Raw genomic sequence first — 140,686 nt, 5'->3', positions numbered from 1 at the left:
AGGACACAGTGGGAATGTAAAACTGCGTTTGTGGAGCAAAGTTGCTGGCAAAAGATACTGGACCAGCAACATCCTGGATTAAGGCAGACTGATGGAGTAGTCACTCATTTGACAAAATAATCCCTTAAAGGGATTTGTGATCAAAGAAACTGTGATTCCACTTAGATCTCATGGATCACATGTTACACTGGCATTTTTTCTAATGCCCTCCTTGTTTTCTTCCCTGTCTTATATGACAGCTGCAGCTGAATGTGGTCAGCACATGAATGACAGTGCTTTCAGCGTTTTTGCCTGACTCATTGTTGAATCTCATCCAAAACCACCGTGTTGGTGCAGTGATTAGGTCTCTTTCCATCTCTAATCTCTAGCAGGTGGGAGGAACACTGAAGTCAGTGGGAAAATGTTGCACCCATGCTGAAATGGTGACCAATCAATGCATTTTAAAGCTGCTACCACATGGGAGAGAGTGTGGAAAGGATCTTCAGTTTGGAAATGTTTCACAGATGGCCTCCTATGTTGGTGAATGAGTTAATAATTTGAGAGCCTGGTTGCTTGCCAGTACATCGTTTGGGGTTTTGCAGGTTTTGCAGCAGGAAAGTTCCTGTTATTACTAGAAATGGAGTCGAGTTTAACAGTGTCTATTTCTTGATTTAAAGGTAAGTTTTTCTGGTTCTTTTTGCTGACAGATGTAGCAGGATGTGCATGTCAAACAAATATGCTTTCTTGCATCAGTGATGCTTAAAAGCTCAAAACCTAGATGATGTATTTATTACTTCTTTTGTTATTCTTATCAGGTTGTCCTAAAAGCTCCCTGTAAAGTCATCATTTGATGAAAAGAGTGAAAGTGAGAGCATTTTTCTCCCATATTAATTTCTCCTCATTGGCTCCCTGTAAATCTAATTTAAAATCCTGCTCCCCACATACATGGTCTTGAATACTTAGGCCCCATCTTATCTTATTGGCCGTATAGTGTCATATAACCCCAACAGAGCATTGTACTTACAGCGAGCAGGCTTACTTGTGGTTCCTATAATGTAAAAGTAAAATAGGAGGCAGCCTTCAGCTTTCAGTGGAACAAACTCACAGGCTGCATTTGGGAGACAGACACACTGTCTGCTTTTAAATTAAGCTCAAAGCTTTCCTTTTTGACAAAGCCCCTCCCAGAGCCTGGTTGAGCTGGAGGTTTCTTTCTGCTAAAAGGGAGTTTTTCCTTCCCACTGTCGCCAATTGCTGCTGTATTATTACAGTATCTCTACTTTACAATATAAAGCTCCTTGAGGTGACTGCTGTTGTGATGTGCTATATAAATAACATTGAATTGAAGCGAAATGAACTGCTGTATAGAACATTTTGGATCTGTTTAAGATAAAAAATGTAGCGTCTTCTTCTCTTTGACATATTCCTGCAGCAACTCTGAACACATGTCCACACACATAAGAGGAAATAGAAAGAAACAGCTAAAAACAGCTTTTTCATATAAGCAAACTATTCTAGTCCCCATGTGTTTCAAATATTACAACATATTGTATTTTAAAGATTTGCGTTGTCCTGACTTGAACGTTGATGTGGTTGATTATGAAAGCTTATTGAAAGAGAACTGTAGTCCTCTACTTTGATAGAAATATTACTGGCCAAAATACAAGTGCTACAGTTTTCAATAAAACAGAGCTTTAGGATTACATCAATAGACATGTTTTTCCTTTTTTTTTCCATGAGCTGATGTTTCATCAACAGCGGTTTCCCTTGAGAACTGGGAGGAAAAGCATGACATCATGTTTTCCCCTCCTTTTTAGTAACTCTGAAGGCAATTAAATCTTATCGCTGCACTCATACAACATAACATGCTGTGGAATCAATTCAGACTTTAAGAGTTTAACATCAGTGGGTCAGTGAGACACTATTAAATACAAAAGTATAAAAGTACACGTTGACCAAACATGTGACCAAACAACTCCACTTTGCTCTGGTCGGTTCAGAAAACATCGCTACAGAAGCCTTTGTGCAGATGCAGCTTTGTTAACTGAGCCTGTGCTGCTATGTTCATTTTAGAGAGAAGAGGCTTTCTCACAATAGCTCTTCTAAATAAGTTGTTTGGTCCTTTTCTAACTGTACTGTGATGAAATGTAACATTTAACTGAGGCCTGTAAAGTCTAGTAGAGGGTCATTGACACATAATGACACACTTATGACATTTTTTCTTAATTTTTCCACCGACTAATGACCAGATCATTTGTTATTACATTTTAATATATCTAAAACATTAGAACTAACAGAGTGTGTACTGTATTATTACTACTGTGTACCATTTATGTACTCTGGGTGACCTAGAATATTTCTCATGATATAGGAAAAAAATCTATGACTAACTCATTTATTTAGATTTGGGTCACACGTCACCTTTATAGCCTGTTTGTACTCAATGTCGGGTTTTTGCCTCAAGTTGTGAAAGCATCCTGCACTTTACTTGGAAGTACTTTATTGGAGGTTGTTAAAGTAGTTCCGTTTTTAGGAAGCAGACGTGCTCTTGCTCTCAGACATGCCTGGGCTTGTCCCCTTGTTGCATGCACTAGGGAACGTAAACGCATGGTGCGTAAAAATCCGTCTCGGCACTAATACGACAGATTGTTTTGAATTAGATATAAAAAAAAGGTGGTAAGGTGGCAAAGACTACATTATTAAAATCAATAAATGACCTTTTTTTTCAAGGAGTATTTCATTCTGTGAAAGTAATAGTTTAAAGAAACTGTTGTGTACTTGAAGGCTTTCTTGGGGGGTATAATGCAAAGAAAGTTCAAGATTGTCAGGCTTTCTTAGTTTTAGCTTGCCTGAAAACACTTAAAACCCTCGTTAGTACAATTGTGTATAATTAGTTTTCTCTGTTAAACCCTAGCTTCTGCTTCAGGCTCTGTATACGCCCACATAAAACGGGGTGTCTGATGTCTAACTGCTGGCTCAGAGACATTATCAGAGGAAGGAGAAATTAATACAAATAAGGGAAGCACATAATGTTACAGAGGATTCATAATATTGTGAAGACAGTGTTAGGGTCATTACTCAAAAAAGGGTAATGCATTACCCATTACTCGTAAGATTTGTTAAAAGTAATGCAGTATGTTACTTAATTACTTGCCGGAAACAGTAATTTGTTACACTACTCTTTACATTTCTTTCTCTTCACTCCATAAAATGACCTCAAATGTACTGTCAAGTAATTCATTAGTAATTATTAACAAAGTGATATAAATCTGAGGCTTTATTCCTTTAGGGACTTTATCCTAAAGAGTACACACATGCAATCTTTCCTTTGCTTTGAACATATAAACATGAAGCCACGCAATCAGCCCAAAGAGGCTTCAAAGCAATCGCATCAGTGATTATTTTAGAAACACGAACAGGCAGAAATGGCGGCTGCAGCCTGACTGCTCATCACTTCCTTTATTATCTGTTGACGATCAGCTCTGGCTGCTGGGTTGTGGTCGGCATGCAGTCAGCATTAAAATAGCTCTGGCTTCTTGGCTAGCTTTGTGTTAGCATGCTGTCTGTGCAAAAAGTTGGATAGAGTCCAAGTTCTGTTAGCACTATAATGTGGTTGTTTATGTCCTGGATGCAGGTTTCATTTTAACATCACGCTCTTGTCTTTTTGTGGGATAAAAATAAAAGTAATGTCCATATATCACCTCCTCAGAAGACGTAGCTCACTCTGCCATTTTCCTCCTCCGCAAACTGAAATCAGCTGATCGTAGTACAAATACACAGGAAGACAAAAGCATGTTTGTTTGTTTAGTTAAAATAGTTACAAATTACTATTAAGGCCATGTATTCTTTAATATGTAGTGAAAGTGCAGATATATAACCAGAATGAATTTGATTAAACAAATTACCACAATTTGGTATTTATTTAGGAAAATACCACAAGTATGACTCTGAGCCCCCATGAGGATTTGAACAAAAGACTATATTTCTACAGGAACCAGATATTTCAACTTTAATGGAGAAAATTCTTTGAGGAATTTGAAAAACGAAATGGTCCGTACCAGCTCTGCCAGGCTGCTCTGCATGAGAGGTTAGGAATTATAAATAAAGCAGAAAAGACTTACGAAGCTGTTAGGGGCATTGTATTCATGGGGAAATGCTCCTGTATCTTTTAATGGATATCAACCAGGTTGTTAAACTTATAGTTAAATTGTCTTCTTGATTGTTCAGTTTCAGGGTTGCTGTTTGGTTCAAATTTTAAACCTTAGATATTAATGACCCTAAACTAAATCTTCACAGGAAGACGTTTCTAGTGCACTTTCATTAATGGATTCTGAAGTCAGCAGTTTATTAGTCAAACATAAAATGTACTTCAGGTAGTTGTCCCATTTACTTTCATCCTTGACAAAATGTTATAATGTTTTCATGTATCTGTATTTTTTTGCAAATCAGATGATTTAAGTCACTGATTTGTATCTTGGCAGTTAGTGTACGTCCGTAGCAGATGTGTCTCCATAGCGACCTTTGTTTAAACGCAGTCTTGTACAGGCCAGCTTTTCTCCCTGTCTGCCTGGCATGACGGATGGGTCTGTGGTGACCTTCGTCGACCTTGTCACCCGCGGCTTGTTGCTTCTTTGTTATCAGTGTTTGATTGACAAGCCTATTAGAGCTGTGATTTCGCCTTTGGAAGCTGCTGCTGTAACAGCCTTTTTTGACACATCTCTCCGCTCTAATGAGATGGCACTCCAACAAAGCTATTAAAACATAAATATTCATATTTTCATAAATATGATGTGGTATGGAAAGAGTTTGCGTAATTATTTCATGGCCTTGCTGTGTAGGGCTTACTGTTCCCTGTGGTTGGACCTACAAGGACCATTCTGTTGGGAGGAAAACTTTGAGTTTTATGATCTGAGTGGAAAGAATGGGACTGGCTCAGGATTTTGTCGAGCTCACCCCAACTGTTGCACAAAACCGCCAAATGAGACTAGTAAATATTCAACGTGTGAGAATTCAGAGGAACAGGATTTCATTCAGACTTCATTATTCTGACGTTGAAGGAATGAGCAACCTGTGTGGCCCCGTCTGAAATTCACTCAACGTTATTCATGCAGCGATTTAACGGTGTAACGGTCTAACAATGCGTTTACTGCTAATAACATTAAGAGATCTGTCCACATGTGCAGCTTGTGACCAAACTTCAGGAATTCAGAAGTTACTAACTTTGCCTGATGTTCACCTTTTTCCCTGTTTCTAAACCCTAAATAATCTCAATAAGCTATAAATACATCTTGTCTCATGACATTGAATTTAAAGATTGATGTTACCGTATGTATTTTTCAAGAGCATTAAAGATTTGTTGTGTGCTTTCCAGACAAGTCTGGTCTTCCTTACATCACTTGGAAAGAATCCAAAGGAGCACTCAGGTAAAGGCTTTTGCAGGTGCTGTGCCTTGGGATCCATGGATGCAGAGCAGGACAACAACTAAAGATCTAGTTGAAAATATAATTAAGTGTGACCTAATGTACAGGTGAAAAGCAATCCCACTTGTTTTCTACGGGTGTTGTACATGGATAAGTTTTAATAGGCCATCCCGGTGGCCTGTCAAAATCTAGACATGGGAATGTGTTTCACGCATAACACATATAGCTCTGTCATTAGTGCCGGCTGGCTGTGGTGCAGTTCAGATTTCACAGCTCACAATGAAATTGGTAAGTCTCTGTGTGAGTTATGTCAGCAGCATATTTGACCTAGTTTTTCAGCTTGATGACCATTATTTCCACAATTAAACAGAATGTCCCCTAAAACTCACCTGGTAGAGCAAATAGTATACTACATAATCACTACATACAGTATATATATGTGTGTGTCTGTGGGTGTATTAGCAATTAAATCAGCCATTAGAGGCCTACAACCCAGTGCACTCCTATAGTGCCGGTCCCATGCCTGGGTAAATAGGGAGGGCTGTGTCAGAAAAGGCATCTGGTGAAAAATCGTGGCCAAATCAAACATGTGGATCATAAAAAATGAAATTTCCATGACCAATTGGACAGAGCCCGGGTTAACAACTACTGTCTCTACTGTTGGACAACAGGGTGCAAGTGGAAACTGTGCTACTATTGGCAAAGGAAAATGGGGAGGCATGTTGAGGTCAGGCAGAACTCTCTGTGGACTATGATGTTTGCAGACGACATTATGATGTGCAGTGAGCGTAGGGAGCAGGTGGAAGAGAGCCTGGAGAGCAGGAGGTATTCTCTAAAGGGAAGAGGAATAAAAACAGTAGAAGCAAGACAAAATATGTTTGCGTGAATGAGAGCTAGACAGGTGTAACCGTGAAGCTGCCAGGAGTAAAGGTAGTGAACATGGACGAGTTTAAACACCCACGTCAGGGGTGATTGGTAAAGAATGGCAACAGTATTTAAAGGGAAAGTTTGCAATGGTTTGGAGACAGTAGTCCCAAAGTATATGTACTCCGGTTTATGTGACTAAATTCAGTCAAGCGTGGCCTTTTCCATTCCTTCAGTAGAGTACATGTGTGTTTGTGTGATTCTCGTAAAAACGTGAACAGTGCTGTGAGTATTAAGTTCTTGCTAACCTACTAAATTTAAATCTACGAGGCTAATTAGCTGTGCTACTAATGAGCTCTAAAGCACTGCTAATTAAAACTTAGTAGATGCTTTTTATGAATTATTTTATCATCAAGCCTTTTAAAGTTTGAACTTGCATAACAAATGAAAAAAGTCTCAGTAAAGCGTTTGACCACCAGCCGTCTTCAGAACAGTTGTTGCATTCAACATATGTGAAACCTTCTGAGTGCTGAAGGATAATGACCTGAATCTAAACCTGATACCCAAATAAGAAGGTCTTTAACAAAGTCTACCAGCCAGGATTAATGTCGCCATTAGTTAGCCTTGACAGCTTGTGAAATCAGGAAAGAATGTTAAATACCAGCACTAAATGTTGTAAAATGTAAATTCCAAAATGCCAACTCTTACTATAAAAATAGAGTAATTATGCATTAAACATTCAAGATAAAAAATTTACACATAATGATAGCAAAAGTGTAATTTAGATTTCAAGTTTGAATTTGTTTTGAATAATATGTGAATAAATAGTGGATTTAATGCCTGACCTCCTCCATTTACACATTATTTAGCTTTTTTTGTAACATTAGATGCAATTTAACATCACATCTATTGCTGGACTGCCTGAATGCTAATACCTGGCAATCATAAGATGGTGATATAATAATGTCAGATGTAGCAGTTTGATGGGTTTGACATAAACACAGCATTAAAAAATTGGCTGGCTGTGGATCTTCCATTAGAAAGAGTTGCACAGATTACAGTGACATCTGAGGGGGAAGCAACAAAAGGAAACTGTTCATTTTTAACCACATGTTGCAATCTCATTCGTTCTTCTGTTGATTAAACAATGGTCAGCACTTCCTGGCAACCTCCAGTTGCTAGGGAGAAATGTGTATTTCCTCACCAGGAGGCGGGAGGTTGATGGAAGCGGCCGATTGTCACGATCACCTGTAGTTTGTGTGAAAGATTCCTGTTTGTCTGCTAACAGTTACTTTTGTAAACAGAGTGCAGGACACTGAAGTATCAGGTTGATGACGAAATGGACATAAGACATATTTATGGACATAAAATGGACATAAGATACATCGTCACTGTAATTATGACGATGTGCAAAGTTTTGTTCAAATTGAGCCACTCATCAAAGGGAGATAGGGTACATACACATATATACACTACAATCATTACAGTAAAATAAAGCAATGCTCAAATTTCTTTTTAATTAATTAGTTAATAAGGTTAAAACTGCACTTAATTACATTAGAAAAAAGACCATCTTTTCTTGCACATGAAATTTCGTTTATTTGTTCAATTTACTCACGCACGATAAGCATTTGTTTATAAAATTTTCAAAAACTACAGAAAGACATTTCTATCTAATAGAGTAACAGAAAATTATTGCCTTGTCTGTGTGGAGACTGGTTATGGTTTAAAGCATAGTCACCTCCCCCAAAAGTCGACTCTGAACCAGGAAAAGGTACCACAGAGAGAAACCCAACAGTTTGCCCATGAGCCAGCACCTCAATCATGAGGAAAAACATCCTTTTAAATGAAAGAAACCTTTGTAAGAACCAGATTCGGGGTGCGCCATCCACCTTGATCAGTTGGGGTCATGTCCCCCCACCACGAGGTAAGTAAGCATTTTCCCCCCAAATACTGACTTTTGTAGTAACAGACACCTTTCCTATAGAAATGTGGCTCAAGAGGTGCAACCGAATAGTCAACTAATCAAAAGGTTGGCGGTTTGATCCCCGGAGCTCCTCCTTGTTGTTGAAGTATCCTTGGGTGAATATGGATCGTAGTGCGAAATGCTTTGAGCGGTAAAAACATGAATGGGGCAAACTATTTTACTCAAATTTCTTTAAACACTGTCAAATCATAGAACTTACACAATCGGCCTCTGTGACCTGACAGTTTTCTATACTCAGGACTTAAGAGCTTAATATGTGACTGAATTTCCCTCTGAGCAGAACTCACATGCAAAAACCGTACAGTTATCATCCCCTGTTGTGACAGTGACTCAGATAATCAGCTGTGTGTGCAGACTTTTCTTGCACTTTTTTTGAGTACTTTCATTGAAGCAGGTCTGCTTGCACTCTTGCAAGTTTTACTGCATCCCTTTGCTTTCAGGTTTTCATCACAAATCACCACTCTTTAATTCGATTAGGACCTTGACTGTGGCATTCAAGCATTCAAACTATTCAGTAATTATGTAAAGGCATCAAGCATAAGAGTATTTGGCTTGGCGCTGATTTGTACATATTTTCATTTCTCAGTAGCCTTACCTTTCCACGAGGTATTTTCCGCAATACAACCCAGCAGGAAGTAAAAGTGGATTCGATTTTCTGTTTACTGTCCCCGTGGTGATTTTTTGTTAGACAGCGTACAAATCATTTGTTATGGTTTCCTCCGTGAAAACAGTAGTTAATCAGTAGCCGGAAAGCTTTGGCTCTCTCAATGTCAAAAACAGAAGGGAGTCATTTCGCTTTGAAGGAAGCACTACTTGCTCCACTTGTTTTGATGACTTCTCCATGTGTGAAGTGCAAGTATTCGATTGAACATGGGAAGCTTTCCACACAGGGCAATGAAACCTCATGACAAGTCAGTGTCATCTATTAGGACTCTGCTGGTAGGAGGTAAAAGAGTCACCTGAAAGCACAAAGTTCAATGAACGTGTTAAATGGTCTGGGTGAGCACAGTTTAGTTTAGTACTGACTAATATAACCATTACCTGAGGGTTTTTCTTTGCTGTTACTGCTTTTCTGCATAATGTGCGGGCCAATACAAAAGCCCACTTTAGAGGAAGATGGAAAAAGAGTAGCGGAGGATGGGGGCCAAGCGGTTTGCTGTGGTGAGGTAAAATTGCAGACGAAAGCATATCTCCTAATCACGCAGCCCAGAGGATGGAAGAGGAGGAATCCTCTTACTGTTATTGTTTCCCATGTTCTTCCACCCCCGGTAATATTTTCCACATTAAAGCATGCTCTTTGCCCTCGCTCCAAAGACGGACCCAAATTTCACAGGAGAAAACCAAAGGAACCGCAAAAAACGACCGGGAGAACCCATGTCTGCTCAAGACTTAAATAATACTTTTATACGACAAAGTCCTACAGATGAGCTACTGGCTTAGAAACGGCCGTATTCTTCTTTAATTTATTGGATTCAACAGCTCACACTGATGTAATGTGATTTCATGCTTTATAGTTACAGTAATGAGTAGATGCCTTCGGAAAGATTTTATAAGACTCTTACACCACGGGTCTTACAGCTCGGAGAAATCTGGATACAAAATGTTTACTAGTATAACCTAAACGTGGCTCGAGTGGAACAGTGAGGCATTTCCTGGACCACATCAGAAAACGAGACAAGCTTAATTACCACACGCTTCTGAACAAACACATGTATACACTTAGTTCCCCATTCAGCACAGACTGCTTTCAGAGGCCAGTGTTGAGCTCATAATTTGGCTGAGTGTCTGCAAGCTTTTTTGTCTCGTTCCTTCAGACTACCTCATAAGAACAGTCTTCCAATCCCGCTTTGGACATGCATGTTTAGTTTGGAAGTTTAGCTTGGGAATCATTTCTGAACATGCAAAGTCAGGTCCTTTTAGCTCTGCCTCTTCGTCATTGCAGCTAGGATCAGGAAAGAGGTTTGAATTTGGTTAGTTGAACAGGCAGATGTCAGGGACAGAGTTTCATCTCTGCACTTTTCCTTTGAAAAGTTTCTGAAGTGCGAAGTGTTTACAAGTGAAATGCCACCGGCTTCCTGCACATGAATGCTGCGTCAAGTGTTTAATTTCCGGCGAGCGGCGGAGCTCGTTGCCATAATTACTGTCCATTTGACAGGTTGTTGTAAATGTCGCATGTCATTCCCGAGGACCTGATGCCGTGACATAAAACGCCTGCTGAAACTACTCAAAAGTTACATTCATCCAGCAACAGCAATCAAATGAAACTTTTTATTACTCGTGCTTTTCCTTCACAGCACTGGCAGTCGGTTTCACTGTGGAACAATAGGGTGCCTGTCGATCGAATTGTCTCAAAAGGAAAACTTTATAACGTTTGCTGTTCCTCCAGAGCCATGCAGCAAATTTCTTTTCCAAGAGCTCTGTTCGTATAACCTTACTTGGATGACCTTAAGGTACCGGACTGCAATGTACTCAGTCGAAAAAACTCCATGGCTTTTGTTTCAACCGTTGCTCTAGTCAGACACTTAATCAGCCCTAAACTCTCATTTGCACGGCTATTTGTAGCAGATGCTGTACTTGATTACTCCCCTATTTGTGGACTAGAAGAATAAAGTAGAGTAATTCATGGTCTGTTCATTTGCAAAAACATAGCTGGTAGCCTGCTGCATAAAGATTATTTTAAATGCGGATCATTATGCTTGTGTTATGTTACCTCTGTCTTAATACCTTAAATTGAAGGTGCTTAACTACTGTTACCTAATGTTTGTCTGTCATGGCTTCCCTGAGCCAGCCATAACAACTTAGCCAATATTTAGTCAGCTATTTCCACTGGTCAGGCCATTAAAAAGACTGGAGCCCCAGACAGACAGTATTACACCAGTGTGTCCGTTCAGGCAACATCCTCAGATTATGTAAACACTGTGCGTTATAGTGCTGAGTCTCCTGTCAGCATAGAAGTCTGCATCTGTGACAAAGACTGTTATCCACTATGTGTGCTTCGCTAAACCAGTGTCAGAGTATTTAAATTTACTTAGTGTACTTTTTACTGCCAGCTTTTCAGCAGCCTGATTTAACATTCTCAAACCCAATTTCCTTTTTAAATCTTTTAATTGTGTGCACGTGTGCATTAAACATTTAATTAAGCTGTGAATCAGCCCTCGTTATGCAATCCATCATTTGTAGTTTTAGGGAATCGCAGCTATCAGTGGTTTTTTGCCTCCTATACAACATGCGGAAGTGGTTAGAGGGAGTCAACAGGAGACAGCTGTCTGCTCATTCAGCTAAATAATTCTTTGATATTTCCTGATATTGTAGATTTTCTTATTGTTTGCTTTCCTTATTCTTCTCTGAAAGAGAGAGAGACTAAGAGTACTGTGCACAAGTCTTGAGCCACCCTTTCTTTCTGTTTAGCTTCTTGTAATTCTTAAAGTGGAAAACAATAGTTGAGCAATAGTTCTCCAGGATTTCTGATGGTCTTCTTCTTTTTTGTACATTGGCTGCTTTCGTATTCGTTTTCAGTCTAGACTTTGTACTTGACCATTTTCAAAACAAATTGTCAAGATTTTTGTGTTAAGCCACTTTACAGTCATTTAAGCATAAAAAAGTCACCTAAGTTAAGGGATGAACCACTGTGGTGTCTACACACAACAGGCAAATTACCAATGAAACAATCTAAAATTGCATCTTTAAGCAATTTGTTACAAGCAGCCTGTCATCAAAAGAAATAATTTTTTATCATCTCTTTGGTTAAATCTTTGAGAATTGTATGGAAGACCATTTCTACCACAAAAAATATATCCATAACTAAGCAAAAGTAAGTCAAAATTTTGACTTATTAACTCAAATTTTTGAGAAAAGTAACTCGAAATTTCAAGTTAGCGCTGCCAATGACTTCGTGAATGACGTAATTTCTTGTTACTCGGAAGCTGAAGCCCTCAGCTACAAATGCTACAGCTAAGCTACCAGTATTGCAGTCAGTCATGAATGCACAAATTGCTGAGTATTTTCAGCGTGGCTTCACAAATGATGAAATCCTTGTGTTATTAGCTGAATCACATGGCGTTACTATCAGCAAACATACTCTCGAAAGCGCCAATTTGTTGCTATACATTGGTAGCTCACGATCTGGTTTTGAGTGCACATTCCTCTGCTCCATATCCTTCCGGGTAATAATAATAATAATAATAATCCGGTAATAACTCCAAATTTCAAGTTATGGATACTTTTGTTTTGATTCCCAAGAATCTATTAAAACTAGACATAACTCAGCAACTGGATAAGTGAAGGCCAAAAGACTGAGCATCAGGCTTCCAAAAATAAATAATGAGCGATGTATTTGGCCCTTCAGCTGATACATGAAGTGACCTCAGTGGAAGAGTGGCTGTCAGGAAACCTAAAGGATGGGAAACAGGGAGAAAAGACTGAGGTATACCAAATTACACAAGAACTAGAGTGAATGACTAGACTGTTTTGAACACAAGTATCAAGGAGGTTAGGAGCCGGTGGTTAAAAAATGGTTGAAATTATGAAAGCAGAAAAGCATGGTCAGATTTTCATCCACCGAGCAAGACAATCTAGAAAGCATCTGATTGGCAACAGCTTCTTCTTTCAGCATGACAATGATCCCAAACATATGGCCAATGCAGTAAAAGCACACGTGGACAGCAAAAACGCAATTGAACACTATCAGTCATGGATCATGGATCAGTCATGGATCAAGATTATTGGAGCAGTGTGGGATCATCTTGACAGAGAACAGAACGAAAGGCAGGAACATCCAAAGAAGTGCCTTGAATATATTTCAAGATGTCTGGAGAACTATGACCGAAGACTGCTTAAAGAAATAAGAAGAAAGCATGGCAGAGTTCAGGCTGTGTTGAAAAATAAAGGTGGTCATGCCAAATACTGACTTTCAGGCTTGTTAGAATTGTTCAAAACTTTTTTTTCCCTTATATACCGTATTTCTATGTGTGTTTGCACATGTTTGCGCAAGTCACTGTACCTGTTTCCCAATTTCTGAGCAATTTGGGATAAAGCTAGCTGGATTGTCTTTTTTTTTCTTCCACAAGCTATTTGCCATTGCATAACAGCAAAGTAAAGATGTCCTTGTTATGGAACCTCCAGAGACACTACTGAGAGTAAAGACAGCAGCTTCTCCCTCAGCAGCAGCTCAGCCATGCTGAAATGCCAGAGTCTGGCATGCTGGTCATGCTGTAGAAAGAATTTTGGACCAATAATCATCTACTTCCTGACTGTATTGTAAGGATAATAATCTAAACGTCTAAAGTGCCTAAAACCTTTGCCCTGTACTGTATATTCTCCATGTCCTATGTTCTAGTTTAATTAAATAATTACAGGAAGCAGTGTTTGCATGTTTTTAAATTCTTTCCTGTAGTTGAAGAACCTTGGCTTAAACGTGGCCTTTGGACATCTGAAACCCGACCTGTCCCCATGCATGTACAGCAAAACGCTGCAAACCAAAATGAAACTTTTAGCTAACTCAGGTGTAAATTTAGACTTTAGCTACTATAAAGTTGCAACAGTTTGAGACGTGGGAGTTTATCCCTCAGCAGTTTAAGTCATTACAACCTCTTTGCTACAGGTTGGAACTTTAGCCCCGAACAATGAACCTGGAGAGCTGATGGAAAAGCCATCTATACTGAGACTGGTTTTATTGCTTTCCAGGCCTGCTTTCCCCCCTATGAGGTAATTTTGGAGGAATGTCCCAGAGAGTAAAGTAAAAGTCAGGTCAGAGTACTTGACCTGTTTGTTTTGAGCCTAACTCTTGCAACTTTCCTTTTTTGGAAACAAAGCTAAGAAGCTTAAATTTCTTGACTCCCGACTTTACTAGTGCGCTAACATCGAGCTTGTAAAAGAACAGTGCTTGTGTCAGCACCCACAGTGTGTATCAAATGAATGTAAGACCTGTCTTGGGGGAAGCCTTCATTGAGGTTGTAAAATTGAGTCACTGACTTGTAGGTGAGGGTACTGTAAGCACTGGCTAAAATCGCTCTGTTTCATATTTTACACACTGACTAGGTTCATAGTAGTGTGTGAAATATAACAGCTTAGCCTTGTGATAATATACCTAGAAATAAATCCTCCCCAGTTAACAATTTGGTTTAATTCCCGGTAATAAATAAAATAGAGAACATGCATCTCTAGAGTCTTAAAATAAGTCCACAGAAGAAGTGCAGACTGCTTCTGCTGATATCACAGAGAGTGGGTTTTACAGTAGTTTGGCCTGGGATGTTTTCACCAACCGTGGGCAGTTCGCAGAGTAGCTGTTTTTCATTAAATTTAAGTCGGATCGTTTGTCATAAACTCAACGGCGCAACAAATTTGCAAAAAGGATGGCAAGGCATAAGGAAAAGCTGTGTTAATACTTCGTGTTGTTAACCAGATGAGATCAAAGAGGCAAACGGTACATGCTGTAACAGCTCAGTTCTGATAAGTCAGTCTGGTATAGGTACTGCTGTTTATTCAAAGGGGGCAATGCATATTAATTCACATAAGTACTTAAATGCATCATGTAAATGTGCCAGATTTAGCCACACAGGCTAAATTTCACATTTTCATATCTAAAATAAAAGACATACCCACATAACACTGAAAACACCTATGTTACGCACTATGACAAAAACATCAGATTTATTGAATTTTACCGTACTGTGAAGAATTATATGCCCATTTTATCTAATGTTTTAATATCCAGTTGGTGCTGCTCAAAAACCCCACTCCTCTCCAAGTGGGATCTCACCGAGGCTCGGCATTTTTTTTGGCCTCTTCAGCTTTGATTTTTCTCTCTCTGTTTACTATAAAAGCTCGTGTGATCACCGGCCGTTGGTTTATATTTACTGTGGCAACGGATAAGCTCCATCCTGACTGTCAACGTCTGAAAGTCTGAACACGATGTTGTCTCCGGTCGTTGTATGTTTTCATGTTTATGGAGAGGAGGACTGTTGTAATCACTCAGGCCAGAAGTTTTTAAAAGAAGTCAGCTGTTTATACCAAGTATTTGGATAAAGTCTGATCACTAATGACATTGACCGGTTTTGACTTTATTTACTAAATACTCCTAGAAAAATGTTGTGCCTCTACCTCAGTGCATTTCTGAAGCGAGGAGTAATGAGTTATGGAAACAAAGATCACTTCCACTTAAACTCGTGACGTCACGTGTCAAAGGATTTCAGCTTCTTATGGCCTCTGTCTTCATTTGTAGGTAGAGCAGAGCTCTAAACTTACACTGCGATTCTATGAATAGTTAAGTGATTTCCTAAACTTGGGATGTGAGATGTGGCAAAAACAAATATTAAAATTAAGCTGATTAGTCAAATATGCCACAAAGAGTTTCTCCATTTTCAGGGGATATTGTGTGTGGCGCTTACAAGTGCTAACCGTGCTATATGAGAAGGTTGATGAAATATTTTAGGCTTTAGGTTGCTAACTTTTTTTTTTAAGAAATTGCAACATAATTACCCGAATGTGCTGATTTATTGCCCACAGCTAACTTCCATTTGTCATTCTTTTTTGGTTGTTTATCGCTCTGGTCACTCGCTGCTACGTGTCATTTGCAACAACAAAGAAACAGCAGAGCGGTTGCAGTTCGTTGCCATGGACAGGATTTCATACAACACCCATGAACGGTTATGTCTCATACTAGAGCCATGAGTCTTTGTTGGCTCTGTCCGTGTTGTAAAATGTGGAGAGGACAAGCTAAATATAAATGTGTATTGGATTTCAAGAAGCACGAAATAGACGGTGCTGAGAGGAAAGCCGGAGAGCACACCGTGGCTGGTCCCATGGCACCGTCTGTGATGGATGGCTGTCAGCCCCTCCAGTGCCACCCCATTTCCTGGGGTCACACCACTGGAGGTCATGTCTCTCTGGAAGTCAGCCACCAGAACTCTCAGCCCCATGACGGGAAAAGCTCCGATACATCTTTGAAACTCATAAACTGTCGAATAGAGCCAAAGCAACAAAATGTAAATGTTGCACTAAATGGCTGCCAAGACAAACAGTGTCTTCGTGGTTTTTTCCAAGACTTCTTCTTGAAAATATACAACATTGACTGACTCTCAGATGTGGTATAGCGTGTCTTTATTGGAACCATATAAGGCCCATTCTTTTCTTATGAGGTAATTCTGTTTGCAGTTATATGGGGGGGTGTATCCAGTGATGTCACCCCGTAATTTACCCTATGCTCTCTTCACAGATTTGCTGATGGTCTATGTAGTGTCTGACTTCTCATCAGAGGCAGGAAATGACCAGTTATGGCTGCAACTGTTGCTGCATAAGAAGAGTCCTTAAAGACTTCATTAGTTCTTTTTAAAGCACAGCGACACATGTTCAGCTCTTACTTAACTAAATGATTTAAAAGAAGTTGGTACCGTCTAAAATATGAGAGTAGCTTTTTCAAATCATTATGCAACCGGTTGTTCAGAGTCATAACCACTTTTTCCCCATAGACGCTGAACGGAAGACTCTCGGCTTATCTTGAACCTCTTTGTTGCAAAGCTATTTATAATGCTGATATTTCCATTTCATCCCGTTCCAGGCTGTAGATGAAATGAATGGAGCGTCGCACTCTGCCAGCTGCAGCTTGCTGGTGTTGATTGCACTGAATATGTGTAATAAAGTCAACTCTGAAATTGGAAAGCACCAAGTGTCTACAGACTGGGGACCAGATGTCAAAAACACCTAACATGAACAGCGTGACCTTTTAAAAAGTCATTTCACAAGTGTGTGATTACGGGCGTGGAGCAGAGAGGCATCTGGTTGATAACGAGGGAGTTTTCCTCCTCACTGTCTCCAAGCGCCTGCTCACAGAGGGTCGTCTGATTGATGGGGCTTCTTTCTCATATTGTAGCATCTTTGCCTTTATGATATAAAGGTCACCAAGGCAACTGTTGTTGTGATTTGGAGCAATGTAAGTAAAACCGAATTGAACTGACCTATGCTCATATTGGTAAAGTATCTTATATATTATAGCAATATGGAATGTAGTTTGTAAAATTAACAAAACGTATGTGTTATGTCTTACTCAGGGAGTAAATCTTGATTTGCAGTCACACGTCTAAGCAACTATATTTCTGTAACCAAAACACTAAAACTTGCAATGTAGCATGTGAGTTGTTGCAGGGCTTTGGCTGAGGGTGGGTTCATCTCAGCGTTACTGCCTCTGGTTTGGGGCTGTAAAGCACTTCTTTAGTATCAGTCCTACACAGCATGGGGTGTGTCTAAAAGTCATTGCTGGAGCAAAATTGACAATTACCTATCCTGTCAGGGCTGTAGATCTAAGCAGAGTGATTAGGTAACAACTGTGGGTCTGACCTCACTAATGGTGCAGACACAAAATATCCTGAGGGAGCAAAGAGTGCTTGTGCCGCCAACTATTTAAACTGGCGGGGGTTGCAAGTAAAATAAAAGTCTTTTTATCTGGAGCTTTAAACTAGATATCTACACACAGCAGAGACCTTTCTCTCTGCTCACTATCGAGGGGCATACCTGGCTATCTAAGTACTCGATTTATCATGACAAGAGTTCTGTTGTTAAAAAGTCTTATTGTTGCCTGCTGTTGCTGAATGTGGCATTAATGAGAGTAGTGCGGTTGAGCTGGAAGAGCTGAGCTGAAAGGCTGTAGAGAATAGCACAGAGGGCTCATAATTATCACTGGATTTCTCACAGTGAGTTACAGCAGTTACATCATTTATTACTATATTGATTATAGCAGCTTTATAAGTCTCAATGTCTTTGTGTAATTCTCTATAATTATGTAGTTATAGCGGTTACTGAATTATGCGCAATTAAAACAACAAAATTCAGTTCGTGCACGTTACTACTCTTAGTGGTGTGCTGCGTTGCTTTATTTTGCTTGGACCTCTTCATGCAAGTGGTTATATAAGAGTTTTATTCAATTGAGCCTGGAAAGTCTTTTTTCTAAGAAGAAATGTGAATGTGAGGAAGAAGAAAATCTGGCGTCTGATGTCCTGCTATAATGCCAGGACTGATGTGAATGACATTAAATGTCGAATCGAACCCAAAACAGTAGCTTTGAGACTTTTGTGTAAGAGTGTGTATGTGGTGGTCTTTATTCCTATTTCCTTCTGTAGCAAAAAAATGTTTGATTTGGTACAACGCCCCCCACTCCCGCTCCCATCTGCAGTCCCGTGGAGTAATGGAAGGAAGCGGGGCTTGGCTGGCAGATTGGGTAGCAGGATGGATGGAACTACTGTGGTGAACTCTGTGGGGATGAAGTCAGTGTCTGGCTCGTATTAAATCTTTACCAGACACATTCAGTCAACCAACAGCTAGATTCCAGCCAACATGCTTAGAACACATGAAGGTGTTAGCCTAGATCAAGACAAGCTGATGTCTCTGTTGCATGTGTTGGAGGAGCGCTGCGGGTGGCTGGAAGAGTGTCCCAGTAATGATTTCACTGGCTATTCTACAGAGAGCCATGTGATGTCTTATACAGCGCTGTAAAAAGTAAAGACCAGTTCAAAACTTACTAATGTTCTTGGCAAGCTGTTCACTGACGTGTGCAGGAAATATTGTCAAGCTAGTTGAAAAGAATGATGTCAACGAATATGCCACACAGCATTTGTGTTTTATTGCCCCGGCGAGAGGAGAGATGGCTTTGAGGGCTTCGCTGGTGCAGATTTGTAATGCAGGTCGGTGTGAGCTTGTAGACATGTCTGACACGTCTGCCTGAGATATCAGCCTCTGATCATAGTTAGCCTTTTTTCCATGCAAAAAATAAACATATAAATAAATAAATAAACATTTTATCCTTTTTCACAACCGCCTTAGTGAGAGAAAGTTCACTTAGCACCACAAAAATTAAGCTAAAATGTGTGAGTGCACGTGCATTATAAATAACCTTTTAAATACAAAATTACCCAAATTATTATTTATGGACCATGTCTGCATTATTCCACACTTACCTATTTTCCTCTGGCTTACTTTCATAAAGATTTTCTTTTTTTATGTATGTATGTTCAACTGCTGCTATGGCAACAAGTAAATATTGCCATGTCATGCTTTTCATCTGTGCACAAGTGGTTTCCAGGAGGGCACAGGGTAATGTTATGGTTAATACTATACTGCGTATGTATGTTGATTATCACATTTATTGGCAGCACAGCTGTATGGAGCAAGAAACTTAAAATGTCATCTGGAAAATAGATTTCAATTTTATAAATTGGTCTCCACACTTGAGTGCTATGCTGACAAAGTATGTGCTAACAAAATGCATTAATGGCTCTCAAGCATGTTGCCAGCATCTTTATATTCACGCAGTTACTGCAGTGTGCAGCATGATTACATTTGCATTAGTTGGGCCTTTGGTGACCCTCATCCTCTGTTTCAACTTCATGCACTGATTCGGTGCCAGACAATCTGCTCTAAACTTCACATTTTAAGATGTCTAACAATAATGATGAATATGCAAGAAATACTCAGTGTTTGGCGAATTGGCTCAGACTACACTTTTGCTCATGGACATCCTCCATTACGCTTTTACCAGTAGTTCAGTCGCCATTTCATAGTATTACTCAGTCTCTCCACAGATGCTGGTGACCATATGAATGTTGGACATTAGTCATATTCCTTACTGGTTTGGATTCCAGTTGTGTCTGATGTTAAATAAAAGGGTGTAATTGAAAAAAAGCAAAAAAAAAAAAAAAAACGTCTGGAAAACTTCTTGTACCAACTTTAATGGGTACAGGCTCTTTCAACACACACATGCTTTTCTTGCAAATTCTTGAGTTTTTCCTTCAATTACCAATGTTAAACAATCCAAAGTTACTTTAAAGGTATATTAAGCTGTTTTTGAGGTTATTGAAAAGAAAAAATAATATTGTGCAAGGATAAAATGTATAAATGTAGAATTTTGTGGACCCCCATCCCCCTTACTTTAGAGTTTCCGGTCACAATGGACCAGTCAGTTTTAACAGCTCTTAAATTAACACAACAAACATTTTTCACCAACAAATTCAGTTCAATAGGTCGTTCAGTGGGTCTTTTATTTATTTGGTCATTCACTGGGCCATTCAGGGGGTCAGAGGCCGAAAGGGGTGGGGGGTGGATTCCCATTCATTTCCTATGGCGGACACTTTTGACCGGGAACACCACATATATAACAAAGTTGATTAAAGCACTCAAAATTCAATGAAAGAGGTGCTCGTTACTTTTATATGTTCAAGTTCATAGTGTGGAGGATGTCATAAGGCCTTGAAGCAATCAGATGTAAAACACAATATTTATGAGTGTTTTAATTTGTAAATCAGTCAGATTTAATCCGAACACGACAGGAAGGTTTCAAGAATACACAGGAACAGATTTGTGGAAACCGAGATGTTGTCCCATCATCTTAAACACAGTGGCCGAGATGGACATGGCCGTTCCACCTAAGTGCGTATTGAGTTTGTGGCGAGGGAACGGCCACATACGCGTAACCTGAAAAAAAAAAAAAAAAAAAAAACAAGAAAAGGAGATAACTCACAGGTAAGAAAACAGAATTCAGTTGACTGCAAGCTGTTATCTACTGCCATCTGGTGGTGAGATTTTACACGCTCTACCTTTAATTATGAATGTTAGACTATTCAAGGCTACATGAATTGCATTAAATTTAGGTTTGAATCGGGAACACAGTAAAGCTGAAAATCATCTGAATACAAAATTTTGCAAGTCGTTAACTTTGCTGACAAAGCCAAACATTAAGCAAGTTCAACAATATGAGACATATACTGGTCAGCCTCTTCTGTTATTCCCTGATATCATTTGTAAAACTTTTCCGAGTCTCAGTCTGCTCACAAAAGAAGGACCAAGTTGAAAAGCTGAATCTGGCAAGTTTTTATTGAGCCAAGTTTTGGTCAGAAGAAAGCAACAATTCCTTATCTGCTTTCAGTCTTAGCCAGAGAAGCTCTAATTTATTGTCCATGAAGCTAAAGCTGGCTCAGTCAGTGTACCATAAAAAGTACTTTGAGTGTAATATTTGGAGGTAAAATGGTAACATATTATTGCCTTAACTCTTCTGTTGCCATTTCTGGACAGTTGAACTAGATATAAAAACACAGCATTGACACATTATCAGCTTATAAAAAAATGTATTATGAAACCAGTGCTTGCTCGCACACCCTACACATGGCGAGAAATGTGAAATATTAAAACCACTTGTCTAATATTGTGTAGCGCTCCCTCATCCCTACAAAACAGCTCTTTTACCACCGTTGCACTGATGAGGAACCTCCTGTGTCCTGTGGTGTCTGGAGCCATTCCTCCTTTGTTTTATAGCAAAGTTTGAAAAGGAGTTTATTTTTGTGGTACACATATAAGTAACATCCACAAGAAATCCAGAGAGACTGCCCAAGACGATCAATGCTCCTTATTTCTCACGTCAGTGGTTTTAATATCTGACATTCATCCTCCTATTAACTGCGTTTTTATTCCACTGACTTCTGAGAAAATCTCTTTATCAACTAAATATCCCAGTGTGTTCACCAGATGCTAACTTTCTCAGTATACTGATGCTCAACAGGTAGTTTGAAATACATCTATCATTGGATTTTTTTGAATAAAACCAGCTGCCTGCATCTGGAAAAGAGAGCTTAAAGACTCAAAAGAAAAGCTCTGCAAGAGCTTGAGAGTTGAATAATAATTCTTTGTGAGTTCATCATGAGCTAAACCCTTCATATCACACACTGTCATTTTTGTTTAAAATATGGACTACTTCAGCACTTTTTTTTTTTTTTGGTCTTTTTAAATATTTTTCAGGATGTGAAAGTTTTCTGAGTGATTAAACAGCGGCTGATTTGTGCGTGAAGCAGAATCTAGGACAAAGTGAAATGTTTGACAAGAGTTTGACTCGAAGAATTCTTTTGTTTGCAGGTTTAATTTGTTAATTATGGTTATGCTCCGAGCTTCATTGCTTATACCTACTAATAGGCAGCAGTGTTGTGCTCATTAGCGAGTGGAGCACAGCAAGTCCCCATTTCTCCTGACATCCTGACTGTGTAAAGCAGTAGGGGAGATGGTACTGGTAGCCATCGCTCAGACGTAAGCATTCATTCCCACTAATACTTTGTGTTTTATAGAAAAGGGAAAACAGCCTTCAGTCTGCCTTACAGCGCTTTTTTTTTTACACGTGTTACAGGGAATTAGTGATACTTAATGAAGGATAAGCTTCCAAGTTTGTGTGCAGTCCTGCTGTTTTTCTCTGAAAGAAATGGGAGAAGGAAATGTAATTTTTTCTCATTTTAATGTTATTTTTAATTATTTGCTACCACTGCTCGTTCTATTTACACATATCTGTTAAAAAATTCCAGTGGTAGCACTGATTTAGTTATTGCCCATGCTTCAGAAATATTAAAGACGCAGCGCAGATGGTTTTAATTAGCCTGGCATGCACCATAGTCAAAAAGAATTAAGTTTAATGCGTGTTTGTTTAGAAACTCGAGCAGCATGGAACATAATGGGACAGTATTCACAGACCTGCATTTATTTTAAAAAGGAAACATTTTTACCTAATAGTAATGTTAGTATTGCTACATGACAGGTTTTGGCTTTAACAGAGTGCTCCAACATTATTTCAGCAGATCAATTCTCTTGTAAATGTTGCAACAAATATTAAATCTTCACAAACGCCATCAGCTTTGTATTCACTAGTTATTCCTAACATGCAGTCACGGCTAATGAGCACATCATAGAAAACAACCTGAGGCAACTGCACACACACACACAGCACTGAAGCATCAACAAACACGCTTCCCCGGTACAGCGCAGGCCAGCTTTCCTTGACCTTCTCTATTACTCATTTCGGGGAAATGAACAGCAAAGAACTGGGTTCTGTATTCCAGAAGAGCACATCATAGGTTTCAGGAGAAACCGTGTACGATGTGGGGGGGCTAATATAAACATCTCTCCTGTAAAGTTCGAGCTGCCCAGTGCGATTTGGGTTTTGTCAGTTATGACCAGCAGCTCAACATCTGAGATTAATGACGCTAAGAGAGCACCGTTACCCAGCAGCGAGGACTCTAGAGATCACCCGCGAGTGGATCTTTTTAAAAACGGGCTAAATCCTGCTCCATCTACAGAGCAGCTGAGGTATTACCTCAGGCAACGGCTATTTACTGGAGATTTCCTGTTTTCCAAAGTGAAGAATCTATGATTCATATGACTTCCTGGTTTTGATTAAAGCGCTAAAAGATTCTTGATTTAAAGCATATTTTTGTTCAGAGCAAATTTTATGTTGCAGATGGGGGGCAAATTAAAAAACAAAACAAAAAAAAAGCAGGAAGTTTCTTGGTGTTGGGCTATCACGTGGTGTTAGAACAGCTTTACTGTGTTGGCATTGACTCTACTGAAGGGATGGTTGAGATCTGGCCACTGTGAAGCTGATGATCTAAATCATGACCCATCATGGCCTGTAGATGGAGATGTTGTCATTCTGGAAGAGATCACTCTTATGAGTACAGAAGTATTGTTTTGCAACAATGTAATAATTGTGATTAATTTTGTATTGGTCGGACTCTAATGTGTTATCCCTGTGTATATCCTGTTAGATTTGACCCCTTTCTGATTGAAATATAAAACTGCTTTTTTTAGATGTAAAAAATCCAGGTTAAATAAAGGTCTGGACTGAGATCACCAAAAAGGAATAATGATATAACAAGATTAAGCTCAAACACTCAAAGTTCTTCTTGCCCCATTAAAGGGAGGATTTTCTTAGTATGGTCCCCAAAGTTAAAGTTTGTTTTTTGAGTTTTTCTTCTTCAACAGAAGATAATTAAAACTACGGTGGTACGGCAGTAAGATAGACAAAAACAAAATTGTGGTCCATTTTATTTCTGTGGATATTTGACATTCATTTACAGCAACAGGGACATACTGTACTTAAACTGCACTTTATGGTTTTCAGGTTATGTTCCTTTTCAGATTTGTACAACAGCGGCACATATTTGACTACTGAACACCATCGATAACTTTCAATACAGTGCTCTGTACAGTGGTGTGAAAGCATGCTAGTTTGTAGCGCCACGCTGGAGAAAATGTAAGTGCAGTCCAACTGTGCTTCATTATTTGTTAATAACTATATTACCTTTGTAAAATCAGCACCAATCACATCGCTTGTAATGGTATCGCCAAAATACATTCAGAATAGCACCTTTACAATTTACGTGACAACAAAACGTAAGAAAAGAGTACAAAAATATTAAGATAGATGAAAGACTGTTGTTAGCTAGTTACAATGTGCCATTACAATGCCAGTAGATCCTTAATAAGTCAAACTCTCTGTGACAGGAAGTTTTATTAACCAGTGATGTGTTCAAATTCCTTAAATAAATTAAAATAATAGGGGTAACATTGTACAGTTTCGTAGCTGTGATAGTAGCTTAGCAGCAGGCTTGTATTTCCATGCTGCAAACATGTTTTTATATGAAAAGGAATTTTTCCCAGTAATAGAAATGCAACACTTTAAACTAACATACAAAATGTTTGATAGAAGAACATAAAAAAAAAAGTTCCTGATACATTCTGAATTTTCAGATGTGAATTAGATGCTCTCTGCATTTTTTAACCCCAAAGAGGGTGCAGGGTAATGAAATGAACTTCAGATGTCTTCCGAACAGGATGTTCTGCTCTGTGATCAAAAGATCCCACAGAAGCCAAGATTTGGAACAGGACTTTTCCTGCTATGATTCAGTCGCAAGTCAAGATACACAATAATTATCCACTTGCTAACATCCTGGGGGGGCAGAGTCATGTGGAAAGCAGCATGGACGATCAGTAGGGGTAGGGTGAGATGGAAATGTAGATGATAAAGATGCTCTGGTAGGTAATGCGGCCTTGCAGCGATATAGTGGTGGCCTGCACTTTGAGCCTCACTAGTCCAGGTCTGTCCAGAACCTGCAGGGTGTAGATGATCCCTCTGCCGGCCTCATCTCTGATACCGAACACCTGCCCCAGCCCGCCTGCCTCCGGTTCTTGCTCAAGTATTGTAAAGGATGTGCGCTCCTGCAGGATGCCAGACTCTGAGAAAGCTGACAGTCGTACCACGTTGTGATTGGCTGGAATGCCGGAGGGAAGAGTGAGCAGCTTGTACTGCAGGAGCAGAGGAGAGCCTCCGGTGGCGCAATCCAGCAAGCAAGGCCTGTAACAGGTCCTTTAAAAGTCGTCCGGAAAAAAAAAAAATTATTAATTCATATAATGAACATAATTTTGCATTTGTGTGGTATCTACAACTTAATTAATAACCCTGTATAACACTTATTAATGTTGCAAATTACCCGGGTCTTCTTCCACTCTGGTAGGATGCAGGGCAGGGTGTATCCAGACACTGGTATCCTCCTCGGGTGTTAAAACACATCTGGTTGCGTCCACACTGGATGCCTTGTTCTACACACTCATCAATGTCTAAGAGAAAGAGAGGGGATAAGTATATAGCTGTAATAATTTGAGGGGAAGGTGGAAGTTTTAAAACAGTTTAAGGAGACATTTACCTTTACAGCTTCGGCCGTTGGGTAGCAGCTGGTATCCAGGGGGACACAGGCACTGGAAACTACCAATCGTATTTCGGCATTCATGTTGGCACGGTTTCTTGAGGAGGCACTCGTCCACATCTGTAAGTGGAAAACAACAGAACATTGTTTGGGCTTATATTGTAAGAATCCTTTGTTATTTTACATCTTTTGGAGTCTTTTTGATTTCAACTTACCAACACACTTGCCGTCTCTGTTGGTGTACCCGACAGGACAGCTCTGCCTGGTGATGCGAGATACTCCATGGGAACGGGAGAGGATTGGCCTGCCGAGGGATGACACCAGCTGTGGGACGAGTCTCGCCCTGACTCTGGTTCCGTTTGTGAAGGTGTGCCCTCTCTCAAGCCCTGCGCAGGAGCGCCCATCGCCGAGTAGCACTGTCCCAGGGGGGCACAGACACCTGAAGCTGCCCGGCACATTGCGGCACTGATAGGCGCAGGGATTTGGCGTTTGCAGACACTCATCGATGTCTGGAAATGAAAAACAAAAGTTAAGTAGTGATTTGTGCTTCCGTTGGGTGTGATGTTTAGGGTTTTTTTGTTAAACAAACGTAATAATTACCCAAACATGGAAGCCCAACTCCCTGAGATCGATAGCCTCTGGGACACACGCATCCATAACCTCCGACTGTGTTTCGACAGATCTGAGTGTAGCGACACATGTGACTTCCATCCTGGCATTCGTCAATATCTGAAAAATGTCCAGATCAAAAAAGGATGATTTTCACACAGTCATATCCAGTGTTGGGTAAGTTACTTTAAAATAGTAACTTAGTTACATTACTAGTTACTTCTCTCAAAAGTAACTCAGTTACTTCAAGTTACTCGTTACTTTCAAAGTAACTAGTTACCAGGGAAAGTAACTTTGGTTTTACTCAGACTTCTCTTGTTAATGTGTTGCTTCCATAACTTTGCCAGTCTTCTAGCTTGCTTACTTGCCACAGTGCACTGTGCCACCTACCAATAGAAAGGAAAAGATAATGTGCACATTTCCACGAGAGAAATCCCACGCCTGGACCGTCATTGACTGCTGCCATGATTCTAGCCTACGTCACAGCGTCATGTGCGCCTTTTACATCCAACACAAAAACTGCAGTCGTGGTGCTTTGATTGTACTCAGAACTCGGAAATTCTGCCTTCTGAATAGGAAGATGTAGGTAACACCAGACTGCAGATGAGCTGCATACAGAGCTGGACTGGGACAGAAAATTGGCCCGGGCGTTTTGACTAGAGACTGGCCACCATTATAGGAAAAATCATAAAGCCTTTGAATGAAAACAAACACTGTTGTGACAGTGATGTACACTGTTCTGATGGTATATATGCATCAATCTATCAATCGTTTGTTGTAAGATTCAGATAATTATTTAATAAAAGCTAGACATTTTAAATGAGAATAAGAAAGAAAAGTATTTCTTTGTGCCCCCCTCTCCCTGTTAATGCCCTACATGCCCCCCTGGCAACACTTTGCTAGACCCGCCCCTGCACAGTTACCAGCTGTCAGCTACATAAAAAAGGATCCTGGTGTTATTTGTCTCTCAGAAACAGTTCATAACTTCAACTCATTCATGTCACCTAAAAGGTAAACCTGTTTCTCCATCACAGCTCTGATGGTTCAGTAAGGACATCTCCTGGTTTCATCTTCATGTTTCCCTCTCACCACATCTCCAAACCGACATCATGACCAGCAGCTGTTACAGCTGTGGCTCCAGCAAACATCAGCTGATACTAGAAATTAATATTAAATAAATTCTAACAACAGCTGATCAAGCTTAAACGTGCTGCTGTTGTTTAGCGCGACATCCGTTGGTTTCCTCTTTCTGGCGCAAAGTGAGCGATAAACAAACAAGGGAGAAAAGCCGATCAGCTGATCATTGATCAGTTTTCATGATTGAAGTAGAAACGGGAGAGGGAGGGGCAGAGAATGAAAGAAGAAGAGGCAGCTGTGCAGCAAAGACACAGAATAACTCCAGCTTTGTGCCTTTTTCATTGTAGCTGAATTACGGGACAAACTGTTCCTTTTCACCTCAATAAGAAACGCGTAATATTTTCTCTGAATACCAGACGGGACGGTTGGCAACTCTAATAACTTATGAACAAAATAAAGTTCAACATCATTAACTTCACAGCACCACCCAGCTGTATAGAAACTCCGTCATGCTAGCTAGCACGCAGTACGAAAAAGTCAGAATAACGAAAATAAACTCCACCTACACTTGGTTCATATCTGACCCAGAGAGACTGCAGGTCAGAACTTCTTACCTGAAGTTCAGTTCACACTTGGACCTGCGGCCGCCTCGGGCCTCTCCTCCTCCTGCCTCCCCTTTCCTTCATCCACCTGCTGGCCTCCACCACTTGCTAATGTTACTGAATCTGTGGAAGCTCCGCGATGCCACCACACGAAGTAACGAGTAACGAGCCCATCTAAATCCCAGTAACGACTAACGCGTTCCTGATTTTGGCACAATAACTAGTTACCGTGCTCGTTACCACAATAATAACGTAGTTACTGTAACGCGTTACTTAATAACGCGTTAGTCCCAACACTGGTCATATCCAGCTATACCTTAACGATAGATTAAGGTTAATGGTTATATTGACAAAACCGATAACTTTAGTTTGCTTTTCCTCACTTTGGCTAAATAAAGGTTGATTTAAGCCTGGATTATGCATCTTGTTCTTGTTGTATTTTTCCTGAAATTATCATTTTCTCTTTATTAAGAAAAAAAAAGACCCCTTTACACACGCCTGTGTTTAGTGATTGCTCCTACACTGCAAACACTGCCTCTTTTACGTGAGTGCACTTGGCTAGATTGGGACGACCTGAGCTAATATGTGTGTTAATGCTGACTGCGATTGCTGACATGAAGCCAGTTAAAGAGAAGATATCCTGAGTACCTTAAAGCTGCCGTGCAGCAGTGTCTACCATAAACTCTGCTGCATCTTGTTACAGAAGTTTTCTTTTCGCAGCAGTGGATTTACAGTTCATAAAATCTTTTGCTCTCTATTTGGCCTCTTTTGACCTCAGTGGTTCTTTTGGCTTTCAAAAGGATTACAGGGGGTTTCATTTCCACTTATTAGGAAAACCATTTTAGCAAATTCACGATACAGTGTTGAAGGGTTGGAGGTAGAAGCCAAATCTGAGTCTTTCAAGGCATGAATGAGTTCATGCTGTCAGTCAATAAATTAAGCAGTGATTAATGAACAGGAACTGTTAAATGAAGCAATGTCTAAATAAATAAAGTGGATAAAAGCAGCTTACCCACGCAGGCCCCATTCTCTGCTTTGGTCATTCCAGCTGGGCAGCTGTCGAAACACTGGTATCCTCCTTCTGTGTTACGGCACTGCTGGTGAGCCGGGCATACGTTCCTCGTGCATTCATTGATGTCTGCAAAAGTTAAACCGTCACATCGGAGCTGTTAGTAAATATTCTGCAGGGCCCGCATTACTGTGGATGCTGTATCAATGGAAAATACATCCAAGGGGAATAAACAGGCTTTTCAACATTATAAGTATAAGAAGCAGCGTTACAACAAAGAACACAAACTGAACACAAACTTCCTTATATTTTGTGCTAAGTTTGTATATAAAAAAATGCAGTTGGGTGTAGTCTTATCTTTTGAAATCTTCTGTAGCATAACTTAATAAGAATTCAAACAAGTTAAGGCAGGCAGGTAGTTTTTGTTCTTTTTATCTCAACTGACCAATGCAGTGACGTCCTGACAGCTGGTATCCAGGGTGGCAAACACAGCGGTAGGAACCCAGAGTATTGAGGCACTGGTGCTGGCACGGGGAGACAGCGGACTCTTGGCACTCATCTACATCTAAAAGACCAATTCGACACATACAGCAGGGCTTTATCGCTGATTAACACTTAAGTGATTGGCAAAAAATGAGATTTTTATTATTGTTGCAGGTGCAAATATAATAAAATATTACACGAACAGGAAAATAATGAGACGTTTATGCCTCCATATGAAATGCTGGACATTTTAACAGTGATTAACAGCTGCTTGCCTTCACAGCTGGTTCCTGTGATGCTGGCCTTAAATCCTGGTCCACACTTGGCCTGGCAGCGATACGTTCCCACTGTGTTGACACACTGCTGGTTGTAGTGGCACATGTGTGAGCCTTGGGAACATTCATCGATATCTGCATGAGGGAAACAGTTAGTGAGATCATTTTAGATTTACTTAAGTAGGACATTATCTCTGTGCACTGTGTATTGTAATATTGGATATTGCAAAAAAATCACCCAGCAGGTTTTCTTTGTCTTACCTTGGCATACATTGGTGTCTGCAGAAATGGTGAAGCCAGACGGACAGGTACAGGAAAAGCCTCCCATAATGTTGTTACACGAATGAGAGCAGGGAGACTGGAGCGCACACTCATCTTCATCTAATAAGAATGCATTTGATGATAATAATAAAATAGAACAGTCACAAATGTTCAAATAAATGGTGTTAAAAATGATTGAGGTATTAAAAAATAAGCACAGCATACCAGCACAGTAGGAGGTGGTGTCAAGAGTGAAACCTTTAGGGCATGCGTCTTCATAACCATCTGCAAACACAGAGTACATGCAATGTTAGGCTTTCCAACAGATCCTGGATTTCATGTAAAATCGAGTTTAAATTGATGGAATTTTTAAATATTTTTGCAGACCTGGTACGTGTAGGCTGGCAGTAACATGGAAGTCCAAAGTGAGCGTAAACATGTTGTAGGCACTATTCATCCCAGAAACCTTGAGCAGTTGAAGCACAGGACCCTGGCGCTCTTCCTGGCCCTCGTAAATAATTGTGTGATTACAACGCAGCACCATGGGGCTTCCTCCTCTCTGGTGGGTTTGCGTTGACCACGAGTACAGCTGCCCTTGGCCCGTCTGCACATATGACTCATCGAACTCCTACGGGGCAGGAGTGAAATCGGGTCACACAAACTAAAGAGGATCGGAGGTGTGAAACTAAAGTGTCATGTCTTTAAGTCAGGATTTGATCTGAATGATCTTTAAATACACATTGCGATGAAAGCTGTGAACACACCTGAAGGCTCATGTGAGATGATGATAATGAAGGAGGAACAAATCCGTTAATTACTATGTCAATTAGCAAAACACCCTCCGAATCCAGACCTCTGGCAACATGAGTCAAACGTAGGATTTCCCCTGTTAGAAGAGATTAAAAAACCAAAAAACATAACACTGTAAATCCACTTAAAACCACAAGGGAGCGTGCTGTAACTGCTTAGAAGCACAAGCCTCCATGTTCAATGTATGTGACTGCTAGTAAGTGCTGCCATCTACTGACTGTTTTACAAAAGAGCGCATAATGGACATGAAAAACTCAACATTTGTTGTTGTTCCTGTAAAATCACACCACAGTTTAGAAGAAACTAAACAGAAATAAAAAGAGTTGAACAAAACTTATCTTAAGCCGAGTACTTTCATCGATTAAATATGCAGTGCATGACCTTAAATAAATGAATCAAAAGCTTTAAATATTAACTGGCATATGCACGGAAAACAAAGCAAAAATGTGTAGTAGGCAAAGCTCACCAGTCTCGAACTCCAGCTGAGACTCCTGTCTGAACTGGCCCTGAGTGAAAGCGTAGCCATTTCTGGCTGCTCCATTCGGCAGCACGGTGGTCCAGTAGATGGGTGCAAACACAGACACCAGCACCCGCAGCAAGGGACCTACAACAAGACAGCATTAGCTCTGTGCCTCTGCTGCTCTGCTACACATCAACATGTGATTTGAACAAGATTGGGAATGCATCCCCAAGAATTCAACTCTTTCTAGTAAAATTCAGCGTGACCACTGTTTAATGAAGTGGTAACTGTTAGGTATGAGGCTGAGGTCAACAGCAACCAATGGTACACAATGGTACATGCCATCACTCACCCACAGTGGGAGGAATATTGTCAAGGCGTGCCTGCACAGTGCTGCTCCCCTCGTCATCATTGTCTGTAATGTTGGCCTCCAGGTAGGACACACCAAACTCTCTGTCATTGACCATTCCTATCAGGCTGCCTCTAGTCCTGCGTGGAACCTCACCTGGCAGCACCAAAATACGTTTAAATAAGCTACATTAACTGAAATTCATTAATATCAGGTTGTCCTAAACGCTCCCTGAAAGTGTTTAAAGTTACTGACATGGACTGGAAAGAAAGAGCATACTTCTGTGTTAGACACCACTCCTCATTTAATTATTACTTATTATTAATCTCTGGCTTTCTTCCATATTGCGTCTCTTGTCCTGTCTTCCTCCCTTCACCCCCAACTGGTCACAACAGATGACTGCCCCTCCTTGAGCCTGGTTGTGCCGGAGGTTTCTTCCTGTTAAAAGGGAGTTTTTCCTTCCCACTGTCACCAAGCGCTTGGTTTTCTCTGTATTATTTTTAGTTCTTATGGTACTGAGCTAACTTGAGGGGACTGCTGTTGTGATTTGGCAGTGTATATATAAAATTGAATTGAAGGGTTGAATAATGAAATATTTTGTAGTTATTGGCAACGGCCAAGATTGCAAATACTGAGATAATATATTTTAATTTTCAAATTTCCTCATGCATTACACAGACATATTTTTTTGGAGGCATCAAAATGAATCGAAATGAATAACAAAGCCACTGGTACCTGGACACAAGCCAACCTGACATTTTCTAGAGTCGATACTGGGGCCGCTGCATGATCGGCCTCCATTAGCTGGTTCTGGGTTGTTGCATAGTCTGATTCGCTCTTGGAAGCCTTGGCCACAGGTGCTACTGCATGGTCCCCACTCCTGCCAGCTAGAGTAGCCTCCATTGACTAAGAGAGGAAGAGAAGAAAAGAATTTTCAACAGTGGGTCCTCAGGAAGTTCATTTGCACAGGTTATGTTGTGCAAACTTGCTGTTGTGCAAAGGAAAGGAGCACTTGCAACACATGAAAGCAACAGACATGAATAAGTGAACACGGGGGGAAACTAACATTTTAAAGTCGTTCTTAAAAGTGGATTGGAGGCAGTTTGGGAAGTACATTATGGTACAAACTTGTTTGAATTTTTTATTTCATAACCCGTTAAATAAATCATATAGACAGAACTCACTCTGAACCTTGAGCGTAATGGTCCTCTCAGCTGTTCCAGCCTCACTTTCAGCCACACACTGATACTCCCCTTCATCTGCAGCCTGTAGATCAACCAGGTTTAGCTGATTATCGAATTATCTAAGGAACAGTTATCCTTTAATAGGACTACAAACCTTCCAGACAAACATATCTCTGAATTGGGTACAGTTTTACAGTTTAGGGAAATTACCATACAAGCAAACAAAATCTGACATTTTCAATGGGGCAGTTGACTTTATTCCATTGAATTGTTTGTCATAATTAATATTACAGGGACAGAGAGAGGAAATTTCATAATAAGAGCACTCTGCTGGAAGGACAGTCATCTGTCTGTGAGAAAGTCTCAGCTGCAGGCTGTGCAATTACAGCAGCAGTTAGAGACCATAATAAGGTTAGAGGCTACGGAAAGAGGGGCAGAGTCTGGGAACATACAGCATTCTGTTTGTTTCTTCCCTCTGAGCCTAATGCTGTTAGCCTCTCCGGCTGAACTGAATCTGATTTAGATGGGAGCAGGACACTACAGGACAGTCACACGCTGTTCCTCTACCCAAGGGTATTGTAGATGAAGCTCAGATGGGATGAATAAAGCGCCGCTGTTCTACTCAGATTGCGTGATGGAGCCTTCTTGCGCAAACTACATCGGAAAATGTTTCATGCCAGAGTGAGCTAGGCTTGACAGAACTTGTTTAGAAGCAGGATTACTGCTCAAAAGAACAGAAATAGGAGGAGAAAAGAAAATGTTATATTTACAGTGGTGCTGTAAATGACCAGAGATCCGTTGTGGAGGGTTTGCATTCGGAGGAAGCGAGGTAGCGGTTTTCCATTTCTGAGCCAGCGGAGGACAGGGCTGGGGTCTCCGTGGACGGGACAGTCAAGCACAGCAGAGCCACCCTGAATGACTGTCTGAGACGTGTGGGCTTCACCCTTCAACACCGGAGGCTCTGGAAACACATAGCATGTGTATTTTCAGATAGAATGTGTCATAATGTAAATATCTATAGAAAGTTCAGTGAGCGGGAATCCTCGAGGATAAATCTCACCTCTGATACGGACGAACGAGAGCGCTCTAATGGAACCCACGCTGTTTGCTGCTATGCACACGTAGGTCCCAGCATCACTCCGAGTCACATTCTCAATGATGATGGAGCTTCTGCCTGCCTCATCTACAGTGGCACCTGCAACAGTTTTGCAGTTTTACACCACAGTTTTATTTTAAATTAGGCTTCTTTTTTTTTAAACTGAATGCATTACACATAATAACAAATACAGTAATCTGTGTGGCAATTATGAGCTGTTTAACTGAAGAAAAAAAGGAAAACACTACCTGCATAGGGACTGTTGTTGACAGTCCAGGAGATAGTAGGAGAAGGCGTTCCCTGAGCATGGCACGATAAGGCAAGAGTCTGCCCTTTGTTTAGCATTGCATCGCCTGGCAGCTCCTTGAATGCAGGCCTCATATTGATGGTCAGTCGGATGTCTTGCCTCGCAGAGCCTGCTGCATTGGTGGCTACGCATGTAAACACACCAGCGTCTCCTGACTGTTGAAGGAAAGAAGCAGCAGCTGAGTGTTGCACATGGAACTACAGAGAGATGCAGTTCATAATAAAGTGCAGAGAAAGCATGACATAGAGGCTAACCTCAGCCCTCTCTATGATCAGCTCTCCTGACCGTAAGACGGTGAATTTGCCAGGGAGGTTGGGCACCACGCTGCCGTCCTTCTCCCATGACACTTTAGGCTCTGGTGAACCCTGAGCAGCGCAGGGCAGCAGAGCCTGAAATCCTTGGATAACTGACAGTTGCGTCTGTGTAGGAGCAATCACGGGTGGGACTGAAAAGAGACACCACTATTAACACAAACATGTTACGACACAGCGCAGCTTGTAAAGTGCTTCACTCACCTTGAATGAGCAGCCTCATATCATGGCTGGCTCTGCCGGCGGGGTTTTTAGCAGTACACGTGTAAAGACCCGCGTCGCTGCGCTGGGTAGAAATAATTGCCAGAGTTCCATTGGAGAAGACGCGCACATGAGCGCCATCAAGCACAGGCCTCCTCTCTTTGTGCCAGGTGACTTCAGGCAGAGGCTGCCCATCAGCTATGCACTCCAGGCTGACTGGCTGGCCTAGCACAGCCATGTACTCGACATGAGGCACGCTCAACACTGGTGGAACTGCGGAAACATAAGATGAGCAGATATTTATTTGCAAATTTCCTAAAATGTATGTAATGTTATTCCCATGGTGAGATAAAAAAATCGGCATTACCTTGAAGGACTAATTTTGTCCGGCCCACAGCTACACCAGCTTCATTCTTTGCCAGGCACTGATAGGTCCCTGCATCACCAAGCGTCACACGGGAAAACTTCAGAGCTCCGTTCGGGAGCACAGCCAGCCTGTGACCTAGACACACAGTCACATGAAAATTACTGGTCCACATGAGACAGGTCAAATTAAAGCCCACAGCATGATGACATTGCTGTCTTATCTGTAAAACGTTAAAACAAAACAAAGAAAAGATTCTTGTTGGAGTATGACTTAGTTGCTGTTAGATGTGTTGGATTCTAATATATGAAAACTGTGCATAATTACAGCAATGTTCATCTGTCTGTCTCTTCATAAATAAGGATTTGGCTCATATTTTTTGTACCGTTACCTGTTGCTATGGGAACTCCCTCTCTTTGCCAGGTGATGGATGGTCTGGGGAAGCCCTGAACCTCACAGAGGAGAAGAGTCCCGTGATTCAGCACTACTTGTACCTCTTCTGCCATTGGTCTGATCTCTGGCAGCTCTGTGTGTGGAAGACAGAACACAGTGTCATATGGTTTCATACATTTTAACATAAACATAATAAGATAACATATGTCCTTGGAGGCCTACCATGCACTGAGAGAGAGATGTGTTTGTGAGCCACTCCAGCTGGGTTTCTGGCTGAGCATGTATATTTGCCAGTATGACTGGGCAAAGCAGCAGTTATCTCCAACTCTCCTGCATTAAAGTGAGTACAAAGAACATGTGTTTACAGAGGACCGTGATGTATGAAAATGTAAGGAAACAGCAACTGGTGTGCTGCTTTACCAGTGGGAAGGATGCGGTAGCTTCCTCCTCTGGAGCTCAGTTTGGCTCCACCCTTCGTCCAGGTGACAGTGGGCATTGGGCGTCCTTGTATGTGACAAGGCAACACGACAGGAGACATTTTCACAGCTTTAACTGCCGTAACATCATCTTCAATAGATGGAGGGACTACGGGAGAGAACAGCAAATTTGTGGGCTGAATTATCTGAAACAGCATTCTACAGCCGGCTGATTTTCACAACACTTTAAATCAATACCTTGCAGGATGACCTCGATGACTCTGCGCTCCTCTCCAACATCATTGACTGCAGTGCACTCAAAATAACCTTCATCCTCATTGGCTGGGGACAAAAGAACCAGAGACCCTGAGGACAGTAACCTGAACAGATAAGCAGAACTGCATCAGCTTTGAAGTTTTTATAGCTGTACGAGTTGTACTGCATACCAATTGTGTATTTGAAGCGTACAGGCATAGCTTTGTCTATACCTGTATGCACCAGGCTGCTGGCTGATATCCAGGGGAGTGCCATTCCTCTTCCAGGATACTTTAGGAGAAGGTATACCTGCAGCCTCACAGCTAAGCAGGGCTCTGATACCAGTGGTTACTGTCACGTTGAATGGACCCGGACTGATTGAGGGACCCACTAAAAGGACACAGAAGACCTTCAGCTAAGCTGTTATAACAATAAAAAATTGTGCTAAAAACTGAATCTGCTGGCATCCCCAAAATCTTCATAAGCTAAGTACTGCTTATACTGTCTTTACCAAACACACGAAGATCCACTCCTCGGTGATCTGAGCCAGCCTGGTTGGACGCGGTGCAGTAGTAGCGACCAGCGTTATTCAGCTGAGCTGCATGTACGCGCAACGAGCCCTCGGATAATATGGTGTATCTGAAATGCACGAAAGATGAATGAGTTGGGGATACACCGCGTCTGTGTTCGACAGATACAGTCGAGTGTGACGTATACAATTACAGACACCTGTGAGAAATCTCAGGACGTACTTATTGTTATCTTGACGCACGGGGAAGCCGTCTTTCCTCCACATGACCACAGGTGAGGAGTCGCCTTTGACTTCACAGGGTAAAACTGCATCCTGGCCAATATGTACAGTCACCACTGAGCTGCTCTCCTTTATTACAGGTGGTACTGGAAGTAAAGAGACAGAATCTTGTTGTGTTTAGCATATAAAACTCTTTTTTTCTCCCCAGACATGAATGTTGAACGACACACCAAACACTTATTTCCCTTAAAACCACCCTAAACGCACAAACAGTGGTTTCCCTTGAAACTTGCTTGAGTAGGTGGCTCTTTTTAAGCCTCTCTTCAAATGATGATGTTACATGTTACCACATGTTACTTCTAATTCTTTACTTAGCCTCCTAAATAAACTTCTTGAACTTTGCTCCAGCTACCCACCTACAGTCAACCTTTAATGGCAGCATTAAAAGTTGAAATACGACAGGGGAATTTCTCTTTCATCTCTATTAGTCCTCACACATATAAATATTTAGGAATCTGGATCACATGCAAGTACAAAGTTACTTACCACCTTTCTAAATTAATACAACACAGAGATTTGATTGGTTTCTCACAAAGTGATTGCACATGTCGCCCAAACTTTGTGCAAACAGTTGCAGTCTGTTGCAGACAGGTTGCCAACAGTCTGACTGAGTCTTTGTTAATGAGCAAAACTCAAGGGGACTCAACTCAACGGACTGCCAGTTGGTTGTATTTTAGTTTTATTCCTATACAGCAGGAATGCTGCTGAGGTCAAATATGTCATCTTTATCCCAGAGTTATCCCAGTTGATGTATTATCAGCTATAATAGTAAATATAACAGTATAGTAGAATAAAATAGAATAATAGTAGACTAACTCCATCTTATAGAAACATTTATGGCAGGTTTCAGTAGCAGTGTTGGTATATTTGACAACCTCATTATCCAGCAGGAAAAATGACTTGAGATAACTTTATCTTATTGGATAAAAAGTGTAACTTTGATAACATGATTAGCAGATGAAAAAGGGGATAAATCACAATATATGTGCAATATTCAGCACTCAGCACATCACACTAGTATTGCATTGTGAAGAACTGTGATAATATCATACTGTGGGGTGTCTGATCATTTCCACCTCGAACAATTAATTAGGCTTCTGTTCTATTGTACTGCAGAGCCTCAGCTACAACTAGCTACTCTTTGCATGTATCTATGACCTTCTTATGTAAGTTCAAAATAAGTCATGACAATGTATTAAAGTGACAGCTCTTTTAGCTCTTTTAAACATTTGTTTGTTTTTTCTAACAGGCATTTCAGAAACTAGTGGCTCCGTGGTGTAGTGGTTAACACATTTGCCTTACATGTAGGTCCCCGGTTTGACACCAGGAGGCGACAGAAACCCAGCCTCAGGGGCTCACGAGGTATCGTACTTGCATTTGTCTTATTCCAAGACTGGATCAATTAGAGCAGGGGTCCCCAATCCCAGTCCACAAGGGCCGTTGTCCCTGCAGGTTTTAGATCTCACCCTGGGTCAACACACCTGAATCACATGATTAGTTCAATACCAGGCCTCTGAAGAACTTCAAGACATGTTGAGAAGGTAATGTATCCATTTAAATCAGCTGTGATGGATCAAGGACACATCTAAAACCTGCAGGGACACCAGCCCTCGTGGACTGGGATTGGGGACCCCTGAATTAGAGGGTTACACCACAAAGGTCATCCACTGTTTGGGGTTTTTTTCCATCTGTGGCAAGTCAAAGCATCCAGATGTATTCACTGTGGCAACCCCTTGATAAATAGCAGCTCAGTGTGCCATTCATTCATAGCTCACTAACACTTTTACTGCAAAACATTTTTAGAAGGAGCTCCATTGTCTGCAGTGTTTGGCATGACTCCAAAGAATGGAGTATACTTTGGTCTTTCACTCTCTCCTTGATAACTTGGACTGGTTACTAACTGCAATAACTGGCAACTTGCTGAGTTAAATATTTGGTTGTCATGTGTTTATGTCTACAGTTCAAAAGTTCAACAGTTTAAAAACAAGATATGACAAGTATGCTTACAGAGAATTTCCACAGTGAAGAAGAGACTGCTGCTTCCAGCTATGTTGGTAACCACACAGCTATACTGGCCGCTATCCTCAGACCTGACTTCCTGTATCTCCAGGTACTGACCCCCTGCCAGCTGCTGGATACGACCACCCAGCTGATACAACAGAAGGAAAGGAAAGATAGAATACGCAAGTCAAAGAGGAGATCAATACTTTTAATAGTGGATGACTTATTTGAGTTCACATTCTGCACCTGCAGTTTGGTTTCACCCTTGTACCACTCTATGTGTGGAGGAGGGTCGCTGTCAGCCAGGCACTCCAGAGTGAGGTGACCGTTAACCGGCACTGTCAATGTCCTCACATCACCGGAGCCAAGGAGCGTTGGTGGTACTGCAACACAACCACTGACCATTAAGATTTATGTGATCCACAATAACAGCAACAAAAGGAAAGTAAAAGAAAAAAAAGTGCTGTGAGCCTGAAGTGCTCCTTCAGGAAGAGCTTGGTAAAGTTATGAGGCCGTGTGGAACAGATGAAGTCAGAATGTAGATCGGGGACAGGTATAAAAAGCATGTGTTTTCACTTAAAAAAAGACATTACTAAAAAAAGTGCTATAAAAATGTGTGCCACACAGTTTTGAATCTTCTAGAAGAGTCTTAATTATAGGAATGGGGAAAAGAAACACCATGAATTTGGGAAAACACTGATCTAAGCAGTCTCGCAGGTCTTAACTGCATTGTGTATGATTATATTTATAGAAGCATCATTTTACTCAAATATTAACAAGTGGAATAAATGGTGAGTAGTGCACACTCATAAATTAAAGTCAGGCCATCAATAAAAACCCAAGAAAATGCACCCTGCGCTGCATGCATGTCATATTGCGTGCAAAACAGCGAGACCGATATACAAGCAGCGCAAGTCTGTTTTTCACTTGTGTAAAAATCCAGACTTTTATTCCTGATCGCACACAGAGCTTTATTCATGCAGTACCAGGTGCAAAGAGAGGAGGAAGTTAAGGGAAAAGGGGGGCATGACATATTTCTTCCATGCTGAATAATATCCAAGAACAGCTTGTGTCACCTTGGACCCGGACCCAGTGGTTTTTTCCATCCTCTCCGGCTAGGCTGCTGGCCAAGCAGGTGTACAGACCTGCATCCTCGACCTTTAAAGAGACAATATCAATCAGCTTGAGTGGTTCTTGCATGACAATGCTTTATTTGAAAATTTACACTCAACTAAAGTGACGACTAAGGTTTAAAAAGAGTGGGTATGTTTTTCTGTTTGTTTTTTAACAGGAGTGATTGCTTAGAAAAAGTCTTAGCGACATACATTGTCTTAAATAAAGTTTTACACCTTAAATTGCCAATCTCAGGAGAACATGTGCTCGCACAGTCAGTAATTTATACCTGAACTTTGCTAATCCTGATAAAGTTTCCGTCCTGCTGAACGATATCAGATCTCTCCACGGGCCGACCATCCTTGAGCCAGCTGAGGGTAGGAGGTGGGACTCCCACAGCAGAGCACTCCAGCTCAAGTGGACTGTTAACTGCTATGGTCAGCTCTTCTGGTGAGTCGGAGCTGACTATCTTTGGAGGCTCTGCATTAGAAAGCAAAATGTGTTAGCTTATGTTCTTTTTCTTTATTGCAGATATAAATAAATAAAAAGAGGGTGATCGTACCAAGCACGGTGAGGTTGAAGCTCTTGGTACTGCTTCCAGCCTGGTTACTAGCCACGCAGCTGTAAAAGCCCGCATCTGAGGGGGCCACGTCAGGAAGCTGCAGTCTTGTCTCCTGTCCATCCAGCAGCAGGTTGCGGTGAAGGGACAGCGGCTGTCCATCTTTCATCCACGTTAGCGTCGGAGGGGGGACGCCACGTGCTTCACAGGATAAAGTCACCAAGGATCCCTGGATTACTGAAACTGGCTCCACCGGTTCGACGTGATTCACACCGGGGGGCACTGCAGACCATAAACACAGAGTGTGAAACCCCACCGACCCAGCATCTTCTGTTTTCATGTTATCTACTGTTGGGATTGTACCTTGGACTTGGACATTATAGCTGAGCTCTGCAAGACCAGCTTGACTGCGTGCCACACACGTGTAAACTCCAGAATCAGACAGCTGCACAGGAGAAATCCTTTTTTTTTTAATGAAGAAAGAGAACATTTAGAATGACCTCATCCACCAACCTGTAATCTTTTTACAACACAGTCTGTAATCATCTTAACTGACCTCAGCAAAGAGTCACCGGAGAGGAGGCGAGCGCGGTGACTGAGGAGCAGCGGATGCCCATTCTTCAGCCAGCTGATCTGAGGCGGGGGGTTTCCTGCTGCCTGACACTCTAGCGTCACAGCGCTGTCCTGCGTGACCTGCACCTCTTTGGGGATGGTGGTCTCACCAGAAATAGATGGCGGTACTGCCACAGATGAAATAGACTGTGAAGAAATCGCTCAGAAACTTAACGCAGATAAACAAAGCTAAGGGGTGAAAAACCAACCTAGAGTAAAGACGGTGTAGATTTTGCTCTCCTGGCCGGCCGAATTCACAGCCAGGCAGGTGTACGTCCCAGAATCCTCAGGACTCAGGCGCAGCAAAGTCAGTGTGCTGCCATCAGATGTCACGCTGCCAGAGAACAAGCACGCTTTGTTTTCACATCCATTTTTCTCTATTATTTGTCCACATCTGAACCTCGGTGTAATTCTTTCATTATCACCCACATCCCACAGTTTTCTCACAGTCACATGCAGATACATAAACACAGTCGCTTACTGTCTGATGACCACATAAGCTGGCGAACAGCTGTGAAGCAGCTGCTTTTACAGTTTTTCATGATCTAACTGGGCAAGACACTATAAACCATTTGTTCGTCGTGCACATCATTCTCTGTGTTTCTGATTAACGGTGACACTTTCCCAAACCCTTAATGAAGGCTGTTCATCGATTCAAATATTTACCATTGTTATGATTACTTCACACTTGACAGAGCGGGGCCTGAGAATGACTTACGCAATGTGACGGGCATCCGATCCCTCCAGAGTCACTCCATCTTTCAGCCAGCTGAGGCGAGGTGTGGGGATTCCATTTGCTCTGCACTCCAGGGTCAGCTCCTCTCCTCTGGGTGCACTCACTTCAGATGGGAGGTCAGAGTCCAGGATGGTTGGGGAGACTGAGTAGGGCAGAGATTACTGTTAAACACCTTTTGAAATCATTTCTCTCATAACACATGGTTTAAGAAACCTCGTTACCCTGCACGGTGACTGTGTACTCTTTTCGTGTTTCTCCCTCGCTGTTCTTGGCCACACACATGTATGTTCCGGCATGAGACAGGCTGAGAGGCCCCAGCTCCAGCCTGGTGCCTCGAACAGACCACTGCCACTGCAGGCTGCTTTCTGGAAACCACACAGATCCACTTAATCTAGCTGTGACACCCTTTGGCAAGTCTGCATTTCTCCACATTTCCATGTCACTCCCTCCCACTTACCAATAGGAGTTCCATCTTTAAGCCAAGAGATGCTGGGAACGGGTACGCCTGTGGCCTCACACAGCAGAGCCACGTGGGAGCCCAGGCTATAATTTAGAGACTCTCGAAGAGGTCCATCCAGGACAGGTGGAACTGTCAATATATATTTATGAGAATTTAGTCCATTAAAGACATTTGTCTATAGCGATTTTGTTCCAAAATGCTACAGAGTGATTTTTACCATGAACCGTCAGCCTAAAGGTTCTGTCCGCCTGTCCAGCCACATTGGACACTTTGCAAGTGTACGTGCCACTATCTCCCATCTAGTAACCACAAAGGAAAAAATTGTGAGTTGTGTTTTCTTTACAAGTTATAATCCAAAGGGATTCATGATTTTTTTTTTTTTTTTGGAACACCGGCTTCAAATGCTTTCAGATGGGTGATCTCAGCTCCAGCCTGTTAGAATTAGTCAGAATTATCTCAGGGGTTTTAAATGCACCAGATAAAGGAACAGTGAGTGCAGTGAAAATATGTATACATTACACATCAGCACGCTGTTGAAAACCCCTTAAAATCCTTTTTTATGTTTTGTTTGCAGTCATAAAAAATGTCTGATGAGTCTGACCTGGACTCCTATTATCTCCAGCTGGTACTGATCCATCTTTAGTCCGTTCCCTGCAGCCAACTGGAGCCCATTCTTGTACCACGTGACTTCAGGCTCGGGGAAGCCGTGGGCTTCGCATCGCAAGGTGACTGAGGAGCCAACCTGAGGGGTCACCGAGTCTGACTCAGCATCGTGCCGGGGCTTCAGGGTGGGCACGACTGTTGGTTTGCACATTTAGAGAGGACATGATCTCAGTTTGATTCATTCAGAATTCGAATGAGTCACTCCTGAACTCTTCTCAGTCACAGCTGGCTTGAGATAAACAGATTTTTTTTGCCAGGCAGTGTTTTGGGATTTGATCATCTGTATATGTGGCTGAATTGTGCAGATGGGTCACAGTGTGTTTGCTCACCATAAACACTGAGGAGAATACTCTTCTGGTCCTGCCCTGCTGAGTTGGTGGCTGTGCAAACATATTGCCCTGCATCTTCTAGTCTGGCCCGGGGCAACTGTAGCATCTGGCCACCTATTACATATATACAGGCAATATATCAAATAATGATATGAAATATCAGTGCAAGAATTAGATTCTACCCAATATAATGCTTCTGATTGAAGGATTTGGGTATTGAAGATGGCCCAGAGGCTAACCTGGCAGAATGTGAATGCTGGTGCTGAAATGGAGGACTTGTCCATCTTTGGTCCAGGTAATCTCTGGAGGAGGGTATGCTTGGACGTCACACAGCAAAGACACCATGTGGCCCTCAGTCACACTAACCTCCTCCTCTTTAGGGCCTGTTATTCTAGGAGGGACTGCAAAAAGAGAAGAGAGTTGCATATCACAGTAAAGACTTTTTTGGGGGTTTTTTGGGGGGGGGGTTTACCTTGCACTGTCAGACTGAAGAGCTTCTCAATTGTTCCGACCTTGTTCTCCGCTACACACGAATACCCAGCCATGTCTGAAACCTGGACACTGAGAAGCTGTAAGTTAGGACACAAGCGTTATTCTTCACTATAGAACGTTACGGTTGGATCTGTCTATTTGCTGGCAACGGTGCACAAAGGTCAGAGATAACTAACTTGAAGCTGAGTCCCATCCTCACTGATGTGGTGCTGTGAGTCCATGTGCACCGGCTGCCCTTCTCTCAGCCAGGAGACGACTGGAGCTGGATGTCCAATCACGTCACAGTGTAGAACCACGGTGCTGTTAACCACTGCTCCTATCTCCTCCATAAACTCCTTTGATGCTCCAGTAATAACAGGAGGGACTATGGAAGTTAAACACAACTGAAATTATTAAGTTACATCTCTATAATCACAGATTTTATTATGCAAACATTTTAATTACATCTAACTTAGGTATATGTACTCACTTACCTAGAATCTCCAGATCAAAGTGCATGCGATCCTCCCCTGCCTCATTAACAGCCTGACACGTATACCTTCCAGCATCCTCCTTCTGCACTCGGGCAATTTGTAGCACTTGTCCCCCTGTCATACATTAAAAATGACTCCTCAGTTACATATAACAACTGCACTAGTGGTTTTACATGAGGTTTTACAGAGTTTTCCCTGACCTGGAAGAAGCACCACTCCATCTGCAGAGGTTAACTTTTTGCCGTCTTTATACCAGCTGAGCTTGGGAGGGGGAATGGCATTGCTCTCACAGGACAGGCTGATTTGATGGCCTAGCACAACTTCCCGCTTCTCCACCACGTTCTCATCATTAAGGTCGTCTTCGTGTCCCAAACCCCAGGATGCTTCCCTGTTATTCACCCGGTGGAAAATCGGAGGGACTAAAGAGACAGCGGCACATTAGAGCCAGATTGCTTTCTATACAAAGGTTTAAAATGAAGTGTTTTTCTAGCTGCTATACACTGAATTAACCGAACACACCTTGAATAGTTACACGAAAGTGTCTCTTGTCCTCTCCTGCAGAGTTGGTGACCACACAGGTGTACTGACCCTCATGGGACAGCATGGCATTCTCTATGTGAAGGAAGTGGCCGCTCTCTTTAATGCCAGCATGGATGTTTCCAGTCAGCAGCTAAAACACAAAGAAAATACACAGTTAATGTGAAGTATTGCTCGCAGGAATCTGTGGGTTGATGAATAAATAAAACAGACTGTCTCTGATACTTTGTTCAAAAGTGCTCTTTAAGCTCGATGGAGCCTCCTTAAGATTTGTTGCCTCTTTGAACTACTGTGTCAAGAAAATATTTAGCAGATCTTTAAATGTGGCTTTAAAACACCCAAGACATACAGAGCTTCCACCCACACTCAGAAAGAAAATCATATTTTACATCATCTTTAATCCAATTCCTGCTTCTCATATTGTAGGCCCTGCAGAATATTCATACACGTGCACTTGCATTCTGAACAGAATAAAGGACACAGTACATCAAAACACAGTAGGTCACGAAAAAAACAAAAAAAGAAATCGCACAGTGTTTTATGTCTTGAGGTTTAATCACTGGATTCTTCCTCTATGTCTATAATTAACTGGCTTACTCATCACACTAAATAAGGCGAGTGGAGGTGGGTTGTGCAAGAGGGTTGCTGTAATTCATACCAGTTGCCAATAGAGGCTGGCAGAGGTTAGAACTTGTTCCATTGAAAACACATTTTGATTTTAGGAAGCATAGCTTTTAACGGTGACACACACGGACCTGTCCGTCTTTGAACCACTGGACTTTGGGCTCGGGGAAACCTTTGGCGAGGCAGGACAGAGTTAAGCTCCCGTTGATCCGCACTTTCTGTTCCTGACCACCAAACGTTAGGGAGGTAGAGTCTCCTTCTATCTGCGGTGGGACTAAAGAGATGAAAACATTAAAAATCAAATCCCTCTTTTATTTTTCACCTTGTTAGAGATGCACATGTCTCTTACCCAGAACACTGAGTGAATAGTGCTTGATGGCAGTGCCAGCTGGATTTGTAGCCCTGCAAGTGTAGAGGCCGCTGCTGTCTCCCTGTGCCGAACCCAGCCGCAGGGCCAGCCCACCGCGGGTGTATGTCAGCTGGGGAGTGGATACGATGGGGTGATTGTCCTTGAGCCAGGTGATGCTGGGTGTGGGGAAGCCCTCGACGTTGCAGGGGAGGATTGCAGGGAAACCCAGCACCACTGACACCTCTGATGTCTCAGTAGTCCCCTTAATAGTGGGAGGGGCTGGAGTAAAAAACAGAGAACACGTTTATTTTTAACAGCCAAATCATTTTTTACTGGCACACAGTACAGAATAACCAGAGCAACAGGCGAATGCTTTGCTTTTGTGTAGGAAACCTTCTAAAAAAGAAATGCAGCGTGTGGTACTCTATTACTGCACCTGACAGAGAAATGTCCCCTTAAAGAGAATTCAATATGTGCACATCGACCACATGGCTAAATACAATGTTAACTTATGTTACTATAGAGGCTGGGCATTCACATGAATTATATATGATGCCTCGCAATTCTCTTTCTCAGAGTGTTGCCATAACAGCAGCAATTTAGGGAAAAATGTCAGAGTAATATCCTGAATCTATACAACTGTTTTGTTTTTTGCTTTGTTTTTTTCATAGGTGTTAAATCAATAACTGCTGTTAAATTCAGGTGAGTGTAGTTGGAGGTTTACATTTTGTTAAAAAAAATGTTCAAAACAACCTTGGACGTTGAGTCTAAATTGGCGCATCTGAGTTCCTGCGTCGTTACTGGCCAGACACCGGTAAAGACCCTGGTCTCTCGGCCTTACTGACTTCACCTTCAGCACCTGGCCATCTTCCAGAAACTCCACATGAGGGTCTCCATCGCGGGACAGAACCCTGGAGAAAGAACGGAAAGGATGATCGAATCAATTCAGTGAATCCTGCATCCTGTGTACGCTGCTGAATGTCACGTCGATAAAAGAGATTCTTACTCTCCGTCGCGGCTCCATTCCACTCTTGGCGCTGGTTTTCCACTAACCCGACACTGAAACTCCACCTCCTGGCCCAGTACCACAGTTAACTCCTGCATTCGAGACGTTCCTGAGATCACAGGTGGAGCTGGCGAAAAACACCACATGCTCAATGACTAGTTTGCATTAAGAATGAATGCTGAATGTGTATCTTATCACAGATCCCCAAACTGGTCTTTCTTGCTGCCTTATACCTTCCTCTTAAATATCCATGTGAAAGCAGGTTTATAATGAGCTCACCTTGCACCACTATGTTATATTGTCTTTGGGTCTCTCCAGCTGAGTTTTGAGCTGTGCAGACAAACTGTCCTGCATGTTCAGGCTGAACTCTGTAGATTCTGAGCAGCCTATTTCCATTCTCAAGATACACCCCAGGGTTGTCCACCTGCACACACAGAAATCAGCTTGAGTGCATCCACACTGTTTAAATGTTATTGAAATAATTGCCACTTGGTGGCATTGTACCGCTAGAGATCGACAAGATAGCATTTACAGTAAAAACATGTAACCTGGCTTTTAGATTTTTCTGTAAATGGGAATCCAGGATGACACACTCACAGCTTTGCCATCTTTAGTCCAGGTGATTGTTGGAGAGGGGATCCCAAAGGCGTCACATCCCAGCGTGAGAGGCTGCTTCAAGGTGACAGTGAGGTTCAGCGGTTGGCCATTATCTTGAATTTCAGGGGGAACTAAGACAGCACAGAAAGAAAGGTTTATGGACCATCGTTATGTGTAAAATATACTTTTAACAGCAGGAAAACAGCCATGAGATAAGTTCTCACCATTCACTTTTAGCCTGGTCTTTCTCTCCACAGAGCCTGCCTCATTAACTGCCACACACTTGAAGTCCCCACTGTGGCTGGCAGACGCTGCGCTAATTACAAGAGCTCCATCCCTCGCCACGGAAAAGTCGGGTTGTTCGGGGTGTATCTCCAGGCCATTCTTGAACCAGCGTACTTTGGGATTAGGCGAACCTGCAGGTGCAGCGACAAGAAAAGCGAGTGAGGATAAAATGAGCTTTATTGATCATATCGGACAGAAAGAAGAGTTACTTCCATCTCTCTTCTTCTGTGCAGGATAACTTAACGGGCAAGCAGCCCAGACTACAAAAAAGCCAGCTCTCTACATTTATCAGACAGCAGGACAGCAGGGAGTGGATGCCAAAATGGTTAGAGTCCTTGTCGCCTGCAGGCTTAAGATTTCAAGGTCAAAGTCACATAAAAAAAGTAAAACACTGCATAGAGGAGTGACGGAGGATGTAATACTTAAAATGCAGACAAAGATTTATTGCTAAACACTGGGATGAGAGTGAGTAGAGAGAGTAAGAGCTGTAAGAAAGATAGTGGTTGAACAAGTGGTTCAAAGGCACTGGCGTGTTTCCTCAGGAGCCTTAAAAACACATGTGTTTGGTGGATTATTGGGTGGAAATAGAGCTAGAAATGCCCGACAGAAGAAAACTGGATCAGGGACAAGGTGGAGAATTTAAAAAGCTTTGTAACCCTCCAAAAATCTCCACAACAGATTCCCTAACAGACTAACAGAGCAGCACAGAGCCACACTCCCTCGATTTACAGAGGTGACACATATACAAACACCACTTGAAAAATCAACCGCATCACCCTTCCTTCTCCATCCCCCAAAAAGCAGGAGAAGACGCAGCACAACCAAAGGTGACGTTACTGTCTGTTTCCTCTCAGAACACGTGTTTACAGTTAAGGAGCTCTGAAGCAAATTCATTATCTCATTGCTGCGGGAAATGCATACAGATGTTGTGTTTTAGATGTTAACAGATCTCATTAGCAGGCTCTGAATTTATTTACCGGGGCTGACGAAGTCTGAGATTATCTCTTCCATGTGTTTCTCCAATAATTACCTCTATCAAATGCAATGTGCTTGTTGGTGAATTAATAATTTCCTTCTGGCAGAGACTGTGCTTGTTTCCCCTCGTGCAGATAGATCTCAAAGAAAACAAAAGGACCAAAGAAAGTGGGGATCCTCGTTTGGTGCTGCAGGCTGACTGCCTCTCCGGCCCGTCAAGAGCATCAAGCATTTCTGTATTTCTGTGCTTGGTACTGTCAACCCTTCCGTATGACTCAGAAGAAAGGTGAGGCCAGCGAGGCTTCGTCTTTCTCTTCCTGTGCTTCACGGCGCACCTCAGACATCTCTGTCCTTTATCTGCCAGAAGCAGCCTGTAATTAGGATTCCGCTCCCAGCAGGCCCGACACACAGGAAAGCAGATGTGGCTCACAGAGGCAGGAGGCAGACTGATGTTCCAGCTGTTGCTCCACATTATACACAGTGCTCACCTCCTCTCATTGAGCTGGTTACCATGACACAGCTCCACACAAACAATACCTGTTTGTGCGGGCTGCCACTGAGTAGCCATCAGTCCAGACGGAGACGCGACACCGACGCTTGCTGCGTTTTGATAAAACAGCAGGTCCTCCACATCCCTAGAGAATGTCTCTCGTTCGCAAATGGATGTTAGGAAATAGAGACAATGGCATGCCTCCGGGTGCTGCAGTGAAAAGAAGTTTCTCCTTTTAAGATGGCAACTAGGAGTCTGTGGTGACAGTGAAACATTCTTTTGATTGCGCACAAAAACACATCACTGTCCTACATATAACATTGATTTCTCTCTTTTTTTTCTCCTTTCTGTGTTGCAGAAACAAACTGAAAGATGACAGAGTTCAGTTTTAGGCTCCCTAAAACTTGAATTACACCTTTTCAGTGTGTCCACGCTGACTCATCTGTGAATCATTCCATACCTTTAGCGGGGCAAGGGATGATGACCTTGCTGTTTGCCACTTTCTCCATGATAACATCTCCAGGTTCGGCAAAGGTCGGGGCCTCTGTGAGTACAGAAAAATATGTTAAGTGCTAGTTCAAAGTGCAAGGGCAGCTAATAAATAAGAGGTGCAATGACAATTAGTTTTAGGTTTCGGAGTAAGAAGAAGCCTCAATAGGATCTAAACATGATTTGAAAAACCGAACAGATTCTCCCCAATGACCAGAGCGTGCATCATGCTTTGACAGCCTGAGCCAGGCTGACTTCTTTTTCTTATCTCTTAAATCAGACAGTCATATTGAGATCGAGATCATTTTTTTAAGAGAGAGACCCCAAAAAATGCCACACAAAGTGACAGGACCACACAAACGGCACATGTAAGTCAAACTGAAACCAACAAGTCAAGCGTGAAATAGAGAGAATCAAAGCAATTACAGGGGTTGCTGCAAAAAGAAACAACAGCTGTTAAAGCCTGAACATCTGTAAGAAGAATGGGAAAATCCAGTTTTTTGCTTTTAAAAGATGAGTTTTGGTTTAGGAGAAGTTAGAATGTCCCTGTGCGCTTGATCCCCTTGATGTTGAAAATGAGTAAATGATTAAGTAGGGAAGCTGGGAAAGCATCAAAGGCAGACTGCAGATGAGTAAGAGCATGTGTCAGAGAGGAACAAGGGCATGGAAATATAAAAGGGGACTGATCGGGAAGAATAATATTATTTATATATCACGTAAATAACAACAAGAAAGCTTGATTCAGTACAAATGGACACGACTGAGTTCTTAACCCGAAGTCATCTCCCTTTGTGAATGTTTATCAGAAGGTCAAATAGCTCACTGTTTGCCAGTTTGTACGGTCAATGTGCGCCTAAAGTGAATGTGCCTCTAAACGCTGAGAGGGCCGAAAACAGATGCATCATTAGTGAACCTTCATATGACCAGTGATAGTGAATAGTTGTTCAGATATATCATAGAAAACAACCATGAGTCACAATTTAATAGTTCTGCAAGTGAACAAGCAGGTCTGAGGAATTGAACTCGTGACATTCACCAAGAATTTCCAGCTTGATCTCCAAGGTCTCCTGTCCTGCACTGTTCGAGGCCACACACCGGTAGGCGGCCTGGTCGGCGTGGCTGACCTGCTGGATCCTCAGGGGTGTAACATTCTTGTCCCCAACAGGTGATCCATTGCGAAACCAGCTGATCTCAGGGCTCGGCTCTCCCTGCGCTATACATGGCAGAGTCACTGTTTGGCCGAGCAGGGCTTTCAGGAGGGAGGGTGCTGGCAGAATCCTGGGTTTAGCTGAGGACAAAACAAATATCCTAAATATTAGATGCACATAGTTTTGAACATTGACACAAACTTTATCACATTAAAGTTACAGGCTGTCCATGCTGTAGCTTTGAATAATCTCCAGTTCCCTTTTCCTGCTAAATTTATGAAGAAATAACAAAGGGATGGCCCACAACTACCGATAACCAACTGATTTCGCATCAACTCTCAAACCTGAAATGAAAAAAAACATAGAGAACTGTGCATAAAAATGAATGAAATTCCCCAGCTGTTAATGCAATATTGAAGCTCGACAGCAGCTTTAAGCCCATCATAAAACTGTAACTTGAGTATGTCATGGTAAATGGCTTTAAAGTAGCAAAAATCTATGTGCAAAAATATTTGGAACTGTATTCATACACACGTCTCACATATAAGTGATATATTCACACAGAGACTTAAAGATATTGGCTGAACAAACAAGTTTCCATAAACTTCAACTTTTACTGAAACCCTGTGGAGTTACCTTGAATGTGTAAATTGTAGCTTAGGGACGCGTTGCCTGCTGGGTTTTCTGCAGTGCAGGTGTACAGTTTACTATCAATCAGGCGCACATCAGTGATCTTCAGAGAGCCTGAAGGCAAAACAGTGAACCTGGGGAGTGGTTAGGGGTCAAGGGCAAAGACATGGAGAAAACACAGAACTTTATGAGTCACTGAAGATCTACAGCTACTGTGTTCTGATAAAATAGGTGTGTCTGTTTTCTTTTTCTCTCCTATATCTCCTATATTTTGAAGCATGCATATAAACCACCTCCTGCAGGCCAGAACTCCTTTAAAGCTGACTGAGGAAAAGTGGAAAACTGTTCAGTGTTCAGATGAATCAAGACTTTAACTTCTTTTTTGGAGAAAATGGACACAAAAATCTCTGCAGCAAAGAAGAGAGGGAGCGTCTGTGTTGTTATCAGCACTCATTTCAAAATCCTGCAGGGGGTGCAATAGCAAAAGTGGCAGCTTGCACATCTGCAAAGCTAGAAAGATTCCAGAGAAACTTTGTACCAGATGATGTCTTTTTCAGGGATGGTCTTGCACATTTCAGCAAAACAATGCTAAACTGCACACTGCATCTATTACAATGACTTCATAGCAGAAGAGTCTGGGTGTTGAACTGCAGTTCAAAACATTTACCAACTGGAAACATCTGGCATCATGAAGTGAAAAACATGACAAAGAAGATCTAGGACTGCTGAGCAGCTAGAATCCTATATCACATAAGAACGGGACAACATTCCAAGAAGTCCCACAGCTGGTCTCTTCAGCTCCCAGATGTTTATGGACTGCTGTTAAAAGAAGAGGGAATGCTACACAGTAGTAAACATGGCCCTGCCCCAATTTTTCTAGATTTGTTGCTGCCATCAAATTCAGAATTAGCTCATATTTTTTCAGAGTTTAAACATTTAATATCTTTTCTGTGCTGTATTGTAAATAAAATGTGGGCTTATGAGAGACGCAAATCATTACGTTCTGGTTGACATTTTATACAGCGTCCAAACTTTTTTTTTTTTTTTTGGTATTTGGGTTGTACAACAAGTATCAGAGCATTTGACAGGTATACATAAATTGAATTATGCTGTCAAACACTTAGTGGTCCTTATTCAATTATGTTGTTTTGTTGAAATGGAAAAAGAAAATGTGTGAGGGTTAGAGTTCATAAAGAGCAAGCAATAGCCGGAGTCTGGACCTCATCCAGAGCTAAGTACGATTGTCTGGGATAATTACAATGTGAAAGGGTCAGCAGTGTTTGACCTGATAATATCACCATGGGAAAGGTTGTAGGTTCAAAAAGATCAATGCGGATTTTTCTGTTTGCGTGTGCAGCTATTGTGCGTTTACGACCGCGGGGTCAGGAAATAAAGATAAAGTGAAAATCAAAAGGTTGACTTAATGGTGGAGCTCGAATGAAAGGTCGCACAGGTCTCCAAAGTCAAAGCGTCATCCTTCCTGGGACCAACTAAGTTCAAAGCAACGTTTTGGCCCAACTTGCCATTTGTTTTTTTTTATGTTTGTCAAAGTCAAACAAGTGGACAGATGGTGGTCATCACATACACTCCAGTACACAACCTCAGCTCCAAAGTAAGGCCTTGCTTGCTGTGGGTCAGCAACTTTAAAGGAGGGTGTGGTAACCTGAAATGCTACAGAAGCTATCCAGCTGTACAAATGTATAATATACAGCAATGTAAACACACCTCTGCGATTTATCTTTGATAAGTGTGTCTGCTAAGCAACCAAATTCTAACAATAACACGCCTGTCTAAGTGGAAACGAGCTAGAAGCACAAAGAGCTCTGTATTTTAGACGCACATATGGTGTAATGTCTTTCACCCACCCCCCCACCTCCCCAAACAGCCGTAGGAGAGACGACAGCATCCAGCTCGAAAACTGAAAGGCGGCCTCTGCAGTGGTTAATGTGAGCTCAGGCTACAGCGGTGCTGCTCCACGTGACATGAACAGCCCCTCTCGCTCATCCATCACTCCCCACATTGGTGTCATCTGTGTACACAGTGCGACTGCGTATGCAAAGCATGACGCTGGGTTTGTTCACAGGGATGTGTTATTCTCATCAGACAGGACTAGTAAAGAGTCAGCATGTTGTTTTACTGCCGAAACACCGCGGGGAATCTGAACATCAGACAGACACAACTTGTATCTCTTCCACTGTCAGTTCACTTTCCGCCCCTCTTCCTGGCACCCCCTCCCTCCAACGCCACCCCCCACCGTTTCCTTCTTCCTGACCCCCATACTGTATCTGAGTCACAACGGCTTTCAACTCCCTCTGTCATTCTTCTATCTGCACTAAATGATTCGGCCTGGTGTCTGGCCCAAAGAGTCTGCCTGTCATCCATCCAGCTCGTGTCTCGGGGCAGCCTGCCTGCCTGTCTGCGCCCAGAGTGACCACACATGAAAGCCAGGAATCAGGCAACCACGTGGGACCAGATGTTTTACCTCGGTTTAGCCAACTGGTGATGCCCACACACAGATCTCTAGTCTCTGCTGCCTCTGCCTGGCCGCTCTTCCAGAGGCATTACGACATGTTAGCAGAAGCTTTGAACAACAGCCAGAGCTCTTTGTAAAAGCTGACTCAGGTGTTAGTTAAGTCAGAGGTAAAGTATGGTTAGTGCTTTTGGATTATGTCAGCTTATATTTGAGACATTTAACTGCATGATTGTCGGGGTGAGGTAAGGCTTCCTCTTACCCAGCTGTGACGGGGGGGATGGGATGCCCATTTCGGCTCCACGTGACTAACGGAGAAGGACTCCCTTCAGCCTCACACGGGAGAACAACCTCTGCCCCCACCTCTGCAGCCATGTTTACTGTGTTGTCGTGACCAGTCACGCCCATTATCTTTGGCACAGCTTGAACACAACAAAAGAACTTGTTAGACGACCACATAGGCACTTCCTTTACAATTCCAAACGCAAACTGTTTGCCTCCGTTCGCCTTACTATTGACACTCAGCTGGATCTCGCGACTAGCATAGCCCACAGGACTGGTGGCAGTGCAGATGTAGATGCCTGCATCTTCGGCGGAGGGGTTGGGGATGTGGAGGTGTCCCTCAGAGTCAGACTGAAGAGCGGAGCTGTCCCTGGGCAGGGGCTGCCTCCCCTGGCAGAATAAGATCAGACAGAACATATTATATTAGAAAAGTCCTCCACACAAGCGTGCGCATGGATGCTAAGATTAGTTCAAAGTTTACAACCCAACCTTTGATGTCTAATGGAATTACTGGCCACCCCTTCGGATTGCTCTCTATCTGCAGCGTGCACACGCAAGAACCGAGGCAGCTGCGCATCCACTCGCTCTGAACATTAGAGCGCTTTAACAGATACACTTTTATCTGACAAGAAGGTAAATTTACTTGACTCTAGAGTAACATTTTGAAAATGTTAGGGGAAAGGCCGGGTGGAATATAAATCCGGCTCAGTTCAGCAACATGTAGACAACAACAGCATGCTGACCTCGTGCAGGGTAGTATTAGTACAGGGTACGTAATAGTGGCAGGGTATTTCATCGGCCATGTTTTTCTTGCCTTTAAAGAAAAGATGATATCACTGCAGTTCCTAATTTCAGTGGTGGAAGAGAAACAGATGCATTAACAGTATACAAACTGCCGCTTCTGCTTCACTACACGTCAAAGATAAATGTACACTTTTTACCAGGCAATATTTATCTCACAGCTTTAGCAACATTACAAATTATTAATCTGTTATATTGCAGCGGCTGTCAAAGGCAACGCTGCAGTACCACACAAGCTGTAATAAGATCTGTTTTTGCATCCTGGATGGATCGAGAGCATCGGCTTAGCACCGCCTGGTTGCACATAAACTTTTGTGTTTTCCTCTCGTGATATGATGAAGTGTTGTACTAGGAGGGGATGCGGGAAAGTCTTGAAATAGATTCCTAAGGTACGATAAAAACAGGGTGATTTGCACCAGTCAAGCAGCAATATAGTAAAGTTGCCATGGTTACTTCCCTCCCTGGCCAGGTTAATCAAGTCTTGATTGCAGTGGAAACTGTTTTTGTTGGTGGTGTTTTGTTTTGTTCTGTTTTTTTGTGTTCTGACAAATCAAAGAAAAGACCAGAGGGGAAAAAAAGAAAACTGTTTGAATAAGACAAAAAAAATGTAATTGTATTTATGTAAATGTAATCACAGTAAGTGAAGGCGATTTGAAGTGCTACAGATGTATGTGTAAAATAAAAAAAATATCCAGAGTAACTCAGTGTGCCTCAAAATGAATTCAGAATTAAAACCCTTTTTCATTATCAGTCATTTCACACTGATTTGATTCTGGTTTTATTAATATCGTTATGCTTGTATTGACTGGCACGGTCCAAGATTGCACTCTTAAGGATAATCTAGATCCCATCACCGCTGAGTATTGATTTTTGCTGTTGCCTGATTGTGATAATTATTTCCAAAGTGCTAATAATGACTCATTGTAAGCTGAACTGATACAAAGGGCTGACCTTGGACTAGACGGTGCTGTGGAAGTCACGCTTGATTTACTGAGCTGAAGCTGAAGGTTGCGAGTGTTACCTTGGACCAGACAACATCTGGTTTGGGAACGCCGGTGGTTTCGCATGATAGCCTGATGGCTACACCCTCGTTGGCTATGTAGTGGTACGGACCAGCGCTGATCTCTGGGGGCACTGTGGAAGAATAAGGTCATAAAACACAGCTGTCTGACTGAGCGTGAAGAAGCGATCTGCTGCTGCATTACCACCGGCCTCAGCTGACCAGCAACATTGGCGTTTGAGGCATTTCTTCATTACAAACTGATGATGAACCGTGATCCTGGCTGTCTGTCATTACATGCTCATGACTCCATTTATCAAAGCATGCAATAAAGCAGGCCCTCTCTCTGTGATGACAACAGGTGGTCGATTCATTCAAAAATTGTTTTCCATGCTGAGTTGGCACATTTTTGGCTTAATTGTCCAATTATATAGCCTGTGGTTGCAAACTTTGCACTGAGAAAGTGCATTCAGTGAGTGAAAGGGTCTGCTTTTAGATTAGGCTCATATATTTTCTTGCTGATATTTTATTAGTGCACATTAAATATGACGATAGAACCAGATGTAGGAGATGTAAGTTTAGTTTAGCTTGGATTATGGAAGCTTAGTATAAAGACTTGAAGAAAGTGGGAAACAACTAACCTGGCTGTGCCAAAAATGTAAATTACACACACAATTTGGGATTTTACAGCGGGTCATTTACTACAATAATTTGAGTCAGTTACTTTCTGGAGTATCTCCAAGACTATAAGCCTGTCTTAGCTGCTTGTGCTTATTGTTTGCTGGCTTTGATTTTATTGGTAATGTGAGTGTTACTATTCCTTTACTCTCCTACCGTGAACCTCCAGGCTGACTGTGATGTTCGCGGAGCCTGCCACATTAACCGCAGTGCACACATAAATCCCAGTGTCCTCTGGGATGGCTCTTTCGATGTACAAACTGCCATCGCTCCTCAAGAACATCCTTCTGTTCAGATGGAACTGTGCAAACGAAAAAAGTAAAAATATTCCTGTCATACACAAACACAGATATGATCCATGGGAGAGGCAGGTTTGAGTTTGATGTTTTTACCAGCCTTACAGGTTTTCCATTCTTGGACCAGTGTCTTTCTGGAAGAGGAATTCCATCCAACAACATGCAAGGAATACTAAGTGACTGACCGCTCCCGGTGGTGATCACTGGGGCAACTTGGGCCAATAGAGGTGGCTCTGCAAGAAAAAGGATTTGAAATGATTATTAAACAACAAGAGCAGGAATATATGTGTTATAGCCACAGTGTCCTTCTGTGTGTTTCTGCTACATGCATATATGGGATCACAAAAAGAGCCTACCCAGTCCAGTGACACTAACTCTGGCCTCAGATTTGATGGTTCCAAACTGGTTCTTGGCCTCGCAGATGTATAGACCTTCATCATCCAGCCAGACACCTACAGTCAAACACACATCATTGAAAAATGCACCCCGCCGCACATTACAATACATCTGAGAGTAGCAGCATCATCACACTTACCAAGAAAGAAAACAGTCTATCTAAAAAAACTAAATAAGTTCATGCTAATAGCAGCTAAGACCCCTACTCAGTAACAACTGGTATTATTGGCCTGACAGTGCTGTAATTAGGAGCTAAAAATAGAAAATAACAGGATTAATGGGTTTGGCTCAGCTGCTATCCTGCTGTCCCACTCAGTAAATTCTCTTGAGATCACATCTTGGAAGATCAACATATGTTTCAATTCTTCTGTCCTAGCAAATATTGAAGGATTCCAGGATAAAGCATTAAAGGTAACCCGTGAGGAGCACGATTCAAGGAGATAGTGGCGTTTGAGCACTACGCAATATGAACAGAGACATTTCTGAAACTGCAGGTAAAAAAAATAAAATAAAGCCATCTGTAGCAGATGGAGCCAATCAGGTCAGAGGGCAGCCGCAAATGGAAACAGTGACAGAAACGGCCCATGTAAATATGTCTGTTCCTGTCCAATATTATATTTCACACTATAAACATTTAGTCTCAGGAGCACAAAGCATCACGGTATGTGGCTAAGAATAGTCATGTTTCAGGCTGAAATATCTTCCAGAGTTCACAGCTTTGATCCCCCTGCCCTGATGAGGACAAAGACAGACGCCTTCTCTTGCCAAATAATTAACAACATTTTAAGGAGAGTCTTTTCACAGAGCAGAGATAATGCTTTTAGCAGGATGGATATTCGAGAGGCATCGGTTTACTGTAACTTTACCAATGGCAATGACATCCCGGCTCTCCCACCTCTTAAGAAAATGTTAGCTGGATTTAATATGATACTCTTCTATATATACTTGCACAATTTGAGTCAAGCCAGTTCGAGCAGGGAAACCGTGAGGCTGCCGCACAGCACACCAAAGCTCTTTGCTGTGATAACTCACTCTGGATTAGAAGATGTCCGTTCTCCAGCTGCATTGTTTTACTGTGGCTGTCTGAACGCATGAGAATCTGTCTGCCATCCTGTCTGCGCCAGGTCACCGTCGGCTGCGGGAATCCCCGGGCAGTGCAGGGGAGGGTGATATTCTCCCCGACATTGACTGTCACGTCAGCCGGTGCCTCGGAAAACAATGGACCCGCTGTGGAAGGAAGAGTGGTGCCAGATGGATGTTTTTTCCTTTGTATAAATGTGAGAGAAATACAAGTTTTATGTGGAAAACTGTAGTGTGGCCTCACCTCCAACCACCAGACTAACAGTGCCAGAGGAGGTTCCAGCAGAGCTGCTCGCCACACAGCTGTACTGACCAGCGTCGACCTCCTGCACGCCACGAATGTGCAGCGTCCCGCGATGTACGTCCTGCTCAACAAAAGGAGCAGAGCCCACCTCGAGTTCACCTGGAAGTACGAGCAATATAAGCTTGTCGTCCTCTAACAGAGACATCTCCACAGTCATTTTAATAAAAGCACTGTGTATGGCGTTAACTCACCTTTGAACCAGTGGACAAGAGGGGACGGAAAGCCTGTGGCCTGACACTCGAGAGTTGCATCACCACCAACAGTCACTAGCACAACCTGCTGTACCACTGTTATTCTTGGTGCCTCTGCAGAACAAAAAAATCAGTGGGATGAACTTTTTATTCCAGGGATGTCCAAGTCATTTTACATCATAGGCCTCGGGACTTTGATTTTAAACGGACCAGTGAAAATCCCCTTTCTATCGGTGCAAAGGAGTTTAACTGCACATTTAAACCCTGCGATATCTCAATGTAAGAAAAAGAAGTGGAATTTCAAAGGTGCGTCTCAGTTTTTCCACGTGATAAAGAAACGCTGCTATAGTAAAATAAAGAAATTTGTCAGCATGACTCTGTGGACTTAAACTGTAACAAATAAATGTGTAAAATTACAGAAGTACTGATAGTTCGTGGGCCAGATTCTCCTGTGGTTTTAAAGTGGGGCATTTTTGTTGTTCTATTTTATTTATTTATTTAATTGTTTAATTGCAAATTCTATTTCTGCATTACTTTGGTTTAGTATGAATGGCTGTTTTGGAGGTCTATCAGTAGGACAAGCTTACAGTCTTACAGTTTAAAGTCCAAAATTTATGCTCTCCTTCACATTTTCTAAAGACATCTAGTGGGCCGGATTGGAGTTTTTGCTGGGCCAATTCTGCCCCCCGGGCCTTATGTTAGGCCCCCCTTTTTTTAGTTTATAGCAATGCACCGGTCTTTCATGCAGCGCTACTGTACGTGAACAGTAATGTGCTGTTTGTTTATACCAGCAAGGGCATGAGAAAAACCCTGATGTGAATGTAAAAATGATGCTTATACTTTAGACCCAGGCAGCTGAGCTGAAAGGATGAGATGATCTACTGTGTTATAAGGTTTTCCCTGATTTGACAGATCAGTGTTGTTAAAAATGACATTCAGAGACAAGTGCGTATAATACCAGCAAGCCCCAGGAAAATGCTGCCATAATCCATCAGTGTTACGGTTTCTGTCAAGCACTAACTGACAGCCGTGAGTGAAACTTCAGGCCCACAACTGTCAGCGCTCACCAAACAAGGAGAGAAACATCACGTCGTGTGAGACAGAGCTGTATGTGGCCATGTTCGCTTGCTGTATACTCTGCTCTATCCTGCTGGATATCATTAAAAGAAATGCGCCTTAAAAACAGTCAACACGGGCAAAAATGCTTCGTGTCACTGGAAGTTAAAAATGAAGTCAGAAGAGAAGCAATTATTCAGAACAGAAACTTTAACAACTCCGAATGACGAAAGGCTAATTCCAGCAACAATATATCTTCGCGCTGGCATCCTCAACCAGACATCTGTCGGGATGTGTTGACTTACCCGCATAACTAAGTGACACAGACTGAGAGGCAGTCCCAGCCTCGTTGCTTGCCAGACATGTGTAGTTCCCAGCATCCTCTGGGAGGGCCCCTTTAATGGTTAGAACTCCATGCTGGTTCAGACTGAACCTGTAGCATACAGTGGACAGGATTCATGTTTGTTGATACTTTTGTTGATTACAAGCGCAGATGTAAAACAGAGATCCATCTCTCTGAATCTTTATGCTGCTGTTTGGTGTCATGGGAGAAATTTGTGTGTGTGCGAATGTATATTTCACTGCTGACATATAAAATACTTGTGGTTTGGGGGGAAAAAAAGGGTTGACATGAGTAGATGTAAATTTCCAAAGCGATGCAAACAAGATGAGGCGATGGCGCATGTAGGTCAAGTGGAACGTAATGACTCTCTGAGTCCTTTGTGCCAGAGGTGCCGAGTGGGCTGAGAGTTCCCCTCTTACCTCGGCCGATTAGTTAGGAACACGTTGCCTTGGCTCCAGAAGAGCCGGGGAGGGGGGGAGCCGGACGCCGAGCAGACCAGGTGGATCTCATCGCCTTGGGAGAAAGCCAGGGACTGCGGGTGCACTACCACAGAAGGAGCCTCTGCAGTTGAAATCAAAGGAAGGCAAAAAATGTAAAAAAAAATAAAAAGCAGACGATGACTCAGGGCCTTGTCACAGGCTGCATGATGTCATTTATAGCTATCACAAGCTTAACAAGAGCAAACTTGATGCTGTGGGCTGCAAAGCAATTACAAAAACACTCCATGTCTGACTTCATAACTACAGGATGTTCTTGAAGACATATTTATTTGCCTGTTTGTTGAAGTCATTGCAAATATCTGAGTGCATTCCCTCAGTAGACGCCACACTTTTCAACACGCATAAGTCTTTGCTGATGAGAAAAGGAAGTGGCTTAATCTGATTGCAAGGAGGTCGAGGCAATAATGGAAAACAGATGACGGGGGCCCGCGAGGATCCGTTAAGCCCTGCCGCGTTAAATGTTTAAGCAGATGAGCCGCAGGGTATTGGGCTATCATACCTGGGACGTGGAGCCACACGGCGATTCTGCTGTCTCCGTAGGGGTTGGTTGCCACGCAGCGGTACTCCCCAGCATCCTGAGCCCGCACAGCGCTGATCTGCAGGTAAGAGTTGGGCAGCAGCTTCACCCTCCCTGCCCGTGCCTGGATAGCATAGCCCCCTCGATGCCAGGTCAAATTGTGGCGCATGTTTCCCTCCACCTGACAGGACAGCACAGCCACGCCTCCCACAGAAGATGTCACATTCACTGGGGGCTTCAAGACCGGAGGAGGATCTGTTTTAGTGGAAACATGAGTGCAGACAATGTTTAAAACAAATATTTGTGCAGACATGCTTTCTATCTAGTTTATGTCTAAACGATAAAGCAGAGGTTTGTATCTAAATGGCTGGAACGCACCCACGTCCAACTGAAGGGGAGTGTGCGCTTGCATTGTTGTTGTGTGACATACCTCTAACAGTTAACTGTGTTACAGCCCACCCCTGCCCTGCGCTGCTCTGCGCCATACACTCATACGGGCCTTCGTCCTCGGCTGATGCCTTCGGAATTTCCCATGATGCAACGGCAGAATACCTGAAGCAAAGACACGTTTGGTTTATTGGCCAGCACATATTCCTCTTATTTCATGTCACACCCAGTGGCTCTTTGGCACATCCACGCACTGGAAATAATTTTCATCAAAAGTCAGCTGCACTTCATGAAAGTAATTCAAGCCAGAGAGTCAACACCAAGACAAAATAGTTGCTTTGTTAAATTGAGTATGTGATGTTTAGAAAATCAACTGTGTATATATCCACTTGTTGACAGATGAACCAATAAAATGCAAGAGTGAGGCAGCACTAATGCTTTACAGGCGTGCCCACTGGTAAGATTAGGGAGTGACTTAATTAATGCTTTTAAATGAGGTAATAGGCGCGCGAAGCTTCGGGGATCTGAGGGAATCGGAAGGAAGGCGAGCCAAATGTTATGGAGTGCTGAGCAAATAGAGAAGAGACTCACTGAAAGAACCTCTCGCTTCCCAGTGTAATTCCACTTCTGGTGAATCTTAGTCTGTAGGGAATGTCACTCTTTACAGAGCAGCCAATCACAGCTGGCTGCATATAAACGCCCTTCACTACAGTCGACATGCTCACAGCTGGAGCATCTGCACAAGGGAGGAAACAAAGGTTAAAGGCTATAAAGAGATTGATGAGGTATGGGAGACACTGCAGTGTGGCTTTGGTGAAGAGGGATGCCTTGCCTGGAATGATGTTGGTGTAGGAGACGCTGGACAGCCTCTGGAAGCGGTAGCCCTCTTCGTCTTTGCCCGTTACCTTGATGAAGAAGCTCTGGGAAGGGGTGCGGAATTCTGGGAGACTCCACAGGCCTTGTTTTCCAAGGTCAGAGGGCAGCGGTACAGGGATCGTTCGCAAGGAGCGGCCTGAGCCTGACACAAGCTCCACATGGCTCAGATGACCTGGAGGCTTCAGGCCGGTGCATTTCAGTAAAACATGGGATGGGAGCCCTGAAGGACAAAGGAAGATCGGCATGAGGTAATTTTCTGCACATGGTCTCGGTCAAATAAAAGGCAAAGAGCTAACAGACACATGCCAGACACCTTTTATCGGCCTCTCTCTCGTGTGGTTGAACTCTGTAACAGGTACGCTGGAGAAGCCTGCGCGGAAGTCGAGACTGCTGACTCCTGTGACCCTCAGAGTGTGACGCCCACTACAGCTTATCTTTAGAGTGAAACGTGTGAAGTGAATTCAGCATCATAAAAAAGTCAGACAAAACACATTTGTGATTTATTCACCAAAATAAATACCTTCAGTTTCCAGGCACCGGGTCTAGGAAACTTGAGGTTTATCACACGAGCTGAGTTGGGAATATTCAAGAGTTCTTTAAGGCCCTCCTCTACACCAACTGCCCGACCTTGGAAAAGGAAACATAACAGATGTTATTTCAAAGAAAAACATGACTTTCTTTAAAAGCACTGATAATGCTAGGAGTAGATAAGAATAAATAGGAAAAGCAGGAATGAGTTACCCAAAGGATCGCTGAGCTCGATTTCTGGTGCTGGTCCACTGAGTGACACCGTGACCTCTCTGAGGCTTGGGTCAAAGGGAACTTCCCAGTTGTTTTCCTGGGCACTGTCATGATTGGAGGACAGAAGGTGGACCTTCATGGCCTGAACTGTTTCCTCTACCCACTTTAAAACCTGGCAGGAGGCAAAACACAGCATTTGCAGGAGCACAACCAAGCAAGATATTCCTGAGTGCATTAATCAAACTGTCAGAGAGGTAAACTTCAAAAGGCAGGAGAGGGACAGGAAGGACGCACTGGCCTTAACTCCGAAAGCCCCCACAAAGCCCTTGCTTTTCCCTGTTCTTCGTCTTTCGGACTATTCTTTCATCACAAAACTATTCATGAGACGGATTTTGCCTAAACAAAGGAAAAGTGAAGCAGCTCAGCTGTCAAACTGATAACATACAGTTTTCTGCACTTTCAAGCACGTATTCCCAGAAAAAGTGTCTCTCACAGTGGAAGCCTGTCAGGCAGCAGTCCCGCTGCAGCGGCGCAGGTTTTATTAATCATAAAGCTTGTTCCTCAGAAGACAAAGCGGAAGCGGTGGATCGGGTTGTGGGAACGGCCGTGGTTTTGAATTAAACCTAAGCATTAAACTGAATCAGGCAGGCATTTCACACTTTTCTGCTGAAAGGTTTAAGCTGAAGAAGTCTGATGAGGTCAGACAGTGACTCTCTTCTTAGTCATTCCACCACTTTGAGCAAAGATTACAGAAAGGTTGAACAAGCTGATTGTACATGATGGTAAAAACAGTCATTACTTAGACTTTAATTTCCCTCAGCAGCTCTCCACAGGAATCTGTGATGTTACAGGATTTCAGCTTTGACAGGTGCTTGACCCTCTGGGTGTAATCATCAGCGAGGTACTGATTAAAAATGCAGTTTCTCTTTTGTTTTCACTCAAATCAAAACAGAAGCACAGCAAAAGCCCACTGACTTTTCACAGAGTCCTATTTCAGCGGTCACAGCAAACTAAATGTCGTCCATCTTCCAAACGCTTAACAAGCAGCTGCTGTCTAATATTTGTTTTCACCTCGTATTGAGAGGCATCACGGTTTAACTGTGCCTGTAATGAAGCCAAATGAAAACATTTCCTCGGCAGGCCCTTCAGAGATGAGGCCAACACCAACACGTTTTACGACACAGACGTAAAAATGAAACAGGGAAAGCCTTTGATAATTTAATTATCAGCCCTCGACTTCTCCTCTATCGGGTCTGCAAGGTCCTGACAGCAGCTGGTTCCTCTTGCCATTTTACAACTGGAAACAGCTGTAATGTCTGCCACGTGTGCAGTCGTCACAGTCAGAGCAGGAAACTGCTTAGAAGTGACCCACATCTATGTCTGTGTCTTATGCGGTAGAGCAAAGAGGAGTGGGCATTTCTCTGCCCTCGGACCTCAGATGAAAGAGAAGAAGAGCCCAGAGGTGGGGCCAGTTCCCTGTCTGGGCTGGCCTGCAGGGTCTAGAAGAGCCGAGCGCCGTAGCCTCTCCCTGGCTCTACCACTGGGAATGCAAAGGACCTTAAGTCCCCGTGAAACCTCATCCAGCGTGTCTCAGATGATCAGGCTTACAGGGCTGTAACAGGAAAGACCCCCTGCTGCTATTCATAGAAGCATGACAGATGGGGCAGAGAAGAAGTGTTACCTAAAGCTGGGGTGATGGTGTATTCCCCACATCGATTCAGGTACATTACCTGAAGAAGAAAATGCGTGACCGCGCCACTGTAAGGTAGAACAGCTTGCCTCCAGACCTCCCAGCGGGCTAGAGGTCAGCTCTGTCTTTACGCAGGTATAAACACAGCATTTACCGGATATTTGCATGAAGATGGCCCGCTCCAAATCAAGGTTATTAAAGTAAACGAGACCCAGACAGATCCCCTGCTCCTTCTGAGTGGGAGTTTCCACATAGAGAGGCTCAGCTACAGGATAAGCAGTGCTTTTGTTTAGCCGGACTGTGGGTAAAAGGTACCTAGATTTTATGCCTGGCAACCATTACCATTGCCATTTCCCTTAACTCGCTGCAGCACCCATAATCAGAAAAGACCCCGAGGCTAATCTTATAAACAACTCATCAAGGTGCTCGAGTTATCCATGTATGCACCAACTAGAAACACAAAACTAATAAATCTCAGGTCTTTCTCTGAGCGAACATCACATCACCCAGTAAAACATCACATTCCTCATTGTTCTTCAGCACTTTAGGGCACTTAAGAACGCAGATATTTTTAAATGTTCAACACTTTAAAGACAGCGGTTCTCATTGCCTGTGTTCTGTGTTACCATTTTCACTCACTTATCATAACCAATTAAAATTTAAAGCGCGTAAAGAGCGTGTTACACAGAGCTGACAATAAACTGTTGTGCGAGGACCTGGAGCCAATTCCACTGGGCAGCTGTGTTGGAAGAAGCGAAACCATGAAAGATCACATCCTGGGATTAGAGAGTAAAATAAGCAGTCTGTTTTCTCTGCGCTGGCCCCCCTGGAGACCACAAAAAGACACTGTATATTTCATTTGGCTGCACATTATTAAACTACTATTAATGGTGAATATTTGGTTAGATTTGTACTACTTCTGAGGATTTTTAAGGGATTAAAGGATTTGCATTAATTTGGTAAAAGCATGCCACCCAGGAGCTAAAAAAAATCATACAGGTTAAAAAAAGAGAAGCGACTGACAGACAGCGTAAATCCAAGAGGGGAAAAAAAGCCTGTTTATATGAAAATGTACACAAAGACTATGTTCAAAATAATAGGGCTACATTAGCACAAAGCCATCTGGTGTTGAGGTATAAGGTCTAGACTACATTTGGTCCCCTGTTCCCTTAATACGACAACAGTAAAATGACTTTTAAGCACTCCTTAAACAGCTGGTAGGATTATGGAGTGATAATGAAACGAGCTGCCACACACACACACACAGGCATTGTATGTCTAGCTATATGCAAGCATGACTTGACAGGAAACAGACCCCCCCACACACACAAAGACCCACACAAACACATCTGAGTTCAGAGGTTCAGTGGGCCACCAGTGTGCAGAGCTGTTGGCTCCAGCTCAGCGCTGCCCAGCCATCTCCTGTGTTGACATGTAGGATACCAGTGTCTCTTCCAGAGGAAACTCTGGCTTCTTTTACGTCTGCTTGGGAAGTGAGCCCCGCTGTCTTTGGCTTCTGAGACTCAGCTCCTGTTACATGCTGCTTCCGATATAAAGGAACCACCGGCCCGTATCGTATGACCAGGAAGTTTAATATCAGCACTGGAATCATTTGATTAGGCTAAATGAATTCCTCATTATCATCTATTATCGGTGGGTCAAATGGGAGTTGATGTTGTTCTGCTCCTGCTCTCCTCTGTTATTAGAAAATATCACCCCTTTCATATTCAAATACACTAGAGAGTTCCAATTTAGGGGCTAATTCATTATGTGTGAGGGCTTAATGGGGGTTCGGTGGCCAGTCGTCAGAGCGCACGGTTACTCTGCGTTGCTCTCACCTCGTTGACCTGCTGCTTATCCAAGTGAAAGATTTGCCCAGAGGAGGTGGCGGCGATCTCCTCGTACGCCCTGTAACCAGGCTGAGAGCGGTCTCCACAGTCCCCGGTCAACACAAATACTACCTGGGAACGAAGAGGACAGAGGAGTTAAGAGGATTACATTTGTTGAGTGTTTGCTTTCTGCTGAGTCGCTTTCACTTTGCTCCAAATGCTCATTGTCATGCATCATGTAGGGGCTGAGACGAGCAACTTTCCTGCACTCAGCTGATCCCGGGAACTTCTTTGGAATGCAGATGGTTTTTCTTTTTTACAGCATTGCTGTTGTATCCCTTTTGTGACAGCGTGCAATAAATGCAGAGGCTCTAAAGACAGTGTGGGATGGGGCTCGTGTTTGTAGGTTCAACTGTGTTCCAGATAACATCAGTTAAATGGCATCTTGATCATTATGGGAGTATTCAGCACCAGTGAATACAAATGAGATGCTTGTGGGCATGTTTTTATTTTCTTTTAATCAGTTTACATACCATAGATTTGATCAAAGAGAAGCCTGCATCTATCGGATGTTTGACATTGAATAAAGAGCACACATTGGACTGATTAAGTATGTATCAGTTTTGTCCTGATGTATAAGAGGCCTGTTTAAATTCCCTGCCTTGTACCTGTGATTGACGGAGTTGCACCAGTTGCAGAACATCTCTCTTCAGGCGGTAGTCTTTGGCCCTGGCATCAGTAAACACATAGATAAAGGATCCAGGCAGGGAAACCTCCAGTGCTTTCTTTATGGCTCCGATACTCATTTCAGGGCAGTCGCCTCCACCCTGTGTGATAGAATCACATTTGCTTAAAAACTCCAGAAAAAAAATCATATATTTATATTTTTTAAATGTTCATTCAGATATCGTGTTGTTGAACACATCCATTTTGTGGAGAGACACATCAAATGTTTCTTAAATACATTTAAATCACTACCCATAAAAGCAGCACTAATTTACTTTTGAAAGAAGAAAGAACCGGTCCCATAAACGATGTGCCTTATATGAGTACTGTTCAATTCAGTACAATCTGGGGTTCTTAACATTCAACAGATGTGCTGCTTATCATGATTACAGTTTTAGGGGCTGGCAATCCACATACTGTTCACCATAATCTAAAGGTTTCATTCGTACAAAATTATTAATTTATGTAATCTGTGTCTGAACCTGGACAAACAGCTCTTGCAGATCCTGCTGGAACTTCTTTGGGTCGGTGGTGATGGACACGGGGCCGATATCTGTCAGATTAAAAATATACATCAGGAAAAAAAACCTTTCTGTGAAGAAAATCAAACCCAGTCAGCCGGTTCTGTTCTGATTTCTGAAGAGTGTATGCCTATACAGAACAGGATAATCATTGCAACCACAAAACGCCTATGGTCTGGAATTTTTAGAAGGGAGAGCGTTTGTTTGTTTCCTCTTAGCAGCTTTGCCCTTATGAGCAGAGGAAAAGCACACAGCATCAAAAACCCTATTAAGCCAAAGCACATTTTATCAAGGCCAGAATGATGCCCCACAGCCGTTGTGCACCACATGAATATCAATCACACATCACAGGGCACAAGAGAGGCCGTGCTGACAAAATTACAGCGTAACATTTTGTTTTACACAAATCACTAAAAATCTGGCGACAGTTTGCACGATGACGGAATAATCATTTTCCAGACCCAAGGATGATGGATAAAAGCCTGTCAGGGCCTGACACTTATTTGGATGTCTTCTGGGGCCAAACTACAGAACAGTAAACATTAACCAGTGCAGAGGGAATGCATTGTGTTGCTGCCCTCCATAAACACGAGCACTTCATCACAGTTATTACAGAAAAAGACCCTCATCCAGTCTTGTATACCTCATGATTTTGGTGTGTCATTGCTCTTTATTCTAACTGTCAAATATAATTTTGAAGTATCTTTGTGAGACTAATGATACAGAGTTTGCAGACATGTGTCAGGGCCATGACATTTCTAATTCATTCTCGGTGTTTTCTCCAGCTGCTTTCAAGTGCTTGTCGACCTCTCAAGAGTGCCTGAGAGGAAACACCGACGGCGCTGTCACGCCTCTTCGTCAGCCACAGAGGGCTTCTCTGGGATCTTGGAAGTTTACAAGGTCCCCAAGGGCATAGGCGCATTAAACACAGACAAAATGTGTGGCGTTAGGGTAGGCAACCCCCACAACTCCCCCCCCCCCCCCCCCGGGTGGCCAGTGGGGGGGCTGCGAGGCAGAAGAGGGAGGAGAGGCAGGAGTAGGGTGGGGAGAGTGTGGGGTGGCGATTGGGGTAATTACACACACAAGCAGACAGCATATGCTTCCCATCAGCGCACAAACACCCTCCCCCCATTGGAGCACTCTTATTTTCAAGCTGTAGCTTTCCCGTATAGAAAGGAAGATGCTGGGCTGGGATGAAGAGCCTTACCTGTCCCCAAGACCCACTGTGAGCTCGCATATCCTCCCCTGCTTGACGTCTTGCATCAGTTTCACTTCTCTCTACAAGTGGGCTTCCACTGAAGCCGCTATGCAGCAGCACACTCTGCTACACGTTCTGAGATGCGTTGCAAGTATAAGTGTGTAAATGGCAGATATAAATAGTAAATCAGTGCAAGGCGCGGAAACTATAAAAATACCACGCTCTCTTTGTAGTAATTCAAGAAAGTCTTTTCCTTTGAAGTCAATGCTCCAATAAATTATAATCATATTCATGAATTAACAAACATACGCATTCCATACATCCACTTTCACGAAAAAAAAGTTTCTTAAGTTGTGGCTCTTTAGTTAAAGAACAAACTTGTGTTAAAGGTAGAAAAAGTACCTGGGTCGTGGAAGGGGACCAGGACAAAGTTTTTAATGGGTCTGGTCCTCCGGCTGAGCGTCTTCTCCAGGATCCGTGAGGCGCCCTCTATCACCTGTTTCAGATCGTCGTACATGGAGCCGGTAACATCGAACACAAAGGCCAGGGTCGAGGCGCTGTCATCGGATTCATCACCCGTCTCAACGCGGGGGTCTGCCAAAAGTCTGTGCACGCATACTGAGAGCGCCAAGACTAAGCACTTTAATAAGGCACCGGCCATTTTCCAAATTTACTGCATCTGTCTTTTGGAATAAGGCGAGTCATATATTTAAAAAAAAAGGATCACAAAGTTTTAAAAAGTTTTGATTTCGAAGCCGCCCAAATGACTCTGGCACTGCTTCTAGTAGATTTAGAACAACGCGGCTCAGCTGAAACACTTCAAAATCCAGTGCTGAATACTTCCACGGGAGTACATCCGTGCGTAAAGTTTGGAGGAGCATGTGGACTGGCCCCAGGAGAGCTGGTGCTCTGACGCTCCAAACGGGGGCGGAGATGGGTATTAAAAAGTTCCCGGGACCCAACCTGTTTTTTTCTCCTTTCCTTCGTGTGTTTGTGTGAAAGTGTGTGTGTGTGTAACTCGACCCCACTGTGACTTCCAGGCTTCTTTAACCCTATTCAACATTTCCCGTCAGTTTATTTTTCTCTACAATGGCGGTGGGCCCCTGGAGACGCACTTTTTAACAGCTTTCCCCTGTTACCAGCGGGGCCTGGCGTCTGTATTTTGGACGTGTCGAGAACATTGTCTCAGTAACAGCCTGGTTTTTATAAATAGCCATAGTTTATATTCAGCTGACACCAACCTAATTTTATACATAGCCCACGCTGACAAATATCTCCTTGACATATGAATGAAGAGCAATGTCACTGTGCTTCTTTTCTTTTCTGCTGATGTGGATGAAATGTTATTGATCATTAAAAATGTTATCCTCGTGGACTTGGTGCCCAGCTATGATATATCGTTTTTAATGTGATCAGACCTCACAGAGGAAGCCACCACCCACCCCCAGATCTTACAAACGCAAATATGTCAGCTAATTCCAAAGTAAGCTGCATAAAAGCAGAACATTTCTTTTAAGAAACTGATTATTCACATGAAAACACACTCGTGTTTTACTGTACTTAAGTTACACATGCTACATTTGAAACTTATGCTGAATAAAAAAAAAACCCGTAAAGAAACAGTTTCAGGTCAAGGCCCCAGACCCTTCCTCCTCTTGAATACACCTGTATCTGTCCTTCATGAAAAGGGGGGGGGGGGGGAGATAAGAGACAGGAGAAGAAAGAAAGCAGGTCTGAGCAGGCCCGGAGAGCCCAGCAACTTTAAAAGACACGAGCCCCACCCATTAAACCCATCAATGCCAAGACGTCAGAGTTTTATGCACTTCATTGTTCATCACATAACTACACAGTGCAGGCTTATACCACAGAGCAAGCTGGCATGTTAGATTCTGTGTTATAAAGCATTACAGGCACTAAAGCTTGACATGACACCTTCCCTTAACAGTGGTACAGCAGTGCAAAACTGGACTCATAATAAATTACATTTGAATCACAAAACATCAGGGTCTGTGCAAACTTGAGTTACTTCTTGAGAGTTGATTAAGATTCGTAAAGTTTAAAATATTGCAAATAAACACATGAGCAACAGTCATTCTACAAAGCAGCCCCTTAAAGTTATTAAAAGCTGTTAAAAAAAATAAATAATAATAATAATATATATATTTGTTTTTTTTGTTTTTTTTTTAAATGAAAGTTTTCTATCCATTACAAACTAAGGATACAGTAATAGAAAAGATAGCCACTTAAATGCATTTTATTCTGTGCTCTTATACTGTCAATCAACAGGAAAATGACATTTAGAATTTAGTAAATTTGCATAAGGTATAAAGATCAGTGAAGCTGAAAAACATCTTAATGCTCAAAATGAAACAATCCAATGGAGAAAAAAAAAAGGCATCAATACATGTGCAGGTCTCACACAGAACAAATACCAAGCAGACAACTGAAACCACAGAGCTCACAAAAGCTTCACAGTCAGAAATGATGTCCGTTTGTGGCTCTCAGTGACCACGGCTTTGTGTTGCTGAGGGTGCTCTCCAAAGAAATACTGAGCTTCAATTCGGCTGCTGTGAGAACCGGGCTGGGCTGCTTGGCCGGGCCATTCGAGAGGCGGGGGCAGCAGAGCGAACAACAGCAGGGAGACTGAACCACGATGGGATGCACGGGCTGCAAACACAGCAAAATAATCCATAGAAAACTCTGTGCTACTTCAAAATTCCTCCTCACATGAAAAAACAAAACAAAAACCCTGCTCTCTCGAGAAAAGGAAACCTCGGGGCGTGACAAAAATGAGAATCGGGCAACAATAATGAAAAATACAGTGCAATACATTTCAACAACCTTTGATTTAAAAATAAAACTTCATTCCATATTTATGAGGAAATTCCCATAAATGCAGCAAAAAAAAAAAAAAAAAAAAAAGCAGAAAATAAATTACCATTATATTTACATTATATAATACACACTATACTGGTTTGTGTCTTTAAGTTAGTGTTCACATTATCACAAAAGTAACACTTTCTTCCCCCCCGACAGATTCTCCTGTGGTTTAGAGTCTCTCTGTGTGGTGATGAAGCAGCAGCACAGTTCCTCTGAGTGAGCAGTTCACTTTGCATCTGCCGCTTTACAGCATGTGAACAAGATGCACACGAACATCTCCACAGGAATTCAGTACCTCGCACTACACAATACTCCAAAGTCCAGAGTTACTCAAGGGTGTGATGCGATGCTGCGTAGCTGCAGAAGCACGCACAAACAACGGAGGGTTTTGCAGACAGGTTTGGATTCGCTATCACATCAGACGATATATTTGTTCACAGTCCGCTATTGGAAACGCAGATGGGCAGATACTTGGGAGTAGAAAAGTTTGCAATCTGCTTCTGGGTGATCGAGTTAAAATGTGGCTTCCTCCCATTATTAGTGTGATGGTGCTGCACTGGTGTGTAACGGACAGTGGGGGGAAGCTGAGTGGGATCCATCTGAGGTGTAAGAGGGATGTGAGTGGAGCAGTTGAGTTATGATACCTGGTTGTGTTCAGAGCATGCTGGGTAATCACTAACAGAGCTGCTGTGTTACTACAAAAAAAAAAAAAAAAAAAAAAAAGTCTTCACAAGCTCACTTCACAGTTGACAAAACGCTGAGCAGGATGTCAGCAACAATTGGCAGCAGCCAGTGCATTACATTAGCCAGTGAGAGGAGGTCCCGTCTCGCTCTTCGTTCAGCGCTGCAAGAATATTTGATTGCCAGTAAACAAATGAGCCAGATGAATAATTCATAAGAACAAACTCAAGAGCAGAAAGTGGCTTCTTCACTTTGGTTTCAACCCGCAGACTGAAGTTCCTTTCTGTATTCTTTGCTCTGAAGAAATAGAAATTACACAGCATTACTGTGAGGCTGAAGCATGACCGGGAACTGAAAAATCACCCATGCGGGTAGGTATGCAGGTAGCAGCTGATTAATACCCCACTCACCTTACATTCCTACACAAGTCCATCATAGAGTGACAATGCCTGAACAATTGAGGGATCTGCCTTTGATCCTTCCTGAAACTCCTGCAGAGTCAGCTTCCCGTCTGCATTCTGCAACACGACACAAAAACAGAAAAATATATCGAGCTGAAGCCCTGTGATGCTTTTACACACACCTTCCAGCAGGGGGCAAAAAAGCATCTCAGGCCATGTCATGTTGCCCCTATTCTACGCTATTGGGACTGATGTTTGGTTCAGTGCACTTGGACAGTCACCACTCTCAGCTAATACAAATCACTAAGTGCTGCTGTGCTGCACAGTTACTCCTATGGGCTGATCTTGGCAGTAGTGAGCTGACAAACACGCCCATGCAGGCAGCATCTCATCTTTCACTAAAGCCGAGTAGATTCTTGGAGCTGACAGAGCGGGCACCAGCACTGAGCGCTAGAGGTGGAGGAGAATATATATATATATATGATGTTTATAGACTGCAGGCGGTGTTAGTGACACTGTGATGAATACAGCTAACAGCTCTAAACTTAACAGCGTCCATATCAAAGCCCCGAGGGTGGCAACAAAGGTAGACGAAAGCCCTAATAAAGTTAAACTCATGACTATATCAATGTCAGTCTCAATGAATATCAGATATTGCTCTATCACTATTTACTAGGGGTGCAACGATACACAAAATTCACGGTTCGGTTCGGTTCGATACTTTGGTGTCACGGTTCGATATTTTTTCGATACAAAAAAATGTTCATGCCTTTTTAATTTGTCATTTATTAAAATTATAAATATATATTTTAACTCAAAAGTACAGTTTTTAAATTTAACCCTAACCCTTGTGCGCGTTTTTTATTTTGACAGCGAATGCGCACCTGCGGACCACTTATGTGCAGCCCTGGTTATTTAGCTCGTCATATTGCAGCCACAGAAATTCTTTTGTCCATGAAACCATAAAGCTGCACTTTCTTTTTGCCTTATAGTCTGATTTGTCATAACTTCTCCGTTTTGTGGTAAGCTTTTCTTTGGCTGTCACTTCTTCACCCTGACCTGTCTTATTTGGCTCAGCAGAACTGAAATATAAATCCTGCTGCTTTTACACACGGACTCACATAAGCTCAGCGATTCTCTGCGCGATCAACCTCTCACATGTTTAAGCTTGCTGCGGGAGATTTCACTTGTCATGTTTGCATAGTAAGCTAACGATTAATAAGACGATGTCAGAGGAATTGGTGCACAAATTATCATCACTCACAGATCAGTGCTGTCATTGCAAAGTGAAAGCAAAAAAACAAGCGCAAATTCAAACGCGATTTCAATATGTCACATATTGACAGTGGCTCACCGATGCCAATGACATAATTACCCAGCTACATTTCTGAAAGAATGCAAAAGCATTGACATATATTTTTCCTTCCTACAATAGCCCGACGGGCAGAGTAGCCCGTCTGAAAAAAATCGCTAGCCCCAGGACGTCGGGCTAGCGATATTGCAAGCCCTGTATCTGATTGAGGAATCACTCATCTTTGGAAAAGAGAGTTTATTACAGAGAAATGTCTCTTTCCAAAATAAAAGCTATACTATCCGCTTCTTCTGGGCTATATTCTCAGCAGCATAAGGAGAATCACGTGCTAACAGCTGTCTAAATGACTCGGCTAAAGTTAGTAGCATGCTTGTTGTTTTTGTCTTTGCACTAGGATGATGTCGGCGTAAATGTGCAGTCATATTCGTTGTGTTCCCACTAGTGCTTTCAGGTTAATCTCGTTGAAATGACCTTAACGCCACAACACGGCAAATCTCCGTTAACGAGCTACCGCCGATCGCCCCGTGCATGGGGCTAGACGGCCAACACGTTAACGAGCTAACTGCGCTAACACACTAGTTCCCACCCATGTAATTGAGCATTGCATGGCACATCCAACATACTGTTTTACTTTAGTCCATGACTCGCTTACCTTCAGGGTCATACGTCACATGAAAACCAAAATAATTCCAAACGCCAGATCTGAATGAGGGTGGGGGAGGTCCATGTTGCAACTTCTGTCTTGCTAGCTTGCCCTGCGCTCTTCCTCCTGACTATGCTGTCTGTGTTGAGCGCTCAGTGGATCTGCGCTCGACAGTGCAGCCTAGGCGGAGTAGTCGAACGCAGATTCACTGAGCGCTCAACACAGACAGCATCGTCAGAAGGAAAGTTGATAAAATAAATTACAAATGTTGTATTGTTCGATACATATGCGTACCGAACCGAAAGCACTGTATCGAACGGTTCAATATCGATACGAATATCGTTGCACCCCTACTAATTACATCTCTAGTACTCAAACACTGACCTTATCCATCATTGCAAAAATGCGGTCCACACGCTTCTCTGGTGTGTTTTCTTCCTCAGGCAACTCCACAGTGTTCCCCTACGACATCAGCAACATCATAATGCTTCATATGGTGTTTGCATTAAAACGAGTCAGGATTAGATCTCTAATGTTTGGGAAAACTTACCACCATCTGATATATGGCATCTACAATGTTCAGCATCTCGTCTCGGGTTATGTAGCCATCATTGTCGAGATCATATAATTTAAAAGCCCCTGTACAAAGACAAGAAGTTAAAATATGTGGGCTTCATGTGGGTGAAAAAGGAGGATAAATATCGTCACACTTTGTCACAGGTTTAAAAATTAAGTCAAGGTTTTATTTGCCGTTTTTCTCTCTAGAAGTCTGTACTCCTGTCATTTAAATATTAACAACAAGAGAGGAGATTCCATCTTCTTACATCGCAGCTTTTCATCTAGAGTCCCCCGGGAAGTCACTGACAAGGCCTGGATGAACTCGGAGAACTCGATGCGTCCATCCTGCAGAGCGACCGAGAGAGGGGAGAGAAAGAGAGTGAAGAGAAATGGCCCAGAGACAAGACGAGGCTCTCACTTCACACTTGCAGTGGCTGTACTTTCACAAACTCTGTCCTGTTCTTTTCATGATGTCCTTGCTGGATTCTTCTGAAAATGGGGCCAGACGTTTGCTCCAAGTCAGATGCTATTTTTTGCCTCGCACCTGGCTCTCTCCTGAGGTAGAAATATGTCACCTCTGGTCATTAGTAAGAAGAATGCTACTGGCTCAAAGTCTAAAAATTACAGCAGGCAAACATACGACCACAACATACGGGGAGCAAAGACGCCTCGCATTTTCCAGTCATTTCACATCACGAATGGACGCGAGTGATCATTCTGTCCAACGGGGCAGGAACCGTTCCACTCTGAAATTTAGTTTTCTCTAAGTGTTGTTAAAATGTGACTCGCTGAGCTAAAAAAACAAAACAAAACAAAAAACCCCACAAAAAAAAGACGAATTACACTTTTAAATCCACACTTTGTGCATCAAAGAGTGGTCTACTGACTTGATTCTAAATCATAAAAACACAACTCAAAGTTTCTCAGACGCCATTAATTCAAACCAATCCATCATGTTATGACTTCCTGTTTCAAGCAGCTGACGGAGTCTGTCGTCTTCCTACATTCTGCTAAGTCAGCTGCCCACTGCAAGTTTAGCCACAGTATTCTTTAAAGCAGGGGAAAAAAGCCTGGTGTTTTTGTGCCCCTCAGGGTCAGCTAATGCTATCTCTACCAGACAGCTGACTAGACAGAAAATGCTAAAGTCATGTGTTGCAGATCGCACAAGTCCCAAAAACTGCTACGATCAATGCATTCTCTAACTACGGGGTGCGTAATGCTAATGAAGGTCACAGATAAACATCAGATGAAGGGGATTGTGTGATCTTCCTGACACAAAGCCTCTTAACTCAAGTCAATACACCTCCGGGGGGCTCAGCAGCTTTCTGCGAACTGCTCTTCTTCAGTTTGTGTCCCCAAACACAATCACAATGATCACGTACAGCTACAGTGAGGTGGATTTCTTCAGAAAAATGCATCTATCTTGTTGGCTTTGCCAGTACATCCTCCAACCCTCACCCCATAAAGAGAACAGCACATTCTCTGGGTTACAATTATAGGTTATTGTAGACACGAAGACTCCACTGCAGCTCGTTGCTCCTTTTTGAGCAAAAAGAAGGGGTACCTAGTGTAATATAATATCTTTAAGTGTAAAATATATCCAGGTTCTTTTTGTGCTAATGTTGCCAGAAATACATAATGTGAGCACTCAGTGTGCATCACAGAAAGAATATCTGCACTGGCACTGCTAGATTCTTCAGTTGTAGGTAATGTACACGTCCCAATGGGGAAATAGTTAATTACATTTTTGCCTATAATTTTTATGACAATGCCCAAAACAAACAGCTCTCATTCAAAAACTGTGTGTATACAGATGTGAGAGACTACAGCTCTGAGGGGGAAAAATACAACAATAATGGCACTGGAATAATAATTAAAATGAAAAAGATTACAACGCTTCTCTTTTATTCTGCTCAGTAGTCCCTAGATGTTCACAAAGAAAGAGATGCTGTTCTCACAAACTGACATGATCTGAACAAAAACCTCCAGATTAGCCCTCTCCTCAGACTCCTTTTATCTAACGGCAATGCCAGCCCCAAATGATCATATTACTGTGAACTAGCAAGGGTATTTTAATATTTCCCTACACACCCTAAAAGGCTAATAAAACATATGAATTTGTTTACAAACCTTATTTTCATCAAAAACATTGAAGACAAAGGAGGCAAACTTTGTGGGATCTCCAAAAGGGAAAAACTGCTTGTATATCTTCTGAAAACCCACAGCATCCAACTGCCCACTCGGGCAATCTTTGATGAAACCTTTGTACCTAAAAAGAAAAACAGAGCGCACTGTGAGATTATTTTAAAAAGTAATACAGCCTTATGCAATGCAACCATACGAAACGAGAATTCATAATCAAGACTAGAACGGACAGCAGCAGTAGACTGAAGTCACCTCCTCACTCTTACCATAGGCATTACTGATTCAGTCTAAAAGAGTGCGCTAGATCAAAAAGGTAAAGTGCAAAGCTATTTGTCTCATTCACAGATAAGACGATCGCCTTAATCCAATAGCAAGCCCAGGGTGGTTAACTCTAATCAAATTACTCTCTGCTCCTCTTTTGATAATATGCGTGGCTGGTAGATAAGTCTGAGAGCTTCCTCTTGCCCTCTGGAAATACCATATCTGGAGAGTGACTTAACATCTCTATTAGCCTAAATATAGAAGCATTTCATAAGCAATTTCAAGCGCAATCACTCAAAGGTAGGCAGTGTTCTTCTATGTCTTCATAAGGGAAGTCTGCATCCACAGAGTCTAACCACACAGGAACAGGTTAGGAAGCAAGTAAGCGAGATTTAGTCTTTACAAAAATAAATCTTAGATGAATAGTAGGAGGAGGAGGACATGATAGGGAAATAATAACACTCTAGTTATAAAAAGCATTGCAAAAAGCTTTTCCTCTTAATCAACAGCAAAAATGACACAAGTTCACACAAGGGAGCACTGCGTGTTCGTCTCTGCTTAAGCTCTGGCTGTTCGTAATAAGACTGGGCTATAATTAAGGCCAGAGAAAGCGCGTTCTGATGAAGAATGAAGGCCAGGGGCGATCTTTTCCACTCACACTCTGACTCTTCACTCCTCTTAAACTCTTTTACTTTTAATCTGCCCGGGAGATAATGAAGCCAGCTCCTTACAGTCAAAGAAATAGGCAAGGAGCTTTGAGGAGCAGCTGGGAAAAAGTTCAGCGAGAAGAAAAGCGAGAAGAGAGCAGAACCACAAAATTCTCATATATGAATTATCTGGAGATACATGCAGGGAAAAAAAAAAAGAAAGCCTAGCTTAACTATGCAGGCTATAACCTGATTGGTATTCAAAGAACCGAACGCACAATGCATATCGTAATCCACAGCAGACCTATTTCACCTGAATTCTTTTGTCATTTTTAATGCTTGACGGGGGAATATCAAAGAAAAGACTGAAGACAATGAAATGTGCTCTATCATACTGTACATACAGTGCTCATGTTCAAGCACAGAACATTACAAGTACAAAAACTAGTACAATTAGTACAAAAACCGTTAGTACAGTGCATTCAAATTCTCCGTTTACTGCTTTCAGGCACTGAAGACTGTATCATAGGTACACCCACAGTGAGAGGAATATGAATTCATCGAATCACATCTAAAATAAATATTCTTATTCTGTCAATATCACATCTAGTTTGCTCTTTTTTTAAATAATGTCAGATCAGGAGGGTCAAATATCAGCAAATTTTAGCTCATTGCAGACAAGCAAAAATAAATTAGCACTCCCATATTGATGCATGCGCTTAAAGATGCACTGGCATCTGTTTTCTAATAAGTAACAAGACACTGCATGGCAAAAATCACAGTTTGGAAATGTGTTGAGAATCGTGGCAAAAATGCTGTTTTATATCCTTCTCTGTCCAGAGGATAAATGAATTCACTGAGATGAAGATCAGCAAAAATGATGTTGTCCAGACACTTTGTTGCTTTGCGTTTTGAGCCATTATGCATGGCAAAAAGAAGGCTTTTAGAAGGGCAACCCATCAATTTTACACACAAAGGCTCAGTTCACCCATCAGGAGCATTTCTCGGGCTGTGAAAGCAAATCTTCTGTGGTTTAAAAGGAACTTTATAGAAAAAAAAAACAAAAAACTGAGTGACTGTTGATGTAGTTTGGGTTTTCTCGACTTTAGCTCGAGCCTTAAAATTTAACAAAAAGCCTGTGTTGCAAGCAGGAGGTATGGCATTTAAGAGGAGAAAGCATTTAAGATGCAAGTGCAGTCTAATGGAAGGTGATTTTCTGTTGCATTATGGGAAATGGATAAAAGGATAGGGCGGACTCGGCTGCTTTAATTTTGAACAGTTTTTTAATTTTTTGCTCTTTCAGAGGAACTCAATCTTTTTTTAATGCAATGCTAAAATCACTTGAGTACCTCAGAGCTGCGTAAATAGGGATTCCCCCCCTTTTTGCAACTCATAAGGAATTACCATCTTAGAAAACATCTTCCAGTAATTTAGCACATCTACAACATTTTCAAGGTTTCAAAATGTGAGAACGCCTGACTACAGTGTCTATAGTAGCATTTCCTTAGACCTGTAAATATACTTGTATGCAAAACTAATCCAGTGACATTTAAGCAGTTAATAGCAACAGGCCAACAATTATAAAATAATTTCTTACACATGATAAAATAAAAGAGCTCTAATGACGCAGTAGTGCATTTCATCTTATGATTATTATTATTACAGCTCCACAGTGTTTCAGTTTTAATAGCTGAATATTTAAATAATTAACTATTTATTTCAAGTGAAATCAATTGTGCATCAACCAGACAGCCACTTAACTGTAACATTAAAAGAACAACGGCAAGAATAAGTCAGACTACTAAGCCTGCCCCTTTTTTGTTAAACATTTTGCTAGCATCAAATTTAAAAAAAAAAATTTAATTAAAAAATTAAAAAATAAAATAAAATCATAAAACAACTTGATACGCTGTCTTTGCACAATTTCCACAAAAAGCAGGGTTTAAACAGTGAAGTGCACCTTTACTGACATTTTGCACAGCATCCCAAACTTTGGGAAACACATCAACTATACAACAGCTAATTTACATATGCACTGTACACTCAAACTGTAGATATAGTGGATACAGTAAGCACTGCACCAACGTGTAAACATGTTTGCAGTGTCAGCTGCTCATAATACGAATCACTTTCATTTGCCAAGAACACGTCATGTACAAGAGATCCTACTTGGTGACATTAGTGCTAAGACACACACACGTTCAGCCTGTACTTGAAGCGGTGTAATAGTGCAACTACGTGCTGTACTTGTGGGGATGTGACAATGTGGATCAGACTACTCTCGGGTGCTGGGATGAAGATAAGATATTTATTTTCTGGCACTGGTTGTGTTCTTTGGCATCTACCACGGTGGCTTGGTACTGTGCAGGATGTTTCTTTTGCTCCTGCCTAGCTGGCAGGGAACATCACTGAGCTATGGCATTTAGTTATTGATTTCAGGTAGGCCGCGGGCATACTAATGATGTTCCCTTAGAGGAGAATTAGAAAGGAGAATAAATTTAATGCACAACACAGGCATTTATCTAACCCTGCTAATTCTTCTGTGTCTGTGCTTGTGCTCTAATTACACGCCATCTGGCATTCCCCCTGGTAAAATTCCCTCTCATCCCTCACACTCAGCCGTGTTGATTGCTACTGATCTTCAAGCGAGGGCTCGTGCAAACTTTCCTGTGAAAGACAGCGAGAGCGATGGCGAGCTAGCTGGCTGCACAGCCGGCGGGGTGGAGGTTTGGGGAGGGGAGGGTTTCCGCCCCAGTGCACTCAGGCAGCCCTAGAGACAGGCCAGCTCGAAGGCTCTGGACCTGCCAATGTCCAGTGATATCTAATGCTGCTGTACTACTGCTATGTGCCGTGGCTCCCTTTCCCCCTGCAAAAAAACTCCCCAACAGGAAACATGAAGAGCAACTAGTTCTAAAGGCAAAGCTCTTTTCACGCATGTGGAATTAGGTCATGAAATGCAAACGTCAAAAGGAGGAGAACTAAAATGTGAACATTGAAGAGTCATCACTTCATTACAGAGCTCTTTTTTCTGATTTATGGTCTACTTTGATTTGGATTTTCAAAGAAATAATAGCCCAATAGCACCACCCGGCAAACAAAAGAGATGACTGTGCTCACGCTTGAATCATCTCCGCTAATGAAGAAAGCATTGTTTCTTATCCATCTGCCAGAGGCTGTCAAATTGTCCCTTCACAAAAAGATCCATAAATTCACACCTTAACAATAAAAACAGATTGCTCCGGGCCCACTTTTATGCAATATCCTGGCTTAAACTGTCTTTGTTTTATGAATTTGCTTCGTTTTGACACATTGACGTGCATGTTTTAACGCTGTTAACATAGACGGGGATCAGACAAAGGCTAGACCTCTATGAGCCCATCTTGGCTCAGGTCACAGTGACTAATAGGAACAGAATCTGACAGGAAGGATTACTAATGAGCAACCTTGTGTAGGTTTTGTGGCCAAGTAGTCATGACTGCCTGAAAGTGAAACAGCTTGCACCCCTGCCATTCCTCTGTTATCAGACATCCCTTTTGCAAACAGAGCAAAAAGGTTGTGGAGGAATGCATCATGGAAATGTTTGTATCAGTATTATCAGCCTTCAAAGTCATTCTGTCTCAGTTAGGCTTCAAAGTCATTCTATTTTCAGAACTCATCTGTCTTCAGGGAAGTGTGAAGGAGATGGCTCCAAATCGACTATCAAACCAAATCCAGCAACACTGTTTGCTGACTCAAGAAAACGAATCCTGAGAAGGGATACATCGAAAAGGGTTTTTTCCAGCTGGGTCAATGTAAAACTTCCTGACCCTTTTGAGACCTGGGACATGTAACGATGCTGACCTCGTCAATCTGTCAAGGTCACTGTGTTTACCTGATCGTGATGCACACCTTTCACTTTACGTGCCAAAGAATTGTTTTAATCGTGACGACGACAGCTCTCAACATCGATTCTAATTGAGTGTGACCGCATTTGTAAATATCTTTCTCGAGTGTGTATTTTTCCGTTTATGTATGCTGCACGTCACTGCCCCTCACACAAAGGCTGAGAGAGATAGAGAGCGCGATCTCCACCGGATGGTCTAAATCAGGAGTGCATCATAGGTAAATACCTTTTGTAAATTAGAAACACAGCCAGCAAGATGCTATTATTTCTCACATTATTGCAATTAAAGGCATTCTCCAAAGACAACCATGCTATCAGTGAGCCAAGCAATTCATGAAGAGACACTTTGAGTCAAACTTTTGTGCCTGCCAATCTGTTAATACAGCATGCAGTTTGGATTTGTGGTGTGTTAAAAATGACACAGTATCTTTTATATAAAAAAAACATGAAACCAGCACATTCAGATGCTGTCAGATTAATGCAAAGGAGTAAACCTGAAAGGAGCGTCTAACTCCAGCGAGCTTTGTCACTGAAGACGCTGCTAAATGCTAATATTTGACTAGCCCCACATGAACAAAGGAAAAAAAAAATCTCATTAAAAATGCATGCACACACTTACCACTGCTGCACCTCCTTCTCTGTAACTGTAAGAGAAATAAAGAGTGACATTAGCTAGATGCAAAACTTAGCATATCAGACACAATAGAGGAGCCTGGTAGCCAACCATATTGGTACTAGGCTTTCAAACATGTTTTATGCAACAACAACAAAAGAAACATTAAGTTTCAACATGCAATTATTGGAATTAGAGCAGGGCGATATGGCCAAAAATATTTATCACGATATATTTGAAAATTTGCGATAACGATTTAACTGACGATATAATTGATGTGAGACAAAATACAACTCCACAACATTACTAGCGCAAAAAGACAACCTTCCATTTATTTTCACTTAAACAAGAAGCTGGTTTTTATGTACATTAAAGCTTTATAAAAATGTAACAGTGCAAATGCAAATTCCTTGCTGAAAGTTTAACCAAAAGGCATTTCCAGTAGAAATGGGCTGACATATCCTGAGCATAACCATGTATAATATCCACTGAAGTTAAAAAGAGGTGCTTTGCAACATTAAACTGTAGTGTGCAGTACGTATTTTTCGGACCATAAGGTGCACGGGATTATAACGCACATTAAGTGAAACAAAACAGTCAGATAAATCAAACTTTATTAAACTCATTCTTCTTGCTTCCTCCACTTCTGTACCATTGATTCATTAATGTTGAATTCTCTGGCAGCTGCTCTATTCCCATGTTGTTGCAGTATATTAATGACTAACCTTGTATTGTGGATGGATTATCTCAGTTGTGGAAAAGTGTTAGTGTTTGTCCTCCAGCTTCACTGTTTATGTTATGCTAACGTAGCTGTGTCGCTAGCAGTCACGTAGCACATCATTATATACCAGCTAGCCCAACTTCAGTAACCCTACAAACGTCACTGCTGTTTAGTTTCCTGTCTTCATTTATGTTGGAAGTGAAAGCAGAGCTGTACGTTTGAATTTTTTCAGAAATCTCTCAGTCAGAACATGCGGTTGTTCAGTGATGACGCGACGAATCCTACTTCCGGGTCTAAAGTAGTCTGCGTTTAATATGGCTTTTGTGTTGTTAACATGTATTTTCTGATATTTGATCTCAAAAAGCTCCTAAAACAGTCAGTGATCCCTGTTGACCTCCCTCGGCTTTTATTACCGCTAATCATTTATTTAAGCTCAGTTTTTAAAACCTTAGGATGTAACTACAGCCCAGCCCATGCAGCAGTATATGAATGACTAACCTCGTATTATGGATGGATTATCTCAGTTGTTCTCCTGGCTGAAGTTTGGTCCTTTTACAGCATCCTGCCATGCGATTACATTTGTTCCTGACCACCGAGAAAACTCACGTTAACTTTTATCGAGTGGAAAAAAAGTTAGCTTGTTTATATTATGCTAACATAGCTGTGTCGCTAGCGGTCACATAGCAAATCATTATATACCAGCTAGCCCAACTTCAGTAACCCTACAAACGTCACTGCTGTTTAGTTTTCTGTCTTCATTTATGCTGGAAGTGATAGCAGAGCTGTACGTTTTAATTTGTTTCCAAAACCCCCAGTCAGGACATGCTATATTGTATTTAGATAGAAGCTAGCGAGCTAACACCCTGCTAACTTCTAACTCCGTTAAATGTCATAAATTCCGTTTTCATGGATGCCTGGATGTTAAACTCAATTGTTACACCTGGTAGAGCAGAACGCTGATCATTTTATTAAAGATGAAAGACTTTAGACAGTTTTTCAACTCTCAGTAATGCCATAGTGATCGTTTGATATATGGACCTGCAGCGGAGTTTAGACCCAGACACGGCTAGTGACGTCAGACTGAACAACCGGATATCATGCTTAGGTAACTAGCGAAACTAGCGAGCTAACTTCCGCTAGCTTCCTGCTAACTTCTAACTCAGTTAAATGTAATAAATTTTGTTTTCATGGATGCCTGGAAGTTAAACTTCATAGTTACACCTGGTAAAGCAGCAATGCTGATCGTTTTATTAAAGATGAAAGAATTTAGAGAGTTTTAAACTCTCAGTGATGCTGCAGTGTTGTTTGACCTGAAACATACGGAGTTTAGGACCCAGATTACTCCCAGATTTAAGAGCATCTTAGTCTGACAAATAGACAATAACGACGGCCGCTTGCATGTTCTGCAAAAAAAATGTGCTTTGTCGTGTATCTGACGGACAAACACCAAACCAGTTCCACATCACGGAAGTTGCACCATTTTTACAAACCAATTCTGGTTCATCTGTTTCACTCAACAATCGGCCATGTGCGTATGAAAACAAAGGCACTGCGCATGCGCGGTTTACTCATATTCTATCGCGATATTTCATTTTCCTATCGTTGCCTAACATTATACCGGTATTACCGTGAACGGTATAATATGGCCCAGCCCTAATTGGAATACAGCTTTTGTTTTGCTGAAAATAGAATTCATTAATTCTAGTATATCCTGTATAGCAGTAGACAAGTGGGAGTAAACCCTAGAGAGCCACAAAAAGACGAGGAAAGCAGAGGGAATGAAGGTCAGCCACTGATTTAAGAAAAAGAACTGTTTATGTGGCAGGATGTGTTATCATGCCCACACAAGCACTACTATCTGCCAGTATGTAATCAACCATTCCCACATGCCTTTCCCTTGTCTCTTTACTTTCTCTCAAGTAACCAAAGTAATTTTCAGCCTCTTGGCTCCTGGGATTACTAATGAAAAAAAAGGGCTGGAAATCAATAGCATTAGTTTAACCAGGTGGTCTTTTGAGAGGCTCTCTGAACTCATGTTGCTGCTGCTGCAGCAAGCTGACAATAGATGCTGTCTACCACCACTTCTGTTTGGCCCGGGGGAAAGTAAAAGGCTTTTAAAGACAACAAAACGACAGTAACTTAATCACTAATTTCATCTACTGTAATGTTGAACCTTGAGCAGCTCATAGTCATGGTTACTAGCCAGGTAAAACACAGAGAGGGTAAAAAGTGTTGAGTAAGCAAGGCTACATTCTCCTGTAAAAAAATAAAAATAAAAATATAAAATTACATTATCCAGCAGTCTCGCATTGTAGGAGACAGACAAATTAAAAAAAAAACAACAAAAAAAAAAAAAAACAACCTTCACAACAAATTTGGGAAAAAAGAAAATAAACACCTGAAACACAAAACATGATATTTACCAAATGTTTGTGATAATGCGACTACCTCAGATCAAGAGCAAAACAATACAGGGACTACGGATAAGGAGCTCTGCATATATCTCCATCTCAATTTGTTCTGCTCAGCATTTAAACCGAGAAACTCATCCTGTGACCATTTTCTGGTCAGTAAATGACAGGGTCAATCTCACTACTTTTAGCCAAGCCAAGCTAGCATTAAATTGGCCTCAAAAGCCATTGCTGCAGTCAGAAATTGAGGCAATTTACCATGGCTGCGATTTAATAAAAAACCGTGTTACATAACTCAGTCAGCGGCAATGGGCAATAATGCAATCAGCCAGTTGCAGGAGGGTGCGGGGCCCACTCAGTCGTTGGCCCTGCAGGGTCTAGCTAGAACACATTCAGCTTGTGCCTCCATCGCTATGAGTGTCATTGTCTCGTTTCACTTCAAAAAAAGAAAAAGAAAAAATCTTCATGCTGATACATGGGCCTATGCTACATCCTGCAGACATTTTAATAGGATTGCTGGTCCTTCCATGTAATGCCAGAACAGTCATTCAGGGAAGCATTTATGGGGAGGAGCGAGTTTGTAACTATTCCCTACTGTTTTCCACTAAAGACCAGAAAAATCACTCATTAGTGAGAGCTGTTGCACAGCCTACTGTTGTCTCTGAAGGTGTTTTACTGACGATAACAAAAAAAAAAAATTCCAAAAATATGCTCATAAGAAATTTTCTAAAATACAATAAATCCAGATGTCAGCATTTATTCCTCGTAAATAAATGGGCCTCAATTCTGGCCTTGCTGTTTACCTTTTAACACACATTATTTTCTGTGCAAAACATCCTGCATCTTTTACCAGACACACACAAACACAAACAAACAGAGGGGCACAGGGAAATTTACTGAGTCCCCAATCTGTCAAGGACCAAAGGAAAGCATTGACTAAAATGGCAGACTACGCTTCTCATGGGAGCGCAAGAGAAAGAGGTAACAGGATGAAGGAAAGCAGAAACGATAGTCTCAAGTCAAGCAACAACAGTAGCAACAAGAGAACGATCACGCTGGGAGAGAAAAGCTCAGAGCCCCTCTCAGCGATGCTAACCAGATAAGATCCTAATTATACTATTCCATTCCCTGCTCAAAGAGGGCGGTTAGGGGGAAAAGCAAAAGAGACAGGGTGAAAGGTTAAGAGAGAATGAGAAAACCAGTCAGACAGGGGGAGAGAGCGAGAGAGAGAAAGGGACAGCAGCAAGCAGTCCAGCCCAGCATGAAGTCTAATCTTCCTCCACAGCAATTTCCTGCTACAACAGCCTTCCTTGGTTCTGCTGTGGAGAGACCAACCACACAAATAACACTGTCATTAAGCAGCCAGGGGATGTCAACTCCCACCCACACCTGCACACCACGGTGCTCAAATAATAATAATAATAATAATAGCAATGCTGTGCTCCAAAAATAACACACAAGTGGTTAATATAGTGGATACCAAGCAGACATTGCTGGTGGTAATTAGAAATGTGATCCAAAGTGATAGCTGAGCAGACGTTGATAAGCAACGGCTGGTAAGATGGTAGAAATACAGTCAATTTGCACCCTAATGCATCAACGGGAACAACAATCGAAGATATAATTACAAAGTCGCACCTTCGCTACAGTTCTTTATCGGAGGGTCAGTCCCCTTTCTGTGAGTCCACCCCATCCATCGATCTTGACGCAGGAATGCAATTTATAAGTGTGGCGGCACAAGCACAATTGATTTACCCTTTCTACGTTTAAATTTATCAATGTCTGTCACATTAGAAGTAGAACATACAGCATGTTTACAAGCACAGCACATAAAACCACATTCTCATCGGTAAAGAAAAGCTATCATTACAGCTGCCACAAACTCTACTATGTCCTCAGCGTAACTTAAAGACCCCCGCTTGCAACTTTTTACTCAGCCTTAGCTGATTGCAGTCTGCGATACATTCAAGAATCTGAAATTTGAAACAAATGAGGAGATCATTCGCAACTGACATCTGCTCTGTCAGTGGTGAAAAATGTATAGCATCCCAAAGCATCCCAGCAGGCAGCGTTATTTACTCTTAAGCCTGTGTGGTGCACAGTGGGTGGAAAATGAGATTAGCAAACCGCAGCAATAAACTCTGTATTATGTATTCCTATTGCAAGCTGTATGTTCTTTAACCTCAGGCCAACAGGCTATGACAAGCTCACAGAAAAAGTTTCTGCAAAGTTTTTCTTTGTAAGAACAAGCAAAAAACAAACACACTTTCAGTTACTCACAGTAGGTTTTCCTTGTCAACTCCTCTACCACCTCTGGCTTGAGCTTGCTGTTGGATTTACCCATGATCTTCAGCTCTCTTCGACGCCCCCAAATCCACGCTGGCACGTATCACCTGTTACTACGTCCTCGCCAGTCTGCTCCTCTGCCAAAACACGCAAGAGAAGTGGGGCTAGTTTAGGTGCGAAGACACGGGTGAGATAGGAGAAAGACACTTTTATTTGAGTTTGCTTTGACAGAAAAGGAAATAAAACACTCCCATTCAAGCTAATCGTTCTGTATATATCACTCTAGCTGCGGTCATGATCTGCTCAGCCATCAGCACTCCACACAGACGAGTCAAACCCCAGGGGACCACGTGAAGAGGACCCAGCAGGCTATTGAGTCTATACGAGCGCTGCGGAGCGCCTATGTGTCCGCCTCATTTCTTTACAGCAGCCCGTGGGCGAAGAGTGGCATTTGGATGCGTTGCTACCTTCGTCCTTGGATACAAGAGTCACTCAGTGGCTGGGTTAAGCACACTCGCTCCCTCACAGTCATTCTCTGTTCTTCTCACTCCTCCCACCCCTCCTTTCCCACCACTATCTCTATTGCTCAGGGTAAGTTACTGTAGAAAAAGAGTCCTCCCTCTTGACAGCTGAGATAAGGAGGTGTGTAAACTAAAATACAATGAACAGAGCTCGACTTGGATGCCCCCCGCTGCACTTTGCGCTCGCTCTAAAACGTTAGCTCTAATCCTTGGAATTTACACAGACACCACAGTGTAAAGAAACAGTTTTAAAAAGCTTCAGTAATAATTTCTAGGGGGGAAAAAAAGAAGATACCAGAAAGACGCCAAGTCTGTTCATGGTTCTACAGCTCTGATGCCAACTGAACAGCACAAAAGAGATCCGGTGCTGCTCTTAAAATAAGCATGTGAGCTGTCTACCAAGTTTAGATGTGTATTTGAAGAGTGACAGTTTTCTTTTTTTTTTCTCCTCCATTCTGACTCATAATTCTCCCTCCTTTTCTGGCCTCATGACAACATGGCATGGTGGTTTCTTCCTCTCTGTCACAGAGATGGGGATAATGGAATTTCTTTGTACCGTGGGCCGGGCGTTGGCATGCACTGACGGTTAACCACAGCAGCTGTCTGAGCCACAGAATTAGAAGACTACTGTACGCACTATGCACCTTCACTGCAAACATCTGTACTCTGCGTCGACGGCCAGTGATGTCTTTGCGAGGGATGCCACGCTGGTAATCACCATTTTGCGTTTGCTCAAGCCTTCTGGTCCTGGATATTGCACAGACACTATGAAAATAAACAAACAGACAGCAGTTACAAAGGGAATGACAGGCATTTGCTGTATTTCATGAGAAATGGACTGGACTGTCACCTAGAGCCACAGACACATGGGCACTTAACTGGAAAAACACTCAAAACAAGACGACCTTTGTAGTGACTGCCTAAGCTGCTGAGTGTAGCCAGCAGGCATCACACAATATGCAGCTAGAAGAGTGCTGTCAATTTAACTGTAGAGGCTGCTATTAAAGTATTCTGCGTTAAATCAGCACAGCCTAAACGAGCAGAAAATGAAGTCACGTTGTGAAATGACTGATTCAAACAGCTGGCTAAGACAAAACAGCACAACTAAAATACATACATTCTCAACAAACGTATAGCCTGGTTAAAACCCTCGAAAAGCGCTTTGTTTTTATTAATTTCAACGTGTTTTGATTGACAGCAGCGAGAAATACATACAGTCGCGGCAGCAGCAGGTGGGATGTTGCCTGGCAGTACCATAGCAACCCTCAGTTTATGGCTACAGTGCGGGAAGCTAGTCATTGTACTCGAAACGTTTGGTACCCATGCTGTTCCGTGTAGCTAGTTGACAAGGAAAAAAACAGAAAACACACCTTTTAAACGAATAAAGAAAAAAAACGTTCCCATATAAAGCGGCTTCTGGTTACCTCAGCCACAAAAGCGGAAAGTCGCGGTGAAAAGAAAAAATTTGCCCCACAGCAGAAAGCCGCTGTCCGACGCCGTCTTCCTTCGCCGAGTTCCGGAGTGAGCGACTCGCTGCTGCGCGGATGGCCGTCCGTGCTGCTCTGATGCCGCCGTCAGGGAGTGACGTTGCTGCCTCTGCTGCATGGCCCCGACCAACTCAGCTCAGTGCCAGAGACACTGACGTCGCGGTACCACTGGACACACACTGACTCTTTGTGTGCTTTAAGAGCCTTTACACGTGTCACCGGGCATATAGCGAGAGGTTAACTTTTCGACTCACATTCACATTATATGTAACGTTGTTTACAGGTCAGTCTGCCTGCCCAGTTTTACACACAAAAAAAGAAAGAAAAAAAATGGTTGAAAGTGGTGGTGAGGTTTGTCTTTATAACACTCAAATTAGACACTTACCCTTTTTAATGTTTAATCACTTCACTGGATTCAGAATAATCTAACTTTTAGTCCTTCGTCGGGGTCAGTCAAGGTTGAGCAACACTACAAGTCCCACAATGCCATTGAAGGCAGTCCTGCGTTTGAGGTAAAATTCCAAATTTACATGATATCTGATTTACAGCGTTTGGCCTAAATAACTACCGTTAATAACACTGGTTTGTACAAAGATCACTTTTTAAGTGTGAAGTAAAGAAAGGTTTATTTTTTTCTATTTATTTATTTATTGCTATGTTTAAAAGCTACAAAGTAATCCACTTCCATATCTGCACTTGTTTAAACTTTTCAGTATTCTCACACCAAACCAAATAACACAGAAATGATTAGCATTTGTTAATGGCGTTTCTCATTAACACATCATACATATTCAATGACTTATTAAAAAAAACAAACACCTAAAATCAATGGCATTTTAAATACAAGCTATTTTCAATGATTTCAAATGTCAGCAGCAGAGCAGCCCATACTCAAAAAAAGATCACCTGCCTCTTTTGCTCTCTGTTCTCTCTCTTTCCTCCATTAATAGTGAATTATCACGCTTAATGTTAATGGTTGAAAACAAGGCAGGTAGCCAAGTTACACACTGAAATAGTTTTTGTGTTTCGTGATATGCTTGGTTTCGTTTTTTTAAAGCTTGGTTACAAAACGATAACATCAAGTCATGTTTGGAGAGACTGATCTGCTAGCTTGTTAAAAAGCCCATCTACAGTCTCAAAGCCTCCCTAGGGCAGCAAGCCGTTCAAACAATGGGGTGTGAATAAATGATGTGTGTAAGTGGGTCGTTACATTTTCAGCAAAAGGCTGCTGAATCACTGCTGAGTATGAACTTTAACACTCACAGGCCTTTGGTCAAAATTAAAATAACTTCACCAGAGGGCTTCAGGCATAATGAGAACACGAGTTAAAGCGTGACCACCATGGAAACATGAGAGGGAATTTCTGAGGTCCCCCTGTTGGTGAATCGGCTGCTGATGCCATAGTCTGCTGCTTGATAGGTATGTAAGTGCACACATCCTCTAAACATAACACCGTACATGCTATTACATATATGGTTTTATGTTATGTTCTTGAGAAGAAAAATGTGTGCACTCACTGCTTTTCACTTGCTTTCTCGTCAGGACCCAGACTATCCAATAACTGTTCAGTGAATCCAAGTACTCTTATATTTATCCATCCATGCATCTTCTCTCGCTTACCCAATTCAAGGTCGCAGTGGAGCCTTTCCCAGTGAGAAGTGGAGTACACCCTGTACTGATGCAGACTGGTATTATTATTTATTCCTTTCATATCTTAACTGTGAAATGTGTTAAGGGCCACTTACGGAATATTATTCAACCTTTGCCAGGTTCTATAAGGACTTTGTAATGAGTTTCACATAAGCAGACACACACATACACACACTCGACCGTGGAGCTGGAATGCAAGGAGCTTGTCTGGCATCAGGAGCAAGTTAGTTCAGTGTCCTCCCCAAAAACACTACTAGTGTGGAGGGCTCAGGTATCAGAAGTTTATCAAAGCTTATACATAGCTGAATACATGTATATCACTTATGAGTGAGTTATTTTTAGTAACATAAAATGCTGACACTCTGATTCAACCATAGTAAACAAAATGTTGTGGTCAAAGAAAAATACTGTTACTACTGAAAATAGGCTTCGTAAGGTACTATATTAACTTTGTAAGGTAGGGTCAAGTTTTTGACCTTCACAGAGAAAGCCTGGGTTCAAAATCCAGTGAATTATGCTTAATAAAGTTTGCTAAAAATACAAATTTCCGGGCAAAAGGAAAACGTGTCTGCAGACTTGCCCGACTTGTCTGCTTTTCTCAGCAGCACAGTTTTGAAACTGAATACAGACTGGGATGTTTTTATTGCACATCTTCATATATGACTCTAATGATAGATTTGCAGGTCTTGTACACGTCCACAAAAATTAAATTCACAAATTTGACTAGAGAGAGATTGGGAGACATCTGTGTACAGGTTTGCAAATAAAGGTAAAAGCCTCATTATTCATCAAATATTTAGGGAGTAAAGTTTGTTAGCCTTGGGGGTAGGGATGTGCATGATTTTCTAATATTAGTCACTGAGCTACAAAAAAAAAAAGAAAAGGTTATCTTTTTTTTTTGTGGTTATAATATGATGGATGATTTTGGAAGAATGCCCATCCCTTCTTGGCAACCACGCTATTGACTGTATTTAAAAAGTGGGCTTGGTTTCCGGGTCTGAAAAATGATACGTAAAAAGTGAAAGGGGGTTGGGGGTCGTTTTGTTACCAAAACAAGAAAGATTTCAGTAATCTCTGTGGGAAATACAAACCTTCAGTAGCTTGATCTATGAGCCCAGCAAATACTTTCCTAATGAGTTTTATGGTCTCAGTGGCTAGTTTGTTAAACACAGCATGATGTTCATTCTAGAAATGATGCTCTCTGTTAAAACACAGCAATAAAGCAGCATTTGCCTTGGGGCAGGCCTACCTTGTGATTGGTAATTTCTTACCCTACGAGGGGGCCTGTTTGTGGCCACACCCAACTACGGCTGGTTTCAAAATGCTAAGATGCAACTATCACCTCAGCCTTTGGGATGAAACGTTACTAACCAATGGGGGATTTTCTCAGTGGTTGCATACATCTCTTATGTACAGTCTGTGTGTGCAACTCATTTATGTTATTAAAACAAACTGCACAATCCACCCCATTTTTTAAAAGATTGTTCCTTCTTTTCCCAAAATTCATGAAACTCTCTTCTGTTAAATTCCATGCGTCTGACCAAAAGACAAAGAATCCACAATCGAAGGGCTGTGGCAGAAGTAAATAAAACTGAAAGCTTGAGAGTGGGATTGTAAATTGAGACACCATACCAGCAAATTTCAGGTAAGGTGTATCCAAACATAGGCTACTATAATTACTGATCTGGAGATTGCAGGGTCCTGCTGGGAAAGAGCACAAGATGGGAATAAGGGAAAATGATTTCAGATACATACTTGCTAAAAGATGGGGAAAGGAATTTTAATTGGTCTGAAGAAAAAGATTAATGCGCTGCAGTTTCGTGTATTGATTTTTATACTGAAGGACGTGAGGACGAGTCATGTAACCAGAAGGCTCATTTGTATTTTTGCTCTCGATTCCTCTTACTCATGCTCGAGTCCAAACTTTGCAGTCAGACATCTCCATGCGTAGCTTATTAAAATTCAACTCCCCCGAGCATCATGTAAACAGATGTTCAGCTATTGGATTTGTTCATTAACAACTGCCACGCCATCATCCTATAGCCCGATAGGAGCTTTCTGTTAATTCATGGGAGGATTGGATCAAAATGTAGGCTGTCTGACTTGGCCAGCTTAGTATTCAGTATCCTTCCCTGCAGTCCCTTATTGCAGTCAACTGCAGTTACAGTAGCCCCGTAGGAATAGAGAGAACAAGGCTGAGAAATAGAGAAAGAGGCCATGTCAAAAATGGGGCAAATTGCTCTAAGATTTTTTTTATCTTTCTGGATCGTTTAGAACTTTAGAAGCCTTGTTGAGTTTACTAAACTAAAGTCTGCATCTTGTATCAAGTTCAGTCTAAATGCTGTCTTATGTTTGTCTAATTTTAGATCACTATGTTGAAGTTAACTTCAGTAGGTATTGCAGCAGGTAAGGTTTGCATTGTCTGGATCTGTTTGAAAGGCAATTGCATTACCATTGCACCACCCAACTGTATGCTTATACATACAGTATCTGCTTTGTGATATCACAGACTTTTAAACTAGTGTTTTTGCTGCTGCTGTCGGCCTTGTGTGATAATTCTTTTTTTGTGCATATCTGTGATGCCACACATTTTAGCTCATAAAACAGTCTCGGTGTAGAAAACTCGACTTCCAGAGCGAGACATGAAAATTCTGCTCCTATAGTCATTTAACTTCCAAACAGGACAACATTACAGAATAATGCATTGATCAAACACCGCTTTACCTCACATCACACCATTATTGAAACACATATTACAAAAGCGCCTCCCCTGAAAATGATTGTTCATAATCACTTGCAGATTATAGCCGTTTATCAGAAACCACACACCACGATCATTAAGGCATCACCATCAGCAGCACAGTGGCATCATTAAATGCCGGCGCAACGTCGGCATCCCTGCGATATGCTGACATATGCTAAAACAGCTGGGGGGCTCCTGGAAGAAATGCCACGGCCAGGAAAATGACTGCACATTTCAAGTTTCAGCACCCTCCGTATTGCCTTGAAAACACTGGAAAGCTATCATATCAGGGCTGACAGTATAGCATCAACACAATATTTGTCTTAATTAGCAGATGGAACACTGAAAGGGAGGAGAAACTCCACCAGCAGGAGGAAATATTCTTAGGTTTACAGATTTTCCAGAGAGAGAGAGAGACCCATGCATAAATTGAGGAAATAAATGTTCAGAGGAACGTCAGTATGTTTGAAAAACAGATGTTACAGGGCCATTCTGCTGGTACTTTTATGCATGAAGGTAACTTTGATTCAGCATCTGATACATCACTGTGACAATTTTATAAATAGTCCAGTACTTAAGTCTGAACAGAAATGCAGCTTTACTGAGACATGAAAGGTGTGCTATATTTATGCGAGGACTTCTGCTTATAGTTACAGCTGATAACTTGCAGAAAAAAGTCAGGTCAGAAGATTCTGTTCAATCATCCACTAAAACTAACATACTTGATCTGCCATCAGTGCTTTTCCCCAACATAAAGTTTTGGTGATGGACTGTCATAAAGAGGCAGGTGAACATTTCTGTTGTTTTTGTTGTTGTTGCACACACACAAATCTTTGCGACTCTGTGACAGATGGATGGAATGACAAAGAGCAGCAGATGAGCGACAATCCTTTTATGTACAAGCCAGAGCCACTCTACTTAAATGCATCTCAAAATTAAACACTGCGAGGCTGGACTTCACAGTGAAAAAAACCCAGTTTACCAAATGTCTTTCCAAAATGTCGTAATGCGTGACATGCAGTTTTACATGACTTTAATATAGTTTCTAGCAATAAGATAACTACAAATGGGGCACAAAGTGATCTAACAGAGATTACTTTCTATGAATATTTTTCAAGCCATAAACAGCTTCCTCCTTCCTCAGTAATTACAACCAAACAAAATTTTCCTGAGGCTTCATCTGCTGTGCCCACTTGTGTATCCCATATGGCTAGATATATATAATTTAGGACATCATGAATATACAATTCATGCCCTCCTCAGAGTGAGCAGGCATGAGACTCCGACGACGCTCATCACAGTCTGTTGTGCTCGGCAAATCTAGCATGGCATTGAGGTTTTAGTGGAGCAGCAACGCTGGTGTAATGCTTGTGACACCCAGCTGTTAATTCAGACTGACAACAGGCAGATATCTGGCCGACTAATGGCAGATGGGGCTTGAATCCTAGCTTTGCAGAGATAAACTATACCCCCAGAGGAAGGAAGGGGATGGAGAGGAACAGAGAGAGCGAGTGAGAGAGGAAGAGGGTCAAATGCTATTTCCACAACATTTCGGAGTTTATGTAAGGCGTGGAATACATTCTGGTTATACTTGAATCTTTTTCATAGCAGGATGAGAAACCAGCGTTGTGTTAAAAGTCAGATGGAATCTGATAAGTTCATTGCTACTGTATTCATGTCATCAAAGGAATATCAAAGCATAAAGTTATATTTAAAATGGCTTTCCTCCACCAAGTGTTAAAAAAAAGCACTAAAAATAGTTGGAGAGAAGAAAGTCTTTCTTCTGACCTAATTTAAACTGTAAAGGAAATTAATTATAGCCACAGACCAAAGTTATTAGATCGTCTAATGTTGCTTAAATTGAGCTGTTTTATTGCTTACACTCTGAATCTTCGGCCCTTACAAATAAGCAGCTTAACGCTGGTTTCATCTCTGTCGTGAACATGAGGGATGTTAGTTTGTTACACTCTTGTGGAGTAGCTCCTGCTCTCTCCCCCCGTTACTTTCATTTCATCCACAGGATCATGTGTGCCCTCTAATGGCTACAACGGGTAACAAACTTCACAATCACTTGTAACAAATTCAGCACAATTCATTTGTTGTCTGGGAAAGGCCTATAAATATGGTGGGGTGTCTAAAGTTGGACTTTTGGTTTCTAAATAAAGCAAGGAAGCTGCCATCACTGCAAATACAAAAACTCTCGGTGGGTCGTCATAGCTTTTATCACTCAGTGACAAAAGGCAAGAAATGACACATATTAGTCATAGCACACGCTGAGAGAGCCAACCAATAAGAGCTGTCCTCTTGGTCTCCAACCCCCCAAAAAACCAGCAAATGACGCGTGACGCTCATCAACTTTGTCCCTACTGTTTACATAAACGCATACTCACAGACTCTTGGCTCTGTCCTGCCTGAGTAGGAGGATCACATATTGTCCTGGTGTTAAAGCGGAGCAGGTACACACACAGGAAGAAGGAGAAACATGGTTTTTATGACTCTGTTCTGTCTGCTGCTGCTGCGGCCTGGCTTAAGCGCACTAATGATTTCTCCATTGGAAAAGGTAGGTGGAAAGCTGCGGGTGAACAGGAGCACTGCGGTTAGTCATTCCACTGCTCGGAACTTCTGCAAAGTACATTGAACTCTTCAACTTTAAGCTGTTTATCATCCTGCGAAAAACCCACAAGTTACAGAGAGTCCTAACTTTGGTTATTGGATTTACATGCATACTGCTAACAAGCAATTAGCAGTATTTTCATGTTTTTTTTTTGGTGTTTGACTCACATGTCTAAATCTAGTTACATAGCATTAATTTCACTACTAGATGTAAACAAAGTTTTGTTCCTTTCAAAAGCCTTTTCATCACTCGACCAGTCCAAGAGTACTTTCCTATCCAGGTTCTTCTCATTCCACAGGTATGTGTGTCAATGGAAGCTTGAAAATACAACAAAATGAGAAAAAAAGTATATACACAACCACTGGCACACAGACAGGTTATCATTCTGTGTCTGCACTGTTTTCTTCTTGGTCGCAGTAAGTGAGCGACTGCGTCGGTCAGCTGTGATGCCTGATATCACCCATCTGGAGCTACTGGTAGTGGTGGGGCCTGATGTCCAGCAGGTCCACAGGCAGGACACAGAAAGATACATCCTCACCAACCTCAACATTGTAAGCCTGATCGCACACATGCAAAAGAAGTTAGAACTAGTGGATGGGAATGTTTACTGGAACAATCCGTAAATGGAGCTGTGAGGATGATATAGGGAGGAATCAGCAGATAATGAAAGAGGTGTTAAAAGCAATAAGTCAGAGACAGTAATGTGTTCTGAAGTTGTACCGTGTCTGCTGAATTCTTTCCATAGTCTGGCCTGGTGTAAGTGCTCCGCAATTCTATAGTCCCAATACACTGAAAGTGATGAAATATAGTAATTGGACTTATATTTCAATTTCCACCCAGGCCTCAGAGCTGTTGAGAGACATTACCCTGGGTGCCAACATGAGGGTGCACCTGGTCCGCATGATCATCCTGTCAGAGCCAGAGGTAAGTGGCTTTCTGTTATGACTCCAGCTCATTATAGTTAAGTCACAAATGACCAAATATTAGATATAGCTTTTTAGCACAATAATCTGAAGTCCTACAGTGCTTGTGTAAGCTATTGTCACATCTATAGCTTATTAAGCTGCTGCTATCCATAGTGACTCTGAATGTGAGCAACATGATTAAAAGTTTCAGTGCAAAGTACTTTAATTCTCTTGTTACATTTGACCATGTTTTAGCCAGAGATCCAGCTGTCTACCAACATCACTTCTTCTCTCAGAAGTGTGTGTGACTGGGGCAGAAGGATTAACCCTTCAAATGACACGGACCCGCTACATGCAGATCTTCTACTGTACATTACAAGGTATGTTAACTGTCTGTATCTGGTTATAAGAGGATGTTTTATTATCTTGCAGATGAGCAAAATGATTTTTTTTTTGCTTTACCATCACAATCAGGTATGACCTGGTGTTACCTGATGGAAACAAGCAGGTCAGGGGAGTAACACAGCTCGGTGGGGCTTGCTCCAGTGACTGGAGCTGTGTGATTACAGAGGACACTGGCTTTGACCTGGGAATCACCATCGCTCATGAAATTGGCCACAGGTAAAAGGGATAATCCACGGGACCTAAAATGTATACTTTAGTTTACAGCTGTGTCTAATTTGGGGCATTCCTTATTATTTCTGTCATTTTGAAATTATCAAACAGTATAATTCAGTTTAATTGCTTTTTTCCCCCCCTTAAGTGAGTTTTTCTTTCTATTTTCAGTAAGAGATAAATTTTTGTCTATACAGGAAATGTTTTCAATGTTTCCAAGAAATTCTTCACAAATCACAGACCCATAAAAAAAAGCTTTAATTGTACTGTGCAGTTTAATTCAGCTCATAACACTCACTATAGTCACCATACTGGACCGTGATTGACAGTTTAAATGGTGCTTTACATGCTTCAAGACTGTTTTACCGTAATTGTTTGCTCTGGTATTCTTGGCAATTTAAAATACCTTTAAATGTCACCAGCCAGGGAATGTCATCTTTTAACAACCGCATGCTCACAGCATCCTACACTATGGTTACTTTAACATCTTTTATGCTTGATTGTATTTCACCCAGCTTTGGAATCAACCATGACGGAGTAGGAAACACCTGCAGCAGGAGTGGGTTCATGATGGCCTCTGACGGAGGCTACAACAGTGTGGATTTGACCTGGTCTCCCTGCAGCAGACAGCAGCTTCTTACTTTCTTCAGGTGGGCCAACCTGTTCACAGCAGCTGTGCAAGAAATGCCATTCATTTATCATGCACATCTTGCACTACTGAATATGGTATTTACTCTTAAGTCGTGTCTTCATATCTGCCACAGAGGTTGATCCTTAAAACGTAATTTATATTAAGTCTTCAGTCTTTCAGCGCAATATAATGTCAGCGCTTTGGGTTTTCTCATCTGTTGGTATTCTCAGTGAAGGGAAGGCGGAATGTGTAAAAGATCTCCCTGCAATGGAAGGATCCCTGCAAGACTGGAAGCCAGGGCTCTACTATGGCGTGGATGACCAGTGTCGTATAGCTTTTGGTAGCACTGCGAAAGCCTGCTCTTTCACCAATAATGACCTGGTATGTCACAGTCTTCATGGCACAGGATGGGAAATTGACATTACCACATTTTCAGTTTGTTAACAACCTTTTTCTCCTTTCCATCAGCCAGCTTGTCGTTTTCTGTCTTGCCACGTCAATCTAGACGACAATAGCTCCTGCAAACGCCTCCTAGTGCCACTTCTGGATGGGACAGAGTGTGGTCCTAATCAGGTACAGCTCTGCAGGCACCAGAGAGTCATCAAACAGTAGTGTGTTTTTCACGGGATGCAATCCTCTCTTCTAGTGGTGTCTAAAGGGGCGCTGTGTGTCTCCAGATGATCTCAGCTCCCCTGATGTGGTTCACGGCTCCTGGTCTGGCTGGTCTGAGTTTTCTTCCTGCTCGAGGACGTGTGGTGGCGGTGTCGCACTTCGTACGCGGCAATGTAACAACCCAAGGTTAACAAATGGATGCGTCAGTAAAAACATGTTGCTGAACTTCTTCTTAAGAACATGTGGGATTTTGGTGTGTCACCTCTAATTTTCAGACCTGCGTTTGGAGGGAATGATTGTGAGGGCCCAGATATCGAGGCTGAACTTTGTAACCAGCAAGTAAGTACTTACCGGCTATGTTTACATTGGGCCTCCATACAATAGGTCAATATTGTTTAATCAATGGAACATTGGACCCAAAATCATTCCCAGCTTTGAATGAGCTTTTCTTAGTAGTTTGCAGCCCATAATTTCAACAGAAATGATTAAATGTCTTAGAATTACGAGAAAATAAGTCATGCACATGTGAAAATAAGAGCATGGGACAAATCAGCTATTCTTCAAATTCAGTTTACTGCCAGAGTATCCTTACTGTAATTTGGGCTTGGCAGTGTAAACTTGACTTATTAGGAGAAAATAACACTTTTCTTACCATCTACCTTATTGCAGCCCTGTGAGCGCACTCAACTTAATTTCATGGCAGAGCAGTGCTCCCAAACAGATAACCACCCCCTCTACCTGCCACCAAACAGTGCTTCCTTCTACACATGGATTCCTGCATTAGGCTTTACACAGGGTAGGTCTAAGCAAACTTGATTTTTTTTTCTTTAGAGCAAAATGTGAAAAATGTGTACACCTAACATTTCTTATTCTTATCCTAACCAGGGGATGAACAGTGCAGATATATGTGCCAGTCAGATGGAGAAAACTTCATAGTGAGCCGTGGCTCTCAGTTTGTGGATGGTACTCGCTGTGAGACAGACAGCCCTCCTCCATTCGGCGCTACAGCAGCTTGTCTAAGAGGCAGATGCCAGGTAGGGATGGGTTAATGAGGCTAAATATATCAGGGATCAAATGCCATATCCCTCTTTCTGTGATCTTTCTTTTGTCTCTGATCAGCTGTTTGGCTGTGATGGTGTCCTGCACTCTGGAAAAGTACGGGATATCTGTGGGGTGTGTGGTGGAAATGGGTCTTCCTGCAGGTTGATATCTGACTCCTACAGTGGTGGTCAGGCCAGAGGTAACAAACTGAGTGCCATTAATTTAAGTTATTTGTAAAGCAAATATGATGTTTTCCTGCTTTTTTCCCTGTTGTACATAAGCAAATTTAATGCTTTTGGGGTGTGAAAGGTTTTTTTTCTTTACTAGTTTGAAAAGAATAATTGATGGCATTAATAACTGCTGTATTATCGTGCATCAGTTATAAATCAGTGATTTATTTTTGTTTCAGAGTACATCACCTTTGTCTCGGTGCCAGTGAATGCCACACAGGTTCATATTATCAACAGGGCACCTCTCTTCACTCATATGGGTGAGTGGCATAACTGGACAGGAGATTTACATTTCTATAAGACAACCTTAACAGGATTAAAACTTTGCATCCACAGCTGTAAAGACTGGGGAGACGTACATTGTGTCTGGAATGGGCAGCATGGCTCTGAATATGACCCACCCTTCCCCGCTGGATGAAAACCGCCTGGAGTACCGAATCCATCTAACACCTGACCTTTTGCCTGAGATGGAGGAGCTGCTCGTGCCTGGGCCTCTGCAAAAGGAGATAAAAGTACAGGTCAGGCGAGGAAATCTTACTAAACTGTTCACGTGGCTTTGTGCAACAGTTATAGTGATTTTGTTTTGTTTTTTCTCACTGTAGATCTATCGCAAATATGGAAAAGAATATGGAGAAAAAACAAATCCAAACATTAGCTACCAGTTCTATGTGCCTACCAGAAACAGCAGCCAAATGGATGTGTTACCCAAAGGCAAATGGTCTGTTTTCCCAACACCCTGCTCTGTATCTTGTGGATCAGGTAAGTAACTTAACGAAGAAAGTGACAAAAAAAATACTGTTGATGACGGGGATCATTTGAGACCTTGAGAGACCGTGTAGTGTTTGCTTTTTTGTTTGGGAAACAGATGTCTTTTGCAAGTAAAATGCCATATTGAAAGCATTTGTATAATAGTGTTTAGCAGTGGCTGTCAAACTCTGGTGTGCGCTGCCTACTGAGAGCTTAGATTATTGGGGAAAACAATGAAGTGGAACTAAGTTGAATGAAAATCATTTAGTTGGCAACATAAATAAAAAGGAAGCTAACACTATCATAGCAATCTTTACTTGACTAAAGTTCATATTTTGTTGCTAAAGAGTGACAAAAAGTGTACCAGTCTCTGGTGCAATGTTAACAGCACATCCCAATTCTTCTACATGATAAAGAGATTATGCTGTAGTAAATTAAAGAATACAGGCCCAGACTGTCTTGTTAATTTACAGATAATGTCCTACTTGTTTATTTTACTGTGAATTTTTCTGTCATTTAATTGTTTATCTGCTATTTCACTACTTTGGTGTAGCATGAAGGCTGTGGGGGAGGTCTTTATAAGTAGGAAAAGTTGTAAAATTCATGAAAATACAGTTAGAAGTCCATAATTTACACCCTTATGTTTGATACCTGATGTAGACTATAGGAGGCTACAACTGTTAAATCCAAGGTCTTGTAAACATTTGCGTCTTCCACCTTTCACCCCTCAACAGGTGTTCGGAGGCATGTTTATATTTGTGCAGATGAAGAGACCAGCAAACCTTTGGAGGAACATGACTGTTCAACACCCCGTCCAACCACACTGCTCTACACAACCTGTAATCTTGCACCCTGTCCCCCCAGGTTGGGTTCATACTCAGCTTCTTTTGACATACAGTGCTCAGCACAAACTAGCACATGTAAAATGTACTATTTTACAGATGGACTGCAGGGACGTTTGGGCCTTGTAGCGCCTCTTGTGGTGGGGGAGAAAGAGTGCGTCCTGTAAGGTGTGTTCAGAAACATGGATCTGATGTGGTGAAGGTTCCAGATTCCAAATGTCCACCTGATACAGCTCCACACGCTATTGAAAAATGTAACCTGCAGCACTGTCCTGCCAGGTATGACATCTGCAATGTAATGCTGATTATTAGATTCACAGAGTGTGAACAGTTAACATTGTAAATCTTCGGTCTGTGCGTTTATAGATGGCACGCATCAGAGCCAGGGGATTGTTCGGCAATCTGCGGGCCAGGAGAAGCAAAACAGATTGTATCGTGCGTCCGACCTGAAGGTGGCGTGGATGTTGAAGTCGATCAAAGTTTTTGTTCAAAGCAGATTAAACCCCCCGATTCTGTGCCCTGTGTGGTAGACGTGTGTCCCATTGGGTGGGAATCAGACCGAGAGGTAAAATCAACGATAACTTGAACTCCAGTGTTCTTTAAGAATGTGAAACATCTCTACAATTGTTGTCTTTCTTGACCAGGAACAACCCAGTCTAAAGTCTGATTTGTTACCACGCTCTAGTCAGCCTCGTGTGTATGTGTGGAGCCCTGTTATTAGCCCGTGTTCAAAGACCTGCGGCAATGGTAAGTCCTCCCTTAGTCAGAAACAGTGCTGTCTACTCAGATGTAGTAACTCAAAGCCCACTGATTATGTGCTGTAGGAACTCTGCAGGTGTGGTTTTCTTGTGTGGACCATCAAACCACACTGGGAGTGCCTGACTTCCACTGTGATGCCTCTACTAAACCTCATCCCAAGTCTGAGATATGCAGCACTTTACCCTGCCCTCCTATGTGAGACACTGTAGTAACCATAGAGATGTGTAGAAAGTAGGATGCAGATTTGAAATAAATGTTTTAAAATTACAGGATATTTTTCTTGTAACAACCAGGTGGCGCTCTAAGCAAGGAGTCTGCAGTGTTACGTGTGGAGGAGGGGTAGCAAACAGGGTGCTGTACTGTGCTCGGGAAGCAGAAGGGGAGGAGGTGGTTGTGGAAGATTCGGAGTGCAGTAACTTTCCCAAGCCCACAGCAGTGGTATCATGTAACACTCACAGCTGCCCAGCAAGGTGAAGATCACACAAAATGCAAACCTGAAATCGATTTCTGCAACAGCAAAAAAAATAATGAACTCCCCACCACTGTCACTTGGCCAGGTGGAAGGTATTCAGGACGTTACCCTGCTCAGTCTCCTGTGACCTAGGTGTAGCTCAGAGGGTTGTGTCTTGTGTCCAGTTTATCCACGGCAAGGAGAGCATGGTGGCAGAGGAAAACTGCCATGCAGCTGTCAAACCAGCCATCACAGTGCCCTGCTTGGTGCAAGTCTGCACCTTTAGGTGGGAGGTGAAGCCGTGGAGCCAGGTACGTCACAAGATGGGGATGGCTATTAGATAGAAATGGGATGAAATAATCTCTTTTGAACCTGTTTTTTTTCTCCCGTCCACTCCTTCGCTGAATACCGAAGCAGTGGACACTGATGTCTCATTAAGCATGATATTGCTAACATTGTGAAATTTCCTTGTCATAAGTGTTGTGTTTCTCTCAAGTGTTCAGTATCCTGTGGCTACGGTATCCAATCCAGAGCTGTGTCCTGCATGGGCCCCTCTAAGCCAGAGCCCCTCAGCCCCCTGATTTGCATGCACATGCCCAAGCCAATCACCATCCAGGGCTGCTACATGGGCAGCTGCAGAGATGTGCCATCCACATCAGATAAACCCACTCCTCTGCATTCCACTCTAAGCCCTAAAAACATATCACAGCCAAGCATATGCCAACTTTCTCCTAGTCCAACAGAGGCCTTCACCATCCCAGTGGCTGCCACAACACTCACTCCAACCCATAAATCAAGTCAGTAGACATAAATACTTTAAGAGCTCATGAAGAACCGAAGGAAAAGCATTATTATTAATATTATAACATCTGCTCCTGTCTAGGTGCATGTGGACAGCTACTGCTGGAGGAATCAGGCACAGTGGATTTAACTGATGTGACAGATCGCTGTGTGGTATCCATAGGCCGACCCTTGGATGAGGTCATTCACATTAAAGTGGTGTCCAGCTCCCTGGACTGCAGAAAAAGTTGGTTCTATTAATAACACTAATACTGCTACTTTCTGTGCGAAGGCTGCAGCAGCAAAATAAATGCAACTCTGCGTGCGTTTTTACAGAGGAGTACGTGGCATTTTTCGACCGACTGGCATTTATGAGGAAGTGCGCGCATGTGGGAGGTACTGAACTGACCACCAGAACAAATGTCCTGCTGGTGCGTCAAAATCTGCTCACGCCAGGGAGCGGGGTTGTGTTTACGTACAGTTCACAGAAAAATAAGAAGAGGAGCCACCATCAAGGTAAGACGGTGCTTGAACAGAACTAGGAATTTTTTGCAGAAGGAATTTTTTTGCAGAAGGATTGTCAAATATCATGAAAGATAGGATTATGATTAATGAAAGAGCATCCTTCATTTGTTGTTTGAATGGATGCAGCAACAAGTGAATTGAAACTTATTCACTTAAACTGAATTAACAGAGATTTGCAAGCCTGTACACAAGTCTTAAGCCACCCCTCACTACTTGTGCAAAGAAGGTTGTTGTTCGGTAGCGTTTGCATGTGTGTCACTCTCTTTCTACAGGGGGGCACAGCGGGGTCATGTTAGCAATCCATTAGAATTTACGTTACATCCACCAAGATCATCAACTGAAGTTAAAGTTAATAATTTTATTGAAAATTGACAAAAGCCATACAAGTTAGAAAGTATGAGTCTTTGGTGGTGTGCATTGTCGACATATAGAAACTACCATACTAAGATTTAAAATATGTCACATTTGACCTCTGACCTCTCCTTAAAGCTTGATAGATTGATTTGAAGGTCAAAATGATTTAAAACTGCCTTTGTTTACATTGACAACATACGGGTAAATAGGGAAAGATATGTGGGAATTTTAAATATCATGTTACTTTGGACCGCTGACCTCTTCTTCAAGGTCAAATGAGGTCAAACTGTCCAGTCATTAACAAATCAATACCTATTATCCATTACCTACTCTTAAATAACAAAAGCCACTTTGCACTTGATTTTACTTGAATACATTTGTAGTGCAGTATGTTTAAAAAGAATAAAGAAAACTAATTAATACATACAAAATTCATTTACTATTTCCTTAAAAGAAAATACTGCCCAGAGAGTGAGCTGATTGAGGTTGGCACTCTTATTTTCCTTCCAAAGAGTTGGATGTATGTGTAATTTTCAAAAGTCATCATGAGGATAAACTGGAGGAAAGTGGAATCTACTGTTCACTGAAGCCTCATTAGAAATGCTCTCAGTGGAAGAGTGGCTTTCAAGAAGCCATTCTTAAGAAAGGGAAAGATGGAGACAATTTTGAGCTATGCCAGCTTAAACAAGAAATGGACTGATGATCAGTGGCAGCAGGTCTGAATCTAAACCAGAACTATTTAGTTCAACTTATTGTCAGCATGTCAGAGGTCAGCTGAGAGGTGCAACAGTGAATCGTGGATTCACCTCCCCAGAGCTGGGACCTCAACATTATTGAAGCAGTGTGGAATTATTTTGGCAGACAACAGATCAAAACTTCCAAAGAAAAGCTTTGAATTTCCTTCAAGAAGCCTGAAGAACTATTCCTGAAGACTACTTTAAATTAAAAGAAAGCTTGCCTAAGAGGGTTTAGGCTGTGTGGAAGAATAAAGGTAATAATACCAAACCTAATTAGAAATGTATAAGCACTGTTTTATACCTTATATAGTGTATATATTACACGCGTGCATGTTTGCACATCTTCAGTAAATTTTGACACCTATTTCCCCATTTTTCCTAACAAAATATCAAGGAGGTTTGGCTCAAGACTTTTGCACAGTACTGTATGACGCAGTGAGAATACTTCCACAGTCTAACGCAATCATAAACAAAAGCCCTGCAATACATAACGTCAGATGAGAATACTGTAAGTTTTTTACGCTTTTGCCTCAGATAGAGTGAGACTGTTTTAAGATTTCCAGCTATATGGGCTGTTTTGTTCATATCCTTTCCATCCACCATGCAGGTGGGAAGGACGTGATATTCTAGCTATGAACAATCAATTCACAGCTATAATATTCCTTGTAGACAACTGTAAATTTTATTGCAATTGCACTAAACTGCACACAGACTATAGTGATGATAACTTGTTAACCAACGATCCATATTTGCCCCTCAGATTGTGACATTCAGCTGTTCTCCCCCAGCGGTGTGTTTGAGAATCCAATAACGTCCAGCACTAACCACACCTGTCGAGTGCTCATCAATGCCCCTCCCTCAGTGAAGATCAGAATCCAAGCACTACACATAGGATTAGTATTCAACACCACAAACTCCCAGTCTACATACATTATGGTGCGAACAAGCTCTCTAACATGTGTTGGTTCAATATGCTGTATCTTACAAGGACAAAAAGCGCACGAGTATAACTACTGCAATATGCTTGTTGTGTTATTCAGATCCGGGACATGGATGTCTTAAAGACCAACGTGTTTAAAGGTAACCAGCTGTTTCAGTGGCATGCGTCGGGAAATATGGCTGAGGTTGAATTTCACGGAGACTACCTGCATTCTGAAGGAAGCTTCAGAGCTCGATATTCATTTGTGCGCCTTTGATACCAGATACTGTTTTTGACAATGTTCACTTGTGCTCTGTTGAGAAGAAAGAGTTAAAGGTATAATATGCAGCAGTCATCAGTTATGTGATTTCTATAAACTGAACACAACATTTATATTTGGCCCCTCCTCTCTGGCTCCACAAAGCGAGAGGGAGGAGCGGTGCTCACGCGAGCTGAAAAAGGTGAAAGATGAAAAGGAGCGGTGTTAACAAGAACGAAGCTGTGACTCAAATAGCTGTGAAATGAAATGTTATTTGTGATAACGTGATTGTTTCGCAGCACTTTTCATTCTAAATCACAACTGTGAAGGGAGGTGCTGCATTGCTGGGTTTTGTGGGAATACACCTGAAGCGCATGCTCCATGATGGCTGCTATTGCCTCTGGCTCCGCTCAGACCCCCCGAACAGAAGGACCTCTGCGACTTTTCATGACACGGACAGCGGACAGACAGTGACAGTAATGCCCCTCGTTCTGTATTTTTACAGAGTCCTGCACTCACACTCTCAGTTGTTGGTCAGAGACTACACACCCTTTGTACAAAGGCAACACCCCTGAAAAAGGAAAATAAGAAATTACAAGAAGGCTGTTTCCCTGCAGATTTACTTACCACCATACAGTTCTTGTGGTTCATAACTGCATATTATATCTTCAAGTGAAAGTGAAATGAAAAAGGATCTTACTGAAAGATCCTTTTTCATTAACTGTTATAACTATATGCAATTATTTTGACCTTAAATAAACAATAAACAAACCAAAGCACTCAAAATCTTTAACTTAAGCAAGGACAAAGTCATTTGGAAGATAGCACACAGAACTGCTGAAGTATAAAAATGGAGGGCGTACTTATACTATTACAGTTAGTAAATAATGCTCATCTAAAGTTCACACGCACACCTATATATAGCTCTATCTCAATACTGATAGTCACACGGTAAATTTCCCATAATTCCTTTAAAAACTGGTTTCCCCATAGCTCCAACACACTCAGTCCATTGCAGGTCTGTGTCAGTGTGGCATTGTTCCAGGTTCAGCTACAGCCACAGCCCGGCGGGGGCACAAAAACACCGTGCCAGGTTCCTGTGTGGAATCACTGCTTGGCTGTAGCTGTGTCTTCCAAGAGAGCTCTCATGTCCAACAGTGCTTCCTCTACAGCCTGGGCAAAGTTGGCAGCATTTGTCTCCTCGCAGCTGTTAAAGGCTGTGATGGCGATGTTGATGTGCTCATCCATGGGATTGTAACACACTCCATAGCCATCTGGCACCATTGGACCAAAGCACATCACACAGTCTGTCTTGGAGCCAACCTGGACATTGAGACGGGAGGGATGAGGGCAAACATGCAAGTAAACAAATATTACAACACATTATCCTTTGCTCAGCAGTAACACACTGGGGCTTTTCTTAGATGCAAATATACCTGGCTGGTGGAGAGATTAAAATGATTAGCCACAGCATAAGAGGTGTCCATAAATATCTCAGGTATAGAGGTCAGGTCTTCTATGCTCTGCCTCTTGAGCCCAAGGAGGTGTCTGTCAATGGCCTGCCCATGAATTGCCTGAAAAAGCAATGGTGAGCATGTTAAAGTGATATTTATCAAGTAGTTAAAAAGTGGTTGTTTTGGGGATTTCAGCACTCACGTTGTACGTGTTTTCTTTATGCGTCTGAATGGCCTTCTGCAGCAGTGCCAGCTTCTCTGCGCTCTGTTTGAACATTTACTGCTCAGTTTTTACGATCACATTTAAAATGTTACATCGCTTGTGAGAGCCCATCATTTTTACTAGTACCTGTTTAGCTGGGTCTTGCATTGCCTGGACAAATTCAAGTGAGTCTGCAGTAGTTGACCGGATTGCATCTGTTCGCCCATATTTGAACATTCTTAAGGAAGCACTCTCATAGGTAGAGCAGCAAATATTATAGATCCTGGATTGAAAACAAAAAAAGTATATCATGCGGTGCACTCAGTGTCTGCATCCCACGGGACCTTTCCCCCCCTTTCAAGAGAGCGGACTTCTCACCTGAAGTACGTCAGCTGAAGAGCCATTTGCACAAAGGCATCTGGACTGAGCTTATGCTTCTTTGGCACATTTTTTCCAAAGTGAGAAAACACAAGCACTTTCACATCCAAGTCGTGTACCATTCTGACAAAAATGAGAAAAGAGGGAGTCAAAGAAAATGTCTGACATCAAAGCCCAAATGACAACAGCAACAAGAAAACTACATTCTGACTGCACAGCATGACATACATGTTCATATTTTGTTTGGCCTTCTCAATATCTCTCTTGACCTCAGGTGTAATGTTAAAACGCAGCTTCTGGGGCATGGGCAGGGGAATCATGGGAGCGCGACGGAATTGAGTCCTCTGCCTGTTGAGAAAAACGTGACCCGCTGAGTCAGTGTGAGCTCATCATAAACACGAAGAAACACTAGTCTAAAATCTGAAATAAACTTACATGTATTTAACAACGTAATCGATGAGAAACACAATGGGTGGACCCTCAGCAGGTGCATGTTCATACACCAGTCCACATGCACCGTCTTCACCAACAATGAACTGAGGACGATTTGCAGGTACATTCAAATTCTCAACCATTGCCAGAATCCTGTTTATTACTTTGGATCTGTGAGTCATTGCGCTCTTTTAAACTGACCTGTAGCGTCTTATCAAACCAGCGGTTGCCACTGTTCCAACGAGCACCTCCTCCATGCAGAATCTGGGCAGCTACGCGGCTCAGATACAAGTCATCAGACACCCGCAGCATTGGAGCATCCAAACAAACTGTAAAAATACTTTTCTGGATGGCACGAACTGAGTCTTTATTCGTCCTATCTGAGAAGAAAAAAAAAAGGGGGAAATGGAACTTGTGAATCACAAGATTCTAACAAAAAATGCTTTCTATCTATAGAATACATCTGGCTGATACTGTGGCTTGTCCTCACCCTTAATCAGGTTATTATAGGCTTTTCCCCAAGTGTTGCGGTGCTGTGATGTGAGGATGCCAATCGGTTCTTTGTTAGTCTGCAAAGAGGAGTTCCAGATCTTCTCCAGCTGCATATACATCTGATCCACTGTTAGTGGAGTGCCATCACTGTTGTACACATCTAGGACAAAAAACTAGAAGAGAAGCCGGGTTGATTCAGTAACAGATTTAGTTTATTACTCCTTTTCTTCATAATGACTATAAAAAAAAATCAGGATCTTTATAATTGAAGAAAGAACAGCAGTGCCATCTAGAGTACCTGAAAGTTGTGGACCACAGTGATGTGAGTCGGAGGTGTTTTTCCACTGGCGTGATTTACAACGATATCTCTCTTTGGTCCAGGAATACGACAAGAAGACAGGATCTGGTAATACTGGTCCATACAAAGAGGCTTCCCACTCAAATACTCTACAGGCAGAGTCTGACTACAACACAGTAACTAATATTATTCATTTGCAGTTTTGAAAAAAAAACAAAAAAAAAAACAAATAAAAAACAGCTGCAGGCCATGGTGATAATGAGCTTATTGCTACAGCAGTACAATGTTTGTATTGATTTCAGACAAACTCACGTGTCAATCATTTTTTTAAAGTCCAAAACTCCTGCAATTAATTTGGCAGCAAACCTGCAAAAAATAAAAATAAAAAAATAACAAGTCAGATTATAGATTACTACACATAATGGTCAGTGTATGCTTTGTTTTGCATCAATGCTCCAAAAGCTAGCGCTCATATATAGTGTTCACAGATGGAACAAAATCAGTCATGAACTATGGAGAGGAATGGAGAGGAACGCAGTTAAATTTTTAGAAGCTAAAAGTAAAAACAAAACAAAAACAAGCACTGGCTTGTTTACCACAGTCTCATATGTTTGGCACATATATTCTTATCATCTTCATTGTTATTTTTGCATTACATCTCCATGGTGCCCCTATGTTCACTGCATATCCTATGGGTCACAGCATTCAAAAACAGCTGAGCAATGGTATGAGAAGCCCTGGGGCTTTAAATAGCCAGCATGTGGAGGGAAGACTGTGCAAAGGTCAGCTTAAAATGAGCTTGTACTGTAACTTCAACACAAAGTAAATCACTTTTTAAAACAGCTTAATGGCTGCACTTATATTCAGACAATTAAACTTTATAACTGGTACTGCTGGAGCCCCGAAAATTTACTGCACGCATTACAAGTGCTGGGGTTTTTTTTAGTGTTTGTGGGCCTGTGATTATTAAGATAAGCAGTTTGGATACTGTAAGGGCATGCTGGTTTCTCACCTCATTTGACCTTGACGATCATGAAAGTGCATCTGGGGCAGGACTACTCCAGGGCTGGTGTAAACTGCCACCGGCATACGGCAATCCAGGTAGGCCGACTGCATCCACCATTCTGTTAACTACACAAACACAGCTGTAGTCAGACCAGGGCGAAAAAAGAATTACTTTAATTTCTTAAACAGCCAAATTAAACATGTATTTAGTGTATGTAATTACAAAAGACAGATTCTTCTGTCAAAAGACTGCTTTTACACTCATCATGTCTACGGTGACACATAAAGTTAAATAAATCCATTTATCTACCCAGTTGTCCGTCTTGCGTGCCCGCCTTTCCAGTCCCTTTTGAAGCCTTTCTCCTACACCACCCTTAAGGAACTCCTGTACCACCTTCCTGGTGTGATCCATCTCTTCATCACTGATGAGGGGTTCCAAAGCTGCGAGGTAGCGCTCACACGTTTGATTCAAGGGTGGCACAGGTAGCTTAGGCAGACCCTCTTGGTGTGTCAGGGGCCTTGCAAGGATCTGCGTTACGGGTCTGACTAGGTGACATGGCTTCACCATACCTGGCCGCATCTATAAGATAATATCTTGTTAAGTTAAAAACTCTTCTGTTTTTTCTGCTATTACACATTAAATTGGAGTATTACAAATGGATTTAGAAAGTTGAAGGTGTCATTGCTATTTGAAGCCCAACAGACAGTTAAATATATAAATAGCCCAGTACATTCATACATGAGTGTGAATACTGAAATGTAATCTTATTGACAATCTCACTGGGGCTCGTTAACCCTGCAGATTAATTGAATCTCTTTAACCTCAAGTGTCAACATGTTGTTTAGTGCATGCAATCTAAGACTGCAGACATTAATGAGTCGCTGCAAACTGGTTTAAGCAAGAACTAGCTTCGGGCGTTGCGAACAACGGTAAATAACTTAGACAGGCTCGTGCTTTACAGCGAGATGATGATTTGGTGCATGAAAACGGACACCAAAACAACCGACAGAAGCAGCTATACTATTCGGACTAACTGGTGTTAGTCTCTGCCAGCTTATAAATAGGTTGACACAGTTGAACCTTCGGATGGGAACTACAACAAAAACACATCAATATAAAGTCGTTATACGATTTATTGACAAAAAATAAGAAGATACATTCATATGATATCCCATTTGATTTAATATTACTCCAAATAAGGTTGAATTAAATACGTAACGGTTAGAAAAAATGTAGGGATATTTATGTCAAGCTGGAACACAACAATTAACTTCCGGTTAGCGATATCAACATAAAGTTATTGCTAAATATTTTGTGTATTTATTGCACGCCACGACAGAAAAGATGCAAGAATGTGGATAATACTGGGGGATGACTCCGAGTCACATTGCTGTTTCCCATGTCACGAACTAAGCTAACGCTAAGTTACTCTATGCTACGCTAAGCTAACGCTATGCAAAATGTTAGCTAACCCCCTCCCCGAAAAAAAGAAAAATACTCCGTTATATTCCTTAACGCACAATTTAAATGCACACGTTGGGTGAACGTAAGTTACATTTTAACCTACTGTTGCCACATTGTTGCTATTCTGCACAGCGCCCCTCCCTCTTCACTCACTCACTTGACCTGATGTCGCAAAATCAAACGTAACGTTACTGCGCTTTTTTAACACGCACTTAAAACACACGCAAAGGGGGAAAAAGGAGGACTCACCGCGGCTCTGACAAAAACACCCAGCATCTTGTCAGACGGACGCGCTAAAAACTTGGACTGTCCCGGGAATATAGATGGGGAAACCCTCGGGCAGTCATGTCTCAAGGACAAGCACTCTGCGCTCAGCTGTCCGCCCCCCGTCGGATACAGCAAACAAAACAAGCGCTCTCTCTCCTTGAAAAGTGTTTTTCTAGGTGGAGTTTGGCACACGTGAGACTGCTGTTTCAAAACAAATAATTACACTAAACCTCTACCCGCATGGAAGCTTCCTCAGCTCATTGTTTTATTCATTTTAGGAAAAATGGATTCAAATGTTCCACAAGAGCTGCTAATAAGCATTTGTCTTTTACTACTTCTGGTTATTGTGTTCAGAAATTGCATATTAAAACCTCCAAGTTCAGTGAAATGATGGCACATTTACTACTACTACTACTAATAACTGTAATAATAATAATAAGAAGAAGAACAAAAACACAAAATCTGTCTGTATTTCTAAGTTGACCGCTGCGCCCTCTTTCCAAGTAATTTGAAGTCAATGCATTTGTGTTTTTAGACTGTTTGTTTTATTGATTAATCAAAGCAGGCCCTGATATAAATATATATTTACATAATAAGAATAAGAATAAGAATTCTCGTTGAACTGTTGCACAAAGCTGCACAGATCTTCTCTGGCCACATGGTGGTAGTCGTCCAACATCTTTCCAAGGAGAAAACAGCATTCACTTATTTCTCCAGGAAATACAAACCAGTGACTCCGGTTTTCCCGCAGAAAAAAATAATTTAACAAAAAATCACCACCACAAAATAATATTTAAATAAAGGTTACAGTTTAGTCATGCTGTGTAGAAATTATTCGCACTAGCACAGGAAATGTCAATGTGCAAAAAGTAATGGAAATGCATATGACCATTCTGTATAATTTCAGCACTGTTTTTGTATAAAAAGTCCAAGAGAGAACTGCAGTCGTGTCATGATTTATTTAAAAGCAGCAAAATAAAACGATACAAAGAAATTAAAAACACATAGTCATACATATCAAAATGCTTCGATTGCTCTGGTCCAGCCGCTGCCTGTTAACAGCGTGTGTTTTAAACAAATTGTTTGAGTGGCGAATATTTGCTCAAGGTCCGTTTGCTGCCAACTCACAAACTCAGATAGCCCACCTGAGCCCAGCACCGAGATCAGGTTGGAGATGTTTGTGCTGTCCAACTGGTCAGAGTCTGAATGTGAATCATCATCACTCCTCATTCTTTTACACGGCACTGGCGCAAAGTCTGGCAAATAAAACTCTGGATCAACGATATGATAACTTATGTCAATCTTTCGCTTTTTTGTGTAGCACTGCGCGCCCTGCGGCTGTTTGGGCTGCGCGCAACAGTCTGTGTGGAAGTATCCGTTCGTGACAGTAGTCACCACATGGGTGTCCAAGTCCAGGACAGTCTTTTGGTTGGCTTGCGTGTTCGGGATAGATAACTCCCAGGAGGATTTGTCCGCACAGCTCCAACAGGCGTCCGAAACCATGAGGTCAGAGTCACTCGGTGAATCCATTGCGCAGGCAGATGCGCCTTGGTGCGCCACCTCTGCAGGCTGACCGTTGGGCTGGTGCGCTCCGCAGTGCCAAGTGTCCGACTCAACCCCAGTAAAGTTGCAGTAGAAGTCATCAGCCAACTCCGTGAAGCTCCCCGTCCATTCGAGGTATTCTTGCCTTTCTCGGACTACGGTTACATCCTCGTACGGATTCGTCCTCTGCATCTGCGACAAGTTTTTGCTCATGTAGAACTGCCTGGCGTTTCTCAGTACGTACGTTACCAGTAAGTTCTTGTGGAGCTTGATGCCTCCTCTCTGCGTCCTGGAGCTTTGGATTTTCCTCAAAGAAATGGAGATCAGATTCTGTGCTTCAAATGCACACTCCATCCTCAGTCGGGCCACCCTTTCTTTGCTCTCGGTCTCTCAAATCGTTTGTTTCCAAACTGGAGAAATAGTGATGCCTTTAGTTGAGATTCCTATCAGATTCGTGTAGACTGTGTCCATAGCGCTCCATGTCTTCCCAGTAAGGGCATGGATTTGCAACTCTCATCTTTCCTTGCCACGCCCTCACGTACACATTGTCCAATGGGAGGGAGGAGGTGCTTCTGTTATACGCAAATATCACTACTAGCCTCATTCAAAATGCACGTAGGAGCAGGCAAGCTGTATTTCACTAAATATGATCTTTTTAAATCTCAGTGCAGACAAATAGGAGACTTTGGAGTCCGCACTAAAACAGAAATCAATGGAAGGTGGAAGAAAAAGCAGATGCGAATGTAGCGGGGTAGTACAATAGAGTGAAATAGTGTAATGGGATGTAATTTATAAATATAACATGTGCTAACATGTAATAACAAATAAGAAAAATATTAGATGATGTGGATGTAGAATATAAGTAGAGAGGATGAACATTAAAACAGGGTTAAGTTGCATTTTATAATATCAACATTATCTACTTTACTCAGTTTCTTGACTGTTCCAATCATGTATCTTATTATTTTCCAAAACAGTTTATTACTTTATCATTTTATATACTGAGGATTCTTTCTCTACTATATTGTTACATTTTATATTACAATGTGCTACCACAGTACAAGACTATACTATACTACATTTTATGGCTGCTTGATGGCAAAAATCACAATTACACTTAACAGGATCAAAGCCGAGATTATAATGATTGAATCTAAAAGATAAAAAACTGATTCTATTATTTATTTAATTGTCTTTTAAACAGTTATGAGAACTTAATTTAAAAAAAAAAGCCCTAATTCCCCAAAATCAACTAAATAAATACATTTTAAGCAAATAATAAGGTGAACTAAAGAAGTTTGGGAGAGAACAATATCACTATATTATATGGTATATTGCAATATAATATGATATGACACTATAAAACATGGTACTATGCCACGTTATTCTACATTATACTATAGTAATCCAAAGTTAGGTCCAAAGATTGTTGGATAAAGATGCTATTTTTTTTTTAAATTTTACCTCTGTACACCACCATGATGAATTTTAAATTAAACAATCAAGATGCAGATTTTCAGCTTTGATTCCAGACGTTTAACAAAAGTATTACATTAACTGTTAAGGAATTAAAACCATTTTCATATATACATATATTTAGTCCCCCATTTTTAGATGTGCAAAAGTAAATCGACAAACCAAGATTTGTTTTAATACTTGGATGAAAATCATTTGCAATCAATGACTGCCCGAATCCTAGAACTCATGGATACACCCAAAATGCTGTGTTTCCTCCTTTGAGATGTTCTGCCAGGTCTTTACTGAAGCTGCCATCAGTTGCTACTTGTTTGTGGTTCTTTTTGACTTCAGTTTTATATTTAACAACTGAAAAGCATGCTCTACTGGGTCCGGATCAAGTGACTGACTTGCTCAGTGAAGTATATCCCATTTTTTTGTCTTGAGAAACTCTTTTGCAGTTTCCTTTGGCTCATTATGTGTGTGTTGTCTGATCAGTTTTTAAGCATTTAGTTGTACCCAGCAGTAAGTATAGCCCTGTACCCTTCAGAGTACTTCAGTACACTTCATAATACTACTTTTATAAGCAGTCTACTTCAATCAATAAACACTAGTTACTCGGTGCAATTGGCAGCCATGTCCATGGCATAATAATGCTTTTCCTAACCTTTCCACTTCCATATTTTTCTTTCCCCATCATTCTGGTACAAGTTAATCTTGGGTCATTTTTAAAATAACTTATTTTTTCCAGAACTGTGCAAGTTTTTTTTTAAATGTCTTCTGGTAAAGTCTGCCCCTCTTGTTCTTGAGTGTAACCAGTGGTTTGCATCTTCTTGTAAATCCTTTGTATTCGTATTCACGAAGGTCTGCCTTGATTGTAGACACTGAGAATGAAACACTTACCTTCTCAAGACTATTCTCGATGAGGTTAGATGGTTGTAATTCTTAAACAGTTAATGTAAAATGTTTGTTAAATCCTTTGAATTAAAGTTGAAAATCGGTGTAGAGTATGGTTTCTCTCTATTTATGCTCTATAAAAATCACCTCTACAGCTTATCTATTTATTTATTTATTTATTTTATTCTGACATTTTCCCCACTAGCATTTCACTCATATTGCCATTTAGCTATGTTACTGTATTGAGTTTACTTGTCTCATTTTTCCTGTGATTGTAACAAATAAAGCCCCTCTGCACATTTAGTTTGGCTGCTTTTTGTGTTGGTATATTAATTACAAATGTGCTCGGTGATTTTTTTTTAAAGTACTTTCTTTGTTAGAGACTCACAGTTACAGTTACAGATATCCGATCTCCCAGTTTTCCCTAAAGCCACTTTTACTCTGTCTTTCAATACACTAGAATATGCTGCCCATAAGCTGTAGTTTACTGGATTATTCTTATTTCACATTAATATAATAAACCTATTATCTGTGCTCTGATTAAACCAAGGCACCTTAACAGTCTAGGATCTATGTTTTATATTCTATGTTACTTGATGATGATGAAAAGGTTGGGTATGGGAACATGACTATATTCTATGTAACAGTATGAAGAACGTAATGTAACCAAATTCAAGAATTATATAAATATGTTGTTACTTGTGTTACAAGTTTCTTCACTTATCTGTGCACATGGCAGAAAGAAAGAAAAGAAAGAAACAAATCATTTTTTTGATTTGGTTTCAGTTTCTGTGCAGGAGGAGGGCCATGGGGGAGTGGTACAGCAATACAGGTTGTGATCAGTGGAGCTATGGACATTAATTTTATGTTTTTTTGCTCAAAAGGATGAAACCATGATGATAAAGTGGAAACTGCATTAAGGACATAAACAATCACATTATATTGCTTACAAAACTTCGGCTCTTTGCATGCATCTGCACAGACAGCATGCAAACACAAAGACAGCCAAGAAGCCAGATTGATATTAATGCTGAGTGCATGCTGACCCCAGCCCAGCAGCCAGAGCCTGATCTTCAACAGGTAACAAAAGCAGTGATGAGCAGTCCAGCTTGAAGTCTCTGTTTTTATCAGTTCATGTTTCTAAAATAGGACCACTCTCTTTGGGCTGTTTTTTACCTTTTCTTTCTGTTGTTACCTTTTTGATGAAACATAAGCCTAAAAGAAAGATGTTATGTCTGTCCTCGTTAGGGTAGGGGTTTGTGTTGGTGTGTGGGACTGGAGCCTCGGGTTTAAGCTGTAAACTGACTATGTCATTATGAGACATTTATGTGACCTTTCACGGAGTAATGAGAAAGTCTTGTAACGAGCAGTCTAACTACTTTAATTAAATTTTTTTTAAAGTAATGTGTAATACGTTACTTTTGCTTCCGCTTCCAAAGGGTCTGCTCCATTTTTTCCTCCTGCCACATCTCTGCCACTTGAGCTTTTTTTTGCCATTCTGTTGTGATACTAGATCCCACCTGCAAGTAATTTCAGTGATATGGATGGGTGGCTCCTTCAAGTCTAAGCCCCATCTAACACTACCAGTCTTGCTTTGTTTTAATCAGGTCACTCATTCCCTTCACAGTCTTATAGATTTCAGTGCCAAGTAAACTTAATGCACATAGAAGTAGCCAAACAACTAGCTGTCCCATTCATTCCACTGCAACCTCCCATTCCTGCCACTGCTCTCAATAAACAAGTTTTTGCTCTGATCACTCATGAGACAGAACCAGTCCACTCAATCTAATCCGGTAATCATTTGAAGACTCTCTCATTCTACATTTTTGATTCCCCAGAGACCCCTCTGATCCTTGGTTATCCATGGCTAAAGAAACACAAGCCCCATATAGACTGGTCTGGTGATAAGATCGCAAGCTTTTCTGTCTTGCCAACTGCCTAAAATCGCTACTACCTTCCGGTTCACACAAACCTCCCTCACCAATCTTCCACCCCCCATATCTGTCCTCCAACCCTAAAGAGTACCACAACCTCCAAGAAGTTTTTAATAAAGACAAAGCCTTGTCGCTTCCCTCTCTCAGGCCCTACGATTGTGCCACTGACCTTCTCCCCGGGGCTCTGTTACCCTCTAGCTGCCTCAACAACCTGTCTCAGCGAGGCAATGGAAAAATATATTTGTGCGTCATTGGCTGCCGGCATCATCCATCCTTCCTCCTCCCCAGTAGGTGCTGACTTCTTCTTCATTGCCAAGAAAAGTAAGACGCCTGCATTTATTATAGGGGATTAAACAACATTACAGTTAAAAACAAGTGTCCATTACCACTCATCAACTCCGCTTTTGAACGCATCCACAGGGCCACTATTTTCGCCAAACTAGACCTCTGAAACACTTATCACCTCGTTCATATGAGGGAAGAGGATACATGAAAGACTGCATTTAATATGCCATTGGGATATTTTGAGTACTTGGCGATGCATTTGTAAATGATGTGTTGAGGTATTTTTTTGAACATTTTTGTCTTTGTATATTTAAATGATGTTTTTTATTTCTTCCATGTCCCTTGAGGAATATCAGATCCATGTTCATAGTATCCTACAACGTCTCCTGGAGAACTGCCTGTACGTCGTGGCAGAGAAATGTGAGTTTCACTCTTCCTTGATCTCTTTTCCGGGTTATATTTTGGCAGGAGGACAGACCCCTGAAGGTGCGGGCGGGAAAAAAAAGTCCCACTCCCACATCTCTAAACCATCTTCAGCGTTTTCTTGGATTTGCTGACTTCTACCGCCATTTTATCAGGAACTACAGTCTGGTAGCCACAGCTCTTACTCATCTTGGTCCCCAGAAGCCGAGGCAGCGGACTTCCGGTTTTGGCGCGGTAGCAAATGGCTGCCTGAAAGTTTCGGCTCCCCGCCGGGTGGAAATAATCCCCTTGGAAGATTATTCAGACACAAAGAACAGTACCTAAACTTGACATGGATGGGGATAAACAAAAAAAGCCTAAAGGCAAACCAAGCTCGGGACGGGAAAAGGGAGAGTTAGCCGAGGAAACTCGCAGCGGAGAGGTGAATAATGGCGAAGCTAGTCCCTCCATGCTAGCTATCTACGATGAGATCCGGGCTCTGAGATCGGACCTTAAAAGTGAAATGAGTGAGTTTCGACTTTCTTTCCACGATGATATGAAAAAGGAACTGAATGAGTTTAAAGGAGAAATTAACAAGAAACTTCAAGAAACTACAAAGGAGCTAGCGGCTACCACGGCAAGGGTAGAGGAGGCAGAACAGAGGATAGCCGAGATTGAAGAATGGGACACGGAGGTTAAGGAGGCACTCGCACTCATGATGGAGAGCCAGGAGACCCTGAGAGCAAAGCTGACCGAACTAGAAGCACGCTCACGCCGGAATAATCTCCGCATACATGGAGTACCGGAGGGATCAGAGGGCCCGGATCTGATAGAGTTTGTAACGAAGCTGATAAGGGCTCAAATCGGCCCGCCGGTTGCGGAAACAAACCTCGGAATCCAGCGCTGCCACCGGGCGCTCGCCCCAAAGCCCCAAGAAGGCGCTCCGCCTAGATCACTGGTGCTGTGCTTTCTGGAGTACAGAATAAAAGAGATGGTACTGCATTCAGCGTGGAGAAAGAAGGATGTCCGCTATGACAGGAAAAGGCTTTACTTTGATCAAGATTACCCCCCAGACATCCTTAGGAAAAGAAAGGCGTACGTGGGGATCCTGAGAGTGCTCGAAGCCAAGGGACTCTGCTTCCAAATGCCAGATCCAGCGAAGCTGAGGGTGTTTTTCGATAGCGGCACCAAACTCTACGAGAACGCGACAGAGGCAGCCGAAGACCTGAAGAAGAGAGGATTCTGCCTGGATGAAATCAAGGAACCAGGCCCCACGGCGCCGAAACAGCAGAGACCAGCAACGTGGGAGAGGGCCGGCGCAGATCGCAGCAGAAAGGCGGTGGATCGGCGGAGGATAAGAGAGAAACTACGGAGCTTCCACCGGGCCCCTCCGGGAACATCCGACTCCTGCGAGTGAAAACAAGAGGGTCTCCACATCCCCTCTGGAGCTTTGCAGTGAGGTATCCTGCTCTCATGCAGAGAGGAGGTTGAAATATTACTCCTCAGCAAATCTACCAATAACTCGAAATCTCTTCTGCACATGACAGTTTAAGCTGAACTCTATATCTAAGAGTTTCTACCAGTTCATCTCGTATCCCATATATGACCCTAACTACAGTGATTATTTTACTTTTATTATTATCTGGGTCGAATATATTCAGGCTTTTGGATGTTCAAATCACATCTGTAGCTCTGCTCTCCGCATATCCTGTGAAGAGTCTTTTTTTGTAGTTACTCCCTAAGCTTGTTAAAGAAGGAACTTTGTACCGGTTGGGCAATTCGGACGTAATAAAACAATGATACTGGTGCTGGGTATTTTCCCTGACACTGGAGGGAGGCCCTCGTCTGGACCGAGGATTTCCTCTCAACTCGAGGCTCCACCTGAACTTCGGACTTGGAAGTCTTTGATTTTGTTTTTTGGGATTACTTGTTTGTTGTTCTTGTTTATGTTCTGGTCGGCATGGGTGATGTTGCACAAGGGACCACAGCCTGAAAAAGTCGTATGCATCACCCGGAAAGTAAAATAATCACGTTGAACGTAAATGGGCTACATAATCCGATTAAAAGGGGCAAAATAATAGCCAAAATGAAACGTGAGAAGCTGCATGTAATTTTTTGGCAGGAGACACATTTATCTTCTTTAGAACATGAAAAATTGAAAAAACTTGGATTCCAGCATACCTACTACTTGTCTCATAAATCAGGCCGCAAAAGAGGAGTAGCCATATTGATCCCCAATGCTGTTAATTTTGAATTGTATTCAGAGATAAAGGACAAAGACGGGAGGTTCGTTTTGGTAAAGGGTAAATTAGAAGAGGAGGAAGTAACATTATTTAATGTATATGCCCCGCCAGGAAGCACCAAATCCTTCTATAAGAAGCTACTTGATTTAGCGGTCTTGGAAACACGGGGAGTTTTGATTTTTGGTGGAGACCTTAATGTTCAACTCCAGCCAAAACTAGACTCATCCAACCACCGGCAAAAGAAAAATTCAAATGCTATCATGGTCCAACACATGCTTACAGAATTGGGTCTGATTGATGTGTGGAGAGCCTCTCATCCAGGGGATAAACAGTTTACCTGTTACTCTGCGTGCCATTCAGTATATACTCGTATTGACTATTTTTTTATGTACAAATCAGACTGGCATAAGGTCGAGGAATGTAAAATTGGGGTCAGAGATTTATCTGTTCATTCAGGTGTGTATCTAACCCTGTGCCGCGCTAAACAGCGGACAAATACACTTTGGAGACTCAATACCAGTATTCTGAATGAGAAATCAGCACAAACACAAATCCAGCAGGAATTTGAAACTTATCTACTAAATAATGACAATGGCGAGGTATCTCCAAATACTCTATGGGACGCAGCAAAAGTTGTCATTAGAGGTAAGATTATTGCCCTCACAGCACACAGGAAAAAAGAAAAGCAGAAAAGACTTGAGAAGCTACAGGGGGAGTTGAAATCGTTAGAGTCTAGACATATTGCCCAAAAAGACCCCCAGATATTGGTGAGGATGAACAAAATTAAACAAGATTTAAACAGCATTTACGACGAGGAAATTGAAAAAAAGCTCAAACGGGACCTAGGGCGCTGAAACTTCTGTCGTGGAGGCTGCGAAAACAACAGGAAAAGAATAGAATTCATAAAATCAGGAACCCTGAGTCACAAATTATTTGCAGTAAACAGGAGGACATTCAACGGGCATTTGAACAGTATTACAAAGACCTATATACCCAACCTCCCCTAGTAGAGAATACAATGATGGAAGCCTTTCTAAACTCATTAGACCTACCATCTATAGGAGAATTGCAGGATAAAAAACTCATGGCTGAGATAACTGCTGAAGAGCTGCATAAAGCCATTTCCAGGCTGAAGGCGAATAAGGCACCGGGCACAGACGGTTATCCGTCCGAATGGTATAAAGCATTTAGGACACAACTAACACCAGTGCTGCTTAATTGCTTTAATCATACACTAAGAACAGGAGTAGCCCCACAATCTTGGAGAGAAGGAGTTATCTCAATTATCCCAAAAGACGGCAAAGATAAAAAAGAATGCAGCTCGTACATGCCAATCTCTATCCTTAACGTGGACTATAAATTATTTGCTTCAATATTAGCTAAGAGACTGGAATCAATTATCCCGGAGCTGATAGACTTAGATCAGACAGGCTTTGTCTCAAATAGACAGACCCAGGACAACCTGAGGAGAACGCTACAAGTGATGGATCATATAACATCAGGAAATATTAGTGCAATGTTGGTCAGCCTAGACGCCGAAAAGGCATTCGACTCGGCGGGTTGGGAATATCTATTTAGGGTACTAGCAAGATTCGGATTCAAAGATGGCTTCATTTAATGTATCGAAGCACTGTATCACTCCCCAACAGCCAGGATCAGGATTAATGGGCACCTGTCTCAAAATATTGCTTTGAAGCGAGGGACATGCCAGGGCTGTCCCTTGAGCCCGTCCCTGTTTGCCTTGTACATTGAGCCTTTGGCTCAGGCTATTAGAGAAAACTCTGAAATACAAGGAATAATGATCAGGGGTGAAGAACACAAGACTTGTATGTTCGCGGATGATGTTCTTTTTATTACAAATCCTGAATCTAGTTTGTTCCAATTGATGACCTTACTAAAAGCCTACAATCACTACTCTGGCTATAAACTAAATATTCAAAAAACTCAATCCCTTACGTTCAATTATACACCTCGACCGGAAACTGTAAAGAAATTTAACTTCAAATGGGACTCTCCCACAATAAAATACTTGGGAGTAAACCTAATGAAAGACATGTCTAGACTCTATGAAATTAATTATTGCCCCCTCAACAAAGAGATCAAATCTGACCTAACTCGGTGGTCTCTCTCCTCCCATTGGATATGAGTAATAGAATAGAAATAATTAAAATGAACGTTCTGCCTCGAATCCTCTATCTCTTCCAGTCACTACCCCTGGAGATACCCCAAAAACAATTTGACGAGTGGGACAGATGGATCTCACGGTTCATCTGGAACGGCAGACGACCGAGGGTCCAGTACAAAACGCTGCAACTAAAAAAAGAGAAGGGAGGGAGAGCTTTGCCGTGCTTACAAGATTACTACTACGCCGCACAACTGAAGCCCCTGGTAAACTGGTGCTCCCCAAACTTTGAAGCTAAATGGAAAAATATGGAAATTACACAATTAGACTTCCCACTACAGTCACTTTTAGGAAATAAGAACCAAGCTGAAAAATTTTACAAAGATTTGAACCATTTGACCCGGTTCACCCTGAAACTATGGTTCAGGGTAGTGGGGAAACTACAAATAGAAAAACAGGCTAGGACCTTGAATTGGATAGCTTATGACCCGGAGTTTGTGCCTGCCAGGCTGGATGGGACCTTTAAACAGTGGTCTCAGAGAGGAATTACTTCTTTTTGTTCACTAGCAACAAATGGGGGATTCCAAAGCTATGAAACCATCTCAGATACATATGGACTGGCAAAGCATGACTTCTTTAGATACTTGCAGGTTAGAGACTATTACAACAAGACGTTACTAATCAGAGATGAAAACGAATATGACCTAATTCATATCTTCCAAGAGGCATACAAGAGAAAGGACTCTAAAAAGATGGTCTCAAAAATATACGGTAGTATACAAGCCTCTAAAAATCACTCTACGTTGTACATTAAGCAGAAATGGGAGAGGGAATCAGGCTCACTAATTTCAGAGGACAGCTGGTGGGGAATATGTGACTCTCAGGCTACCACTGCAAATTCAAGGTCCTTAAGAGAGTTTGGTTGGAAGAATGTAGTGAGATTCTTTATCACTCCTAAACTCACAGCTCGGCAAACAGGCTCACAGAGCCAGGGCCTATGTTGGAGAGGTTGTGGAACCCCCATGGCAAACCATTTTCATGTCTTCTGGGCCTGCCCAAGGATCCAGCCATATTGGGGGGAGGTGGCCCTTGAGATATACAAAATAATTGGGATTAAAATAGTCTATTCATTTGATACGTTGTATCTTGGCAAATTGCCTACGGCACTCCCACATAAAGATAATTATTTATTGAAAATACTTTTGGCTGGCTGCAGGAAGGCCATAACCCGAAGATGGCAAAAGGCAGACCCTCCAACTAGGGCCCAATGGCGTGGGATAGTGGAAGAAATTTTTGGAATGGAAAGACTTACCTTTGCCCTTAGACTCGAGCTTGAGAAATTCAAGAAGCTCTGGGAAAAATGGGTTGTGTACTCCCTTTGTACTGAATAATTGAATATTACCATGATGTAAGAAGATGCTATTACTGGAATTGTGTATGTCTCCTATGCTGACCGTAAGTTTTGTATTCTCATACTGTAAACTGACAAATAAAAAGTTATAAAAAAAAAGAAAGAAGCTGAGGCAGCTTTGTCAAACCGAAACAACTCTTCAGCTCTTCTGTACCCGTCCTTGTCCACCCAGATATTGTGAAGCAGTTTATTGTGAAAGTGGATGTCTGTGATTCAGTTCCTGGGGCTGTGCTCGCTCAGCAGTCTGGACCTCAAGGTAAGCTGCAGCCTTGTGCTTTTTTCTCTCACTGACTAACACCCCCAGAACAAAATTATGATGTGCGGGATTATGAGTTACTCACTGTCAAGTTAGCCTTAGAGGAATTGTCACGTTGGCTAGGAGGAACCGAATAACCGTTTATTATTTGGACCAACCACAACTTACCCTAAAGCCACCAAGAGGCTCAATGCTCACCAGGCTCATTGGTCTTTGTTTTCTGGCCGCTTCAATTTCTTCATTTCTTATCATCCAGGTTCCAGAAATATAAAATCCACTGATTCTCTTCCAACAACAACCAGATTCTCTTCCAATTCTCTTCCAACACTGACCAGTCAGAACCTGAGAACATCCTCCCATCACCATGTAGACTGGGCTCCCTCACCCGGGGAATCAAGGAGACAATTCACCAGGCTCTTCTGGATGAACCAGACCTGGTTTCCAGCACTCCCAATAGACACTATGTTTCCAGTCTGCCCGATCCGCCATCATTAATTGGATCAACGACCCTCTGGCCTTCTTCAACCATTAGCCATCCCTTGGATTGGCAGCATCACAATGCTGACCACTGCCAGATGCCTGCTTCCAGGTATGAACCCAGACAGAAGGCATGGTTCACCACATACTCCCGTCTCACCATTGTTTATTCTTGTGTTTACAATAAAACTTGTGAAAACCTTACGCTGCTGCCACATACTTTTTCCTCAGTTCTCAGGAGGATATAACAGGAGAGTTAAAGACCCAAAAAGCTCATGTCATGGGCTTTCTTGCTTCCGCTTGCAAAGACCATAAAAAGGTTTAAAAAAGAAGAAGCAATGCAACATGATTAAAATACAAATGAAGTAGAAAACAAATACACATAAAGTGTCTGATCATTACCAAATCAGTGGCTAATATGAAACCAAATATATAATAATTTATGTAAGGTACTGCCATTTCATTTTTATTTATTTTCTTTAAAGTGGAACAGAAATCTGGGGTTAGGGACTCTTTATACTTTGACACTGTCACCAGTGTTATAAACAATTTTTTGTAACCCCAAATCCATGCAGAGAGGTGGCAAACGTAACATGTATAACCATTAATAATATTTCTATGTGCAAAATGGGGATAATTGTTTATGAAAAAAGACACGTGAATCAAACTCGGTATTGTAAAATACAACATAATACTCTTCTGTTAAACTACATTCCTGAGCCTGCACACGTGCCAATTTGCACTTTACAGCATTAACAGTGACTGTCATCCCGATCCACCTATTTGGCAGGAAATCAAAGTCACATCCAGGTGTTGATGTAAGCCATCTGTGTCTATGTGTACATACAAACAGATGTGGGGCACAGATGTCAGATAATTTCTCCACAAAGAGCTTTTAGACACATGAGAGTTCATTCACACTAGATCTGCTGTTAGAGGCAATCCTAATAATATAACCGTTAGTGTCAGACTGTACATTCATAATTTACTGAGAGCAAAGCCACTCTAAATCCACGGTGTATCTAGTCACACTAAGTTGGCTTTTAAAGAATTGTATTAGCTCAAGCTACTATAGCACAGCATAGTAACCCAAATGTACCCAGTTCACATATCTTCGTTATTTATTCTGTTAAGTTGAATTACTGCAAGTAGAGAAATTTCTTGAATTAAATTCAAGGAATGCCACTGATAAAAGTTCACTGAGCAATTGGGTTCAATTATTGTTCTTTCAGTTCTGACCATAATAATTATTATTGTTATATTTGCCATAATCAGACAGCCACAAAGTATAATAAAGTATAGCTTTAGGGAATATATGGTGACTGTGGCTCAGGAGGTAGAGCAGGTCATCTAGTCATAAGAAGGCTGGTGGTTTGATTCTTGGCTGGTCCAGTCAGCATGCCAAAGTATCCTTGGGCAGGATGCAGAACCCCAAGATGCTTCCGATGTGTGCATTGGAGTGTGAATGCAAGACAGAAAGCACTTAGATGCAGAAAAGAAATTAAATGGGTCAATTTACCAAATTTACAATATACAGTTAGCTCCATGAGGTTTCCCCACATTGGAATTTAAATCAAACAATCAATATGTGACTAAAGTACAGACTTTCCATTAATTTAAGGGGTTAAACAAAAATTTGGCATAAACTGATTAGAAATTGCAGCTATCAGTGTAGACAATCCCTCAGTCTGAGAGGCTGAAAAGAAACTGGATAATTGACTGACAGTTTCATGGTCCCTTGTTATTTCATGACAAATAAAGCAAATATAATATTTGAAGATAATTCAGAGTTTGTATTTCATAGCTTTGCAGTGTAGGTAAAACTTAAGAAGTGTTCAAATAACCAATCTAGTACATTCTTAAAAAAGAAGGAATGCACTGGAAAGCTCAGCAACACCAAAAGTCCGGAAAGACCACAGAAGACATTGAAAGTGCATGATGACAGACTTATGTCCACACTTTAGAAAGACAACTTTTCATCAGTTAACCAAGTCAAGAACACTCAGTGCTTATATTTAAACTTCTGTTTGTTTTTGCAATTACCTTTGAGCCTTAAATAAGGGACTGTTTTTAAAAATAGGCATAATTGCTAAGCAGTTAATGCTAAGTTTTTGTAAAACCCTTTGAATTAAAGCTGAAACGCTGCACTTCAATCACATTTAATTGTCTGAATTAAAATCCATTGTGGCAGGGTCCAAAGGCAAAACTGTAAAACGTCTGTCTTCTGTGTCTTTGTCCAACATTTTTATATGTATACGTTATATGTTATATGTACAATATAGGCATAGTGATATTGGAATTAACTGCAGAATATAACTACATAATTTATAAATCAGATCCCATAGTTGATAAAATGTCATTGCTATGCAGTAGGATAAATAGTTGAAAACTGAGCTACCGAATTTCATTCAAAAGTGTGAAAGAGAAGGCACACATTTATGTTTGGAAATTTTTAATCAAAGTAAATATTCCTGGACATTTTCAAACAATTTCTAGTGAAATTGTGAGTCTCTTTTATTTATCAGCAGTTGTTACTTCATACAGCTACAGTTTGACTACCACTGAGACCAAAAGATAGATATGAGTTCATCTTGTTTTTACAAAATAATTCGTAATTGGGATTTAAATTACACTGATGCTTTAGCAGCCTAAAGTTATTGAATAAATATGTAAAATCCGTGCAGATGTAACAGAGTCATAAATCACATTGTTATAATTACACAAAATGTGTTCCCAAACTGCTCCTTTTATACCTGACTTTTAGGACCTCCAAGCCTGTAGTTGTGTTCATTATCAGTTAGAGCCCCTCCTCATCCTTTTCTTCTTCTTCTTTGGTGCAATACTATAAATACAGTGTACCCCTTTTGCCTCTCCCCTTTTCCTACAATTCCCCTGTGGGAGAGGTGGGTGTCATTTCTTTCCAACACCCTGAAACACACATAATTCATATTTAGCCACCCTGATGTTTATGATTGCGATGTTAGTTCAGTTATTGTCATTATTAAGCCTGTTTTTGTAAGATGTTATAAGTGTGTAGTATGTGTGTATCATAAATGTGTTTTAGGCGCCATAAATGCTAGCATGAATATATACTCCTTGCTAGCTTGGGAGCTGTGGTGGGTTGAGCTAACCCTCTTCCCCACTGTTTGTATTTGGTCTAGGAGCTGGAGTGGGCAAATTATTTACTTGGAGGTCTTTCTTTCTTTTACCTTTTTTTATCAGGTATGTCGGATTTCATGTTCATGTTCTCCCCGTGTTTGCGTGGGTTCTCTCCGGGTACTCCGGCTTCCTCCCACCGTCCAAAGACATGCAGCTTGTGGGGATAGGTTAATTGGATAATCCAAATTGTCACTAGGTGTGAATGTGCGAATGAATGTGAGTGTGAATGGTTGTTTGTCCCTGTGTGTTGGCCCTGGGACAGACTGGCGACCTGTCCAGGGTGTACCCCGCCTCTCGCCCTATGACAGCTGGGATAGGCTCCAGCGCCCCCCGCGACCCTGAAAAGGATAAGCGGTAGCAAATGGATGGATGGATGGATGGATGGATGGATGTCGGATTTCATGTTGTTGTTTTTGTTTTATCTTATGTCAAATATGTTACGTGTAAATGCATATTTTATGTTTAATGTAAAAATAAATGCCAGCCCTTTTCCTACAATTCCCCTGTGGGAGAGGAGCTGGAGTGGGCAAATTATTTACTTGGAGGTCTTTCTTTCTTTTACCTTTTTTATCAGACACAACGCAGAATCACACCGGTTACACAGATACTTTGAACATTGATTTTTTTTGTTTGGACATGTAACATTAACAATCTGATATTTTTATTCCAGATTTCCCCTTAATGTTGACAAAGTACTAGAAACACTGGCTATACAGTGTCAGGTAACACAGACACACTACGAATTACCGCTTGGAAAGCTCACAGAGCTGAGTTGACATGAATACAGTAAACATAAACAAACCTTTAAAAGTAAGGAAAACCAAAGTTTAAAAAGTGCTGTAAGCATTACTTCCAGCTTTCAATTAGACAAGCATTTTTGTGTGTTTCCAGTTAATACTTAAAAAAATAACTAATAATGCATTATTATAGTGCACACTTTAAGTGATAAATCTTAAATAATATTCAGTATGTTCCTGAATGAAGTAGTAAACCTCACTCAAACATTTTGTTGACGGGCCCTTCTGATGTTAGGGTTATATGGATTCATTTAATTTTTCACTTCAAGATTCTACCAAAAACAATACGCTATAATCAGGAAAGTGAAAAGAAATTGCTTGATATTCTTGCAAATTTATTAAAAGTGAAAAACAGAAATATAACATGTACACAAGTATTTACTGCCTTTGCCATGAAACTTAAAATTGAGCTGTTTCCTGTTTTAAATGATAAATTGTCAGGTGTTTGATTGGAGTTCACCAGGCACCACACATCTCCTGGCCAATGCCATCCCTACAGAAATGGTGGTGGTAGCATCATGCTATGCTTTAGGAACTGGGAGTCAAGTCAGGGTTGAGGGATGAACGCAGCAATGTACAGGGACATCAGAGCGCTCTGGACCTCGGACTGGGAAGAAGCTTCATCTACCAGCAGGACAATGACCCTGAGGACACAGCCAAGACATCCAAGGAGTGGCTTTGGGACCACTATGTTTATGTGCTTGAGTGGCCCAGCCAGAGCCCAGACTTGAACCCAACTGAACATCTCTGGCGAGATCTGAAAATGGCTGCGCACCGACGAAGAAACTGACCCAAAATAGGTGTTGCAAGCTTGTAGCATTATACTCAAAAAGACTCGAGACTGTAATTGTCCCCAAAGCTGCTTCAAAGTAATTAGCAAACATCTTTGAATTGTCATGTACATGTCATATTTTTTATCGTTATTAAATTTGCAAACTTTTTCCACTTTGTCATTAAGGGGATATTGTGTGTAGAATTTTGAGGTGAAAAATAAATTTAGTCCATTTTTGAATAAGGCTATAATATGGAACAAGTGAAGCACTGCAAACACACAGAAGATGGAAGTTCTTGGTGAAATTGTCATGGCTTAATTCTCTATTCTCTTAAAAGATTATTTTAAATTTCACAAACTGTGGACTCTACGCCCCACACATACCTAATCTTAAAATGAGACAGATATAGGAGTGAGCTTAAAGTGCTTTGCTTATCGATAAACAGTTAGTTGTTGAGTTGGGCTCAAACAGAAAAGAATCACTAGTAAACAAAGAGAATTCACTCTGTCCTCAGTGCTTCTTCTTAAACTCTAAGCTGAGATGTGCAGCTCTGTAGAAGATGCACACAATTACTTCAGAGGCGGGGTGCTTTATTTACATATGCAATATGCATAAGCAAGGTTACTGTGAGGGTGAAATAACCGCGAGATAGAGGGAGGGAAACGAGGAGGGGTTTTGTGTGTGTGTGCACTTGCTTGTGTGGGGTGGTGATGGAGAGAAGGTGTGTGGGGTAAGGGGGGGGGAGGCAGAAAATTGGTGTTATCAATATTTAACCAAGCCTTCCAGCATATTTATGGCAGACAATAGAGCAGACATGCAACTGTCTCATATGAGTGGAAGTATATTTATTACAGACTGAAATAGAGGCTGTAAATAGGATGTTCATTGATATAAATCCTTTGCCACACTTTCGTGAAACCAACGAGGATCCCATCACTTGGTACACAAGGCTTACAGTAGATTTTTACTAAAACTATTAATGCACTACTGTGAAAAAGTATTTGCGCCCTTCCTAATTTATTTTTTTGTTATGTTTCAGACCATAAAACATATCTAAATATTAGACAAAGAAAGCCGGTGTAGATATAAAATCTAGTTTTTAAATGGTGATATCATTCATTGAAGAATAAAAGTTATCCAAACCTAGCTGGCCTTATCTGAAAAAGGAATTGCCCCCTAAATCTAATAACTGGTTCTGCAACCACTGACAGCAAGAATTGCAACCAAGCTTGGCAATGAGTCTTTCACATTGCTGTGGAGGAATTTTAGCAAATTTCCTTTGCAGAATTGTTTCAATTCAGACACATTAGAGGGTTTTCAAGCAAGAACAACAATGTTTAAGGTTATGCCTAAGGTAATGTTTAAGGTTAAAGCATCTTAATTGGATTTAAGTCGTTTTGAGCCATTCAGAGGTGGACTTGCTGGTGTGTTTTGGATCATTGTCCTGCTGCATAACCCCAAGTGTGCTTAAGCTTCAGGGCATGAACTGAAGGCTCGACCTTCTCTAGTAAAGAGCAGAATTCATGGTTCCATCAATAATGGCAAGGCATCGAGATCCTGGAGCAGCAAAGCAGCTTCAGTCCATCACACTACCACTTACATGGTGTGGTAGTTTTTCTCCAGATGTAACAGGATTCAAACCCTCCAAAAAGTTCAACTTGTGTTTCATCAGTCCAGAGAATATTTTCCCCAAAGTCTCGAGGATCATCAAGATGTTTTTTGGCAAATGTAAGACGAGCCTTTGTGGGGGTTTTGGTCAGCAGTGCTTTCACATAGCAGCTCTCCCATTGATGCCATTTTTGCTCAGTTTTCTTTCTTATTATTCAACTCTGACCTTAACCAGGACAAGTGAGGTTTGTAATTCTTTAGATGCTGTTCTGTGTCCTGTTGTGACCTCCTGGATGAGTCGATGCACTCTTTGAGTTCTTTTGGTAGCCCTGCAACTCTTGGGAACCACTGTTCCAAGTTTTCTCCATTTGTGTATAATGGGTCTCTCCACAGTTGACTAGAGTCCAAAAGCCTTAGAAATGGCTTCACAACCGTTTCCAGACTGATAGATGTCACTGACTTTGTTTCTCAGGGTTTTTTTTAGATCATGGTATGATGATTGCTTTTTGAGATCTTTTAGCCTGCTTCACTTTGTCAGACTGATTTTATTTCAGTGATTTCTTGATTCAGCAGGTCTGGCAGTAATCAGGCGTCGGTGTGGCTAGCTTTAAAGAAAAAGTGGTTAATTGCAGTTAATTTATGATTTAAGGGGAGTAGCTACTTTTTCACTTAGGCTCAGATGGTTTTAGATAACTTAATCCTTAATCCATCATTTAAAAACTGCATCTGTATTTCTTTGGGTTATCTTTGTCTAATATTAAAACATGTAAGAGTGACAAATATTGCAAAAAAAAAAAAAAAATCAATAACTAATTGCACATCGTGATTATCAAATGCAATACAAATATTCATTAGGGAGTTTCTTTCTACATGTGGCAAACAGATGTATGTAATTCAATCAGTTTGAGGGAGAAAAAAGTTCTAAAAAAGCTATGAAAAGAGGGAGAAGAAATAAAATGTCTGGAGCTCTTTTTTTTTCACAGACCCATGGCCTCTCAGAAAATGTTTCCATGTGTTGTGTCTGAGCACACTGAGATCAAAGAAGGAAAACATTCTCTCCTCCAAACCACATGCAACAGATTCTTTCTGAAGCCAAATAAATCAACCCTTCGCTTCAGATCATGTGACACTTTTTGTGCTTTGTGTTATTCCCAACATATCCTGTTTCACCCCCCCCCCCCCACCCCCACCCCCACGCACCCACCCACCTCAAGCAGCACACACACATACACAATCAGAGTTTCCATTTCCTGTGCGTAAGATCACCTGTACAGACAGAATGGCGTGCTTCAATGCGACATGCTCAGGCAGGAAAACAGGAAAGGGAGTTCAAGGGTGTCCAACATGAAATACTCGCAGAGTTAGGGGAAACCCAGCGCTCATGGCAGCACTCCAGTTTCTGGAGACAGTAAGTAAAGTTTCATCAGTTTTTTTTGTTTTTTGTTTTTTTGCTTTAGCACTGCCATCATGTGCTCTACTTCTGCTTGTGCAAGAGTGCTGTAGAAGCATGATCTGCCTGCTCCAAAACAATACATACTGTATATTTCAGTGTAAGTTAATGGGATCACAAGGCAATACAGAATACAGTCTGACATTTTACATTTTGCCCTTTCCATTACTTACATGTAAGATCTCTATCACTCTATAATGTGAATGATAAATATGTATGTTCCTCTGCCTAACAGATGGTTTGCTTAGCTTAGCATAAATTTTAGAAATAAATGAAAAGTGGCTGTCTAAATGTAAAGATTGTTACTTTTTTGTGAGACTGTACTGAAGCACAGCTGTAATCCTGCTCTAATGCTAACAGAGATGATGCTACATTTTTGTCTAGGAAGTGTGATAGCTCTTTCTCCACCTGATTTTTAATTAATTGACTGATTAATACCACCTGCATATTATTGCGTAAGGTTCCCGTGACACATAAACGACTGTGTTATGTTTGAGCATAAATCCACAGTGGATCATTTTGGATACTGTGGGTTGTGAATTTAATTTTATCTATAATTCAGTATTATTTATATAGTGCCAAATTTCTACAACAGTCACCACATGGCACTTTAAATTGTAAGGTAAAAACCCTACAATAACAGAGAGTAAACTCAGACAACTCAGCAACTATCAGACAACCCCTTTTGAGCAAGCACTTGGTGACAGTGGGAAGGAAAAACTCCCTTTTAAGATGAAGAAACCTCCAACAAAACCAGGCTCAGGACGGGGCAGTCATCTGCTGTTTTGGGGTGACAGAGTAGAAATATTGGAGAAAAAATACAGTGGAAGAGAGACAAGGATTAATAATAACTATTGATTAAATTCAAAGTGGGTCATAAACACAGCGAGTGAAAACAGGGGAGTGAAGAAGAAATGCTCAGTGGATCATGGGAACCCTCCAGCAGCAGGCCGATTGCAGAATAACTCAAGGAAGGTTCAGGGTCATCTGATACAGCCTAACTGTTATCAAAAAGGAAAGCTTTAAGTCTAATCCTAAAAGCATAGTCTGTCTCCTGAATCCAAACTGGGAGCTGGTTCCACAGAAGAGGGGCCTGAAACTGAAGGCTCTGTGTCCCATTCTGCTTTTAAATACACTAGGAACCACAAGTAAGCCTGTAGTCTGAGAGTGAAGTGGTCTTTTGGTTTATTAATAAAGACTGTCTAGATGAGGAGGAGGACTTTAAATTTGATTCTGGATTTAACAGGGAGCCAGTGAAGAGAAGCTAATATGGGGGAACTACACTCTGTCTTTCTGTGAATGGCTCATGGGATCTGTTGGGTTTGGAAACCGAGACAATGTCTTCAGGTCTTTTTCATGATCCTTGAACCATTCCTGAGCAGGTTTTACAGTATTGCAGGGCATGTTGCCCAATGCTGCCAGAAACTAATGCTGTCAGAGTGTGCTTGTACTGTAACAATGTTAAAGTCAATACCAGGAACCAAAGTTTCCCAGCAGAACATTGTAAAGTAATTTTCATATTATGAATGATTACGATTACTGTCACCTGTTTGAATTCTGACTTTGAACCTGCATATTGTGCTCTCAAAAATTCCCCAATGGAATTTTTTTTAAAATTCCAAGTTATGAATACGTCAGTGGGACACGCTTCTGTGAGGTACTAATATGGTGTATGATGATTCAAAGTACAAACGATTTTTGGAACCACAAAGCTCAAACTGAAACCACCAATACATTTAAAATGTCCAACCAACAGCCCTGTCACAGGGTAACCCGGTATGCCTCTGGAGGACTAAGGCTACATATAGCCCACAACATGCTAGAATGGCAATTTCCATTGTTTTATTACATCTTGTTGGCAAAATAGAGTTGTTATTTTAGTTGTGAATGTGATGCTAATGCGGCTGTAGACCATTCCTTCTTCAGGTTTGTTTGAAGTCCTAAGTGAGTGAAATAAAATGCATATTTCTGGTAATCCTAAGCATTTCCCAAGTTATAATTTCATACCATAAAATAATTACACAATGGGCCCATGTATTCTGAATCATTTATTGCAAAGTTGGCTTATCAGTATTACCAGAATGCTTGAAGGTTGCTCTGTTTTATGTTGCTACCATCTTTGAGGTCCAGACTGCCGTACAGGAAATAGTCTCTTTATACTATAGGAGGGAATTAGGATCTTACCAAGTAGTTAGAAACACAGGAGAGTTTGACAGTCTTTTGTTTAAACAGTCTTTTAATTACTGTCAGTAAAGTTCTGTATTTGTGATTTTTGTATAGAAGTCTCAGAAGTGATAAACGCAATATCTTTGTCATGTTTTGGGTAAGAGTGTATAGTATAAGCTAATTGATTAATGCTTACATGATTTGTTTTGGGGAGAAGCTTAAGCTTTATGAGTTTAGTTGATTTCTTTTTTTTAAACGGTTTTAAGTTTGTTTGTTCAAGTTCCTTTTTGGTTTGTCGTACCACCAACCTGTGCTGCCTGGCTATCAGTATTTCTTTTTTGTAAATAAATTGCATGCGTGTGAAGAGAATCCATGACTCCAAGTGTGCTTCCTCCACCGCATTTGCAACCCAAAGCTCTAAATTTAAAAAAAATTATGACATTTAAAAAATTGAAATAAGAAAAAAGTAAAAAGGTTGAATGATACACAAACAACAAAGTAATCAATTGCAAACTTTCTCAAAATCTTGTCATATTTTTCCATGTCTAAATCTATCCAAATTCAATGTAGTAACATCTTTTTTTTCCCTTTTTAAGTATGTAATATATATATATATATATATATATATATATATATATATATATATATATATATATATATATATATATATATATATATATATATATATATATATATATATATATATATATATATATATATATATAAAACAGGTCGTATGGCAATGAGAGTCATAAAACCTGTCCAGGTCCTCGACATTTAGGAGAGCTGGACTTCGATAAACCTGCTTCTTGAGCAGTGAAAATGTACCCCCTTGCAAAGTCTGCCTTTGTCTGCCTTTAGATGTGTTTGGCTGTTTAGTCAGTCAGAGTTAAAAACTTAATAATCAACCACAACAGAGCACAATGCGTCAACCAATCACAGTGTCCCTCCGTTTTATCCAGTCTAGCACCAACAAATGGATGTTCACTTCAGCGGTTCTAAAATGCAATGTTCCATGTTTTGTAGAATCAAAAGGGGCTGAGGGTAATGACACACAGTGACAATGATGTTGTTTTCTTGCTAAGTTTTTGCTGAAGCTCTGCACAATCTCTAAAATGGCATGGTTAGCTTAGCATAAAAAATTATCCTAGCCATATTCTGATTAAATATCAAAAAGTAAATGTGATTACAAGCAAGTCTAAATTTCACTAATTAATACATTTTATTTAGTTTAGTGAATGTTGAAATATTTTTAAACTCCCCCACCCCCCCAAATCCCATTTATAAGTTTAACTTAGCGTGCAAAATTGTAACCTTGTAGTTCTTGCTGTCTGCGATATGCCATACTGATCAATGGTCCCTGTTCTTTGTACGGTAGCACACAGCTCCCCTGTGAATCTGACAGCCATCCCTAGCCCATTTACTGTCAAATGGGGTCTGCTCGCATTGCCTGAGCTCAGATGCAGATTTATGCCAGAGCAATGCCGGTTCTTGCATATTAGATGAAAGCCTTGTTTGCATATACCCGCTCTCGCCCTCCCCTCTCCTCCTACCCTCATCCCCCCCTCTTTCTCTCTCTTCCTTTTTTCTGAGGCGTCACTTTAATATGTATGCAAATGGGCTGCGCTCCACGGGCAGATATGTGTGGAGTCCTGTCCTGCAGTCAGGAGGTGTAGGAGAGATTGTGTTTGTATTTATGAGGCATGGGCCCTGCCGCTCTTGGGAGAGAAAACGTTGCGAGTAGCGTGGTGGAGGCTCTGCAGTGCAGGCAGAATGCAGATATGCCAATAACAGAGGTCATGGTTGTCACTAATGATAAGAAGAGACAATTAGACAATAGCATAGCTGTAATGCAACCTCCCCTTACACACTCTTATATGCACACACAAACAAACAAACACCTAAGCTTAGACATTGCCTTCTCTGATAGGAGGCAAGCTCGCAGACTCTTCTTGAATGTTCGGTACATTGCAGCAGCTCTCCTCCTCAGCGTTGCCGGAGCTGGATTGGGGAGAGATCTGGGTATTTGGTGTGGGTAAAAGACCAATCTATTGATCATGTGCATCCCTCACTGTTGGGGGCTGAGGCATAGGGAGACAAGGTCAGGTCACCTGTGAGGGAGGCACCTCTGACCATTTCATCAGCCCCATGCTTCTCAGACAGGCCTCAACAGAAGACGATCAATAAAGTCTCAGCAGACGCGGAAATAAGTGTGTGCTGTGTAAAATTTCCTGTTGCACGTGTGCACCGCGAAATTAGAACAAAGATCTGGTTTCAAAGAAAAAGAATCTCATTTCAGACAAGAGTTGTAAATTGCAGGAAAAAACCCTGAATGAAAATAACAGTGAATGCCCAGTGTTGAAGACATAATAATATCTTGGCTTGGTGCCAATCAGTGATCTACTAAGGCAACACACACACACACACACACACACACACACACACACACACACACACACACACACACACACACACACACACACACACACACACACGACTGTGTGCAAATCAAATGTCGGTTTCCCCTCTCTCTCTCTCCCTCACACACACACTCTCTCTCTCACACACACACCCTTCCTCCATCATGAATAAACCATACTGTGTCTATGAGTCATATACCACCCCCACATCCCTCTCTAACCCACTCCCCCTATTCGCTGCTGCAAAAGTAAAAAAACGCTAATTAACGTGATGGCTAGCTCCAGCTCCTGTCAGCAGCTTGTGGGGGCCTCTCAACCAGCAGCCAGGCTCTGCTGGTCTCTGGTTTTAGCTGCTCTCTCCCCAGCCACCATCTCTGGAGAACCAGGGGCCCCTCATTCATATTCAGACCCAGTCTCAGGCACCTGGAAGCTGCCAGCACCACCACCACCAGCACCGCACAACCAACCCCCATAGTGTCTATCACCAGCCCCCTCTAGCCCAGCTCCTGTCAATACTGGATCCCCCCCCCCCCCCCATACTGCTGTTAGAAGGCACCCACAAAATCCAGCTCCACCCTTCACAGATATATAGGCACACAATTTATTATTATTATTATTATTATTATTATATATATGCATTTTTTTTTTTTGCTTTTATATTAAAGTAAAATCAAACTGGAACAGGAGCACAAACCGACCAACTCCCATTTAGGAGAAGTGAGAGCTACAAACTCCATCTAGGAGATGACACAACCCAACTGATGGGTTGAATCACCCAACAGTGGAGAGAAAGAGAGAGAGAGAGAGAACAGTGGCGAACGAGCTCGGTTACCATGACAACGCAGCCGGGAGAGCAAGAAACAGGAACATACATAATCTGTTTCTGCTGAGACTTGCACATGTGGCACAGAGCTGCCTTTCCTCTGAGAAGAAGTGAAGGGGAGGTGTGTGTGTGTGTGTGTGT

At 41.7% G+C, this 140,686-nt stretch overlaps 5 protein-coding genes across 11 annotated transcripts; 1 reads left to right on the top strand and 4 right to left on the bottom strand.

Annotated features, from left to right (window-relative positions):
- Positions 1–24,069: 24,069 nt before the first annotated feature.
- hmcn2 (hemicentin 2) lies at positions 24,070–70,393 on the bottom strand. Its single transcript, XM_080894458.1, has 81 exons — positions 69,871–70,393; positions 68,232–68,302; positions 67,692–67,850; positions 67,033–67,155; positions 63,505–63,676; positions 63,284–63,390; positions 63,077–63,197; positions 62,720–62,983; positions 62,479–62,623; positions 61,931–62,052; positions 61,483–61,755; positions 60,903–61,044; positions 60,446–60,573; positions 59,085–59,198; positions 58,834–58,992; positions 58,542–58,736; positions 57,470–57,565; positions 57,219–57,346; positions 56,974–57,118; positions 56,161–56,273; positions 54,569–54,728; positions 54,319–54,478; positions 51,593–51,720; positions 50,845–51,096; positions 49,780–49,863; positions 47,794–47,985; positions 47,570–47,700; positions 47,252–47,396; positions 46,973–47,099; positions 46,720–46,877; positions 45,967–46,245; positions 45,749–45,891; positions 44,976–45,126; positions 44,657–44,875; positions 44,457–44,570; positions 44,160–44,347; positions 43,964–44,060; positions 43,731–43,892; positions 43,492–43,605; positions 43,101–43,297; positions 42,717–42,798; positions 42,497–42,628; positions 42,261–42,404; positions 42,022–42,181; positions 41,513–41,637; positions 41,248–41,431; positions 41,055–41,152; positions 40,695–40,973; positions 40,422–40,612; positions 40,096–40,177; positions 39,266–39,402; positions 39,026–39,167; positions 36,960–37,104; positions 36,719–36,846; positions 36,441–36,597; positions 36,211–36,332; positions 35,957–36,121; positions 35,759–35,866; positions 35,535–35,669; positions 35,147–35,281; positions 34,783–35,052; positions 34,522–34,712; positions 34,209–34,422; positions 33,925–34,059; positions 33,635–33,825; positions 32,865–32,946; positions 32,416–32,586; positions 31,684–31,836; positions 31,338–31,475; positions 30,826–30,947; positions 30,449–30,689; positions 30,287–30,346; positions 30,062–30,181; positions 29,801–29,935; positions 29,488–29,607; positions 29,046–29,171; positions 26,346–26,474; positions 25,961–26,254; positions 25,746–25,865; positions 25,533–25,659; positions 24,070–25,408 (listed from the first exon to the last, which is right to left on the bottom strand). The coding sequence occupies exons 1-81, from the start codon at positions 70,127–70,129 to the stop codon at positions 25,030–25,032; spliced, it is 12,606 nt and encodes a 4,201-aa protein (XP_080750584.1). The 5' UTR covers positions 70,130–70,393; the 3' UTR covers positions 24,070–25,029.
- Positions 70,394–72,348: 1,955 nt separating this feature from the next.
- On the bottom strand, positions 72,349–91,082 carry LOC308404328 (neuronal calcium sensor 1). Of its 5 annotated transcripts, none has more exons than XM_080894357.1 (11): positions 90,856–91,082; positions 90,647–90,769; positions 90,069–90,196; positions 88,905–89,047; positions 83,499–83,523; positions 78,074–78,212; positions 76,210–76,288; positions 75,936–76,024; positions 75,770–75,847; positions 73,440–73,547; positions 72,349–73,326 (listed from the first exon to the last, which is right to left on the bottom strand). In XM_080894357.1, exons 4-10 carry the CDS (start codon positions 88,966–88,968, stop codon positions 73,449–73,451), a joined length of 573 nt encoding a protein of 190 aa, XP_080750483.1. In that variant the 5' UTR covers positions 88,969–89,047; positions 90,069–90,196; positions 90,647–90,769; positions 90,856–91,082; the 3' UTR covers positions 72,349–73,326; positions 73,440–73,448. The 5 variants fall into 5 exon arrangements, with proteins under 5 accessions (XP_080750483.1, XP_080750480.1, XP_080750481.1 ...); XM_080894354.1 differs by having other exon boundaries at positions 90,076–90,196; positions 90,856–91,081; XM_080894355.1 differs by lacking the exon at positions 90,647–90,769 and having other exon boundaries at positions 90,802–91,082.
- Positions 91,083–97,766: 6,684 nt separating this feature from the next.
- On the top strand, positions 97,767–109,208 carry adamts13 (ADAM metallopeptidase with thrombospondin type 1 motif, 13). Of its 2 annotated transcripts, none has more exons than XM_080893813.1 (29): positions 97,767–97,871; positions 98,163–98,223; positions 98,343–98,476; positions 98,766–98,849; positions 99,086–99,210; positions 99,305–99,451; positions 99,961–100,095; positions 100,307–100,457; positions 100,545–100,649; positions 100,723–100,874; positions 100,964–101,027; positions 101,358–101,484; positions 101,574–101,722; positions 101,808–101,928; positions 102,139–102,219; positions 102,296–102,477; positions 102,562–102,718; positions 103,441–103,570; positions 103,648–103,827; positions 103,915–104,113; positions 104,193–104,295; positions 104,373–104,502; positions 104,601–104,777; positions 104,865–105,069; positions 105,255–105,555; positions 105,642–105,785; positions 105,875–106,054; positions 107,915–108,090; positions 108,195–109,208. In XM_080893813.1, exons 1-29 carry the CDS (start codon positions 97,794–97,796, stop codon positions 108,348–108,350), a joined length of 4,134 nt encoding a protein of 1,377 aa, XP_080749939.1. In that variant the 5' UTR covers positions 97,767–97,793; the 3' UTR covers positions 108,351–109,208. The 2 variants fall into 2 exon arrangements, with proteins under 2 accessions (XP_080749939.1, XP_080749938.1); XM_080893812.1 differs by having other exon boundaries at positions 105,237–105,555.
- Positions 108,470–114,463, bottom strand: LOC308403992 (carnitine O-acetyltransferase-like). Of its 2 annotated transcripts, none has more exons than XM_080893815.1 (14): positions 114,162–114,277; positions 112,904–113,173; positions 112,601–112,719; positions 111,901–111,954; positions 111,589–111,754; positions 111,289–111,463; positions 111,000–111,178; positions 110,802–110,902; positions 110,595–110,714; positions 110,367–110,489; positions 110,136–110,271; positions 109,989–110,051; positions 109,769–109,906; positions 108,470–109,655 (listed from the first exon to the last, which is right to left on the bottom strand). In XM_080893815.1, exons 2-14 carry the CDS (start codon positions 113,171–113,173, stop codon positions 109,440–109,442), a joined length of 1,860 nt encoding a protein of 619 aa, XP_080749941.1. In that variant the 5' UTR covers positions 114,162–114,277; the 3' UTR covers positions 108,470–109,439. The 2 variants fall into 2 exon arrangements, with proteins under 2 accessions (XP_080749941.1, XP_080749940.1); XM_080893814.1 differs by lacking the exon at positions 114,162–114,277 and adding an exon at positions 114,308–114,463 and having other exon boundaries at positions 108,483–109,655.
- An 830-nt stretch (positions 114,464–115,293) lies between these two features.
- On the bottom strand, positions 115,294–117,285 carry LOC308404173 (immediate early response gene 5-like protein). The gene has a single exon (XM_080894074.1). The coding sequence runs from the start codon at positions 116,219–116,221 to the stop codon at positions 115,343–115,345; it is 879 nt and encodes a 292-aa protein (XP_080750200.1). The 5' UTR covers positions 116,222–117,285; the 3' UTR covers positions 115,294–115,342.
- Between the last annotated feature and the right edge of the window lie 23,401 nt (positions 117,286–140,686).

Source organism: Rhamphochromis sp. 'chilingali' (assembly GCF_963969265.1).
Source record: "Rhamphochromis sp. 'chilingali' genome assembly, chromosome: 10".
NCBI lineage: Eukaryota > Metazoa > Chordata > Actinopteri > Cichliformes > Cichlidae > Rhamphochromis > Rhamphochromis sp. 'chilingali'.
The sequence above is the reverse complement of the archived record's forward strand: the minus strand, read 5'-3'. Positions and strand labels throughout refer to the sequence as shown.

Bases quoted from the DNA above. Each gene is read 5' to 3' on its own strand.
- hmcn2 (XM_080894458.1), bottom strand. From the start codon at position 70,129: ATGGCCGGTGCCTTATTAAAGTGCTTAGTCTTGGCGCTCTCAGTATGC. The intron at 57,566-58,541 runs GTGAGTTATCAC...GTTTGACTGTAG, and splicing joins CGGACATCTTCTAATCCAGA to GTGTCTGGCTGGATGATGAA. The intron at 51,721-54,318 runs GTAAGAGGAAGC...ACCACTCCCCAG, and splicing joins ATCCCCCCCGTCACAGCTGG to GTTCACTGTTTTGCCTTCAG.
- LOC308404328 (XM_080894355.1), bottom strand. From the start codon at position 88,968: ATGGGTAAATCCAACAGCAAGCTCAAGCCAGAGGTGGTAGAGGAGTTG. The intron at 78,213-83,498 runs GTAAGTGTGTGC...TTTTCTTTTTAG, and splicing joins GAGAAGGAGGTGCAGCAGTG to GTACAAAGGTTTCATCAAAG. The intron at 73,548-75,769 runs GTCAGTGTTTGA...GTCGTGTTGCAG, and splicing joins TTTTTGCAATGATGGATAAG to AATGCAGACGGGAAGCTGAC.
- adamts13 (XM_080893812.1), top strand. From the start codon at position 97,794: ATGGTTTTTATGACTCTGTTCTGTCTGCTGCTGCTGCGGCCTGGCTTA. The intron at 100,458-100,544 runs GTATGTCACAGT...CCTTTCCATCAG, and splicing joins CTTTCACCAATAATGACCTG to CCAGCTTGTCGTTTTCTGTC. The intron at 101,723-101,807 runs GTAGGGATGGGT...GTCTCTGATCAG, and splicing joins GTCTAAGAGGCAGATGCCAG to CTGTTTGGCTGTGATGGTGT.
- LOC308403992 (XM_080893814.1), bottom strand. From the start codon at position 114,334: ATGCTGGGTGTTTTTGTCAGAGCCGCG. The intron at 111,464-111,588 runs GTACTCTAGATG...CTTCTCTTCTAG, and splicing joins CTGTGGTCCACAACTTTCAG to TTTTTTGTCCTAGATGTGTA. The intron at 110,903-110,999 runs GTCAGTTTAAAA...AATCGTCCTCAG, and splicing joins GGTTTGATAAGACGCTACAG to TTCATTGTTGGTGAAGACGG.
- LOC308404173 (XM_080894074.1), bottom strand. From the start codon at position 116,221: ATGGAGTGTGCATTTGAAGCACAGAATCTGATCTCCATTTCTTTGAGG.